This window comes from Macaca thibetana, chromosome 1, assembly GCF_024542745.1.
Source record: "Macaca thibetana thibetana isolate TM-01 chromosome 1, ASM2454274v1, whole genome shotgun sequence".
NCBI classification, from domain to species: domain Eukaryota; kingdom Metazoa; phylum Chordata; class Mammalia; order Primates; family Cercopithecidae; genus Macaca; species Macaca thibetana.
The window spans coordinates 120,777,371-120,921,549 of record NC_065578.1 but is presented as its reverse complement, the minus strand read 5'-3'; positions in this window follow the sequence as shown (position 1 = coordinate 120,921,549).

Below are 144,179 nucleotides of genomic sequence, written 5' to 3'. Positions count from 1 at the left end.
AATGCTTTAGCTGACACAGACTAGTCCATCATCTACTTTTTGTTATCTAAAGAAGGCGTGCACTGGACACGAATAACAGAAGCCATAGGTAATTCAACTCAACGAAAAGCTAATGAGGGCATATAGTAAGCCAGGTCTCGTGTTACACAGCAGGGTACTCTGAAAAGACCTTCGTATTTGGCAGCAGAGATCCTGGGTTTGAATCACAGCTCTGCCATTTGCTGGCTGTGTGATCTTAGGTGAGTCACTTGACTGCTAGATGTCTCAGTTTTCTCATAGGTGGGATTTTATTGAGGATCAGATGAGATACAATATGTGAAAGCACTTTTAAACAGTTGAGTGTGAGATAGTATTAGTTTTTATGTAAAGAAGAACAGGACCTGATCTCTATCTTAAGGCTCTTACCTTTTGTCTGAGTCTGCTTGGGTTGGACTTCTTCCAGAGAGAAAATTTCCTTGAGGAATAAGCTCAGGGCTCCAGTCCACTTGAGCAGAAGGGAACCTTCTTGTGGGAAGAAGTCGTCTTCCCTCCATGTGGTCCAACTTTGCAATCAGGGAGGAGGCTGCTGGTGTCCATCCATCTGAGCAGGTGGCAGCTGAATGCCATAGGTAAGAGCACACAGCCTGGAATATGTATTCATGGATTACAGAGAATTCACAGATCTCTCTGGGTAGACCCCCAAGGTATATAGGTAGATATTTTGGGTAAATTGTTCTAGACAAATGGTTTAAAAATCAAATTTTCCAGGCTGGGCACGGTGGCTCACGCCTGTAATCCCAGCACTTTGGGAGGCCAAGGTGGGTGGATCACAAGGTCAGGAGATTGAGACCATCCTGGCTAACACAGTGAAACCCTGTCTCTACTAAAAATGCAAAAAATTAGCCTGTCGTGGTGGCGGGCGCCTGTAGTTCCAGCTAGTCGGGAGGCTGAGGCAGGAGAATGGTGTGGACCCGGGAGGCGGAGCTTACAGTGAGCTGAGATCACGCCACTCCACTCCAGCTTCAGCGACAGAGCGAGACTCCGTCTCAAAACAAAACAAAACAAAAAAAAATTAATTTTTTAAAAATCAAATTTTTCCGTAATTGACAGAAAACTTCTCCCCATAAGTCCCACTCAATTTGAGAAGATGTGTACATTCTGACCAGTAACCAGTCAGACCTCAAACAACTAATTAAGTTGTAGAAATATTAATGGCTGTGCTCATGTTTGTCTAGAACTTAATGAAGCACATGAGCTGAGAAACTAGAGTTACCCAAGTTTGGGAATCTTATAAAGTGGTTAGTGTTCAGGAAAGGTGGAAGAAAATTGAGAGGCTTTAAGAAAAATCAAGATTGGGAATATTAGAGAATCTAATCCACTAGAAAAATCATTCAACTGGGAATAAACGAGAAATAGGTGGGTGAAAAAGTTCTATCATTTCTTTCTTTGGCATGTGTTGAGTGTGATGTGGTAGGACATTTTCGAGCAGCTGGGGTATGTAGTAGATCCCTGTTGTCTGGCGGAGCACCCATCCCCCAGCTACTAAGGACTCACACTTGCACCCTTCTCTGGAGCCCTGCAGCAGGGAAGCACTCCCCCCAGCGATGCCTGGATGCCTGGGAGGTTATGCTACCTTCATCCCCCCACCACACACACATACACACACACACACTCTAGGGGCAGCTTGCAGCCAGTGTCCGGTTGTTAGGGATGGGAGTAAAAGCGCAGTCCCCTTGTCTCAAGTGGGCTGACTCTGTGATGTCATTCAAGCTCCAAAGTGCCCCCTGGAATCAGGCTGAGGCTAGACCCACAGCTTGACTGATCTCTCCAGCCCTATCCAGTTTCCCTCACTCATATGAATTTCACCCTCAATAAATCACTTGAGTAAGAATTCTCATCTCAGGGTCTGCTTCTAAGGAACCCAAGTTAAGACAACAGGCAATGCTGAATAAATCAAAAGTAGTCTCCCTCTGGGAGCTTGTACTGGGGGAGGATACGGACAAATACACAAGCATTTATAATGTAGAGTCACAATGGTAGCTTCAGAAGATACACAGTGCTCTGGGAACAGCAATAGTCACAGGGTGTTTCTTAGAGTTGAACATTTCTGAGCTGAGAACTGAAGTATAACTAGGAGCTGGCTGGGTAAAGAGTTTAGGGAAATAAAGAATTTCTCAAGCAGAGGAAAAATAAGATATTGAGGATGAATGGAAAATACTGCAATATATGCCCCCTACGTCATAAATGGTTCAGTATGACTGAAGCCAAGGGTGAGAGTAGCAAGAAAAGAAACCAGATACAGATTATGAAGGGCGTAGTGAGATATTAACACATTTCTATTGTATCCCTGGAAAAATGAAAAATAATGAAGAATTTTAAGTGGAGGACAGATGATAATGAGAGGTGAAGCCAGCTGGACATTTCTGGGTTGAGTGGGGGACTTGGAGAACTTTTCTGTCTAGCTAGAGGATTGTAAACACACCAATCAGTGCTCTGTGTCTAGCCAAAAGATTGTAAATGCACTCTGTAAAAATGGACCAATCAGCACTCTGTAAAATGAGCTTATCAGCTCTCTGTAAAATGGACCAATCAGCAGGATGTGGGTGGAGACAAATAAGGGAATAAAAGCTGTCCACCGGCCGGGCGCGGTGGCTCAAGCCTGTAATCCCAGCACTTTGGGAGGCCGAGACGGGCGGATCACGAGGTCAGGAGATCAAGACCATCCTGGCTAACATGGTGAAACCCCGTCTCTACTAAAAAATACAAAAAAACTAGCCGGGCGAGGTGGCGGGCGCCTGTAGTCCCAGCTACTCGGGAGGCTGAGGCAGGAGAAGGGCATAAACCTGGGAGACAGAGCTTGCAGTGAGCTGAGATCCGGCCACTGAACTCCAGCCTGGGTGACAGAGCGAGACTCCGTCTCAAAAAAAAAAAAAAAAAAAAAAAAGCTGGCCACCTCCTGGCACCCAGCCGGCTGCTGCAACTCGCTGGGGGCGGTATCCGTGTGGAAACCTTGTTTTTTCACTCTCCATAGTAAATCTTGCTCACTCTTTGCATCCGAATGAGCTCTATGAACTCTAATACTCACCGCCAGGCTCTGCGGCTTCATTCCTGAAGTCAGTGAGACCACGAACCCACCGGGAGGAACAAACAACTCCGGATTCGCCCCTCTAACAGCTGTAACACTCCCTGCAAGAGTATGTGGCTTCATTCCTGGAGTCAGTGAGACCACGGACCCACCGGAAGGAAGAAACTCCGGACACATCTGAACGTCTGAAGGAACAAACTCCGGACACACTATCTTTAAGAACTGTAATAGAACCCACCAGAAGGAATAAATTCCGGACACAGTAAGATTACTATTTCTTAAAAATCCTTGGGCTGTAGAATGGGAAAAAAAGACTTAGAAGGCAAAGCTGATAGTAGGGATACAACATCAGTTAATATTTCAGTTGTAATATTACAGTTAAGGGCTAGAGTATTGGCATTGGAGAGAAAGGGACTCAATTCTCAGCTCCAACACTTACCAGCTTGGGTAAATTATTTATTCTCTTTAAACTTCAGTTTCCTTAATGGTAAAATGGGGCTACAGTAATAACCAGAGCAGATATGCACATTGAAGGATCTAATGTATGAAGAGGGATTTATTATTATTTTTGCAACAGTTGGCACCTTGGAAGCACCATCAAAATGATCTGTTATTATCCATGTGATCTTAACCTGGGCAACAGTAGTGGAAATGGAAAGATGTAGATCGTTGGTGCTGTGGCACACACGGGTAGCTTCAGCTCCTCAGGAGGCTGAGACGGGGGGATCACTTAAATCTAGTGTGGACAACATAGCAAGACTCCATTTCTAAAAAAAGTGTAGCTGGATTCAAAAATTGTAGGAGGTGGAATTAAAGGGTTGGATGTGGAAGTGGAAATGAAAGAAAGTAAGGTGTCAAGGATTTCTGGCTTGGGTAGCAGGTAGATTGCAGCATCTTTCCTTGAGACAGGACTTTAGGAGAAGGTGAAGATTCTGAATGGAAGCTATAGAACTGGATGTGTTGCTTTTGAAGAGCCTATGAGCTACCCAAAGTGGAATTGTCTGGAAAGTAGTTGTACATGAGAGGCTGAAATTGAGGAGAGAGATCTGAGTAGAACATACATGGGTAGGGTAGAGGAGAGAACTCAGACAGTGTGTACTGAGAATAGAGAAGAGGGCGAGGCATGGCACTGGACCTGGGAGACAAAGGTGAGAAGACAAGACTCCCACTCTTAGGGAACTCAGTCTGGTGGGGGAAGCAGATAATTAAACAGATCATTAGAATACAGTGGAATACACCCCATACGTTCAGTTTTGGACCAAAGCTATGGGGTGGATCCCAGCAGTTGAAGGAACTGAAGATAGAACAAGGACTCTAAAGGTCAGAGCTAAAATTGGAGATAGTCAACAGGGTGGGGATGGGGCAAGGAAGGAAAGGGTGGAACAACTTGGAAAAGATTTTGAATGTTCTTAAGCCAGAGACAAAGTAATTGACTGAAACGTCGCAGCATTAGGAAGAGTGTTAGTGCTCTTGGATTCCATGCTTCTCAGACTGTGCATCATGGAATCCTCACAGTTCTGAGGGGCCCCTATGGTTAGAGGCCACCATAGTGGAGGAGTTGAAACCAAGCAGACACCCTACTAAACCAGAGTTGTTATCTTGTTTTGCACATTAAAACTGTGTGCAAGCTTTCTTTTGAAAAAAAGAAAAGTTGTTGTGCCTGAAAAAAAATGGAAAGCTACAAGCTTAAGGTAAATCAATGTACAGATAAAGAATACGAGGCCCAGAGAAGCTAAGTCAACATGCTTAAAATCAAATCATACAGCTAATTAGGGATCAAGTTGGGCCTAGAACCTAAATTTTTGATTCTCAGGCTGGTGTTCTTTCTTGCTATGTCTGAGACCTTGTACTTCTAATTTGCGTAGTCCACATTCATTTGTATCTTCAGATTTTTCTGAGCTGTAGTAAAAGAGATGTGTATTTCAAACATCATGGGAACAAGGCGTGGGAGGGATCTTACAGAGCAGCAATTAAAATCATTGCTGGCATGTGGTCTTTCACAATAAAATTCTCCCCTTCCTTTTGATTCCTCTAGGCAACAGCACAAAGTTAAACCAGGAAGTCCCTCTGCCTTGCTAGGGATCCAGGCTTGCCTTCCTGTCGAGGTATCCCATTTCATCAGTTGACCTAAGTTTGAACAAACACTGCCACCTGATGCATGAAAACTCTACTGTGACCTACGTTAAAAGGTAATTTTAAAAAAAAAAAGATAGAATCATGACTCATACAGATTGAACATGAACATGTGTTAGAGATTTTGTATAACTCAATCAGTGAGAGAACTAGGCAGATATTATAACTAACTGGCTCAAAAGAGAATACAAAGAACATGTATAGATCAAGAATATTGAAATGAATGCACAAAAAAAGGGCAAAACTGACTTTTTCCACAGAGGGAGTAGGAGTCAATTGAACCTCTACCAGAAGGAACAGAACTTGAATGTTTACAGACAACAATTATTTTGCAATGCTATCAGCTACTTACAGTTTACAAAGTTGTGAAATAGCTCCCATAGAATCCAAATCAGATAAAAGATAGCAGAAGGGTGTGCGATGGACAACACATAGTTTTCCAAAGATGTGCAGAAGTTTTCCTTACAACTATTGGAAAAGCAGAAGTATCATTTACAACAAAACATGGGCATCCCAGGTTCCTTTTTCTGTTTTATATACATGCAAAAATACAGAAGTGTGTATGTGTACATGTATTTGCGTATACTTTTTAATATAAAAATTTCACGGAAAAGTATTTAACCCTGAATTCATGCAATGTACCCTGATACTTTTTATTCTATTCTTTTGTTAATGCTGGTATCCACACAAATTAATTCCGTGACTCCTTAACGGATTACTACCCACGAAATGGGTCAAGAATTCACGTTTGTAAACAGGGGACTAGATCAATGCTCCTCAAACTGTCTGTTGTGAAGCACCAGTTTTTAAATATTTGACAGTTTTCAGTCCTTCACATACTGACCGATGCTTTTGTAAAACACAATAAAAATAAATTATTAGGAAAATAAAGTGAAAATAACTCCCATAGACTTATGCAATGCAAGCTCAACTTTTTATTGTTAGATTTAACAGACATAAAATTGGATGCTGGGGCAAGGTCACATTCCTATTTAAAGATTTCCAAATGCTTATTCTGTTTCTGTGCTTCATTTCTGCACACTGGAACAGTGATGGATTCCACTGGTCCTTGGACCACACTTTGAGTAGCACTGACTAAGTGACTACCTCTGACAGTACAGTGATTTTTTTGTTTTCCAGGAGCTGACACGCCTTCAGGCTACCTTAGTCAGTGGGGGCTTGTTGCAGCATACGTGTGGCAATGAGAGAGAGGCACATCACAGGAGCATCTGGCAGCAGTGGCCTCCGGGTGAGTGAAATGTTATATGGACACTGGAAGGATCTAACACTGAGGCGGCCCTTCATCTCTGTGCTGTTCACTGCGAGCATGCCTCGGCTGCTCTTCCGTGTCCTTCCTGATGCTCCTCATGATACTGATTGACTGTTTTTTGGAATTTCCCAGTTCACATTCCCAAGAGAACCCATTGCCCTATTTAATCATCATTTCTGTTGCTGCGGAACTCCGTGCAGTACTGGGGTTGCTTGCTGCCTTAATGTCGGGGGTTGGCCAGGCACCCGGTCACAGGGCAGAGTAGGCTCTTGTGGTATAGAAATGGCCACCCTCCGTCAAGGAGCAGCCAGTCCTCTTCCTCAGCACAGCAGGGAATGGTGAGGAAGAGGCTAGTTTTCCTTTGAAGAGGATTTTGAGAAAAGGTTGGACCACCTAAAATACATTTGACAATTCTCTATTCCCAAACCCTGAATAATCCTTGGAGGTCACTCACCGTGCAGGAGGCTGAAGAAGGGTAACACTGACACAACTGCAGACACAGACCCTCCTGGCTCCACCTCTATCCTACCCTAGAACTAGATTAAAGAGAGACTCTGGAGAACTTACTCATACCCAATGGGGTACTTCTGCATTTCTCTAGAGTCAGGAGACGCTTTCCGTTTGTGAATATTTATACTTCTGAAGACATTTGCAGATCTTCAAACTGTTGGTTAAACAGTAGTTTATACTGTCCCCCTATAATTCAGAAACGCGTAACTTCAAACAAATGATGACTTGGCCAGGCGCCGTGGCTCACGCCTGTAATCCCTGCACTTCGGGAGGCCGAGGCAGGCGGATCACCTGTCAGGAGTTTGAGATCAGCCTGCCCAACATGGCGAAACTCTGTCTCTATTAAACGTACAAAAAATTAGCCAGGCATGGTGGCGGGCGCCTGTAATCCCAGCTACTGGGGAGGCTGAGGTAGGAGAATCACTTGAACCCGGGAGGCGGCGCTTGCAGTGAGCCAAGATTGCGCCACTGCATTACAGCTTGGGTGACAAGAGTGAAACTCCGTCTCAAAAAAAAAAAAAAAAATGACAAGCTCAATGAAGCACATAGAACAATCAAGGTGTACTGAGATGCAGACAGTAGCAGTGAACAATTCTCTACCCAAAGCTGAAGGAGAGTCATTGCCCACCATAAGTCAATCCAAATCTGAGAAAATTACAACTTAACCCCTTTACTTTAAGGGTTGCCCATGAATAGTCACAGCTAGTTATGTCAAATCCTTGAATGCTGGAGTCTGTGTTTACATCTCTACCCATATCCTTTCATTTATTTCATTTCATACCAAAATGAACAGGCCTATTACATGATGTTTAGATTTTCTAGGCTTGTCCACGTCTCCCATATATAAGATGTAATGTGTATAAAGTGCTTAATACAATGTCTGCTGCATAGTAAGCACTCCATAAATGTTAACTCTGACATACATATATATTAAACCTATACTAGCTAGATTGCTTGAGTTATTTTTTGTGCATGTGGCTGTATTGATGCCTGCCTAGGTAATAGCCATCTTCATTATTCAATATGATTCTGGTTTCCCCTGAAGTTTAGTGAGGTGTGGTTTTTCTGTGATATTCTCCTCCACTAGTTTTCAAGCTCATCTTGGAAGGTCTTTTACAACCTCGATAACGCCCTGCAGTTATTAGTAGCAAGAATGCTGTGTACACTGTGGGCACGCGACACATGCTGCTGGTTGGCTGACTGATTGATTTACTATGCCTCCCCTTTGCCCATTATAAGCTTTCATCACTGCAAATGTAAGAATCTTCCTTTCTACATCTCCTGCCATCCAGAACAGTCCTCGTAGATCTCCCTGTCTCATTGACTCACCATCTCATTTCACCCTTTCTTCCTTTTTCTGGACCTTCTAACTTTTTCTCCCTGGAATATCATTTTTTCACTCAGCGTGCACACATTATCTAGTTTTGGAAAATACTCCCTATTTGCTCCTATATCTTAATTTGGCTGTCCCCATTTCTATGCTGCCTACTAGTATAAATGAGACAATAGCTCAAAGAACAACTTGTAAAAAATGAAAAACTCCATGCAGAGAAATTAAACACATACTTTAGACCAGGAGGTGAATCTATGGGTAAGAAAGCTTCCTTAGCTGTGTTCTGTATGAAGCTGTGATTGGGTGAATGTTTTTAAAGGAACTCTCTGAATATGAAAGGGGGTTGGGGTGGGATGAAGCCTTGGCCATCTGGATGAGAAAGATTCAGATGCTGAAACAGATCTCTGGAGTTAATGAATTTCACAGTCCTTTGCCCTTACTTTGCTTGTCTTAGTCTAGAAACAGACACCTGGTGTGAACTTGTTAAATGGCAGGAATAAGTAAGGAGTGAAAAAGAGGTAAAGCAAACTTCTTTGCAAACTGCTCTCCTTGTGAAACTAAGTAGGTAGCTCTATGAGTGACGGTAACTCACACAGCCTCTTGGTTTTGTGTTGAACATAGCACCAAAGTTCACATGCATTTACACACCTATAGTTTTTTTCTCTTTTTTTGTAAATCAGGTCTGGCCTAATTACAGGATTTCATTGTATTTTTATACATATAATAATCTAGTTTCCCCTGTAAATGATTTATTTACAATTCAATTAAACAGCCAAGGAGAACCAACTGTTAAAATAAACATGTTTTAAAATAAGATACAATGTGTATAATTAAACAGAACACATACCCCTATCTTAGTGTTTGATTTGCATGATAATACAAAATAGGTCATTTGAGGCTATGCCAAATATCAGGGATTAGATGACCTTTAAGTTCCTGCCAAGCTGGAGAGTCTATGATTTTGTGATCTGAATGAAAAATGAAAAATTTAGTGCGTCATCCAAATGTTTACAAGAATCCAGCTGTTTGATGTCAGGTAGACAAAACACCTAGACAACTGACAGAGATGCTTCATTTTCATCCAGATGTTTTTGCATTGCATTGATTTAGCCTGACACATAGCAAAGTTAAGTCACTTACTCAAGATTTGTGACAAAACCTTCTGAATATACTGGCAGTAAAATTGTTGAGAGATTTGCCATTTTAGTATCAGTGGCACGAATGTTTTGCTACTGCCCCATTGACAGCTTCTGAATCCATAAGATTTGAAAATAGTCAATTCAGTTCTCTCCATTCTCCAGCTCTGTGCTCTCCTCACTGTCTCCATCCCCCACACCCCCAAAGGCCTGCGTTAACCTGAGCTCTGACCCATGACAAAGTGGTCTCCTCGATCACAGGGCTGTATATGTGGCCTTTGTCATGGAAGCTGCTTCTGTTCACAGTGATCACTGTGTCTTGGGGACATTGCTATCTGGGCCAAATGCTGGCCAAATCAGAATTTCTGGTCATCCTAAAGGTTGATTGCAGTAGGCAGTCATAGCCACCATTCATCCTCCCATTATCATCGTCAATAATACCACTCATCTAGGTTTGCCTGTGATTCAGGGACCTGGCTGAGGTGACTGATGCTGACCAAAAGTCATTATTATTATTATTATTTTTGAGATGGAGTCTCACTCTGTCACCCAGCCTGGGGTGTAGTGGCATGATCTCAGCTCACTGCAAGCTCCGCTTCCCGGGTTCACGCCATTCTGCTGCCTCAGCCTCCCAAGTAGCTGGGACTACGGGCACCCGCCACCACCCCCGTCTAATTTTTTGTATTTTTAGTAGAGACGGGGTTTCACCATGTTAGCCAGGATGGTTTCGATCTCCTGACCTCGTGATCCACCGGCCTTGGCCTCCCAAAGTGCTGGGATTACAGGCATGAGCCACCACGCCTGGCCCTGACCAAAAGTCTCATCCACACACCCGTCAATTTAAACACTGTCCTTGAGTTTGCAGCTGTAGCCACTGTATGGAGAGCTCTATGTGGTTTATACATCAGTGTCTTTGACTCAGCTTCTTATGGTTGCCTTGACTCCCGGTGAATCCCCCAGTGCCTGATTGCTGCCCATCCCAGGCCCATCTGGTAACCCTTATCCTCCAAATGTTGCAAACTTGACCACTTAGTTTGAAATTGTGCTTCAAAGGCATCTTCCTCTGCGATCCTTCCTGGTTTCTTTTCCCCCAGCACCCTGCAGCCTCATTTTCTTTACCACTGCCTCCGTCTGGCTCTCTGCACAGGCCCCGTTGCTGCCAGTCAAGCCCTGCCTGAATCTGGATAGTATGGCCTTGGGTGCCCAGAGGGCTTTTGCTCAACCAAATCCCCTATGCGACCTTGAGCGAATCCCAACACTTCCCTGGGCCCCACTGTCCTAATCTTAACATGAGAATGTTGGACTAAATCAGGTCTGAGGTCCCCTCCAGTTCTAAAATTATATTATCTCTCTAATACTGTGAGACTGGCTGCCTTCCAAGGTGCCACTGCTCATCATTCTGTCTAGTTGTTATGCAAGGATTTCAGGAGGAGGAAAAAATAAGGCTCCAGGAGTAATACCTTGAAAAATTACAAAATGTGTCTGCTGCCTTTCTCATCTTCATGAGCCCCTTGTTTTTCTTCTGTGTTGAATTTAAAACTCAGAGACTTAAACTCACACATTATGACAGTTCTGTCACTTCCTTAAATTACGCAGTAAAAACACACAAAGGTGCAGGTAAGTTTAGCACCTTGAGTGTTTTAGAAGCAATGCTGTGCTGGGCTGAGGATGGAGGTGTGTGGTAGAAAGAGGTGCTGCACCAGAAGCCAGAAGGGAAGGAGAGCCTTTAGGGGAGAGAGACGTTAAGGGCTTGAGGGAAGGGAAGGTGCCTGAGCTCAGGGACGGTAAGGGAGGACTGTTCACCTTGGATGTCCAATTAGCACTTTCTCTGGAATTTAGATATGTTAATTCCACATGAACGTATTGCCTAAAAAAAGAAAATAAATTTAGTTTATAAACAGTCCCTGGATGCTTCCAGTGTTTAGATTTTTTAGATGAACAATCTCCTATGGTATTAAGAGCTTGTCCTTCTCTGGCAAGCATGGTCCAGGACAGATCATGTTGAGTGCTTTCCTCTAACATATTTATATTGGTTACATCAGGTTAATGAACACCCAAGGCACTTTTCAAGAAGTCACAAAAGGGGTGAGTCTAAGGAGCAGGTGTTGAAGTAGAAAAGAAGGCCCGTCTACACACTCTCTTTATGTGAATGAACCAGAGGTTTTTGCTGTTGCAAATGTGGTTGATTTTATAATTTGAAACCACTAACTGATACAGTGATTGACTTTCCAAAACATACCCCTGGTGGTGATTAAAAAAACTACTGAGATTATCCCCGATTTGGGCCTCTAAACTCAGGGATGGTTCTGGATAAGCAACCCTATTTCCAAGTGTGTCTTAGGTGATGCTGGTTGAGAATGGGACACCCATTCTCTGGGAGCCAGCCAGAGAAGTTACCCTGCTTTTGGAGAGATGGGCTGTCACTGAGAGAACAGTGCATCACTAGGGAGGATCGAATTCATGCTCCTCCTCCCACAACAAATCTTGTAGCTCCATAGATACTCCTTGTTTCTCCTTGTCTCCCTTTTCTCATACCCATGTCAACCTCCCTCACTCAGTAGTCGACTCATTGAGGATTTGCTTTAAAAACCTATCAACATCTTAATCTTCTCCAAATCAGCTTCTCTATGGCCAGGAGAACTGTAGGCTAGGATGTCCATCTCTCGTAAAGTTTCTGTAGCAAGTGAAAGCAAGAGGGTCCATTGGGGTGGTAGGGCAAGAGGCTAATCCTCAGTGCAAAGGTAGTCACTAAGTGTCTTGGCAGATTAGAGGGTAAAGTGAGTGGGGAGAATCAGCTTAAAGAACCAAATTGGATTGGACCAGAGCAGAGGTATAGGTATGGAAGAGTGGTTTTGGCAATAGCTGCTGATTGAGCCAAGTTCAGCCTGGAACTGATGGATGATATGGAAGACAACTTACCTAAGTAGCTCCTGGATCAGAAAGGAGCCTCAAAGTGAGAGAACCTGGGGCAAATCTCAGCTGGAGTCCCCTGATGGGACTTTGATACATCAAGATCTCTTGGCTGTTGAGGAGATAGTGGGTCCAGAAAGAGGATGAGGAATCTGGAAAAGTGTGGGAGATCAACCACGCATAATTTTATCATTATGGAGTGTCTTCTAGAATTTTACAGTTTACAAGGTATAATCACACATATTATCTCATAATTTCCACAGTTACCTAATAATACTGAGAAGTAGTTTTAGCTAACTATAATTCATTCATTTGTTCATCATATTTTGAGAGCCTTTTATGCACAAGGCACTGTGCTGGATACTCGAGATACTACAACGGACAAGACTATATCAACAGTTGAAAAGTAATTGCCATGTGACGGGATTATGTTTTGGTACGTAAGGGTAGCTGGGCACAGCCAGCAGGAAGACCTAAGATGGTGTAGGCAAGTATTTTCAAAAGACATGACATTTAAGATGAGACTGAATAGTAAGTAAAGATGAGCTAGGTGAGGGGCAGGGGATGCAAGCATGTTACAGCTAGAGGTACAATTTATTGAAGACCCAGACATGAGAAGATCAGAGAAAGTCAGAGAAAGCAAGCAAGTGAATTTGCCTTACTCTAGGAACCACACTGCGGTGATCACAGCTGGATGAAGAATGTCAGGGATGAATCAGAAGAAATGAAACTGGAAAGAGGAAGGAACCAAGTCTTGAAGGGTCTTGGAAGCCATGTTAAGAAGGATGAATGAGAGGTAAAGAAGACGACATTGAGCTTTCTCACTCGGGCAGTTGGTGGATGGCTTGTGTGAGTTTACTGAGGTAGGAAGCCTGAGAGGAAAAGCAGGTTTTGAGGGAGAGATGACTAATGCAGTTTAAGACATGTCATGTTGGAAACATCATGTCACTGTCCAGTAAGTAGTTGAAGACAAAGATCTGGATCTCAGGAGAGGAGCATGGGCTGAAGATGGCAATATGGAACTATTGCCAGGTGGCTGGTTATTAAAGACAAAGAAGTAGCTGAGATTGCCAGGGAGAGTAGACAGAGGAGAAACAGGCCCAGGATAGAGCTCCAAGGAACTTCAAAAGTAAAAAGAAGAGAAGGAGAACCCATAAAGGAGTTGAAGAAGCATGTTGTTCTGTTGAGAGAATATGTTCTGGCCATATGTCTCTGGGCAAGTTAGGTCACCTCTCTGAGCCATGGTCTTTTCATCTCTAACAAGGGCAATAATAGCACCTACCTTGTGGAGCAGTACTTAGAAAGTTCATCGCAATTCTGTCACATAGTAAGCATCAGTTAAGGTTAGCTCATGTTTTAGTAAGAAGAATGATAACAATGAAAAAAAGCAGCAACTAGAGAAGTCAGAAGAACATGAGATGAAGGCGATGGCATGGGGGAAGAGTGTTGAGACAAGGGAAAACTGGTCAATAAGGACAAATGGGCCAGGTGAAGTGGCTCACGCCTGTAATCTCAGCACCTTGGGAGACTGAGATGGGCAGATCATTTGAGCCCAGGAATTCAAGACCAGCCTGCGCAACAAAGTGAGACCTTGTCTCTGCAAAAAATAAATACATAAATAAACAAAGACAAATGTGCTGAGGCCAAAACAGAAAGGCTGAAAATAGTCTATTGGATTTGGCTGTAGGTAGGACATTGATGACCTTTGCAAGGCTTTTAGGAGCATGGTCTGAGATGAGGAAGACCTGGAGATAATAATTGTGGGAGAAATGGATTTTCAGAAGAGTTCAGTAGTTAGGCTGAGGTCATACAGCCAGTAAACTCCGTTGTCACATAGTGACTCAAACTCAGATTGTCAGACTCCAAATCTGGTTTTCTTTCCACCTACAGGACCCAAGGAAGATAATTTAACAAATACACATAACTCCATGACTTCTGCTTAGTTAACTGAGGAGAGGAAGGAATGAGAAAATTAAAAATAGAAAGAAAGGATGGGGTATGGGGAGATAGAAATATATAGCAAAGCACAGAATTTGTCAGGAAGGGTAATTAGGCAGACCCATTCCCAGGAAGGGGAGGAAGCTGAATATAAAATCAACAAATGTTTCTTGAATGCCTCTCACGTGTCAAGCATGTGGGGACTGCAGATGAAACAGAGACATAAGACACGACTCTTGCTTCCAGGAACAAGACATAAACATGAAAAAAATTTAAGTGCTGAACAGTTGTTTAAGGCAACAATGGAAGAGCTGCCACAAAGCAATATATGATTTATTGTCAAATGAATTGTAGCAAACAATGAATGAAAAAACTTCTTCAGAATTTGCCAAGGAAAGCTCACTCAGTTTCAGGTAGATGAACTGGGCCCCTCAGCAGCGCCAGGTATGGGGGGCCCCTGGGAGTTGTGCCAAGAGATGGGGCTGCCCCTGCTAGGGGAGGGTAATAAGTCTTGTGGCGTAGGCCCAGAAAAGCTGGGTGACCCGTAACTGGGCTATAGGATGAGAACACCGGTCTCCACCTGGCTCAGGGTGTGTGTGTGTGTGTGTGTGTATCAGAGACAAAAATTGGAGAAAGACGCATAGAAACAGATAGGTAAACACAGAGACATAGAAAAGGGTAGATGATGAAAGATAGGGAAAGAATGCCTGGCACATAGTGGCTCATTGGATAGATGAACAGACAATCCAAGAAGATTCAAAGCAAAGTGTATGAGAGAGGCTGAGCCACGTATTGGGAAATCTGAATCAGACTCAATCGTGACTCTTTACCTGTGTGCATTTAGGCAAGGTTACTTGACATTTCTGGGTTTCCTTTTCTTTGCCAGACAGGAATAGCAACACCTACTTTGCCAGGCTGTTGTACCAGGCCTGAATGGAATAACATGTATATAAATTACCTGGTACACGGTCTGATCCGAAGTCCAGGCTCAATAAATGTCACTTGTCAATGGCAGTTCAAGGTGCTTACAGATTGTCACCTTTCACTGAAGAAGTTTGAGATGCTTTATAAATATTAGCCGATGACGTCTCACAAGACACTGGAAAAGTGGAAAACAAATGTTATCATCCTTATTTTATGCATGGAGAAGCTTGGCGCTGAGAATCAGGGTTTTGCCAGAGGAATAAGCAATTCTGTGGGAGGATGGGGGAGGGAGGAGGATGAAGCAAAGCCTCAACAAAGATTCTCAAACATGGCCTGCCTTCCCTACCCGCCCTCCAGCCAGCCCTCCAGCCAGCCAGCCAGCAGGTGGTAGGGTCAGATTACATTTGCTCTCCCCTGCTGGGTCTCTAGCTCTGACTGGGGCTGGCTGGTGAGTTTGCAATGACGCAGTGTTACCCTGGGCATTATTTCTCAAAAAATCAGGCAGCATGAAAGAGGATGAGCTCTGATCAGAACCAACACTGATTCCTTCTGAGAGCAGTCTACAAATCAGACTGTCTTTGGCAGCCTTTTCCCACCTCCTCCGTGACAACTTGATAATAGTCCGTCCTGGTGGAATTTTCTCCCCCAGGACATTCCTGCAACTGAGTTGCTTCGCCCTTTCAAAACACAAGCGAGCAGAGCCCAGACACTGAAACAGCCTTCCGGTCTCATTAGCGCGCTATGTTTCTCTGTTGTTCTGATTTGTTATTGTGGTTCCTGGGTGTGAATATGATCACTTGTTAAAGGGGCCTATTTATACGAGTCTTCTCTTTAATTTACCTCCATTTCTCAGCACCCGAGGAATAGAAGGAAATCAGTGCACTGTGCTAATGATCTCTGTGGCCCCGGTCGCTAGGTGCGAGGGTGGAGGCCCAGACCCTAAGGAGGCTTTCAATGTCTGAACCAGTGTCACTGTCGCCTCCTCCAACCCATCCTTCAGCGCACACACTAGGGAAGTACGTCGGCGTTATGGCTGACTTGAATATGAGTTTGTGAGTCAGAAATCAGCTGCTGGAGAAGAGCAGACGAATTAAGGTTGAATGGGGGTTGCATGCCCATGTAGACAATTATGGTGCTTCAGAAAGGCCAACTAGGAGGTCTAGAATATAAAACAAGTGTGAAGCCTTGGAGGGTGCTTGGCACACAGTAGGTGCTCGGTAAGTGGGGGCTGAATTTGACAAAGTAGAACCAAAGCTATGGCAAGAATGCCAACAATGTGGCAGGGCACGGTGGCTCGCGCCTGTACACTTTGGGAGGCTGAGGCGGGCAGATCACGAGGTCGGGAGATCGAGACCATCCTGGCTAACAGTGAAACCCTGTCTCTACTAAAAAATACAAAAAATTAGCTGGGTGTGGTGGTGGACGCTTGTAGTCCCAGCTAGTTGGGAGGCTGTGGCAGAATAGTGTGAACCCGGGAGGTGGAGCTTGCAGTGGGCTGAGATCGCGCCACTGCACTTCAGCCTGGGCAACAGAGCAAGACTCTATCTCAAAAAAAAAAAAAAAAAGAATGCCAACAATACTAGGTTGTTAGACCTGAGGCTTGGAATACCGATTCATTCCAACTCACCCTTCGCCTTAGTTAAGTCCTTATTTCAGTAGGATAAGAATGTATATAAAGGTCCAAAACATGTTTCTATTTACATTATAAAGCTCCACAAAGTAGGAAATAGGCACCTTTCTTCCTCCTTTAGAACTCTATTCTTAATTTCTTATTAGGACAGTCTTCCCCCCTGTTTGGAAGCAAGCTCATTTCTTCTGGACCTGCCCTTGGAGGAGACGGAGAGCTCTAGTTCGCTGTTTTTGTTTGTTTGTTTTTTGTTTTTGTTTTTGTTTTTTTTGAGATGGAGTCTTGCTCTGTCACCAGGCTGTATTGCAGTGGTGCAATCTCAGTTCACTTCAACCTCCTACTCTGGTTCAAGAGATTCTCTTGCCTCAGTCTCCTGAGTAGCTGTGATTGCAGGCATGTGCCACCTCGCCCAGTTAATTTTTGTATTTTTAGTAGAGACAGGGTTTCACCATGTTGGCCAGGATGGTCTCAATCTCCTGACCTCGTGATCTGCTCACCTTGGCCGCCCAAAGTGCTGGGATTACAGCCATGTGCCACTGCGCCCGGCCTCACTGACTTTTTTAGGAGCCCTTTATGCATCAATCCATATAATGCCTCAACCCCCTCTCTCCACAATGCCTGGTCTTGTTTCCTTCCATGTTTATAAGTGATCTCATTAACCAAACGTTTACATCATCCTTTTGCCCCTGCCACAACTTCTTTCAAGGAGAAATCAGGCTGGATATGATGAGAAGATACCAATACTGGTGCAACCAATATTTCCTACTTGTCTGTCTCACTCACACCAATTCAGAATTAATAACAATGCCTAAATTAATAGTGCTCTCACCATGTGCCAGGGCTATATGTATATTATCTCAATTTATCTTTCAGCAACTCTATGATGAAAGTGCTAATAGTATTCCTGAATTATACATAAGGGAAACAAGGCACAGAGAAGTTGAGTGACTTGCCCAAGGCCACAGTAAAGAGCGGCAGAGTCTGGACTTGAACTCGAAGTGGTCTGATGCCAGAACTCATGCTCCTGACAACCCTGCCATGAAACCACAGGTTTGTCATGCTTCCTCCTCTGCAGTCCCACTGGGGGTTCCATTATAAACACAGTGTGCTTACATTCTTTTCTGCTATATTGTATGGCGTCAATCTTTCTCCATGTCTGAAGATTTTATTTTTCCTTCACTAGTCATTCCCTTCATACATTCATTTTGTTCAACATCTATTTCCTCACCACCTACTGGGCATCGGTTCTATTGTGTACTAACTCTGCTGCAGTTCCAGCGACACTTTCCAAAGCCCTGGTGGCTTCAGTCTGCTTCTCACCTTTGCTCATCTCTTGTCCTTCCTTACCTTATTCCCATAGAACATAAAGTTAAGAAGGATTTTCAAGGCTTGAAATTGAAAGAGCCTCAGAAGTTATCTACCAACCCACTCACTTTACCCATAAAAACCCAAATCAACAGAGCTAACTGTGGCAGAGCCTTGTTCTAATTAAAGTTTGTTCTCTTTCCTCTACTCCTTGCTACCTCATTTTAGGATCAGTTACATAATAGATAATAAGTGTTATTTGGCCGTGTGTAGCAACTGTGAGTCAATTTTTAGTTTGTAAAATGGGAATAGTATTGATATTTATCCCTTAGGATTCTAGTGAGGTTTAAATGAGTAAATACATGTACAGAGCTTAGATTGGTGCCTGAATTGATAAATGTTAGTGATATGGCTTGACTCTGTGTCCCCACCCCAATCTCATCTTGGATTGTAATCTGAATTATAATCCCCAGGTGCAGAGGGAGGGACCTAGTGGGAGGCAATTGGATCATGGAGTTGGTTTCCCCCATGCTGTTCTTGTGATAGCGAGTTAATTCTCATAAAACCTGATGGTTTTATAAAAGGCGGTTTCCCCTTCTCTTCTCCCTCCTGCCGCCTTGTGAGGAAGGTGCCTGCCTCTCCTTCACCTTCTGCCATGATAGTAAGTTTGCCAAGGCTTCCCCAGCCATGTGGAACTCTGAGTCAATTAAACCTCCTTTCTTTATAAATTACCTGGGCTCAGGTGGTATTCTTTATAGCAGTGTGAAAACAGACGAATACAGTTAGTTTATTATTATATTTTATTCCACCTCAACATATTTCATTATTCATTTATAAGCCGATATTTCTAAATATTTGTGTTAAGACTTTTTGTCCTAGACATGGACTTTAAAAAATGAACTTTTTTTCATCTTATGATGCCATTAATGAGCTAATATAAGATATTATATATAATTTTTAAAGGCAAATGAAATCTTCCTAGCCCTGCTTCCCTATGTAGGGACTTTGGCAGAGTCAGGTCATGCATTTTCCTTTGCTTCCAAAATACCCATTCGATCATAACTATTTCCCACTCTTACCCCTACTACACCGCAGGAAGCTTGAGGATATAGCCTAGTCCTGTTCATCTTTTTATTTTTTAGTTTTTTGTTAATTTTTCAGCTAAGACAGAAAAAGAGGTGATTTATTGTATGGTTGTTGCACTCAGCCACAAGTGAACACAGAAATAGTCCAGGATGTTACAGGTCCGGGGCAGAGGACCAACATGGACAGTTTTTGTTATGAGCAAGGTGAGTCTCAGAGGTAGTCTTGGTGATCAGATGGCGACGAAGTTCTAGATCCATTGAGAGAAGCTCTAAACAGTAGCTTGCATTTCAACAACTTGTACCAGCATTTCCGGCCTCTGCCATTCCATGTTTCTACTCCCGTGGCCTCCACTGGTACACAGACTAGGGATTTACCTGAACTTTTGCCTCAGCTTTCTTTTGCGCTTCAGCCTGCACATTCACTTCTTCCTCCACTGGACTGTCATGGCACAGAGGTTTCCAAGAAGATGGCGCTAAGACTGAGACCTCATCTTTTTATTCAGTTCTAAGCATTCAGTAGCTGGCACACAGTAAATGTTCCACACTTATTTGTTGTTGAATGAGTGAATGTAGCCTCTTCAGATTTATGTTCTGCCCTCTCCTACCTACCTGCCCTTTTACCATAATCCCCAACTTCTTTCTACTATTGCATATGTGTGTGTGTGTGTGTGTGTGTGTGTATGAATATATATATTTTATTTTTCTGGACTGAGTCTTCATTCTTAACTTTAATAAACCATTGAGTTTAAAACAAGCATATAAACTCTCAAATGCAGCCAGACTGGTGGATTACAAAGAGACTATAAAAGGAACGAGTAAGCAAAAATTAGTCAGAAGTGCTCAATATTACAGAGGGAGGAGGTACTTTGAGTATAGACACACAGTGCTAACTCTTTAAGTAGCTCTAAACCTACAGAGATGGGACAAAGGGGGCAATTGAGAGCTTCAGCTTTGTAGGTAGACAGACCTGGAGTTGAATGAGGGCACTGCCCTCTCTAGGCTTCTCCTTCACCACCAGTAAAATGAAAGAGATAACCAGTGCAGGACCAAGTGAGATCATTGTTGTCCAGTGTTTGCCACATTGAGAGGTCCCGATAAGAAGGCTGTGAGGCTGTGAAGGGTCATCATACACAATCATGTCACTGCAAATAATTACTATTTTATTTTTTCTTTTCCAATTGCCATACGTTTTAATTATTTTTCTGACATTAACTCTATATGGCACAGGCCAGTACAATGTTGAATAGAAATGATAACGTTCAGTATTTTTCCACTTAATATGATTAGTTTTGTTTGTGGATACTTATTATCAGAGTGATGACATTCCCTTGTATTCCTAGTGTGCTGTGAGTTTTTATCATAAGAGGGAGCAGTATTTTGTCATATCCATTTTATGCATTGATTGAAATAATCATACTGCTTTTCTCTTCATTCATCTTCACCCCAACGAGGAGAAATGGCTTCTTAAGAACATCCCATGCTCTTTATTTCAAATCTGTAATCGTAGAGCGTTTGCTCTCATGAGGGGAACTGACAACTAGGAGGAAGTGCCCCATTCCTCAACACCAACTCTGGGAACTGGTGGGAAATCTCTCCTTGTCTATGTGAATGTGTTTGCCTTCTGGTTTACCAATCATTTTTATAAGACATTTCTCACTTGAGACTTGAACTTGAACTGACTGAGTTCAGGAGGAGACCCTGGACCTGTGGTGACTTTCCCTCTCCCCTTCCTCCAAACACACACACAAGATGCAGCCACCTGGGGAGAATTTGTCAGAAACAGCCAAGCATCTCTCACCATGTAAAGAGCAACAGCAGTCATTTTCATCATGACCATCATCATCATGATAGGTTAATAGGGCACTTGTGCATTAAGGACAAATGTGAGTCATAAATATAAAAATAATAATTTAAAAGAAATAAGATCATTCATTTTAACTCTGTTATCCACTGTCCTTTGCTTTGCTGAAATTATACAACCAATCAAGCAGCAGACAGACACCCAATTGAATGTGGTTACCAGAAATACTCCCTGCCTTGCTTTGTGATTGGTTGAATGTCTTCTGAGGGCCAAGAGGTTTTTAAGCAACTGGTGCAAATGGATGCCTTTCTGAAATTAACCAGTTGACGAATGTCACAGCCATCAGGCTCCCCTCCAGTGTTGGGCCAGACAGTGCTCAAGCTGCATGCTTCCCTCACAGCCTCCAGGATGGTCTCAATCTCCTGGCCTTGGGATCTGCCCACCTTGGCCTCCCAAAGTGCTGGGATTACAGGCATGAGCCACTGCGCCCAGCCTCACTGACTTCTTGACTAAGGGTAAGATGAATGGTCCAGGGGTTGGATGGGCAACCAGTTCAAAGGTGACTGCAGAGTGCTCAGCCTTTGAGGACTGATATTTCTCTCTCTTGTGCATCCTTGGATCTATGTATGGCCTCTGCCATGTCCAAAATTTCTGGATGTTTGTTTAGAACTGAGGTTCTTCTGAGGAGGGGTTTATGTATGTGGTACAAAGACCCAGACTTGACCCTGGCTCAGGTGCTTATAAACTGTGGGAACATGAGCATGTTATTACCCATTCTGAGTTTCACTTTCCTCAACTATGTAAGGAGAAAGTAAGACCTGCTTCACATGAGCATTAAATGATACATAAAGCCTGTTTCACAGCCCCTGGAATATATTGGGTGCTCCGTAAATGGTAGGTAAGTTATTATTATTATTACTTACTACTATTATGGAAGGAACCAAGAAGGTCAGCTGAATCCAGATATCACAGAGCATAAATGCTGTTATCAGAGAGTTATTTATTTGGGTTCTTCTCCCAGTGGATCCCCTTTTAAAAAACAGATATGGATTTTGCGTATACTGAGGTGTTAGTAACATACATTAGTAACCCATCTAAGTACTTTCTTCTTGATCTGAAAGAGGCAAGGGGTTATCAGACTACATTTCCTTTCATTGTGATTTTGCCCAAGGTTGGACCCATGCCCAGAGGCCACTAAGCTGAGTTCAGTGACTGTGAGTTGCTCTAGTTAGCACTGGAAATGGAACCTACACTCGCAAATGCTTTATGGTCCTGGTTGTTTCTGTTCTGACAGAGTACAGAGTACAGGGGTGGGACCAGGCGACTGGGCTGGTCCTAGCTCTGTCACTGTCTATGTGGCTTTGGCCAGGGTCTCTCTTTGGATGTCAGTCTCTTCATCTGCAGAGTGGGAGGGCTGCATTTTATTGGTGATTCCCAAGTGGCGAACAGGGAAACAGTCCTTTAACAAACACCAGGAGTGAGGAAGAAAAGGGGTTAGGAGAGCAGACAGAGAAGAGCCAGATCACAGTTGCCGAAGGGGAAAGGGCAGGGGTAGAAAATCTGTTTGAGAAGAGTAATTCCTGCTTCCCAAAGGACCAGCACTTGGGAAACCAGACTAAATATCTCTGAGGCCATGGGAATGTACAGCCCACTTCGGGGTAGGCAAAACTGTATATGTAATCTAAAGAGGGAAGGATTTACATAAGGCTAAACAACCACCCAGAAGGGAATTAGATTTCAAAGCCTCTGAGTTCTGGCCCACTGCTTAGCCATATGCTGCACCTGTTTCCCTTTTTCTTTTTACTAGCATGGGCTCTCCCTCTAACACCTACTGACCATTAATTAATGGCCAACAAATCAGTTGACATACTGTACTAAGTACTTACTGTTCACAGTCTAAGAATTTATGCAATAAATTGTGTTTTTCTTAGGGGTTGTTAGCATATCCGAAGGCCAGTTGTTGAGCCTGGCAAGGTGATATTTTAAGTATCTGCTTAAAATTCTATCCACAAGGTTCTGTTGCCTAGAAAATTCTTAATGAGAAGAGTTAAGCAAGCAGTTGATCAATGCAGGCACAGTTTTAGGAACACTAATGGACATCAGCTGGTTGGTGGACATTAGTTAGGGCAGGTAGGTCCACCTAAGACTCTCCTCGATTTATTCCTTTGGCTCTTGACTCTTGCCATGCTGTAATTATGAAGTGCTTTGAGCGTCTCCTCAGTCCGATTCCTCTATGTGTTACCCTGTGATGTGAGACCAGGAGTCATGGAATTAGAAAACCTGGTTCTTGTGCTCACTTGCTGCCTACCTGCTGTGCAATATTGGGCAACTGTATACTCTCTCTGAGCCTCAGCTGCCTCATCTGCAAAACAGGCAACAACTACACCCTTCCAGACTGGTTGTGACGATCAACCAAGGTCACCGGCGGGAAGAAACATATTGCAAACTGTATGGCTCTGTGAAACTGTGAGCTCCTTGAGGCCTGGTCATGACTCTGTTTTTTTGTTGTATATAATATTTAATGCAGTAGTTCTCAACCACATAAGAATCATCCAGAGAGCTTTTAAAAAATACAAAGGCCTGGGCTTCACTCCCAGATATTCTTACTTAATTGTTTTAGGGTGGAGCTGCGGCATTGGTATTTTTAAAAGTTCCCAGGTGATTCCAATGTGCAGTCAGAGTCAAAAATTACATTTGGCTCTTTGCTGGAGGCTCAGTTCTGTTGGATGAATGAATGATTCTAATTATGACTTCCTCTCCGCTTCCCTTGGAGGAGCGTGCTTTGTACTGGTTGGAAAGATGTTTCCTGTGTCAGGCTTTACTCAGGTGCCTGGCTATTTCTAGAACTGCTTTGGAAGAGCATCTGGACGTTCATGTTCAGAAGATGCTCACAATGACTAACTTGCTGGTGGGCAGCACCTCGAGGGCCCAGGAGGGGGCGGCCCTGCAGCTGCCGCACGTGGCCACTGGGCTAGTATTTTTAAGTGGCAGTCAGCCAGGCCTCCGGTAGGCGGAAAGGAGCTGGGATTCCCTGGCCTCCCTCCTACTTCCCACCAATTAGGTCAGGTCAGCCTTTGGCTGTGTTAAATGCTTTAGGAAGTTCCTGGACCCTTTCCCGTTGTTTACCTTGTGAAGACATTTCAGCCAGAGTTTTTAAATAGAACAATGCAACATGAAATTAATTTTCTGGGCAAGCTGGTAGTGAGGTATACTGGTGTTACAACTCTAACTTTAGATTTTTCACTTCCGCTTTTGACCGTACTTCCTTTCAGGAAGAATTCTTTTATGGAATTCAACCAGCCCTAACCGTGTGTGTGTGTTCTTCTTCATCCATCAAACACACCATGTTTCGATGCATCAGATTAACATATACAGTTGTGGCAGGAATTTCTTCTTCCCACCTCCCCAGGCCAATATGAGCTTCCCCTGAAGCCATCTTGGATCCCCTCAGTTCGGGGCCGCTGCTCAGAATTCCCAGCAGCCTTCTTATTGCGACACTTCCCACATCCTCAGTCCTTACCCCTCCGGAAAGAGGGCTCAGGCAGTGCTGTGAAAGCTCAGGCAGAGCTGGGCTTATACTGCAGAGCTTCTTTCTCCCTGTTTTCTGAAAGACCTTGGACAAGTTATCGAACTTTTTCAGGGACTCAGTCTTCTCATCTCTAAAATCATGAGGGACTGTTTATGAATCCTTAAGGACTTAATCACTAGCCTGACTATCGTGGGAATCCATGAGGTAAGATACAGTTACGGGGAAATGCCTGGCATGAAATTGTGTTTCTTGCTGAGGGTAGGATTCATGTGTGTCCTCCCCAAATGCCCAGGTCACCCAATGGGCACTCAACAAACATCCATTGAAAGGGGGTTCGTGAAAGGACATGCTGGGAATCTAAACCCTAGGACAGAGCAAGGAAGCCCCTTTCCTTCCCATGCTTCCTTGTTCAGCTAAAGCTATACACACACGCACACACACCCCCCTCGTATGGTTGTGTTTATTTGTTGTGTCTTTTAAAGCAAGACATAGTTCTCTTTATGTGTACTCCAACATGCAGCAAAGTATTGTAACCAGACTGCATCATCTGGATTCATTCCTGAAAGTTGCTTCATGAGGTTGAGCGATCTCAGAGAAGAACCTGGCCTCAGCAGAAAGAGGTGAAGGCCACAGCATTGGCTGAGTGTTCACTAAGTGCCAGGCCCCTCAACTATGGCAACGTACCAGCAGAACACACGGTACAGCAGAAGCACTCACCACCCATAAAACAGATCAAGACGCTGAAGTTCAGAGAAGTTAGGAAATTTCACTGAGCACCCAAGATAAGACACAGCAAAATGGGATTCTTGGCTCTAAAACCCATAGACTTCCATTATATCACACTGAATTTTGCATCAGAGGAACTGTGGTGGAATTGTGACTTTGCCACTAACCAGCCAGGAGGCCTTGGGATAGCCACTTAATATTTCTGAGGCTCTAATTTCCCCAGCCTACAGGGAGGGTTGGACCACTAGGCGATGGCACGGTTCTCAAATTCGGTTTCAGTGGCCGTCTGTACCAGCCACTGCTAGTGTCTGCAGCCCTCTAGTGGTGCTTTGCAGGAACCAAGTGGTACCTAACCTTTCTGTGGCAGTTATTCACAAAGGGTTGATGCAGACTGCCAGGGCACCTGGGGCCTCAATGCCTGTTCACAGTCACTGACCATGAATTAAAGATAAGCAGGGCTCAGAGGAGCCTTGGAGATAGACTTGAGCTCATTGGTCCTCAGAAGGATTATTATTTTTAAAACTTTGCATGCTGTTTGTTCTATACCATGCCTGGGACTCTCACTCACCCTTGAATGATAAAGAATGAGCCCTCCCCATAGATTAAAATTGTAATTTTAAATTTAGTCATGGTAGGTGCACATACCTGACTTTGTTCATATCCCACAGCCCTAATATAATTAGGCCATCTTGGCGGCAACAGGATTGCTGAAGGGATGCTGTGCTGTGGACCAACACATCAGGTTTAAGCCCTGGTAATGCTATGCATTGACACCACTGGGTCTCTCACCTCTCTGTACCCCAAACTCATCATGGATAAATGAGGGGTTTGATGGAAGAGGCCTTGCAAATCTGTCTTATGCATGTACATGGAGCTGGTTCTTTAGAATGGCAGATTTTTACCATTCCATTCAGTCTTTGAGATTTTTGCTGATGGGCACATGCCTTTCAGGGAAGCTGGGACAGAGGTGTTAGGAAAATATATTATCTAGAGCTAAGGCAGAGTAAGGTGAACAAGGATGGCCTTAGGAGCCACCTACATGCTGACAATTCTTACACATATGACCTGGGCCTCTTCCCTGAGATCCAGAGTTAGTATCTACCTTTCTACTCCATTTGGAAATCTAACAGATATTTAAAACCTAACATGGCCAAAATAGAACTATTTATTCCCCACTCCTCCTATATTCCCCCACCCTGGCCTTTCCCACCTTAGTGAATGGTACCACTGTCTACCTAGTTGCTCTAGGAGCCCTATTTACTTTTCTTCTTTCAGTTATATCCCCATGTCTAGGTCTTCCAAAAACCCCTTCACTCTACCTATAAAATATATCTCAAAGCTGAAAATTTCTTCCATCTCTACTATCTGCTACTGTAACTACCCTCTCTCCACCTGGATGACATGACAGCCCTAGCCTCTTTTTTTTTTTTTTTTTTTTTTTTGAGACTGAGTCCAATTCTGTCACCCAGGTTAGAGTACAGTGGCGTGATCTTGGCTCACTGCAACTTCTACCTCCCGGGTTCAAGCGATTCGCCTGCCTCAGCCTCCCGAGTAGCTGGGTTTACAGGCATGTGCCACCACACCCAGCTAATTTTTGTATTTTTAGTAGAGACGGGGTTTCACCATGTTGTCCAGGCTGGTCTCGAACTCCTGACCTTGGGAACTGCCTGCCTCGGCCTCCCAAAGTGTTAGGATTACAGGCGTGAGCCACTGCGCCCAGCCAGCCATAGCCTCCTAACTGGTCTTGGACTTCTACTCTTCCCCCTGGAATTCATCCTCCAGAATGAGTATTCAGAAGAGCAGCACAGATTGTGTTGTCCCCTTACTGAAATCCCTCTAGTGGTTTTGCCTTTGCTTACAGAACCAAATCAAATCCCTAGTCTCGAGGCACTCCCGCTCCAACCCTCCCAGCCTCACCAGTCAGTCTTTCTCCACCCACCCCTCCTTCATCTCACATTGCTCTGGCCACCCAGGCCTTCCCTCTGTCCCTGAAGACACCAAAGTCTTTCTCCTCTTGGGGCCTGTGCTGTCTTTTTTTTTTCCTGAAATGCTCTTCCTTTAGATTTTAACACAGCTGTCTTCCTCATGATCAATACTGCTTCAAGTCCCAAATGTGACCTCCTCTGAGGGACCATCCCTGCCTCCATTAACAGAAGCAGCGCCTGAGTCACAGCCCCATATTTTACCTATTTTTTAACCCTTACTCCTGCCTGATTTTTAAAAATGTGTTTAGGAGCTTAACAGCACTCTCCACACTAGAATATAGCTTCCTTTTGAGCATAGAAGGTATTCCTCTTGTTCACCACTGATTCTCCAGAGCTTTGAATTATGCCTGTCACACCGTAGGTCTTCAAAAATATTTCATGATGAATGAACTGACGGCTGATGAGCCCGGCCTGCTTCATTAACTCTTTACACAGTTAGGCTCATCATTATAGCACACAATTTTGTCATCCGGAAGAAAGAAGAAAGTTACATGTTCTTTTGTTGTTTTGTTTTGTTTTTTAGAGGGTCTCACTCTGTCTCCAAGGCTGTAGTGCAGTGGTGGGATCTTGGCTCACTGCAACCTCCGCCTCCCAGGTTCAAGGGAGTCTCGTGCCTCAGCCTCCCGAGTAGTTAGGATTACAGGTGCATGCCACCATGCTCGGCTAATGTTTTGTATTTTTAGTAGAGATGGGATTTCACCATGTTGGCCAGGCTGGTCTCGAACTCCTGACCTCAGGTGATCCACCTGCTTTGACCTCCCAAAGTGCTGGGATTATAGGCATGAGCCACCGCACCCGGCCTAGCAGAAATTTTTTTCAGTTACACTGTCTTAGTTCTATTCTCTAGTCTTAACTGAACATAGTTCTCAAGATTCAATTCTGGCTATCATGGTAGCATATCTTCAAAACATGAAGAAATGTCTGCTCTGGGCTAGCAGAGATGGAGGGAATGAAGGAGTGTATGTATGTGTGATCAGTATGTATTCGTATGTGCTTGTGTGTGTGTTGAGGGGCTGGGATTTCATTTTATAGTTGAGTGTGATAAATGATTTTAAGCTGCCTTACCTACAATTCTGAGTGTCACTTAGTGTAAATAAAGCACCAGGTGGCAGCAGGGGAGTATTGCTACACATTTTTTTTTTAAAACACTTAAGGCATTTTCCCAGTGGATTAGCTGCTATACAAAATGGACAATTAGACACAGGCCCTGCACAAACAGCTTGCAATCTATAGATGGATCAGTTGTCATTATATAAAGCTCCATATCTTCATTATGAAAAGCAGCTATGCTGAATGCCCTTCTCTGAAAGATTGTAGGCAAGGTCTGCAGAATCTGAGCAGGCCAGGGTGAGCCTTGCTCTGCGGAGATTATAATAGAAAATAAAAAATAACAGAAATAAAAATGGGCATACAAGCTCCGAACAAGTTAAGGAATGATTATGTATTGCAAATTATTTGTTAACTTGGCTATTTATAGTTTACTGTCTGTGGCTTCCTCTAGACTGAAAGTCCTTTGAAGACAGGGACCAATCTTTTTCATCTTGAAATCCTGAAACACTTAGCAGAGAGCTCATCACATGAAAGGGGCTTAATAAATGTTTGTTGAACAACTGAGAAAAAAGTTAAGAAATTAAAAAGTAAAAATGAGAAGAAAAAACTGTGGACACTGCTATACAGAAAGGAATTTGGAGCATGCCTTGTATGAATTATCTGAGTTGCATGCTCTTAGTCCCAGAGTGCAGTTTTATTTATCTTTCCTTCTTTTTTCTTCAAGAAGAGACAAGAATTCTTCCATGCCTGACTTCAGTGGAATATTGACCCCTTAGAGATATTCAGATTAGGAAATGCAGGTAAATGAAAGAGGTTACTTTCCAGAGAAAACCATTAAGACATATTCCCATTTAGCTGGACCAGAGTTGCCCGCCATTTTTTTATCATTAAAAATCATCAGTGTGGACCTGGAGACCATGTTCTGTGTTTTGTAATCTTCACCGTCCTAGTATGTTTGTTATCATCCGAGAGTTGGAAGACAAAAAACCAAGCATGTTATTTCTTAGGAGTTGAGCTTCTCTTGAGATGAGGTTCCTTTCATTTCTTTTTCATGCCAGCCCACCACTTCCCAGTTCCGCAGAAACGTGGTCCTAGAGGAATTTCTTCCTCCGTGGGCAGGAAGGGTGAAGGGTGAGAAGAAGAGGAGGACTTAGGGGGCCCCTAGAGGAAAGAGGAGAGACAAGCAGGGAGAAAGAGCCAGGCTGGAGCCAACTCTGGTACAGGGGACAGGGCACTGTGAAAAAGTAACTTGGGGTGTCACGTGGCAGATCACACTCCCTACACCTGCAAATGCAGGTTAGAGTTCAGATTAGATTAGCATTAGCTTAGATTTTATCCCTAACTATAGCTTAAATTCTAAGGAGAAAAATCACCCTATGTATCTTCTCCTGCCCCAAATCCAGAATCCTTTACCAGTCCAGGGAGTCTGAACTTGAATTCCCTTGAAGGAGAGGAAAAGCTTTTCTTCTACAATAATAGATTTAAAAGCCTTACAGATTCAAATGGAAGAAACACATTGGTGTGAGCAATGTAAAAATATACCTGACAGTTTTCTTTCCTGTTTGTTTTGGGCAGGTTGGTGGGTAGAAAACTATAGAAGGGAGGGCTGGAGACTTTGGCTGAGCTGTTTCTCTTCATCCCTGTGCAAAAAAAGAGAGGATGCCAATCCACTCTGTCTACAAAGATCGTTATGGACATTTCAGCAGCTCCTCGTCTCTATTTTCCCATTGTTGGTTCCACTTTTATAGTAATTTCTGGGAATAATGTAAAAATATTCTGGGTTGTAGATAATTATCTTAAAAACTGACTATGGTCACCCAGTTTTAGTGCCTGAGTTTGCATCTATGATTATATTTCTGCCAAGCGAAGGCTAAATAATATCCTAGAGTGTCCTGCGAATGAAGGTTTTGTACTAGGTCAAGAAAGTAAAAGCGCTGGGAGAACTGCCATCACGACCACGTGACAGAAGAATAGAAATGTCAGACTTGAAAGAATCCAGCCGGGTGCGATGACTCACACTTGTAATCCCAGCACTTTGGGAGGCCGAGGCAGGTAGATCACGAGGTCAGGAGTTCGAGACCACTCTGGCCAACACGGTGAAACCCCGTCTCTAGTAAAAATGCAAAAATTAGCTGGGCGTGGTGGCCAGCACCTGTAATCCCAGCTACTCAAGAGGCTGAGGCAGGAGAATCGATTGAACCTGGGAGGTAGAGGTTGCAGTGAGCTGAGATTGCTCCACTGCACTCCAGCCCAGTCAACAGAGCTAGACTTCATCCGAAAGAAAGAAAGAAAGAAAGAAAGAAAGAAAGAAAGAAAGAAAGAAAGAAAGAAAGAAAGAAAGAAAGAAAGAAAGAAAGAAAGAAAGAAAGAGAGAGAAAGAAAGAATCTATGCATATAGTGAGTACATTCACATGGTATTAATATTTTAAATGTTTTACTTGTATTCTTTGTTCATACCAACTTGCTACAGTTCCATAGAAGAAAATAAATATGCAACAAGTATTGTTTTTGTTAAAAAGTTTTTTAAAATTATACTATTTTATTTGGAAGTGAATCCTTAAATTGATCTATCCAAAAATAAATCTGTGGTTATGTTTCTTTTCAAAAAACTGAAATGATCAGCAATCATATTGTTGATTCAAATGCAAGTTTATCATGTACAAAATAAAAAACCAAGTTAATAATAATACGTTATGTCATTATCAATAAACTCTGCATTGGTGATTTTGTTTAAACAAAGCAATATTACACATCACATTAACGTAATTGATCAATTTGAAGTTCATTTGTTTTACTTATATTTATTTTATGAATTGATTTGGTTTTATAGTTGCTTATATAAAAACTATAAGCATAAGGAGTGGCATTAACACTTAGTTTTATGATTGTGCATATTGATATAACTTTATAATAAATGTAATATAAGCCAACATTTTATATGTCATGTGTTAGTTTAGGAGATGTTTTTCTGAATGAGCGTGTCCCAAAGATTATTCTGTGGAATGCTAGTTCCAGGAAATGAGCAGCAACAACATCAAAATGCTTTTGTTAACAAATACATTTAGGAAATGCACTACAGCTACCTTTTTGGGAATTGATAGTACATGTTAGCTATTTCAACATGAGAAAACTGTGCAATTTTGACTACAGTTTTTCAAAATTATTTGCCTTTGTTAAACCATGTTTAAATGAAACAATCATTAGAATCTTATAGTGTTCTACAAAACACAGTAAAGGAAAATTGTTCTGGACTAGAAAAAAAGCAGATTATCCACCTTTCTCTGCAGAAACAAGCAAGGTAACAAAGTCAGACACTTTAACGAGAATGTGGCTCCAGGGGGTGAAAGTATTGAAAAATAGACTTTTTTTTTTTTAATTTTGCAAATGCAAATGATACTGATAAGGAAGGAAAGGTTGGAGGGTGCATTGAAAGGGCTGAGACTGGCTGCATAGAATGCTGTCTGCTCTACAGTCAAACATGAAGAGGACCGTTTGTAGGAGAGATAGACCCATAGACAAGGATGATTTCTTCATTGTGGCCCAGTGGGTAAGTTTTGGCGAAAATTACCACAGGGCCAATTTCACTATAATAGAAGGAAGACCATTCCAGTTATTAGAGATGTCGAAAGATGAAGTGACTGCTTTGGAACAGAATATGTGCCCTACCCTAAGCAGCTCAGACAAAGGCCGAATGGGGATGCAGATGAAATTCAGGTTATCAAGTAAGTGGTTGGACTGGATGATTTTTAACCTTTAGTTCTATGAGTCCACTTATTTGTGATCAAAATAGAGATATGTACACAAGATAACAATATACTCTACAGGATAATAATTAACACTCATTAAGTGATATCATGTGCCAGGCATGTTACCTATACTAAGATGTTTAATCCTCTCATCCTCCAACAACCCCATGGAGAAAAGCACTGATATCCCCGTTTTTCAGTGAATAGCTGCAGTGGAGAAACACAGTCATGCTTATCACTCCCATTTTAAATTAATGACCACAAACCTCAAGTGGGCCTAATGCTGCCTATCATAAACTATATCTCTCTTCCATTTACTTTCTCACTCTCCAAGATGATTGTATACTCTCTATTCTCTCTTCAAATCTCCAACACCTCCCCATCCGCACTTTCAGCTGATCCTAGTGCTTCCAACATTGAAGAGAAACAAAAGAACTTGCACAACTCCTACTACCTGCCATATGTTCTGCCTTCCCACCTGGTGTCTATGCCCCTAACTACACCAACTCCTCCAAGTATGCTCCATCTCACACACTATCCTCCACTCAAGGCCGTCACTATAGCATTATCCCCTTTCTCCCACATTATCAGTTTGTTTCTTTTGACTAATTATTTTCATCTGTTATTTATCCTATCTTTGTAAAACTTCCTTTCTAACCTCATTCCCCTTCCAGCTACATCACATTTATTTGCTTCCCTTTAGAGCAAATGCCACAATAAGCTTATTCATTCTTTTTTTTTTTTTTTAGACGGAGTCTTGCTGTGTCGCCAGGCTGGAGTGCAGTGGCGCCATCTCTGCTCACTGCAACCTCCACCTCCTGGGTTCAAGTGATTCTCCTGCCTCAGCCTCTCGAGTAGCTGGGATTACAGGCGCCTGCCACCAAGCCCGGCTAATTTTTTTAAAAAATATTTTTAGTAGAGATGGGGCTTCACCATGTTGGCTTCACCATGTTGGCCAGGTTGGTCTCTAACTCCTGACCTCAGGTGATCCGTCCGCCTAAGCCTCCCAAAGCGCTGGGATTACAGGCGTGAACCACCACACCCGGTAGCTTATTTATTCTTAATGCTTTCCATTCCTCTCTTTTCATTCTCTTGTAAACTCACTCCAGTCAGGCTTGCACCCCCACTGCTCTACCAAAACTGTTCTTGTCAAGAGGGCCAGTGACTTTCACATGTTTAAATCCAATAGTCAAGTCTCAGTCCTCATCTCCCTTGACCTGTCTGCCACATTTGACATCATTGATTGTTCGTCTTTTCTGGAAACACTTTGTGTACTTGGCTTCCTGGTCACCATACTCTCAGCTTTCTTCCTGCCTCACTGGCTCCTCCTTCTCATTTACCTTAGGTGGCTCCTACTCTTCCTTCACTCTTAACCTTGAAGTGCTCCAGCGTTCAGGTTTTGAACTGCTTCTCTTTGAATTCCCTTGGTGATGTCACCTAGCCTTAAGGTTTTAAGAGTGTCACCCAAATATTGTTGACTACACATTTGTCTCCAGCCCAGCCCTTTCTCTTGAGCTCCAAGTTCTTATACTCAATTGGCTACTTAACATTTCTAGTTAGGTGTTTAATAGGCATTTCAAACATAATAAAACTAAACTTCAGATCTTTCTGTAGTGACTGCTGTGATGTGCTGGCCACGTTCCCCTCAGAACTGAGGCAGTTCCCTGCCAGCTCGTAGCAAAGTCCCCTTTAAGAATTGCCCTCAGCTGAAGGGACCTGTCTTGCTTAAGATAACACTCTTACTTGAAGCAGTTCCTCTCCAATGCCTGGGTGATGTGACAGAGAAAAGGCCCAGTCCCACTGCCTCAGTTTGAGACAACTCTGAAGAGTCATTGCAGCTCCATGTGGGACCAGCAGAGGCCTCTGTCACAGCTCCATCGCGGTGGAGTGATGCTCGGCACTGCCTCTGTCTGCCCCACCCTACCTCTCTCACTGCCTTTACAGGTGATGTTCCAGGGATGGGTCTCTGGGGAACACCAATCTCTATCTGACTCTGCTTCCTGAGGAACCTCACTTAAGATAGTAAATATTGAGAACAGTGCTAGGAAACAGACTCTAAAAAGCATTTTGGAACTGGATCACCAGCCCGTTGCTGGGAATGAAAGCTCCACTACTGTTTGGTAGTTGGAATACTCACAGCCTTTGGTGTTCTGTAGCAGTTTTTAAAGCTATCATCACTTCTTGTTCTATCAACGATTAAAAAGGATGTTGAAATCGCTATTATGATTGTGGATTTATCTGTTTCTTCATTCAGGTCTATCAGGTTTTAATGCTCTTTTAGTAAGTACATACACATTTGGGCTTAGGTATAGCTTCTCAAAGAATTGACCTTTCTGTCATTTTAAATACCCTTCTTTATTCCTGGTTATATGCTTTATTCTGAAGTATACTGTGTTTCCCTTTTGCTAGTTTACTGATGTGAGTCAATATATTTCATTTTCAGCCTCCGTCATATTTATATGTTTCTTTTGTCCTTTGTTTAAGGCCCCTTTAGAAACATCTTCTCTATGAAACTTCTCAAGACAGAGCTTGTTATTATTTCTAGTGTTTGTACTAAGCATGGAGTCCACTGGGCGCGAATTGCTTGTGTTGGTTTTCACTTTACTAAGCATGGATTACAGGGGTTTGCTTTAATTATGGATTGACTGCTCTTGGATCAGACACACATCTACTGTCCAAAATATGTGGTGGGGGGTGAAGGGTCATGTGATATAATATGGCTGTTTAGAGCTACCTCTTTGTTAGTGCCTATAGATGTGCCATTTCTTTAATTGAAAATAGAGAACTTTATGTGCTGTATACCATTGGCGAAAAAATATAAGGTGAAGCTGAAATATCACATGATCTCTCTTATGTTTGTAAAATTTATCTATATTTTTGCATGTAGCTTTTGTTTGTTCACATCTTATTTAATATTGCATTGTATGAATATACCACAATCTATGTATTTTTCTGTAGATAGCCATATGGAACACTATTACTTTTCGAAGTGATCTTTAAAATGCTTGTTTATACTATCAGTTTATACTAACAGTTAAAACTGTGAAGTCATGTTTCTAGGAAAAATGACCAAGTCTATACATTATTCTGTCTTTTGCCATTACAATCTGGATGTTTCTTGGATATTCAAATATTATTATTTGTTTAATGTTATTTAAAGATAATCATCTCCCATCAAATGTACTTGGCAGTTCAGAATATAATAATAGAGTGTCCTGTAACATGAGAAATTTTGCAAATATCTGCCTTTTCTGCGTGACAACGTTGCAAGAGAAATGAAGAATGTGTCCCCCCAAACACACAAATGTTTATTGTAGTTTTATTTGTAATTGTCTCAAACTGGAAATGACCCAAATTTCTACCAAAAACAGTGAATGGATAAAAATATTGTGGTTTATTTATATAATGGAATACTAATCAGCATTAAAAAGTAACAAATTATTGATAAACAGAATCTCAAAATCGTTTGGTCGTGTCTGGAAGATCTATATTTACACGTTCATCCTCATGATAGTGAAGGCCAAGCAAGGCATTAAGAAGAGAGGTATGGGGGAAGGAGTGGCTATATTAAAATGGCAAAGGCAACCTCTTTGAGAAAGGAATATTTGAGTAGCTGGGCGCGGTGGCTCAAGCCTGTAATCCCAGCACTTTGGGAGGTCGAGACCGGCGGATCACGAGGTCAGGAGATCGAGACCATCCTGGCTAACATGGTGAAACCCTGTCTCTACTAAAAAATACAAAAAACTAGCCGGGCGCAGTGGTGGGCGCCTTTAGTCCCAGCTACTCAGGAGGCTGAGGCTGGAGAATGGCGTGAACCCAGGAGGCGGAGCTTGCAGTGAGCTGAGATCCAGCCACTGCACTCCAGCCTGGGCAACAGAGCGAGACTCCGTCTCAAAAAAAAAAAAAAAGAAAGAAAGAAAGGAATATTTGAGATTAATCTTAAGATGAGAATGAGCCAGCTATAGGAAGAGCGAGGAGAAAGCACTCCAGGCTAAAGGAACAGCAAGTGCAAAGTCCTTGAGGCAAGAAAAGCCTTGCTTTGTCAAACAGAGAGACCTCCTGTGACTGAAACAGAACAAAGAGAAGACCAGTATGAGATAGATGGAGAGTGGCAGGAGACAGGAGTGGTTGGAGACAGAGGCAGGAGCCAGATTATATAGAACCCTACGACCTAAGGTAAGAAGCATACTTTTAAAATCAACTTTATTGGGGCTACATTATTATAATAAAATACATATAATATATTACATATGTTGTATTTTATATATGTAGAGACACACACACACACACACTTCCATTGCCCAAAAAGCTCCCTCCTTCCTCCTTCTAGTCAATCTTCCCCATTCTGAGCCCTAGCCTTTCTTATTTCTGTCACTGTGGATTGGAATGCACACAAAAAGGAAGGAAGCTGGAGCTCTGATTGGTGGAATGCAGGTACCTTGACCATTTATAATAAGGAATTATCTGCCTGGCTTGAGAGGCTTGCAGACACCAGACAGGAGGAACAATAACCTCAGGAATCATCTGGAGTTCCCCCAGAGCCGGAACATAGCTCAGTTACAATCATGCTAAATTTCACTAACTTAAGCTTGTGAGATAATAAGGCTACTAACAGTCAAAGTGTTTCTGAACTTCATCTCCAGGACAGAGCCCATACGCCTAAGTATGGACATCCAAATGCCTTCTATGAGAGCTCATAGTAAATTCACAAACTTGTTATTGACGAGTAAATGAGATGATTTGGGGGAAGTGCTTTAACAGTATTTGGCTCATTAAATTACAGCTAATATTGCTGTATTTTAATATTATAAAAATGGGAATCACCTGAAGCCAGGCTGGTCTTGAACTCCTGGCTTCAGGTGATTCACCTGCTTCGGCCTCCCAAAGTGCTTAATGTTTTCACTGGATGTAGATTTCTGGGCTGACCATGTCCCCTGAGAACTTTAAATATATCATTCCATTGCCTACTGGCTTGCATCGTTTCTGACAAGAAGTCTGTGATAATTCTTATCCTTGTTCCTCTGTATATAATGTCTTTTCATATGGTTGCTTTCAATATTTTCTGTTTATCAGAGGTTTTTCTTTTTAAACAATTTGATTGTAATGTACCTTGGTGGTGTTGGTGTTGGTGTTGATGTTGGTGATGTGATTTCTGGTTGATATTCTTGAAATATCATTTTGGCTACCTTGTAGAAAATGAATTAGAATGACGTTAAGAGCAGAATCAGAAAAAGCTGTGAGGGGGAAAATATATATATATATATATGTATATATAAAATGTGTGTGTGTATATATGTATATACATATATACACACACATTATAAATACACATGCACACACATATACATATATATATATATATTTTTTTTTTTTGAGACAGAATCTCACTCTTGTTGCCCAGGCTGGAGTGCGGTGGGGCAATCTTAGCTCGCTGCAACCTCTGCCTCCCGGGTTCAAACAATTCTCCTGTCTCAGTCTCCCAAGTTTCTGGGATTACAGGTGCCTGCCACCACACCTGGCTAATTTTTATACTTTTGGTAGAGACGGGGTTTCCCTGTGTTGGCCAGGCTGGTCTCAAACTCCTGACATCAGGTGATCCTGCCCACCTTGGCCTCCCAAAGTGCTGGGGTTACAGGCCCCTGAACCTGGCCACCATGGGAAAAATATTATAGGAATCTGAGCAAAGACCATTAGTGACTTGCTCAGGTTTGTGGTAGGGTAGAAGGGATAGTCTTCAGAAAATTAGGTCATGAATTGAATGTGGAATATGGTTTGAGAATTGGTGGAAGATGAATAGAGGATCAGATAAAGAGCAGGGAAAACCAAAAGCTTCATTTCGAACGTAGTAAATTTGTAATGCCTACTAGACATTCAGGAGGAGATGTCAAAGAGGCAGTCAAATCTCTAAGTCTTAAGCCGAGGAGAGATGTATAGATTGGAAAAATACATTTGAGAGTTGCAGACATAGGGGTTTTAAAGTTATAAGAATGGATAAGGCACTCTTAAAAGGATGACTGAAGTACTAAAACTTGACATCCCCTCTTGTAGGGCATGTGGTACATTTCTTAGTTTTATTTGTAAATCTCTAACCCTGTAATATTAAAGAAGGTGAAGCAGATACTGACCTTATATATGTGGAATGTTCAATGCAGACTGGGTCAGTGATGGACGTACAGAAGATGTCTAAGAGCCTCAGGTTGCTGGGAAAATAACCCATTGCAGTGTGGAGGACAGGACTGACCCTGGTGCCTGTTATTGTGATGGCCACCAGGGTCAGTCTTATCCTGTTATGGCTGTTCCCCAGCAGAGTAGTCAGGTAAATGACCAGGAAGACCAAAAAGAACATGCCCTATAGGTTGGATGTTGGAAAACCCCAAGAAGATAAATTTGTTGACATTTGATTGATTGTTTACTCAAATGGCATCACAGCTACAAAACAATGAGAAAAAATAAACCATAATGAAAATGTACAGTGAGCACCGTAAGTGAGTTTGTAAACTTGTAGGGTTATGCCAAATGATTTTAGGAGCAAAGCAGCCTGGACTGTGGAGAAAAGCAAGCAGGACTGCCTTCAGGAAGACCACCACTTATTCTGATAGGATGGACCTTACCATCTCAGGCTCAGGCAGCTCCCATGTTCGCATGAATGCAGTAGTTCAAACCTGTGTGAATCTCTGTGTTAAAGTGAGCTCACTTTCCAAAAGCTATGTAAACCTCCCTCTTAGCATTGCTTTCACGATATTATTATTTAACTTTATTTATGTGAAGGTCTCATTATGAATATAATAGACATTTATGAATAAAAATTATACAAAAAGATGCTTAACATCTTCCAAATAAATGTTTCACTTTGATGTATTTTGTTATGTTCTCATTCTCTTTTCCTCTCGCCCTCTCTTCTCTACTGTTCTCTTTCTGTGTCTGTCTCTTCATTTATATCTGTATATGTGTCTGTATCTTCACAAAATAGATATTTTTGTATTTAATTTTGTATCTTTTAAAAAGTAGTATCATCACCCTCAGCACAGTGGGCAGCACGTCAGTCTCATCGTAAAAAACTAACATTATAGCATAAACATTTTCCATAGCTTTCAGTATATTTGAATGTACAATTTCCAATGGCTGTGTAATATTCCATTATATGGAAATACATATAAATTGTGTTTAATTATTCCACATTGGTCAATATTTAGGTTGTGTTCATGATTTTTCTTTTATAGAAGTATTGTGATGAGCATTTTATATATTATTATATGCCATCTTTTGCTAATTTCCTTAAGTTAAATGTTTGAGTTCGGTTTTTTTGTTTGTTTTTGTTTTTTTGAGATGGCGTTTCACTCTTGTCGCCCAGGCTGTAGGACAATGGCGTGATCTCGGCTCACCGCAACCTCCGCCTCCCAGGTTCAAGTGATTCTGCTGTCTCAGCCTCCCAAGAAGCTGGGATTACAGGCATGTGCCACCAACCCAGCTGATTTTGTATTTTTAGTAGAAACAGGATTTTACCATGTTGGCCAGGCTTGTCTCGAACTCCTGACCTCAGGTCATCTGCCCACCTCGGCCTCCCAAAGTGCTGGGATTACGGGGGTGAGCCCAGCAAGTTCTGTTTTTTTAGCAGGTTTCTTGAGAATTTTTTTGAGAAAACGTTTTTTCTTTTGTATGGACTTTATTTTTCCTAATAATATGATTTCTCTTTGCAGAGTGCCTAAGTTCTTAGAAATTTTAATCAACCAATTAATTTTATGCCAATTTCTTCTGGAATATTTTCTCATTGATATAAACTGTTACCCCAGACATCCTCTGTTAAATATTTTCTCTTTCCTAACAGCAGTCAATATGACTACCAACTTTCTACTAGTTTATTCACTTAAACTTTGAACCCTTGCTGGGTTAGGTTTCAGTGTATCTGTTTTAGAATTGGAGTCAGTGTAACTATGATGGAAAGGGTGGGCTTTGGTGCCAGGTAGATTTGAATCCTGGCTTTGTCTCTGTATGTTCTAGAAACTGTTGTACGTGAGTCTGAGTTTATTCATCTGAATGAGAAAGATCAGAGTATCTAACTCATATGTGTTTTAGAAGGATTAAATTAGATTATGTTATCAGTCCTTGTAAAAAGCTCTTAAAATACAATAGTCTCATCAAAAAGCTCTCTCTTCCGAGTGCTTTCTACCTATTTTCTCACCAGCTCTGCTGCTAACTCCCCAAACCAATCTACCACCTTCTTTCCCCTGGACTATGCAATAGCCTCTCCACTGACCTCCTACCTTACCTCTATTAGTCTTTTCCCCTCGCAGCTGCCAGGGTGTTTCTTTATAGATATAAATATTTTTATTTCGGCCGGGCGCGGTGGCTCAAGCCTGTAATCCCAGCACTTTGGGAGGCCGAGACGGGCGGATCACGAGGTCAGGAGATCGAGACCATCCTGGCTAACACGGGGAAACCCCGTCTCTACTAAAAATACAAAGAACTAGCCGGGCGAGGTGGCGGGCGCCTGTAGTCCCAGCTACTCGGGAGGCTGAGGCCGGAGAATGGCGTAAACCCGGGAGGCGGAGCTTGCAGTGAGCTGAGATCCGGCCACTGCACTCCAGCCTGGGTGACAGAGCGAGACTCCGTCTCAAAAAAATAAATAAATAAATAAATAAATAAATATTTTTATTTCATACCTGTGCTCAGTTTTTCAACACATTCTCATCACATACTAAAAAAAAAATCTTTCACTTACTGGCAATAGTCTACTGTTTTCTATTATTTCACCCTTGCTCTATTCCCATGCTTCCCATAGATTGGAAAGGGGAGTTCTTGGCTAAAAACCATTTCGCAGCTTTCCACATCAAGCAGAGTAAAGTCCAAAGCCCTCAGATATTCATGGCTTGCTCTTTGACCTCATCTTAAACCATTCTACCTTTTGCTCACTGTGTTGCAACTACACCAATCTACTTTCTGCTCTTACACATGTCTAGCACACTGGGCCCACCTACCAAATCAGGTATTACATTTTATCCAGGTTAGCTTTTGTAATAAATAAGCTGAGGAGAGACTAGGATTCACCTGGGGAAGGTATATGGTCCTACCAGTGAGACCGTGCATAGTCAGAGCAAGATTTGGTCAGGGCAGAGAGAAATATGCCAAAACACTGCATCATCCTCCACCTATTAAAAAATCACGTTTCTGAAAGGGGTCAGTATTGGAGATGTCAGGGTGAAAAAGCAGAAAGTGAGCTGAGGTTAGTAACTGGTAAACCTAGATATCTTTAATACTCTTAGTAACAGAAGTAAGGGAAGGCTTTTACCCTAAAAAGACTGCTGCCTTGTTCACTATGGTAGACAAAAATAATCATTCCCAAAAGATGTTCACGTCCTAATTCCCAGAACCCGTGAATGCAAAAGGGACTTTTTAGGTGTGATTCAATTAAGAATTTTGAAATGGGGATGCTATCCTGGATTATCCGGGTAGACCCAATGTAATCACAAGGATCCTTACAAGAGGGAGAGGGGTGGGTCAAAGTTAGAGGAAGAACATGTGATGAAGGAAGCAGAGATTGGAATGATGGACTTTGAAGAGTAAAGAAGAGCCATTGAGTCAGGGGATTCAGGCAGCCTCTGGAAACTGGAAAAGGCAAGGAAACAGATTTGGTCCTAGAGCCTTCACAAGGAATGCAGCCCTAATGATATCTTCACCTTAGAACTTCTGACTTCCAGAACTGGAAGACAATACATTTGTGTTATTTTAACCCTTAAGTATGTGGTAATTTGTTATAGTAGCAAGAGGAAACTAATACATTCACTATCACATAGACTGCATGACTAATGATATTGTATCTGGAATCTCCATGTTGAGTTTCTTAAATTCTCTTACAAGTGATTTGGGGGCAGTTCTGAAATAGGTAATTAAGTGCTGCCCAGGGGTCCATGAGATGTCAGCACAGGAGAAGATATTAGCTTGTGTTTTAAGTATTAATAGATCCTACTCCAAGGCCACTCAAAATGCTGCTTATCACGTAAGGACATTGGTTGGTATGTTGCAGAGCCCAGAGGATGTCACGGTGAACTCACACTGATAAAGACATATCTGTCTTCCACTCCCTGGGTGAAGATGAGGTTAAAGTTATCCCAGACATCTTATTTCATGAAGAATGGTATGACAGAGAAGGCCCTAAAGCCTGGTGCTCAGAGGAACTGGTAATGGTCCCAAAGGATGACTGCACTGTGGCCAGTGATTCCTGGCAGAGATTTGATGTTGGAGGCCGAAAGATTGAGGGTCATGATTAACTCAGTATACCACTGGAGGCTATATGAGTAAACAGCAAACTGTTCTCATAAACGCAGAATGTTGGCAAACTGACAAACTGTGTATGCCACCCAGAAGGAATGCTGAGGGTAGTCATGCCCCAAGTGCAATGTTTCTTGTGATTAGGTACATCTGAAGCCTGTTAGTAATAATATGAACCTGTGATCAATTAAGCAGCTGACCAGTCGTTACCTCCTCTTCCTTGCTCTTGTTACCCAATAAATATGAAGGGCTGTAGAAGCTCGGGGGCTGCCCTTGCTCACTGGAAGCAGTGAGCTCTCTTCTTCCCCTGGCCCTTTCTTTAAAACAGATTGCTTTTGTCTTAGGTTTTCATTTCTGCATTCGTCCCTTTGTTCAATCTTGTAATGACGGTCTCAAGTAGTGACAGTAGAAACTGTTGTAGTGACGGTCTCAAGTAGTAACCGTGGCAGTCTGCCACATTTGACCATCATTATTTTTCTTTATGAAGAACAGTAGGGTGCCCATGTGTATATGTAAGGACTGACATATCTTTCAAAAGTGTGAGTCAATAATTTGTTTTGAGTAGTGAATCTGTTTGGTGAATCAACAGTCCGTTGACCACAGATGGATTGCAAAGCATAATACAATTCAAGTACTAAGAAAAATGAACTTACCTACATTCATGGCATTTTGCATGTAATTTCAAGAAGGAATTTCAGAATTATAAAACCTGTTGAGTTTTCATAGCACTCAGTAGATCCTGGAGTTCAAAATTCCTCATTTAGACCAGAAAGTGGGTAGACCTAGAACCATATTTAAAGAGGATGGTCTGGGCCAGGTGCAGTGGCTCATACCGGTAATCCCAGCACTTTGGGAGGCTGAGGCGGGAGGATCATGAGGTCAGGAGATCAAGACCATCCTCGCCAACATGGTGAAACTTTGTCTCTACTAAAAATACAAAAATTAGCCAGGTGTGGTGGTGTGCACCTGTAATCCCAGCTACGCAGGAAGCTGAGGCAGGAGAATCACTTGAACCTGGGAGGCAGAGGCTGCAGTGAGCTGAGATCACACCACTGTACTCCAGCCTGGTCAAAAGAGTGAGACTCAGTCTCAAAAAAAAAAAAAAAAAAAAAAGGTCTGTGATGTGAAGATAGAGGTTTTGGAGTTTGGAGAGAGTCCTTGAAGCAACAGTTCAGTGCGTGGAAGCCGTTTTTTGAACATCCTAGAGTCCATGGGTGGGTATGAATTCGCTGAGCCAATTTGGTCATTAAATGATGGTGGGAATTATTGAGAAAGAACAAGTGTTAGAAACAAGATAATGAATTCATTTTGAAAATGTAAAGTGCTGTGGGACTCCAGGAGGAAGTGCCCAGTCAGTAATGGAAATTATAGGATTGGTACTCAGGAGAAAGACTGAAGATAGCAGTTTAAGAGTCATTGGCATGAAGGAGAGTGTTGAAGCCATGAATGTGTATGAAATGTACCAGGGAGAGTAGTTACAAAAAGAAGAAGTTGAGGATTGGGTCCTCATATATTTAAAAGGTAGAAAAAGTTGTCAAGGAAGATCTGTGATGGGTTTTCAGATACTCATCTCAATCTCCAGAGTTGGCTGCAGGCACTGAAATCCCCAAGGCTTAGGCATTGATTTTTCAGCAAATACACCCCTTAAATGGGTTAGGAATCTGAGTATACTTGTTCCAAATTTCTCTGTAATGAGAATGCTGCTTTTTGTGGTTTTTATCGTCTCTGATGATAAACCTCAAGTTCCTCCTCCCTTGAGAGCTGATAATACTACTTTGTCTCATGATAGAAAATCTCAAATAAATATCCCAACTTGAAGTAGGTTTATTTATAGAAGGAAAAGAAAAAAGGGCACTGTTTACATAGTTTCTCTGAGAGACACTTGCCTTGTTTTTGAATAACCAAATGAACAAAAAGGATACAGATATTCGGGGGTCAAAATTGGTTGGCTTTAGAATTAGTCTCATTGCTTATTTTAAATATCTTGATATATGACTTTTATTTACTTGAAGGTAGACCCTGAAAAATAATAGTAGACATAATAAAAATAATAGTAGTAAACCCTTATATGGAGTTCACTGCTCTGAATATCTTATGTATATTAATTCGGTTATCTTTACCATAACATTAGAAGATAGATACTATTAAGACCTTCGTTTTACAGCTGAGAAAAATGAGACACAGAAAGATTAAATAAGGTGCCCAGGTTCACTCAGCTAAGTGTCAGAAGTGAGATATAAACCCAGCTTGTAAGACTCTAGAGTCTATGCCGTCAATACTGTGCTGTGTATCCTCTATCCTGACTTGTCACCTCTAGATTGAGTTCATCATAAAATGGCAAATGCACATGCAAATAAAATGCAGGCTATTAATTTGAAAACATGCATTTTTCACATGCCTGAATTTAACCAGGATATTCCAAATTGTGTTGTGTGTGGACACATATTAGACAGTATTATAATAATAACACTTAATGAAAACTTACTAGATGCCAGAATTTGTTGAAATTGCTTTACATGTATTAGCTATTTAATCGTTACAATACTGAGGTCATACTGTTATTCTCATTTTATAGATGAGAAATTCAAGGCATAGAGGGGTTAACTGTGATAATGTTATGAATTATTAGATGATATGCCATATAATTATGAAATGATATGCTTTAACAATACTTTGAAATATTTAAAGCACGTGAAAAATAACGCACACTACTTATTCTTTTATTCCAAGCTTTCAAGACACATGATTAATAGGCAGATGTAGCTTTTATTAAAAATTCCAAATCTCAAAGTCTCTCTCCAGGATCTTTTGAAGTATTTATTATTCAATAGAAACTTGATACTGAAGTTCAAATTCAACAATTGCTAAAGCTAAATTTAAATGGTAGATATATAATAAGCCTAGAAGGTTCTAAGAAATACAGATGTACCTCAACAACATCGCAGGTTTGGTTTCAGACCACTGCAACAAAGCAAATCTTGCAATAAAATGAGTCATATGAATGTTTTGGTTTTCCAGTGCATATGAAAGTTATGTTTACCCTATACTGTGGTCTGTTAAGTGTGCAATAGCATTATGTATAAAAACAATGTATATACCTTAATTTATTGCTAAAAATGGTAATAATCTTCTGAGCCTTCAGCAAGTCTTAATATTTTTGCTAGTGAAGAGTGTTGCCTCGGTGTTGATGGCTACTGATTGATCAGGGTGGTGGTTGCTAGAGGTTAAGGTGGCTGTGGCAATTTGGTAACATAAGAGACCAATAAAGTTTACTACATTGATGGATTCTTCCTTTCACAAAAGATTTTTCTGTAGCATATGATGCCATTTGATAGCATTTTACCCACAGGAGAACTCCTTTCAAAATTGGAGTCAATCCTCTAAAACCCTACTGCTGCTTTATCAACTAAGCTTATGTAACATTCTAAGTTCTTTGTTTACAGTTAAACAATGTTCATAGTATCCTCACCAGGAGTAGATTCCATCTCAAGAAACAGCTTTCTTTATTATTATTATTATTATTATTATACTTTTAAGTTCTAGGGTACTTGTGCACCGTGCAGGTTTGTTACATATGTATACATGTGCCATGTTGGTGTGCTGCACCTGTTAACTCGTCATTTACATTAGGTATATCTCCTAATGCTATTCCTCCCCCCTCCCCCCATCCCACAACAGGCCCCGGTATGTGATGTTTCCCTTCCTGTGTCCAAGTGCTCTCATTGTTCAATTCCCACCTATAAGTGAGAACATGCAGTGTTTGGTTTTCTATCCTTGTGATAGTTTGCTGAGAATGATGGTTTCCAGCTTCATCCATGTCCCTACAAAGGACATGAACTCATCCTTTTTTCTGGCTACATAGTATTCTATGGTGTATATGTGCCACATTTTCTTAATCCAGTCTATCATTGGTGGACATTTGGGTTGATTCCAAGTCTTTGCTACTATGAATAGTGCCACAAGAAACATACGTGTGCATGTGTCTTTATAGCAGCATGACTTATAATCCTCTGGGTATATCCCCAGTAATGGGATGGCTGGGTCAAATGGTATTTCTAGTTCTAGATCCTTGAGGAATTGCAACACTCTCTTCCACAATGGTTGAACTAGTTTACAGTCCCACCTACAGTGTAAAAGTGTTCCTATTTCTCCACATCCTCTCTAGCACCTGTTGAAGAAACCGCTTTCTTTGCTTATCTATAAGAACCAACTTTTGTCCATTCAAATTTTATCATGACATTGCAGCAATTTGGTTACATCTTCAGTTTCTACTCCTAATTCTAGTTCTCTTGCTGCATCCACCATATCCGCAGTTACTTCCTCCATCGAAGTCTTGAACCCTCCAAAGTTGTCCGTGAGAGTTAGAATAAACTTCTTCCAAACTCCTGTTCACATTGACATTTTTGACCTCCTCCTATGAATCACAAATGTTCCTAATAGTGTCTAGAATAGTGAATCCTTTCCAGAGGACTTTCAATTTATTTCGCCCAGATCCATCAGAGGAGTCACTATCCATGGCAACTAGAGCTTTACAAACTGTATTTCTTAAATAATAAGACATGAAAGGCAAAATTACTCCTTGGTACATGGGCTGCAAAATGGTTGGTGTATTAGCAGGCATGACAATACCACTAATCTCTGTCAGGCTCTTGCATGGCCAAGTGAATTGTCAATGAGTAATATTTTGGAATTGATTTTTTTTTTTTTTTTTTTTTTTTTTGCAGTAAGTCTCAACAGTGGGCTTAAAATATTCAGTAAATCACACTGTCAGAAAATGTGTTATTATCCAGGCTTTATTGTTCTATTTACAGGGCACAGTCAGGGCAGGTTTAGCATAATTCGTAAGAGCCCTAGGATTTGCAGAATGGTAAATGAGCATTGGCTTCAGCTTAAAGTTACTAGCTGCAGTAGCCCCTAGCAAGACTGTCAGCCCATCCTTTGAAGCTTTGAAGCCAGGCATTGACTTCTCTCCAGCTATGAGAGTCCTAGATGGCATCTTCTTCCATCTTCATCAATGTAGACGAAGGTTGTTTCATCTACGTTGAAAATTTGTTGTTTAGTGTAGCCACCTTCCTCAATTATCTTAGCTAAATCTTGACAACTTACTGCAGCTTCCACATCAGCACTGGCTGCTTCACTTTGTACTTTTATCTTATAAACACCAAACTCTGATCGCTTCAAACTTTTCTTCTGCAGCTTTCTCACCTCTCTCAGCCTTTTTAGAACTGAAGGGAGGTAAGGACTTCCTCTGGATTAGGCTTTGGCTTAAGGGAATGTTGCAGCTGGTTTGATCTTCTACCCGGACCACTGAAACTTTCTCCATATAAACAATGAGGTTGTGACATTTTCTTATTATTCACATGTTCACTGGAGTAGTGTTTTTAATTTCCTTTGATAACTTTTCCTTTGCATTCACTAACTGGCTAACTATTTGGTGCAAGAGGCATAGATTTTGGCTTATCTCAGCTTTTGACATGCTTAATCATTTACTAGTTACTTAGCTTAATCATTTCTAGCTTTTGATTTAAGATGAGAGACACGTGACTCTTCCTTTTACTTGAACACTTAGAGGCCATTGTAGAGTTATTATTGGCCTAATTTCAATATTGGTGCATCTCAGGAAATAAGGAGGCCTGTGGAGAAGGGGAGAGATGGACAGGGGAATGGTGAGTTGGTAGAACAGTGAGAACACACACAACATTTATTGATTAAGTTTGCCATCTTATAAGAGTGTGGTTTTTGCACCTCAAAACAATTAAAATAGTAACACCGAAGATCAATAATCACAGATTAACATAGCAGACAAAATAATAGTGAAAAAATTTGAACTATTATGAGAATTACCAAGATATGACACAGAGACACGAAGTGAGCATGTGCTGTTGGAAAAATGGAGCCGACAGACTTGCTTGTTACTGGGTTGTCACAAACTTTCAGTTTGTAAAAAATGCAGTCTCTGTGAAATGCAATACGGTGAAGCACAGTGAGTATGCCTGTCAATAATTTGCTTTTTGACAGAATACGAAATATCTGTTGAGTAACCTTAGAAGTTTAAACTTTCTCCCCATATTAAATGTCAGGGTGTTCAGGTTTCAACTCACAACTTACTTTGTTTACTTGTAAATCCACAGGTTTTCCCAGAGAATGTGTGATTAGCATTTGGAGAAGCTGATAAGTTCATAGTGAATTGTAATGTCATTCTTATGTTCAATTGAGGCAAGTATGTGTTGTCATAGAAGCTTGGTTTTTAAAATTTGTCTTTGTTGTTGTTACTGTATTTGCTTTTGCTTTTCAATTCCTTGTTTTACTAATTGAACAAGCATTTTATAGCTTTTAGGGAGTAATGAGCTCCTCATGACTGAGATATTCAGACAGAGGCTGGACTGCTTCATCCAGTGAGATCACTCTTAACAGCTCCTACCAACCATGAGTTTTTATTGTCATGCTCAGACGCTTGTGTAATATAAATATGATATTATTTATAATACCGTAAGAGTTCAAACATTTCTTCTCAGTGGATTAAATCAATTAGTTCTGATGAGCAGTAGACAGTCCCTGGGACTAGGGTGTTCCTGACACTGGTTTCAAATCATCCTCTGGTCTGTTATTTTCAGGGTTGAGAATTCTCTGATTAAATCCTTACATTTGCAAGGAACACAGGAATTTTTTTGTGTTGGTCATCCTACACACTCAGTGAACAGATTAGCTCTCTGTCTCAGCTCCCCTGAAGCTCTCTGTTGTGCTCTAAGAGGGCAGAGATAGCGAAAATATGCCACTCCCCATAACGTAAGTTTCAAATCAGACTCTCTGTGAATAGCTGATTGTTGAAGCTCATTAGTATAACTTTGGTCAGGCCACCTAAATTGTTACCGTTTCTTGACTCTTTTCCTAATTTATGCAAACTTGCACCTTACTGCATTTCCTCTTTATCTTAACTACTGTGTTTCTGACTATTGGGTATTGAGAGTGAGTACTCTTCAATGGACCAAACTCAGCCCACCCCATAAGCTATGGTCTCCAACTTTAGTCATCTGCAGAGTCCTTTCCCTCTCTAGAGAACTGTGCATACCCAACAACCTTAGACATCCACAAAAACAACTAAGCCTAGGAGCAGACAACTTCAATCCTGTTACAAACATTGATGTATTCATTAATTCCACAGCAGGCACCGAGCACTTGTTTTATGTCAGGTCCATTTTAGGCACTGGAGTAACATAAATGAAAAGACACAATTCCCAGCCTTAAGAAACTCACAGCCATAATGCTGGTTATGCTGCTCTGTGGTTCTATGATCCAAATTGCTGTTTCTTGCTTTTTTTGAACTCTGCTCCTTACCTGTTTCCCTCAAGGCCAGTCTGAGTACCCTCCATGTTCTTCCCATGGTTATACATGCTAACAGACCTCACTACCTCAGTCTCTCTCTCTCTCTCTCTCTCTCTCTCTTTTACTTTTGAGGCAAAGTCTGGCTCTATCATCCAGGCTGGAGTGCAGTGGCACGATCTCGGCTCACTGCAACCCCCGCCTCCCGGCTCAAGTCATCCTCCCATCTCAGCTTCCCAAATAGCTGGGACTATAGGCATGCACCGCCATGCCTGGCTAAGTTGTATTTTTTGTAGAGATGGGGTTTTGCCATGTTGCCCAGGCTGGTCTCGAACTTGTGAGCTAAAGTGACTCACCTGCCTTGGCCTCCCAAAGCTGAGATTACACAAACCTCTCTGATGTATTTACTGGATTTCGGTACACCAACCATAGCCCATGTGCTTCGTTAGACTTCACACATGGACTTTTTCCTCCAAATTGGCTGGTGTCCTTGGATACAGACCTTCTTGGACTCCATATGGCACCTTCCCTTTCTTTTGACTTACCAACCTACACTGACCTGTGCTTTGGCACCAAAACTATGGTTCTAACAATACACCACTTTCTTAGTACCAACCCATGCTCTGATTGAAAATGCTTTCCTGAATGCTGTGCCTCCTGGCTTCCCCACAGCTTCCTGCAGTTCATAAGTCCCCTGATACTCTGCTTGCCATTTCCCAAGACCTTGTACTAACAGCAATTGCCTCTGGAATACAAGAAAAGAAACAGAGAAATAGCAGCTCTTCAGGGCAAAGTTATGCCTCCAGGTCAGAGGGAAGGCAGTAGGCTTGAATAATCTTGTGATATTTCAGTGCAACAAAACTAGGACAAAAACATCTGACAGTGTCAGATTTATATATCAAAAATGCAGACATCATTAGTAATTTATGTTATTTCTACTCACTAAGGAGCAATAGTGCTTATTAGAAGACTGTAGAAATGTCATAATACAGACATGTAAATTGTATGAAATCTGGGCATAGCCAACAGGCATACAAAATAGGAATATTGTAGGGAGATTCAGCTTCTATGGCCCAGCTGCCTATTTTTTAAAAAGTGCCTACACCTGAATGAATGGTCCATTTTACTAACGCACACATTTACCAGTATATTTTGTGAAGAACAACCCTCTTTGCCTACTTCCCAAAACAAAAGCACCAAGGCAGTTGTTTGACATATTTCTATTCATCACAATTAACGTCAAGGTGAATCTTGTGTTATTCATAAGGTCATGTGTTATAGGCAGTTCCCAGTTCACAAATGAGTTTTGTTTACAAAACATCATTTGTAGGATTTGTAAGTAATATACACAAAATTTACTCAGAATGGCTAATAGACCTAAATGTATCAGCTACAACTATGCAATTCTTAGGAAAAAAACAAAAACAAAAACAAAAAAAAACTGCCTAACAGCTCTTCAGGGCAAAGTTATCCCTCCAGGCCAGAGGGAAGGCTCCTGGGTCTCTGCAAGTGCCTGAGTGACTGCTCTGCCAAGACTCCACTTAGCTCTGTGTGTCAGACAGAGATTTATTAGAAATAAATCTTTATGATCTCGGGTTTGGCAGTTTGGTTTTTTAGGTGTAACACAAAAACACATGCAACAAGAGAACAAATGAATAAATAAGACTTCATAAAATTAAAATATCTTGTGCTTTAAAGGACAACACCAAGGAAGTGAAAAAGCAGTCAACAGAATGAGAGATTATATTTGCCAATGTATATATGTTAATGGACTTGTATCTAGACTATATAAAGAATCGTTACAACTCAATAATAAATGGTCAAATTTCTCTATTTATAAATGAGCAAAGTTCTAAGTAGACATGTCACCAAAGAAGACACACATATTGGGGAGGTGGCCAAAATGGCTGACTAGAAGCAGCTAGTGTGCATGGCTCTCATGGAGAGGAATGGAAGGGGCAAGTAAATACAGCACCTTCAACTGAAATATCTAGGTACTAGCACTGGGACTAAACAAGGAAACAACTTGACCCATGGAGAATGGAGAAGGCAGGATGGTGGCCCACCCAAGAGGGATATAGAGCCAAGAGAACCTTCCCTACCCGGGGAAGTAATGAGTGAATGTGTGACCCTGGGAACCCACATTTCTCCCGTGGATCTTTGCAACCCTTAGGTCAGGAGATCCCCTTATGAACCTACTCCACCAGGCCCTTCAGTCTGACACATAGAGTTACATGGAGTCTTGGCAGAGCAGCCACTCAGCACTTGCAGAGACCGGGAAGCCTTGGATACTCAGGCTATCTGGGCTTCCCAGCAAAAGTAGCTGAAACTCAGGCAAAGCAGGAGGTTGGACCCCATACATACCCCTAGGAAAGAGGCTGAATCCAGGGGGCTGATCAGCTAGTCTGCAGGCTCCACATCCATGGCCATCTCACAGGATAAGACCCACTGGCTTGGAGTTCCAGCCAGCCACCGATAGTAGCTTTGCACCTCCCTGGGATGGCGCTCCCCAGGGAAGGGGTGGGCCACTATTTTTGCTTTTTGAGTGACTTAGCCTTTCCAGCCTTTGGGCTTTGGGGAGTCCAAGCTGACCAGGGTCTGAAGAGAACCTCTAACACAACACAGCTTCCCTACAAAAACATGGCCAGACTGCATTTTCCAGCAGGTCTCCAATCCCATTCCCCATCACTTGGTGAGGCCTTCCAACCAGGGTCTCCAGCTACCCTCACCAGTGTTCTCTGGCTAACAGAGATTCAAACCTCACTGGGATGGAGCTTCCAGAGAAAGGGTGGACCTCTGTCTTTGCTGTTTGGGTGGTTTTGGAGTATCTGAGGTGACTGGGAGCTGAAGCAGACCCCTAGCACAGCAAGATGCTCTATGAAAACATGGCCAGTGTGCTTTTTAAAGTAGGTTCCTGATCCTGTTCCTCCTCACTAGGTGGGACCTCCTAATCAGGGTCTCCAGCCACCTCCTGCAGGCACATTTGGGCTAGCACCAGGCCCATACCTTCCTGGGATGGAGCTTCCAGAGGGAGGGACAGGCTACCATCTTTGCTGTATTGCAGCCTTCACTGATGATATCTCCACATACTGGAAAATGTAAGGCAACTAGGAACTGGAGAGGGACTCCAGCATACCACAGTAGCCCTATGGAAAACTGGCCAGACTGAATGGGTGCCTATTCCCATATCTCCTCACTGGGCAGGTTCTCCAGGGCCTCCAGCCATCCACTGCCAGAGCTATTGAGCCAGTAGCACCTCAGCAACTCCCTGGACAGAGCCTCCAGGGGCAACCGAAGGCTTCTTGGCCACTGTCTCTGCAGTAGAACTGCCATTGCTGCCCTCAGACTAATGAAGGAACAAAGGCCTTAAGTGCTTTATCCATACCTCCAATAGGCTGCAGTCAATTTAAGAAGGGAGGTCAGTTCATCTTCCATCTTTTGGGTGGAGCCTTCAGGAGACAGGAAAAAGACCTTGGTCAAAACCACTACTAAGGTCTCTTCCTCTGCTGCCTCTGAGTTGGGGAAGGATCATAAATGCTGAGGTCATCCCAGAGTTACAGTGGGCAGCCCAGGAGTGACAAGCCATGATCTACAGTCAGCGCTCAAGGGGGAGAGGAAGCCACACTTCCAGAGGATTGAGAGGAAACATAGCTGCAACTGTGGGGAAACACAGAGAGCTACACAACTGAGTGAGTCTACCAACTGACCAATAAGCCTAAATGCCACCTACTGGATCACACCACAAAGCTTCAACATAAAAAATGCCTCACTAACATACCCCCATCTGAAACCAGAGACAAGAAATCAGCTTCAAATAGAGACCCTGCACAAGGCCTCAGCCAGGTGAAAACATCCAGAAGTCTATTGACTGTACTCAGTCTATACTGCAGTTAAAGGAACACCCATATGCAGAAATGAGAAGGAACCAATGCAAGAACTCTGGTAACTCAAATGGTCAGAGTTTTGTATGTCCTCAAAATGACTGTACCAGTTCTCCCACAAGAGTTCTTAATCAGGCTGAACTGGCTGGGATAACAGAAATAAAATTTAGAATATGGATAGGAGTGAAGATCATTGAGATTCAGGAGAACAGCAAAACCCAATCCAAGGAAAGTAAGAATCACAATAAAGCAATATAGGAGCTGAAGGACGAAGTAGGTGGTATAAAAAAGAACCTGACAGGTCTGACAGAGCTGATCAACACCATACAATAATTTCACAATGCAATCACAAGTATTAACAGCAGAATAAACCAAACTGAAGAAAGCATCTCAGAATTTGAAGACTAGTTCTCTGAAGTGAGACAGACAAAAATAAAGAAAAAAGAATAAAAATGAATGAACAAAACCTCCAAGAAGTATGGGATTACATAAAGAGGCCAGATCTACACAAATCATTGGCATCCCTGAAAGGGCGAGGACAAAAGGAAATAACTTGGAAAACATTTCAGGATATCAAACTATTTAGGAAACTATTCCAAAAAATCGAGGATGGGGTACTCCTCCTCAACCCATTCTATGAGGCCAGAATCATCCTGATGCCAAAACCTGGCAGAGACACAACAAAAAATAAAACTTCAGGCCATTATCCTCAATGAACATTGATGACAAAATTCTCAATAAAATACTTGCAAACCAAATCCAGCAGCACATCAAAAGTAAATCCATCACAATCAAGTAGGCTTCATCTCTGGGATGCAAGGTTTGTTCAGCATACACAAATGAATAAATGTGGTTCATCACATAAACAGAAATAAAGGCAAAAACCATATGATTATATCAATAGACACATAAAAGGCTTTCAATAAAATTCAACACCCTTTTATGTTAAAAGCTCTCAAGAAACTAGGCATTGAAGGAACTTACCTCAAAATAATAAAAACCATCTACGGCAAACCCACAGCCAACATCATATTGAATGGGCAAAAGCTGGAAGCATTTCCCTTGAAAACCAGTACAAGGCAAGGATGTCGTCTGTCACTATTCCTATTCAACATAGGAAATCCTAGCCAGAACAATCAGGCAAGAGAAAGAAAGAAAGGGCATCCAAGTTGGAAGAGAGGAAGTCAAGCTATTGCTATTTGCAGACAACATGATTATATATCTTAAAAAACCCAGTCTCTGCCCAAAAACTCCTTCAGCTGATAAACAACTTCAGCAAAGTTTCAGAATACAAAATCAATATACATAAATTAGCATTCCTGTACACCAAAAACAGCCATGCTGAGAGCCAAATCAGAAAGGCAATCTCATTCACAATTGCAACAAAAATAATAAAATAGCTAGGAATACAGCTAACCAGGGAAGTGAAAGATCTCTATAATGAGATTTACAAAACACTACTCAGAGAAACCAGAGAAGACACAAACAAATGGAAAAACATTTTATGCTCATGGATAGTAAGACAAAATATCAGTAAAATGGCCATACTGCCCAAAGCAATTTACAGATTCTATGTTATTCCTATCGAACCACCAAAAACATTCTTCACAAAACTAGAAAAAACAATTTAAAAATTTATATGGAACCAAAAAAGAGCCCGAATAGCCAAGGCAATCCTAAGCAAAAAGAACAAAACTAGAGGCATCACATTACCAGAATTCAAACTATACTACAGGGCTACAGTAACCAAAACAACATGATACTAGCACAAAAATAGACACATAGACCAATGGAACAGAATAGAGAGCCCAAAAATAAGGTTGCACACCTATGACCACCTGATCTTTGACAAAGCTAACAAAAACAAATAATGGGGAAAAGACTATCTCTATTCAATAATTGGTGCTGGGATAACTGGCTAGCCGTTTGCAGAAGACTGAAGCTGGACCCCTTTCTTACACTGTATACAAAAATCAACACAAGATGGATTAAAGACTTAAATGTACAACCCCAAACCATAAAAACCCTGGAAGACAATCTAGGCAATAATATCCTGGACATAGGAATGGGCAAAGATTTCATGACAAAGATAGCAAGAGCAACCTCAACAAAAGCAAAAATTGACAAATGGAATCTAATTAAATTTAAGAGCTTCTGCATAGCAGAAGAAACCATCAACAGAGAAAACAGACATCCTACACAATTGGAGAACATTTTGCAAAGTGTGCATCTGACAAAGGTCTGATATCCAGCATCTATGAGAAACTTAAACATATCTACAAGAGAAAAACACCACCAATGAAAAGTGGGCAAAGGACTTTGTTGAACAGATACTTTTCAAAAGAAGACATAGTTTGTGGCCAAGAAGCATATGAAAAAAAGCTCAATATTACTCATCATTAGAGAAATTAAAATCAAAACCACAATGAGATACTATCTCACACTAGTCAGAATGACTATTATTAAAAAAACAAAAAATAATAGATGCTGGCGAGGTTGCACAGAAAATGAAATACTTATACACTGTTGGTAGGACTGTAAATTAGCTCAACCATTGTGGAAAGCAGTGGTTTTCTCAAAGAGCTAAAAGCAGAACTACCATTTGACCCCGCAATCCCATTACTGAGTATATACTCAGAGGAATGGAAATCATTCTACCGTTACTATAAAGACACATGTACGTGAATGTTTATTGTGGCATTAGTCACAATAGCAAAGATGTGGACTCAACCTAAATGCCTATCAATGACAGATTGTAAAAAGAAAATGTGGCACATATACACCATGGAATACTATGTAGCCATAAAAAAGAATGAGATCATGTCTTTTGGGGTAACATGGATGGAGCTGGAGGCCATTATCCTTAGCAAACTAATGCGGAAACAGGAAAAACAAATACTGCATGTTCTCACTTATTAGTGGGAGCTAAATGATGAGAACTTATGAACACAAAGAAGGAAACAACAGACTCTGGGGTCTACTTGAGGGTGGAGGGTGGGAGGAGGGAGAGAAGCAGAAAAGATAATGATTGTGTACTAGGCTTAATTCCTGGGCGATAAAATAATCTATACAGCAAACCCCCATGACATGAGTTTACCTCTCTAATGAACCTTCACATGTACCCCCAAACCTAAAATAAAAGTTAAAAAGAAGACACATAAATGGCCAATAAGCACATGAAAACACGCTCAACATCCTGAGTCATCAGAGAACAGCAAAACAAAACCACAATGAAATATCCCTTCATACATAGTAGGGTAGCTCTAATATAAAAGAGAACTAATTAACATTGGTAAGGATGGGAGGGAATTGGGATCCTCATGCATTGTTTTGGGGGTGCAAAATGGTATAGCTGCTTTGGAAAATAGCCTGGCAGTTCTTCAAAAGGAAATGACCCGGAAATCCCACTTCCAGGTATGTTCCTAAGAAATAAAAACATGTTCAAACAAAAACTGGCACATACATGTTAATAGCAGCATCATTCATACTTGCTTCAAAGTGCAAGTAATCCAAACGTCCAATAGCTGCTGAATGGATAAAGTGAGGTGTACACATACAATGGAATATTATTGGGCAATAAAAAGGAATTAAGTACTGATATATACTACAGTGTGGATGAACCTTGAAAACATTATGCTAAGCGAAATAGGCCAGACACAAAAGGCCACATATTATATCATTCATTTTACATGAATTGTCCAGAATAGGCAAATTTATAGATACAGAACATGGATTAGTGGTTGCTTGGGGCTGGAAATAGAAATGGGGACTGACTGCAAGTGGAAATTAGAAATCTTTTTGAACTGATGAAAAGGTTGGTAATGTTGGGTTTGGTGATATTTGCACAGCTCTGTAAATTTATTAAAGAGCATTGAATTATACAATTTAAAAGGGCGAATTTTATTGTGTGAGTTATGTTTCAATAAAACTGTTTAAAAATCACATCAAATGATACAGATTCTACTAGAAATATTATATTGTCTAACACATCCTTTAAAACTTGAACCCTAGCTGGGTGCGATGGCTCACACCTGTAATACCAGCACTTTGGGAGTCTGAGGCGGGCAGATCACGAGGTCAGGAGATCGAGACCATCCTGGCTAACACGGTGAAACCCTGTCTCTACTAAAAGTACAAGAAATTAGCTGGGCGTGGTGGTCGGCACCTGTAGTCCCAGCTAATCCGGAGGCTGAGGCAGGAGAATGGCGTGAACCCGGGAGGTGGAGGTTGCAGTGAGCCGAGATCGCGCCACTGCACTCCAGCCTGGGTGACAAGAGTGAGATTCTGTTTCAAAAAACAAACAAAAATACTTGACTTCTTTAAAATATAAATATGGGACTATATTTAAGAAACGTTTATGCACCTAATGACCTAGTTTCAAACTACATGAAGCAAAAATTAATAGACTAAAAGGAGGTATAGACAAACCCATCATTTTGTTGAAGATTTCAACAATGCAATTAACCTACCTCTGCTAATTGATATTTATAGAGGGTGACACTGAATAACTATGGGATAAACAATTGTTTTGAATGCACATAGCACTCTAGAAATTTTTCACGGAATCTAAGAAGTTAAAGAAAAAAAGACAAGAAGAATGAGTGGGAAAATATTTTCAAAGAATAAACTTTCAGCATTTAGTTTTCTATTTCATTGATTTCTCCCAAAATTGACCTTATACTGGACTGTAAAATAAGTCTTGATAAATTCAAAATTATTTAAATAATATAAAGTATATTTCTGACCACAATGGAATTAAACTAGAAATAAACAGTAAACCAAAAAATATATAGAAAATTACAAAATATTATGAAATTGGCTTGGGGGGCGCGGAGCAAGATGGCCGAATACGAATAGCTCCAGTCTCCAACTCCCAGCGTGAACGACACACAAGACCGGTGATTTCTGCATTTTCAACTGAGGTACTGGGTTCATCTCACTAGGGAGTGCCGGACAATCGGTGCTGGTCAGCTGCTGCAGCCTGACCAGCGAGAGCTGAAGCAGGGCGAGGCATCCCCTCACCTGAGAAGCGCAAAGGGGAAGGGAATCCCTTTTCCTAGCCAGGGGAACTGAGACACACAACACCTGGAAACGGGCACACCAGGAGATTATATCCCACACCTGGCCGGGAGGGTCCCATGCCCATGGAGCCTCCCTCATTGCTAGCACAGTAGTCTGCGATCTCGCGGCAAGGCAGCAGCCAGGCTGGGGGATGGGCGCCTGCCATTGCTGAGGCTTAAGTAGACAAACAAAGCCGTTGAGAAGCTCGAACTGGGTGGAGCTCACAGCAGCTCAAGGAGTCCTGCCTGTCTTTGTAGACTCCACCTCTGGGGACAGGGCACAGCTAAACAACAACAGCAACAACAACAACAACAACAACAACAACAAAAAAGCAGAAACCTCTGCAGACGCAAACGACTCTGTCTGACAGCTTTGAAGAGAGCAGTGGATCTCCCAACACGGAGGTTGAGATCTGAGAAGGGACAGACTGCCTGCTCAAGTGGGTCCCTGACCCCTGAGTAGCCTAACTGGGAGACATCCCTCACTAGAGGCAGTCTGACACCCCACACCTCACAGGGTGGAGTACACCCCTGAGAGGAAGCTTCCAAAGTAAGAATCAGACAGGTACACTCGCTGTTCAGCAATATTCTATCTTCTGCAGCCTCTGCTGCTGATACCCAGGCAAACAGGGTCTGGAGTGGACCTCAAGCAATCTCCAACAGACCTACAACTGAGGGTCCTGACTGTTAGAAGGAAAACTATCAAACAGGAAGGACACCTACACCAAAACCCCATCAGTACATCACTATCATCAAAGACCAGATGCAGATAAAACCACAAAGATGGGGAAAAAGCAGGGCAGAAAAGCTGGAAATTCAAAAAAATAAGAGCGCATCTCCCCCTGCAAAGGAGCGCAGCTCATCGCCAGCAATGGATCAAAGCTGGATGGAAAATGACTTTGAGGAGATGAGAGAAGAAGGCTTCAGTCCATCAAACTTCTCAGAGCTAAAGGAGGAATTACGTACCCAGCGCAAAGAAACTAAAAATCTTGAAAAAAAAGTGGAAGAATTGATAGCTAGAGTAATTAATGCAGAGAAGGTCATAAACAAAATGACAGAGATGAAAACCATGACACGAGAAATACGTGACAAATGCACAAGCTTCAGTAACCGACTCGATCAACTGGAAGAAAGAGTATCAGCGATTGAGGATCAAATGAATGAAATGAAGCAAGAAGAGAAACCAAAAGAAAAAAGAAGAAAAAGAAATTAACAAAGCCTGCAAGAAGTATGGGATTATGTAAAAAGACCAAATCTTCGTCTGATTGGGGTGACTGAAAGTGAGGGGGAAAATGGAACCAAGTTGGAAAACACTCTTCAGGATATCATCCAGGAGAACTTCCCCAACCTAGTAGGGCAGGCCAACATTCAAATCCAGGAAATACAGAGAACACCACAAAGATACTCCTGGAGAAGAGCAACTCCAAGACACATAATTGCCAGATTCAACAAAGTTGAAATGAAGGAAAAAATCTTAAGGGCAGCCAGAGAGGAAGGTCGGGTTACCCACAAAGGGAAGCCCATCAGACTAACAGCAGATCTCTCGGCAGAAACTCTCCAACCCAGAAGAGAGTGAGGGCCAATATTCAACATTCTTAAAGAAAAGAATTTTCAACCCAGAATTTCATATCCAGCCAAACTAAGTTTCATAAGTGAAGGAGAAATAAAATCCTTTACAGATAAGCAAATGCTTAGAGATTTTGTCACCACTAGGCCTGCCTTACAAGAGACCCTGAAGGAAGCACTAAACATGGAAAGGAACAACCGGTACCAGCCATTGCAAAAACATGCCAAAATGTAAAGACCATCGAGGCTAGGAAGAAACTGCATCAACTAACGAACAAAATAACCAGTTAATATCATAATGGCAGGATCAAGTTCACGCATAACAATATTAACCTTAAATGGAAATGGACTAAATGCTCCAATTAAAAGACATAGACTGGCAAACTGGATAGAGTCAAGACCCATCAGTCTGCTGTATTCAGGAGACCCATCTCACATGCAGAGACATACATAGGCTCAAAATAAAGGGATGGAGGAAGATCTACCAAGCAAATGGAGAACAAAAAAAAAGCAGGGGTTGCAATACTAGTCTCTGATAAAAACACACTTTAAACCATCAAAGTTCAAAAGAGACAAAGAAGGCCATTACATAATGGTAAAGGGATCAATTCAACAGGAAGAGCTAACTATCCTAAATATATATGCACCCAATACAGGAGCACCCAGATTCATAAAGCAAGTACTTAGAGACTTACAAAGAGACTTAGACTCCCATACAGTAATAATGGGAGACTTCAACACTCCACTGTCAACATTAGACAGATCAACGAGACAGAAAGTTAACAAGGATATCCAGGAATTGAACTCATCTCTGCAGCAAGCAGACCTAATAGACATCTATAGAACTCTCCACCCCAAATCAGCAGAATATACATTCTTCTCAGCACCACATCACACTTATTCCAAAATTGACCACATAATTGAGAGTAAAGCACTCCTCAGCAAATGTACAAGAACAGAAATTATAACAAACTGTCTCTCAGACCACAGTGCAATCAAACTAGAACTCAGGACTAAGAAACTCAATCAAAACCGCTCAACTACATGGAAACTGAACAACCTGCTCCTAAATGACTACTGGGTACATAACGAAATGAAGGCAGAAATAAAGATGTTCTTTGAAACCAATGAGAACAAAGATAAAACATACCAGAATCTCTGGGACACATTTAAAGCAGTGTGTAGAGGGAAATTTATAGCACTAAATACCCACAAGAGAAAGCAGGAAAGATCTAAAATTGACACTCTAACATCACAATTAAAAGAACTAGAGAAGCAAGAGCAAACACATTCGAAAGCTAGCAGAAGGCAAGAAATAACTAAGATCAGAGCAGAACTGAAGGAGATAGAGACACAAAAAACCCTCCAAAAAATCAATGAATCCAGGAGTTGGTTTTTTGAAAAGATCAACAAAATTGACAGACCGCTAGCAAGACTAATAAAGAAGAAAAGAGAGAAGAATCAAATAGACGCAATAAAAAATGATAAAGGGGATATCACCACCGACCGACCCCACAGAAATACAAACTACCATCAGAGAATACTATAAACACCTCTACGCAAAGAAACTAGAAAATCTAGAAGAAATGGATAATTTCCTGGACACTTACACTCTTCCAAGACTAAACCAGGAAGAAGTTGATTCCCTGAATAGACCACTAGCAGGCTCTGAAATTGAGGCAATAATGAATAGCCTACCAACGAAAAAAAGTCCAGGACCAGATGGATTCATAGCTGAATTCTACCAGAGGTACAAGGAGGAGCTGGTACCATTCCTTCTGAAACTATTCCAATCAATAGAAAAAGAGGGAATCCTCCCTAACTCATTTTATGAGGCCAACATCATCCTGATACCAAAGCCTGGCAGAGACACAACAAAAAAGGAGAATTTTAGACCAATATCCCTGATGAACATCGATGCAAAAATCCTCAATAAAATACTGGCAAACCGGATTCAGCAGCACATCAAAAAGCTTATCCACCATGATCAAGTGGGCTTCATCCCTGGGATGCAAGGCTGGTTCAACATTCGCAAATCAATAAACGTAATCCAGCATATAAACAGAACCAAAGACAAGAACCACATGATTATCTCAATAGATGCAGAAAAGGCTTTTGACAAAATTCAACAGCCCTTCATGCTAAAAACTCTCAATAAATTCGTTATTGATGGAATGTACCTCAAATAATAAGAGCTATTTATGACAAACCCACAGCCAATATCATACTGAATGGGCAAAAACTGGAAAAATTCCCTTTGAAAACTGGCACAAGAGAGGGATGCCCTCTCTCACCACTCCTATTCAACATAGTGTTAGAAGTTCTGGCTAGGGCAATCAGGCAAGAGAAAGAAATCAAGGGTATTCAGTTAGGAAAAGAAGAAGTCAAATTGTCCCTGTTTGCAGATGACATGATTGTATATTTAGAAAACCCCATCATCTCAGCCCAGAATCTCTTTAAGCTGATAAGCAACTTCAGCAAAGTCTCAGGATACAAAATTAATGTGCAAAAATCACAAGCATTCTTATACACCAGTAACAGACAAACAGAGAGCCAAATCATGAATGAACTTCCATTCACAATTGCTTCAAAGAGAATAAAATACCTAGGAATCCAACTTACAAGGGATGTAAAGGACCTCTTCAAGGAGAACTACAAACCACTGCTCAGTGAAATAAAAGAGGACACAAACAAATGGAAGAACATACCATGCTCATGGATAGGAAGAATCAATATCGTGAAAATGGCCATACTGCCCAAGGTTATTTATAGATTCAATGCCATCCCCATCAAGCTACCAATGAGTTTCTTCACAGAATTGGAAAAAAACTGCTTTAAAGTTCATATGGAACCAAAAAAGATCCCGCATTGCCAAGACAATCCTAAGTCAAAAGAACAAAGCTGGAGGCATCACACTACCTGACTTCAAACTATACTACAAGGCTACAGTAACCAAAACAGCATGGTACTGGTACCAAAACAGAGATATAGACCAATGGAACAGAACAGAGTTCTCAGAAATAATACCATACATCTACACCATCTGATCTTTGACAAACCTGAGAGAAACAAGAAATGGGGAAAGGATTCCCTATTTAATAAATGGTGCTGGGAAAATTGGCTAGCCATAAGTAGAAAGCTGAAACTGGATCCTTTCCTTACTCCTTATACGAAAATTAATTCAAGATGGATTAGAGACTTAAATGTTAGACCTAATACCATAAAAACCCTAGAAGAAAACCTAGGTAATACCATTCAGGACATAGGCACGGGCAAAGACTTCATGTCTAAAACACCAAAAGCAATGGCAGCAAAAGCCAAAATTGACATATGGGATCTAATTAAACTAAAGAGCTTCTGCAGCAAAAGAAACTACCATCAGAGTGAACAGGCAACCTACAGAATGGGAGAAAATTTTTGCAATCTACTCATCTGACAAAGGGCTAATATCCAGAACCTGCAAAGAACTCAAACAAATTTACAAGAAAAAAACAAACAACCCCATCAAAAAGTGGGCAAAGCATATGAACAGACATTTCTCAAAAGAAGACATTCATACAGCCAACAGACACATGAAAAAATGCTCATCATCACTGGCCATCAGAGAAATGCAAATCAAAACCACAATGAGATACCATCTCACACCAGTTAGAATGGCAATCATTAAAAAGTCAGGAAACAACAAGTGCTGGAGAGGATGTGGAGAAATAGGAAAACTTTTACACTGTTGGTGGGATTGTAAACTAGTTCAACCATTATGGAAAACAGTATGGCGATTCCTCAAGGATCTAGAACTAGATGTACCATATAACCCAGCCATCCCATTACTGGGGATATACCCAAAGGATTATAAACCATGCTGCTATAAAGACACATGCACACGTATGTTTATTGAGGCACTATTCACAATAGCAAAGACTTGGAATCAACCCAAATGTCCATCAGTGACAGACTGGATTAAGAAAATGTGGCACATATACACCATGGAATACTATGCAGCCATAAAAAAGGATGAGTTTGTGTCCTTTGTAGGGACATGGATGCAGCTGGAAACCATCATTCTTAGCAAACTATCACAAGAACAGAAAACCAAACACCGCATGTTCTCACTCATAGGTGGGAACTGAACAATGAGATCACCTGGACTCGGGAAGGGGAACATCACACACCGGGGCCTATCATGGGGAGGGGGGAGGGGGGAGGGATTGCATTGGGAGTTATACCTGATGTAAATGACGAGTTGATGGGTGCTGACGAGTTGATGGGTGCAGCACACCAACATGGCACAAGTATACATATGTAACAAACCTGCATGTTATGCACATGTACCCTAGAACTTAAAGTATAATAATAATAATAAATAAAAATAATAAAAAATAAAAAATTATGAAATTAGCAACATACTTCTAAAAACTCAAGGATCAAAAAAGAAATCACAACAGAAATTTAAAATAGTTTGGATAGAATAATATGCAGATGACAATGAAAATACAACAGGTTGTAGAATTAGAACATTGTAGTTAAAACATTGCTTAGAAAGAAATGTATAGTTTTAAATAATTGTATTAGAAAATAATTGTTTTATTTGTGAACATTTATGGAATATATAAGAGATATTTTACATGTATGTAATGTGTAGTGATCAAGTCAGGGTATTTACGGTGTCCATCACCTGAGTATAATACATTATAATAAGTACAGTCATCCTACTGTGCCATCAAACATTGAATTTATTCCTTCTATCTTACTATATGTTTGTAGCCTTTAATTTACTTTTTTTCATTGCTTTCCCTCACCTCAGCCACCCTTTTCCATCTCTGTAACCCATTTTTTCACTCTCTATCTCCATGTGGTCAAAATTTTTAGCTCCCATATGTGTGAGAAAATGTAGTATTTGTCCCTTTTGTGCCTAGCTTATTTCACTTAAGATATTGACCTCCAGTTCTATCCATGTTGCTGTAAAATACATGATTTTCTTCTGTTATTTTATGGCTGAATAGTATTCCATCATGTATATACCACATTTTCTTTATCCATTCCTCCACCGATGGACACTTACGTTGATTCCACATATTTGTTATTGTAAATAGTACTGCAATAAACATGTGAGTGCAGGTATCCCTTTGATATATTGATTTCTTTTCCTTTGGGTAGATACCCAGTAGTACAATTGCTGGATTGAAGAGTGATTCTAGTTTTAGTTTTTTGAGAAATCTCCATACTGTTTTCCAAAGTGGCTGTACTAGTTTAAATTCCCACCAACAGTGTATAAGACTTTCCTTTGCATCCTCACCAACATCTGATATTTTTTGTGTTTTTAATAATTGTTATTCTGACTAGGGCAAAGTGTTATCTCATTGTGGTTTTGATTTCCCTTCCTTTCTCTGGTGATTAGTAATATTGAACTTTTTTTTCATATACCTGTTGGCCATTTGTATGTCTTCCTTTGAGAAATGTCTGCTTGTGTACTTTGTCCACTTTTTAATGGGATTTTTCTTTTTTCTGTTGAGTTGAGTTCCTTATACATTCTAGATCTTAGTCCCTTGTTGGATGAATAGTTTGAAAATATTTTCTTCTTTTCAACAGGTTATCTTTTCACTCTTGATTTCTTTTTTCTTTTTCTTTTTTGCTATGTATCAGCTTTTTAGTTTAATTAAGTCCCATTTGTCTGTTTTTTGTTTTTGTTGCCTGTGCTTTCAAAATCTTAGTGATAAATCCTTTGCCTTGACCAAAATCTAGGTCTTTGCCTTTGGTGATGGCAAAATGTAGGAGTTATTCTTAGATTTTCTTCTAGTATTTTTGTAGTTGCAAGTGTTATGTTTAAATCTTTAATCCATTTCAAGTTGAGTTTTTAATATGGTGAGGTATAGGGGTCCATTTTCATTGTTCTGCATGTGGCTATGCACTTTTTCCATTACCATTTATTGAGGAGGGTGTCTTTTCACCAATCAATGTTAGGTTCTTGTTGGCTTTGTCAAAGATCACTTGGCTGTAAATATGTGGCTTTATTTCTGGGTTCTCTATTTTGTTCCATTGTTCTATGTATCTATATTTATACCAATACCATGCTGTAATATATTTTAAAGTAAGGTAGTGTAATGCCCACAGCTCTCTCTTTTTTTTTTTTTTTTTTTTTTTGCTCAGAGTTTATTTGGCTATTCAGGTTCTTCTTTGATTCCATATGAATTTTAGGCTTGTTTTTTGTAACTCTGTGAAGAACGATGTTGGTATTTTTATCAGGATTGCATTGAATCTGTAGATTGCTTTGGACAATACAGTCATTTTAATAATATTAATGCTTTTGATCCATGTGCATGGGATGTTTTTCCATTCATTTGTGTTATCTTCAATTTCTTTTACCAGCGTTTTGTAGTTTTCCTTGTGGAGGTCTTTCACCTCCTTTGTTAAAATTTTTCCTAGATATTTCATCCTTTTTTTGTACCGATTGTAAATGACATTGCCTTCGGGATTTTTTTCCTGGCCAGATCATTATTAGTATATAGAAATGCTACTGATTTTTGCACATTGATTTTGTATCCTGCAGCTTTACTGAATTCCTTTAACAAATCTAAGAGATTTTTGTGGAGTCTTTAGGTTTTTAAAGTTATAAGATTATATAATCAGCAAAGAGAAACAATTTGACTTCCTCTTTGCCAATTTGGATGTCTTTTATTTCTTTCTCTTGTCTGATTGTGGCTGGGACTTCCAGTACTATGTTGAATAGGAATGGTGAAAGTAGGCATCCTTATCTTGTTCTAGTTCTTAGAGGAAAGTCTTTCACTTTTCCTCATTTGGTATAATGTTAGCTGTGGGTTTGTTTTATATCCTCTTTATTATTTTGAGGTATGTTACTTCTATGTTTACGGAGAGTTTATTTTATTTTATTTTATTTTATTATACTTTAAGTTCTAGGGTACATGTGCAGAACGTGCAGATATGGTACATATGTATACATGTGCCATATTGGTGTGCTGCACCCATTTACTCATCATTTACATTAGGTATATCTTCTAATGCTATCCCTCCCCCCTCACCCCTCCCCACAATAGGGCCCGGTGTGTGATGTTCCCCTTCCTGTGTCGAAGTGATCTCATTGTTCAGTTCCCACCTATGAGTGAGAATATGCGGTATTTGGTTTTCTGTTCTTGTGATAGTTTGCTGAGAATGATGGTTTCCAGCTGCATCCATGTCCTTACAAAGGACACGAACTCATCCTTTTTTATGGCTGCATAGTATTCCATGGTGTATATGTGCCACATTTTCTTAATCCAGTCTGTCACTGATGGACATTTGGGTTGATTCCAACTCTTTGCTATTGTGAGTAGTGCCACAATAAACATACGTGTGCATGTGTCTTTATCGCAGCATGACTTATGATCCTTTGGGTATATCCCCAGTAATGGGATGGCTGGGTCAAATGGTATTTCTAGTTCTAGATCCTTGAGGAATCGCCACACTCTTTTCCACAATGGTTGAACTAGTTTACAGTCCTACCAACAGTGTAAAAGTTTTCCTATTTCTCCACGTCCTCTCCAGCGTCTGTTGTTTCCTGATTTTTTAATGATTGCCATTCTAACTGGTGTGAGATGGTATCTCATTGTGGTTTTGATTTGCATTTCTCTGATGGTGAGTTATGATGAGCATTTTTTCACATGTCTGTTGGCTGCATGAATGTCTTCTTTTGAGAAGTTTCTGTTCATATCCTTTGCCCACTTTTTGATGGGGTTGTTTTTTTCTTGTTAATTTGATTGAGTTCTTTATAGGTTCTGGATATTAGCCCTTTGTCAGATGAGTAAATTGCAAAAATTTTCTCCCATTCTGTAGGTTGCCTGTTCACTCTGATGGTAGTTTCTTTTGCTGTGCAGAAGCTCTTTAGTTTAATTAGATCCCATTTGTCAATTTTGGCCTTTGTTGCCGTTGCTTTTGGTGTTTTAGACATGAAGTCCTTGCCCATGCCTATGTCCTGAATGCTATTACCTAGGTTTTCTTCTAGGGTTTTTATGGCTTTAGGTCTAACATTTAAGTCTCTAATGCACCTTGAATTAATTTTCGTGTAAGGAGTAAGGAAAAGATCCAGTTTCAGCTTTCTACTTATGGCTAGCCAATTTTCCCAGCACCATTTATTAAATAGGGAATCCTTTCCCCATTTCTTGTTTTTCTCAGGTTTATCAAAGATCAGATGGCTGTAGATGTGTGGTATTATTTCTGAGGGCTCTGTTCTGTTCCATTGGTCTATATCTCTGTTTTGGTACCAGTACCATGCTGTTTTGGTTACTATATTCTTGTAGTATAATTTGAAGTCAGGTAGCGTGATGCCTCCAGCTTTGTTCTTTTGACTTAGGATTGTCTTGGCAGTGTGGGATCTTTTCTGGTTCCATATGAACTTTAAAGCAGTTTTTTCCAATTCTGTGAAGAAACTCATTGGTAGCTTGATGGGGATGGCATTGAATCTATAAATAACCTTGGGCAGTATGGCCATTTTCACGATATTGATTCTTCCTATCCATGAGCATGGTATGTTCTTCCATTTGTTTGTGTCCTCTTTTATTTCACTGAGCAGTGGTTTGTAGTTCCCCTTGAAGAGGTCCTTTACATCCCTTGTAAGTTGGATTCCTAGGTATTTTATTCTCTTTGAAGCAATTGTGAATGGAAGTTCATTCATGATTTGGCTCTCTGTTTGTCTGTTACTGGTGTATAAGAATGCTTGTGATTTTTGCACATTAATTTTGTATCCTGAGACTTTGCTGAAGTTGCTTATCAGCTTAAGGAGATTCTGGGCTGAGACGATGGGGTTTTCTAAATATACAATCATGTCATCTGCAAACAGGGACAATTTGACTTCTTTTCCTAACTGAATACCCTTGATTTCTTTCTCTTGCCTGATTGCCCTAGCCAGAACTTCCAACACTATGTTGAATAGGAGTGGTGAGAGAGGGCATCCCTCTCTTGTGCCAGTTTTCAAAGGGAATTTTTCCAGTTTTTGCCCATTCAGTATGATATTGGCTGTGGGTTTGTCCTAAATAGCTCTTATTATTTTGAGATACGTTCCATCAATACCAACTTTATTGAGAGTTTTTAGCATGAAGGGCTGTTGAATTTTGTCGAAGGCCTTTTCTGCATCTTTTGAGATAATCATGTGGTTCTTGTCTTTGGTTCTGTTTATATGCTGGATTACATTTATTGATTTGCATGTGTTGAACCAGCCTTGCATCCCAGGGATGAAGCCCACTTGATAATGGTGGGTAAGCTTTTTGATGTGCTGCTGGATTCGGTTTGCCAGTATTTTATTGAGGACTTTTGCATTGATATTCATCAGGGATATTAGTCTAAAATTCTCTTTTTTTGTTGTATCTCTGCCAGGCTTTGGTATCAGGATGATGTTGGCCTCGTAAAATGAGTTAGGAAGGATTCCCTCTTTTTCTATTGATTGGAATAGTTTCAGAAGGAGTGGTACCAACTCCTCTTTGTACCTCTGGTAGAATTCAACTGTGAATCCGTCTGGTCCTGGACTTTTTTGGTTGGTAGGCTATTCATTATTGCCTCAATTTCAGAGGCTGCTATTGGTCTATTCAGGGATTCAACTTCTTCCTAGTTTAGTCTTGGGGGAGTGTAAGTGTCTAGGAAATTATCCATTTCTAGGTTTTCTAGTTTCTTTGCGTAGAGGTGTTTTTAGTATTCTCTGATGGTAGTTTGTATTTCATTCATTTGATCTTTAATCGCTGATACTCTTTCTTCCAGTTGATCGAGTCGGTTACTGAAGCTTGTGCATTTGTCACGTAGTTCTCGTGTTATGTTTTTCTTCTCTATCAGTTCTTTTAAGGTCTTTTCTGCATTCATTATTCTAGTTATCTATTCATCCATTCTTTTTTCAAGGTTTTTAGTTTCTTTGTGCTGGTTGCATAGTTCCTCCTTTAGCTCTGAGAAGTTTGATCGACTGAAGCCTTCTTCTGTCAACTCATCAAACTGATTCTCCGTCCAGCTTTGTTCTGTTGCTGGTGATGAGCTGTGTTCCTTTGGAGGGGGAAATGCGCTCAGATTTTTTGAATTTCCAGCTTTTCTGCCCTGCTTTTCCCCCATCTTTGTGGTTTTATCTGCCTTTGGTCTTTGATGATGGTGATGTACTGATGGGGTTTTGGTGTGGGTGTCCTTTCTGTTTGATAGTTTTCCTTCTAACAGTCAGGACCCTCAGTTGTAGGTCTGTTGGAGTTTGCTTGAGGTCCACTCCAGATCCTCTTTGCCAGGGTATCAGCAGCAGAGGCTGCAGAAGATAGAATATTGCTGCACAGCGAGTGTTGCTGTCTGATTCTTGCTCTGGAAGCTTCATCTCAGAGGTGTACCCTGCCGTGTGGGGTGTGAGGTGTCGGTCTGCACCTAGTGGGGGATGTCTCCTAGTTAAGCTACTCAGGGGTCAGGGACCCACTTGAATAGGCAGTCTGTCTGTTCTCAGATCTCAACCTCCGTGCTGGGAGATCCACTGCTCTCTTCAAAGCTATCAGACAGGGGCATTTACTTCTGCCGAGGCTTCTGCTGCTTTTTGTTTAGCTATGCCCTGTCCCCAGAGGAGGAGTCTACAGAGGCAGGCTGGCCTCCTTGAGCTGCAGTGGGCTCCACCCAGTTTGAGCTTCCCAGCGGCTTTGTTTACTTATGTAAGCCTCAGCAATGGCGGGCGCCCATCCCCCAGCCTCGCTGCCACCTTGCAGTTAGGTCTCAGACTGCTGTGCTAGCAATGAGGGAGGCTCCATGGGCGTGGGACCCTCCAGGCCAGGTGTGGGATATAATCTCCTGGTGTGCCATTTGCTAAGACCCTTGGTAAAGCGCAGTATTAGGGTGAGAGTTACCTGATTTTCCAGGTGTTGTGTGTCTCAGTTTCCCTTGGCTAGGAAAAGGGATTCCCTTCCCCCTTGCACTTCCTACGTGAGGCGATGCCTTGCCCTGCTTCAGCTCTCGCTGGTTGGGCTGCACCAGCTGACCAGCACTGTTTGTCCGGCACTCCCCAGTGAGATGAACCTGGTACCTCAGTTGAAAATGCAGAAATCACCCATCTTCTGTGTCACTCACGCTGGGAGCTGGAGGCTGGAGCTGTTCCTGTTCGGCCATCTTGGGTGTGCTCCAAGAGTTTTTTTTTTTAATCCTGAAGGGACGTTGAATTTTATCAAATGCTTTTTCTGAGTCTGTTGAGATTATCACGTGTTTTTTCCCCTTCATTCTGTTGATGTAATGTATTGCATTTATTGATTTGTGTATGTTGAACCGTCCATGCATCCTTGATATAAATCCTACCTGATTGTGGTGGATTATCTTTTTGATATGCTGTTGGACTCAATTTGCTAGTATTTGAGGATTTTTGCATCTATGTTCATCAGGGATATTGGCCTGTAGTTTTCTTTTATTGTTGTGTCTTTGTCTGGTTTTGATACCAGGGCAATGCTGACTTCATAGAATGAGTTAGAGGGGATTCCTTTCTCTTTAATTCTTGGAGTAGTTTCAGGAGGAATGATATTCATTCTTTTTTGTATATCTGGCAGAATTCAGCTATGAGTCCATCTAGTTCTGGGTTTTTCCTGTTGGGAGGCTTTTTATTACTGATTCAGTCTTGTTACTCTTATTGACCTATTCAGATTTTCTCTTTCTTCGTGATTCAGTCTTGGCAGGCTGTGTGTTTCCAGAAACTTATCTATTTCCTCTATGTTTTCCAGTTTGTCAGCACATAATTGTTCATAATAGTCTCTAATGATCTTTTGTTTTTCTGTAGCATCAGTTACAATGTGTCCCTTTTCATTTTTGAATTTGCTTATTTGGCTCTTTTCTTGGTTAGTCTAGCTAGTGGTTTATCAATTTTGTTTATCTTTTAGAAAAACTAACTTTTTATTTCGCCTATGCTTTGTATCTTTTAGTCTCTATTTCATTTAGTTTTGTTCTGATCTTTATCATTTCTTTTCTTCTGCTAATTTTGGGTATGGTTTGTTCTTGCTTTTCTAGTTCTTTGAGGTGCATTGTTAGATTGTTAGCTTGTAACGTTTCTGCTTTTTCAATGTTGGCATTTACTGCTATAATCTTTCCTCTTACAATTGCTATTGCTTTATCCCACAGTTTGGGGTATGCTGTGTTTCATTTTGGGTATGCTTGTTTATTGGAATTTTTAAATTTCCATCTTAATTTCTTCATTGACTCAATAATCATTAAGAAACATGTTGTTCACTTTCCATGTATTTGTATAGTTTCCAGAGTTCCTGTTGGTATTGATTTCTCATTTCACCACATTGTGGTCTGAGAAGGTACTTTATATTATTTTGATTTTAAAAATTTGTTGAGATTTGTTTTCTGACCTAACATATGGTCTACGCTGGAGAATGTTTCATGTGCTGATGAAAAGAATGTGTATTCTGCAGTTTTTGGACAGCATGTTCTGTTAATGTCTGTTAGCTCCATTTGGTCTAAAGTCCAGTTTAAATCTCATGTTTCTGTTTTGATTTTCTGTTTAGATGATCTGTCTAATGCTGAGAGTGGGGTACTCAAGTCTCCCATTATTATTGTATTGTAGTCTATCTCTCTCTCTTTTGATCTAGTAATATTTGTTTTATGAATCTGGGTGCTCTAGTGTTAGGTGCATATATATTTAGAATATTATATCCTCTTGCTGGATTGATACCTTTGTCATTGTACCATGACCTTCTTTGTCCTTTTTACTCTCTTGACTTAAAGTTTGTTTTATTTGTTATAAGTATAGCAACTCTTGCTCACTTTTGGTTTCTGTTTGTGTGGAATATCTTTTTCCATTCTTTTCTTCTTAGTCTATATGCATTTTTGCTGGCAAGATGAGTTTCACACAAGCAGCATATAGTTGGATCATGTTGATTTTATCCATTCAGCCATTCTAACTTTTTAAGAGAAGAGTTTGATCTGTTTATTTTTAAGGTTCTTATTGAACTGCCAAAAAGCAGAGACAAAGAAAATACCTTGAAAGCAACTAGAAAAGAATGATACATTATAGCCAGAGGACCAAGAGAAATTTAAATTTTCATTGACCTTTCATCATAAACAATGCAAGTCAGAAGACAGTGGAACACAATTTTTAAAGTAGTCAAAGGAAAAAACTTTCAACCCAGAATTCTGTAGTTAGAGAAAGTATTCTTCTAGAATTAAGGTAAAATAATGACAATCTCAGATGAAAGAAAACTAAGAGATTATGTTGCTGGAAGAGCTGTATAATAGAACATGCTAAACAACATTCTTCTGGCTGAAGAGAAATGAGATCAGAATGAATCTAGAATCTTTATGAAATGATGAAAATCATCAGAAATGGTAAATGTCTAAGTAAATATAAAAAGTGATGTACCATCTGAGTACTGAACTAGGTCCTCCTTCAATTTTGTTGAAAGCAAAGTTCCTAGATAAGTAGCTAGGAGTTACTTAGGCGTGTCATAGTTGAAGGGGGATATCCCAAAGAAGACCACTACCACGGTGAGGTGGGACGCCCAGGTAGAAAAGATCTTTCTCTGGCCCTGAGGAGAGGGAATCTGAAGGATAGCAGAAATGATGAGTATGTCAGATGCTGCAGTAAACAGGCAGGAGCTCAGGCCAACAGTGGCACTGGCCCCATGGAGCACAGACTCACTGACAGAAGTGTCTGAGAAGGAGAGCCTCAGGAGCAATGGGATGCCACAGAGCAAGTAGTGGGTCTGGTTTGAGTTCATACAGAGTAACTGTAGCTGTCCAGCACTGTGTGTGTCCCAGAATTCACCAGCCCACACATCCAGGACCAAGTCATTAAACAAACACAGACCTTCACACTCATGAGGATCCCATATTGAAGAGGGTGGCAAATAGCCACATAGTGGTCATAAGCCATAGTAGCCAAAAAGACACCCTTAATGCCAGCTCATGTCACAAGGAAGAAGATCTGAGAAGGGCAGCCCTCATAGGAGATGGTCTTCTTCTCCTGGAAGAAGTTCACTGGCATGACCAAGATGGTGGTAGACACGTAGCAGATATCCAGGAAGCTCAGATTGCTGAGGAAATAACCCATTGGAGTTTGGAGGGCAGGACTGACCCTGGTGGCCTGCATTATGAGCATGTTCCCTAGGAGAGTTGTCAGGTTGTCAGGTAAATGATCATGAAACCAGAAAGAACAAGCCCTGTCAGTTGGATGGTTGAAAAATCCCAGGAAGACAAATCCAGTGACATTTGTTTATTTATTTCAAATGATGTCACAGCTACAAAATGATAAGAAAAAAGAAACTATAATGAGAACTACTGAAAGCACCACTATTGGGTTTCTGAACTTGCAGAGCCATGTCAAATAATGTATACACAGCAGCCTGAAGAGGTATGCAGGAGTACCTTTAGGAAGATCACAACTTCGCACAGGGTTTTGTATGGCTGCTGGCTGGTAAGAATAAATGGAGACGTTTTAAAATCAGCAACAAGCTGTTAACCCCCATGTTAAAGTAAGCTCATTTCTCACTGGCTCTGCATTAGCTCCTTTCTAAAATTGCACTCCACTGTGTTAAATTCCTTTTTCTAAATATCTTATTTTTTAAGTAACACATTTTTATTATGAAAAATTGAGAAAATGCAGAAAGATATAAAGAAGGATAAAACCATCCACGGAATCAATGCTACCTTTCAGTATTATCCATTCCAGTCTTTTTCTCTATATATGAATCCTGATCTCTGCTTATGAGTTTAAAATATTAGGAGCACAAATTCCCAAAATTACACTGTATTATTCCATCACACAAAATAAATTTAGTATCTCTCTTTTGATTGAACATTTAGATGGCTTCTCTTCCTTTTGCTATTATAAATACTGGAATGAAAATTTTCAGACATGAGTATCTGTGAACATTTCTGATTATTTCTCAGAATTAAATTTTAAGTCAGCCTGGTTTTAGATAACTTTATTTTTCTCAATAAGAGTTAAAACATGTTTTTCAGGGTTTATAAGATATAAGAAATTTCAACCAATAATATATATTTTACTTATATATTTTTCTTTTTTCCTTATTAAATTTTAGTAGCCCTAGATTTAAGCTCAGAAACTATGTTCATCCTGAAAAGATAATTGATACAATTGCCAAATTTGTATTAAGCTATGCTTTCTAATCTCTGAAACATTATTGTGAACTGCAATTTTTATTTCTTTTTCTGTCTTGAAGGGAAGATGATATAGTAGAAACAGCGGGCTCTTGAGCCTAAAAGATGTGGTTTGAAATTCTACGTCTGCCATTTACTAGATGTAGACAGTGGAAAAGTTAGTTGATCTCTGTTCTTCGTTTGCTCATTGTATTCTGATATTAATGGTGTCTATCTTAACAATTGTTGAGAAAACTAATATGAGATAATATAAGTTATATGCCTGCTGCATTATATGTGCTCAATACTCTTTATTAGGTTAAAAAGTTCCAGTTTGTCCCTACTTTATTGATAGGTTTTATCATGAATGGATGTTGAATTTTCTTAGATGATTTTTCTGCATCTACTGAGATAATATACGTGTTTTCTTATTTAGTCTGTTAATATGGTAAATTATATGGATTGACTTTTTCAATGATAAACTAACTTTGCATTCCTAGAATCAATCTCAATTAATTGCAATGTATTATTCTTTTTATATACTTCTGGATTCAATTTGCTAATATTTTGTTGACGACTTTTACATCTATATTTATGATCTTTAGTTTTCTTGTAATATCTTTGTCTAGTTTTGTTATCAGGCTCATGCTGGCCATATGAAATATGTGCAGAAGTTTCTCTCCTCTTATATTTTCTGCGAGAAATTGTTTATAATTGGTGTAATGTGTTCCTTAAATGCCTGGTCAAATTCAACAGTGAAATCATATAAGCCTGATGTTCTCCCCACTCTCTTTGCCCTTCCCCAACAGGCCCCAGTGAGTGTTGTTCCCCTCCCTGTGTCCATGTGATCTCATTGTTCAGCTTTCACTTATAAGTGAGAACATGCAGCTTTTTATTTTCTGTTTCTGTGTTAGTTTGTTGAGGATAATGGCTTCCAGCTTCATCCATGTCCCTGCAAAGGGATATGATCTCATTACTTTTTATGGCTGCATAGTATTCCATGATGTATATATACCACATTTTCTTTATCCAGTCTGTCATTGATGGGCATTTGAGTTGATTCCATGTCTTTGGTATTGTGAATAATGCTGTAGAGAACATATGCGTGCATGTATCTTTATAATAGAATGAGTTAGGCTGGCCACAGTGGCTCACGCCTGTAATCTCAGCACTTTGGGAGGCTGAGGTGGGTGAATCATGCGCTCAGGAAATAGAGATCATCCTGGCTAACATGGTGAAACCCTGTCCCTTCTAAAAATACAAAACAAACAAACAAACAAAAAACAAAAACAATTAGCTGGGTGTGGTGGCATGTGCCTGTAGTTCCAGCTACCCGGGAGGCTGAGACAAGAGAATCGCTTGAACCTGGGAGGCAGAGGTTGCAGTGAGCCAAGATCACGCCACTGCACTCCAGCCTGGGTGACAGAGTGAGACTCTGTCTCCAAAAAAATAAAATAAAATAAAAAGAAAGAATGATTTATATTCCTTTGGATTCATACTCAGTTAATGGGTTTGCTGGGTTAAGTGGTATTTCCAGTTCTAAATCTTTGGGGAATCACCACACTGTCTTCCGCAATGGTTGAACTAATTTACATTTCTACCAACAGTGTAAAAATGTTCCTATTTCTCCACAATCTCACCAGCATCTGTTGTTTCTTGACTATTTAATAAACACCATTCTGACTGGTGTGAGAGGGTATCTCATTGTGGTTTTGATTTGCATTTCTCTAATAATCAGTGATGCTGAGCTTTTTTCATATGTTTGTTGGCTGCAAGTATGTCTTTTTTTTGAGAAGTGTCTGTTTATATCCTTTGCCCACTTTTTAATGGGGGTCGTTTGCATGCTGGGCTTAATACCTAGGTGATGGGTTGTTAGGTGCAGCAAACCACCATGGCACACATTTACCTATGTAACAAACACGCACATCCTGCACATGTACCTCAGAACTTAAAAAATTAAAATAAAAAAAGAAAATAATGTCTACTAAGGCATTATCAAGTCAGTATGTTTAAGTTTTTCCAATTATCCTGTCCTTTTTTCCTTTCCTTTCCTTTTTTTTGTTTTAGTGATTTATTGTTTGAATAAAAATCTACCAAGTTTCAAAAAAAAAAAAAGAAAAAAGAAAAGAAAAGAAAAAAAAAGAAAAAAAAAAACCCCAAGTCATATGGGCCTGGACTTTTCTTTTTTGGAATGTTTTAAACTAAACATTCAATTCCTTTAACATACATAGAACTATTCAGGTTATCCATTTCTTCTTGAGTGAGTTTTGGGACCTTCTGATGTCTTCAAGAAAGTGTTATGTTTCATCTATGCTGTCAAGTAGTAGTAGTCCATAATTATCCTTTTAATGTAGGGTCAGTATTGATTGCTCTTGTCTTATTCCTGACATTTATAATTTGTGTCTTCTGTCTTTTTTTCTTAGTCAACCTGCCTAGATGTTTATCAATCTTATTGCTCTTTTTAAAGAACTAGTTTATTTTCACAGATTTTTCTCTATTGTTTCAATTTCATTGATTTTTTTCTCAAATCTTTATTGTTTCTTTACTTTTGTTTGCTTTGGGTTTGATATCTTCTTCTTTCTCTAAGACAGAAGTTTAGGTTAATGATTATAGATACAGGCTTTTCTAATATACACATTAAGTGGTATATATTTCTGTCTAAACCCTGCTTTAGCTGTATTTCAGAATTTTTGATTTATTGTTTTTATTTTCATTTAGTTCAAAATATTTAAAAATTTCCTTTGAGACTTTCTTTGCTTCATAAGTTATCTTAAAATGTATTGTTTAATAGCCAATATTTAGGAATATTCTAGGTATCTTTCTAATATTATTATTCTATATGGCCAAAGAATATGCTCTGCTTGATATTTATTGTTAATGAGAAAGGCGTGTAGAAGTTTCCAACTATAATTGTGCATTTGTCTATTTTTCCTTTCAGATCTGTCAGGTTTGGCCTCATGTAATTTGAAGTTCTTTTTCAGGTGCTTACACATAAAGGATAATGTCTTCTTGGAGATTTGATTTATCATTATGCAATATTCCTTTTAATCCCTGGTGATCTTCCTTCATTCTGAAGTCCATTTTGTCTAAAATTAATATATCCTTTGCCCACTTTTACTATGCAACATTTGCATAGTATATCTTTCTCTCTTCTTTTACTTTCAACTCTCCCCTCTCCTTATATTTACAGTGGGTTTCTTTTAGACAGTATATAGTTGGATACTGCCTTTTAAAACCCAATTTGAAGGCTCTAGGGAAGAAAACCTTTCTGTTTCTCCCTAGCAGCTAGTGGTTCCTGACAATCCCTGTTGTTCCTCAGCTTGTAGCTGCATGACTCCAGTCTTTGCCTCTATTTTTGCATGGCGCTCTCGTTTGTGTGTGTCTTTATTTGTCCTCTCCTTTTCTTATAATGATGCCACTAACTGTGTTTAGGTCCCACCTTAATCCAGTATAATCTCCTATTAACTTAAATAATTACACCTTCAAAGGCCCTATTTCCAAATAAGATCACATTCTGGTGAGACATGAATGTTAGGGGAACACTATTCAACCCAATACATTTATCTTGATTTAATTCATTTCAAACACTCTCCATTTGTTTGTATAGATCCAAGTTTCTGACTTACAGTATATTTCTTATACCCGAAAAACTTTCATTGACATTTATTTAGAGTATATTTGTTGGCAACACATTCCCTGTTTTTATTTGTCTGAGAAAATCCTTATTTCTCTCAATAATTGAAGGATGTCTTCAGGTTAACAGGTTATTTTTTTTCTTTTTTCCCATTTAGCACTTTAAAGATGTCACATCATTTCATTTAGCACTGGTTGTGTAGTTTCTGATGTGAAATCTGCTGTATTTCTTATTTGTGATGCTCTGTTGGTTGTTTCTTTCCTCCTACTACTTGTCTCTTCCTTCTCAAATTCCAATTTTTAGACAGTTTGGTACTGTACCATATCTCTTGGATACTCTGGCTTAAAAATTGCTTTTAACTCTTTTTTTTCTCCTTGTGTTTGGTTTGTGTAATTTCTGTTGACTTATTTTCTTTTTTCTTTCTTTTTTTTTTTTAATTTTTGAGATGAAGTCTCACTCTGTCACCTAGGCTGGAGTGCAGTGGCGTGATCTTGGCTCACCACAGCCTCTGCCTCTGCCTCTCAGTTTTAAGAGATTCTTCTGCCCTCAGCCTCCTGAGTAGCTGAGATTACAGGCATCCACCACTGCATCCAGCTTTTTTTTTTTTTTTTTTTTTTTTTTTTTTTTTGTAGTTTTTAGTAGAGATGGTGTTTCTTTCTTTTTTTTTTTTTTTTTTTTTTTTTGAGATGGAATCTCGCTCTCGCTCTGTCACCCAGGCTGGAGTGCAGTGGCACAATCTCGGCTGACTGCAAGCTCCCCATCCTGGGTTCACACCATTCTCCTACCTCAGCCTCCCGAGTAGCTGGGACTACAGGCACCCACCACGCCCGGCTAATTTTGTTTTTATATTTTGGTAGAGACGGGGTTTCACCATGTTAGCCAGGATGGTCTTGATCTCCTGACCTCGTGATCCACCTGCCTCGGCCTCCCAAAGTGCTGGGATTACAGGCGTGAGCCACCACACCCAGCCTGAGACAGGGGTTCACCATATTGGCCTGGCTGGCCTCGAACTCCTGACCTCAAGTGATCCACTCACCTCAGCCTCCCAAAGTGTTGGGATTACAGCTGTGAGCCGCTGCACCTGGCCTCTGTTGACCTATTTTGAAGTTCACGAATTCTTTCTTCAGCTGTATCAAGTTTATTGAAGAGCCTGTTAAATGAATTCTTCATCTTTATTACCGTGTTTTTAATTTATAGCACTTCCATTTGATCTTTTCTTATAGTTTTCACCTCTCTGCTGAAATCAACTATGTGATCTTGCAGGTTGGTTACTTTTTCCATTAAGGCTTCTAAGCGATTAATCATTATAATTTTAAATTCCTTGTCTCATAGTTTAAAAATATTTCTCATATTTGAGTCTGGTTTTTATGTATTGTCTCTTCAGGCTATATTTTTTCCTACCTTTGTTTTTAAGATGGGGTCTCACTCTGTTGCCCAGGCTGGAGTGCAGTGGTGTGATCATGGCTCACTGCAGCCTCAAACTCCTGGGCTCAAGCAATCCTCATGCCACAGTCTCGTAAGTAGCTGGGACTATAGGCATACACCACTATGCTGGGCCAATTAAAAAAATATTTTTCAGAGATGTGGGTCTCACTTTGTGTCTGCTTGGAAGCCAGGCTTTGGTGTAAGAATGGGCAAGAAGAGTTACAGAGTCTGCCTATTGTTGATAGTCCGTGTGCCTCAGGTTAAAACACCTTCGTTTGGTCCCAAAGAGTGGTTTGAGTGCTAAAAACAGATTAAAATGAAATGGTCTATAGCTAAAGATGTTTTGGAGCTTGGAGAAAATCCCTGAAGCGTTGGTTCACAGAGAGGAAGCCATGGTTGAAGCACTTTAAATCCATGGGTGGTGAGGATGTGTGAGGATATGGAATCAGTTTGGGCAGGCTGGCTGGATGGTGGGATCATTAATTAAAGCAGGAAATACATGAGGTAGAGCAGATTTAGGGGGAGGAGATAGTAGATTAGATTCAAATAATGTTGAATGTTAGGTAATTGTGGGATCTCCATGCAGAAATTCCTAATAGGCTGTTCAAAATACAGGATTTGGTCTCAGGAGACAGGCTAGAACTGCAGATACTAATTTGGGAGTCATCCTGAAGACAACTGTTGCAGCAACAGGTGTACATAAATTCAATCAAGAAGAATAGATAGAGTGAGAGGAGAGGAAGGCTAAGGTGGGAATCTTGCGCTCCTCAGTGTTTACAGAAAATGTGGTGAAGAGGTATCCAGAAAGGACTTGAAAATACTCAGAACCCTACCTACCTCAGCTATAGGCATTGCTTTTCCTAAGTAATTTCCCTAAATAATAAGCATTTCTCTTATTAATCCCTTATTAGCAATGATTTACAGTAAATCACCATTGGAACTGAGCTGGGAATCTGCATGTACTCCTGGAAATTTCTGATGTTATGTGTGTGTTTTATTCTGTTTTCTCTGTTAACTGCATAAACTTTGAGTCATTCGAAAATCAGGGACTTTTTTTTCACTCCTCATATCAAAAAGGTAGATATGAAAATCTCTTTTATAGGTAGATGTCTAGATGTATTCACAGGAAGAAATGAAATTCCTCATGGAAGGTGGTTCTGTAAGAGTTTACTTTGGGAAACTGATCCAAACATCACCCAGTCTATGGATATCTAAATTAGAAAACTGAATATAAATTTTCAGGGATTTTCTAAAATATGGTTTCTGAGGTTGCACACACTGCTTATTATAAAGGTCTTGAAATGTGACTTCATATTAGTTCAAGTCAGTGCCTGAGGAACATATTTATAGGGCATTAAAAAAATCTGTATATATATGTCTACATGTAACTTTTTGTCTTTAGTTTAACTGACTAATCTAATTTCTTGTGGGCCAGGGGATAAGGTGGGTAAGTAGTAATGTGAATTTTTTCTTACTTTTTTTTTTTTTTTTTTTTTTTTTTTTTGAGAGAGGGTTTTGCTCTGTCGGCTCTGTTGCCGAGGCTGGAGTGCAGTGGTGCAATCTTGGCTCTCTGCAGCTTCAACCTCCCAGGCTGTCAATCCTCCCACTTCAGCCTTCTGAGTAGCTGGGATCACAGGCACGCACCACCCCACCTGGCTAATTTTTTGTATTATTAGCAGAGACGGGGTTTGGACATGTTGCCCAGGCTGATCGCAAACTCCTGGATTCAAGTGATCTGCCAACCTCAACCTCCCAAAGTGTTGGGATTACAGGGTGAGCCACTGTGCCTGGCCTTATTTTTTCTTATTACTCATCATCCCTGATGTAGTTTGGATATTTCATGCCCTCCAAATTTCATGCTGAAATTTGATCCCAGATGTTGGAAGTGAGGTCTAGTGGGAGGTTCGGCTCATGGGGGCAAATCTCTCATGAACAGCTTGGTGCCATCCTTGCAGCAATGAGTGAGTTCTCATTCTATTAGTTCACATCATGACTGATTGTCAAAAAGCCTGGCATCTCCTCCTCTCTCTCGTTCTTTCTCTCTCACCACTTTACATGCCAGCTCCACTTCCCTTTCTGTCATGATTGGAAGCTTCCTGAGACCCTCACCAGAAGATGCTGGTGCCATGCTTCTTGTACAGCCTCCAGAACTGTGAGCCAAATAAAATTCTTTTCTTTATGAACTACCCAGCATCAGGTATTCTTTTAGAGCAATGCGAAAAGGACTGAGACGATCACCACCGTCATCATTAAAATTTATTATTAGCAATCACCACCTATGCATGACACTTTCTGTAATACAATATACACTTGTCCCTTAGAATTTAAATTCTTATTCCTAGGAATAGGCAGCCTCATTGAAAACCCTCTCCCGTATAATAATGACTTTATTCTCCATGATCACATGGAGATAGATAGATTTCATAGAAAAAAATAATTTGAGGGTGATTTTTCTTAGACTGGTTCTGTACCAAAAAATTGGCTTTTAAAAAAATCTTGCTTAGGCTGGGCTTGGTGGCTCACACCTGTAATCCCAGCACTTTGGGAGGCCGAGGAGGGCGGATCACAAGGTCAGGAGTTTGAGACCAGCCTGGACAACATGGTGAAACCCTGTCTCTGCTAAAAATACAAAAATTAACTGGGTGTGGTGGCGCACACCTGTAATCCTAGCTACGCAGGAGGCTGAGGCAGGAGAATTGCTTGAACCTGGGAGGCGGAGGTTGCAGTGAGCCGAGATCATGCCACTGCAAACCAGCCTGGGCAACAGAGTAAGACTCTATCTCAGAAAACACAACAAACAACAACAACAACAACAACAAAAATATATATCTTTCTTAATAGTTTCAAAGTATGCTTTTCTTTAATGATTAAATTGATTTTAGTATAATGCATCCAACGAAAACCCAATGAGTTTCTTTGAAAAGATGCAACATTTTTACATACCTGAATTCAAACAGTATTTTTCAAACTGAGTAATGGATAGAAACAAACATTATATAATAATAGCTAACACTAGTTAAATCTCTATTATGTGCTAACTTTTTACGTGTATTACATCTCAGCTTTTTACATTTATTAACTTATTTGATTCACATAATAACCTATAAGACAACCTACCATACCCGTTTTGGAGATAAATAAACTGAGGCACAGAGGGTTTAAGTCATATAGTAATTATTAGTAGTGATACTGATAATATCTTATATTTGCAAACTGCTCTATAGTCTTGAAAGCCCATGCATTCTTTGATTCTGAGAATTCAAGGCACGTGATTCATATGCCAGTACAGCTTTCATTAAAAATTCCAAATCTCGGGGGCTTCAGGAGCTTAAAGTATTTAAATTTCAATAGAAAGTTGGTACTGAAGTTAAGCATAAATAATTTTTAAATCTAAATATAAACTGTGGAAAATAAACAAGCGTAGAGGTCTTAAAAGAGGATTTTTTTTGTTTGTTTGTTTTGGCAATAAATGAAATGTTTTGTTGACTAACCTTAAGGGGTTTATTTCCTCAAAAGAAACAAAATGAGGCATACATTAACTAGAGTAACTGATGTGATTTTGAAAATCCTTATAGCACATCAGGGTAACATCTACTTATACTTAATTTCGGTAACACAAAGCAATTATTAAACTTTTTAAATTGAATTTTCATATTGCCCGGTAAATTGCTGATCTACTTAAACCACACGCGCGCGCACACACACACGTACGCACACACGCATACGCGCACACGCACACGCACGCGCACACACGCACGCATGCGCGCTCTCACACAAGCGCAGAATACCAGTATGCAGGACAATTTCTCTAAAAGAAAACCCAAATTATTTCAGGTGCTTGTGGTAAAGTTAATTTATTGCCATGAATTTATGAATTATTTTCACCTGGCCTCGATTTCTATTTGTATTCTCCCCCATAATATGAGTGCCTGGAACCAGATGGCATATTCGGAGGTCATCGTGCAGGCCAGTGCATTCCCAAACTTGAATGTGCATTAAATAACCTGCAGTTCCAGTAAGTTCCCAGGCAACACCAATGCTGCTGACCCAGGGACCACACTTGAGCAGCAAGTGTAAGCTATTTCCACCTAACAGAGCTACGCTTACCCCTAAAATTAGTAGGCTAAGTCTTTTCTTAATAAATTTGTTAAGAAAAATTCTCCATTGCATCTCAGAAATTTATTACAGCATTTAATATTTCTTTCATTCCTTTATATCTCACCTGCATTTCTCCTAGTGTAAAGGAAAAAGGAAAGACAAATTGCTACCTCTTATGACATGTAAGTGCCTTCTAGCTATAAAATTCTTCAAGCTATGAAATTCTTATTTTCTTTCAGCATTTTCCAATAATCTTTCTTTGGTAGTGGCTAGTTTTCAATTCAAACCAATTTAGTTCCTCCATAGGGTCTAATACAGCTCTATAATAGGTATTATAAAGAGACCCAAAGGGGAGTAAGACCTTATTCCTGTCTTCAATAAGCAAACAATCTAATGGGAAGATAAACTACAATATGAGACAGAAAGCTTTGTGACATTTTGTTTACTTTTTAAATTATTATTTTTTTTTCTTTATTAATCTTTGGTCAGATAGCCCCTGGCTAAACAGTTGTAGGAAGAGGACACTCAGTGCTTGCTCAAAGCCCCCATTTCCATCTTAAACACAAATACCTTGAAGTTACAGTCTGAGCCTTTCAATTCTGTATGAAAACGTAGCCTGGAGCCTCATGTACAAGCACGGATTCAGTAAATGTTTGATGAATATAGAAGCACCGTAAAGAACGTCTGTAGGATTAGAGATATCAAAAGCTTTTTAAAGACATAGCACTATGGTGGACCTTAAAGGATTTAAACAGGCAGAAATATGGGGATAATCATTTGAGGTAAAGGGAGCAGAGAAGCAAAGCCATGGAGGCTGGTACCCAGAATTGGCTCCTTCCTTCTGAGTTGCTCCAACTTTTGTCTACCTCCTATTTGTCTCGAATCACATATTCTTTAAAAATTATGAAGGGAGTAACCTAGAGATTTACTTCTGTTAGAGTATGATTTAGGCTTCTGTTTCATTGCTTCCTAAACAAAGATCCAGACTGGTTGACCTCTGAGGTCCCTTCTGTCTCAACAGCCTATAGTGATGATAAAAAAGATGACCTTGTTGTTCTCACCTATTCAGCACTGGACACCTTCCTGGAAAATATGTGATTAGCCAGTCAAGGCCACCTCAAAGTAAGGCACTGTGTTTTCCTATCCTCTTGTATGTATTACTAATACCAACACTGTTCATCTTATTAATACTTGTTGAGCACGTGCTGTGTGCCAGGCAATCTTCATGAATTATCCCATTTATTCTCAAAACAACTAAAAAGTGTAAATACTGCTATTAACCCCATTTTGCAGATAAGAAAACTGAGACTTTAAGAGTTTATCCTGCTATTCTGAATTCAGAGTCTCATTTTTGACTACTGAGCAACACCCCCTTTTCATAACAATGTATGAATATTCAGTTACATGCTCACAACTCTATTTGCTTCATTCCAAGAATTTCTCGGTAATCCACTTGGCATATGAATTGAAATCTCCACCTTTTTACTTAATTGAAGTGTGTAAATATAAGTATAGAGACCTGATAACTATTCTTTCTTTTTTTTTTAACATTGCAACTTCTTATTTCATTAATTGCATTTAGACTACTTACGCAAGCATTTTATAATACATAGAGTAATGAGATGACAGTACTGGAGATATTCAAATAGAGGCTGGATAGCTGCATCTCCTGCAAAGATTAACTCATGTCTCAAGTGAAGATCATTTGAGTTGATTCTTATAGTCCTTTTTAGCTCCAAATTCCACTGTTCTTTCAATGTGAAAACATAGCATTTTTATGACCATGAAAATGTCATATTTCATAAGATCAGATCAGACCAAGAATATCAGTCATCTCTTAGTATTCACCTACCTTGTGGAAATCCACTTTTGGTGTTTATGAACATCTTCCAGGAAGGTAAACATTTCACATGTCCAAAAGCCTCCTTGGCTCCAATGTTATGTTATCTATATATATATATATATCCCTTATTTTATGTTATTTATCAAATAGAGATTTTAAAATGTTTTATTTTGGAGCAATTATAGATTCACAGGAAAAGTTAAGGAACTATATAGGGAGTCTTGTCCTTAACATTTCATTTTTAAAATAAAAACTATATAGGAATTTTAAATTTCAAAAGTAGCATGTGCTCACTGAAAAATTTCACATAAGTGAAAAATACATAAAATGTAAATGGAGTATCTTCCCTTTCACAGAACACTCTGCTCTGCACCACTGTTCACAGTGTGTTATTTGTATATGATTGACCGAATAACAGAAACAAACAATCCCAGTTTCCCTTCCATCCCTACATAGCCCTGTGATGGACAGTAACGATAGCCCCAATTATAATGGTGGCTACTGCTTATTAAGTACTTACAAGGTACCAGGAGCTACACTGGGTGCTTTGCACACACAGTCTCATGTATGTATCACAACAACCTTATATAGTAGGAATTGATTAAGATTTGCAAGTAAGGAAACTGATGCTTTTTTTATTATTATACTTTAAGTTCTAGGGTACATGTGCACAACGTGCAGGTTTGTTACATATGTATACATGTGCCATGTTGGTGTGCTGCACCCATTAACTCGTCATTTACATTAGGTATATCTCCTAATGCTATCCCTCCCTCCTCCCGCCACCCCACGACAGGCCCTGGTGTGTGATGTTCCCCACCCTGTGTCCAAGTGATCTCATTGTTCAATTCCCACCTATGAGTGAGAACATGCGGTGTTTGGTTTTCTGTCCTTGGGATAGTTTTCTGAGAATGATGGTTTCCAGCTGCATCCATGTCCCTACAAAGGACATGAACTCATCCTTTTTTGTGGCTGCATAGTATTCCATAGTGTATATGTGCCACATTTTCTTAATCCAGTCTATCATTGATGGACATTTGGGTTGGTTCCAACCCTTTGCTATTGTGAATAGTGCCATAATAAACATACGTGTGCATGTGTCTTTATAGCAGCATGATTTATAATACCTTTGGGTATATACCCAGTAATAGGATGACTGAGTCAAATGGTATTTCTAGTTCTAGATTCTTGAGGAATAGCCACACTGTCTTTCACAATGGTTGAACTAGTTTACAGTCCCACCAACAGTGTAAAAGTGTTCCATTTCTCCACAACCTCTCCAGCACCTGTTGTTTCCCGACTTTTTAATGATTGCTATTCTAACTGGCGTGAGATGGTATCTCTTTGTGGTTTTGATTTGCATTTCTCTGATGAGCAGTGATGATGAGCATTTTTTCATGTGTCTGTTGGCTGCATAAATGTCTTCTTTTGAGAAGTGTCTGTTCATATCCTTTGCCCACTTTTTGATGGGGTGATTTGATTTTTTTCTTGTAAATTTGTTTGAGTTCTTTATAGATTCTGGATATTAGCCCTTTGTCAGATGGGTCGATTGCAAAAATTTTCTCCCATTCTGTAGGTTGCCTGTTTACTCTGATGGTGGGGAAACTGATGCTTCAAATTACCTGGCTACTATATTAGTGGCTGGGATTTAACCCATGCCCATCTGACTCTAAAGGCTATACTCTTTCCAATTCCCTGTTCTGCATTCCATAATTCCGTAAAATAAAGAGAGACAGAAAGGACCAAATAAGAAAAATGCCTACCTCTTTTCAATCTCCTGAGAATCAGTTCAATCAGTAGCAACAACAAAACAAAACAAGTCAAAACAAAAGTTAATGCTAACACTGATTAAATGAATTTCTTGGAATTAAAAAAGGATGAAATTATTGACTTATTTTTCCACTAATTATATTTACTGTATCAGCCTCATGATGAGACTATATAGGATTTATTGGGCACATATTTCTCAACATCTGTCTCTGCCTGAAACATGACATAAATTTGCATTTCTTAACCTGTGTTAACTTTGACAAGAGGGTAACTGTATAGAGGTCTTACAGAAAATTGCACTCCTCCCAAGCCTATGCCAGAGGTAGCATAGAGCCACTGGCAAATTCTGAGCACCCCTCATGAACATGTATGTCAGAGTGGAGAAGGACTGGTCTGCAATGCCCTGCCTATGAGAAGGTGTCTTAGGTCCTTGACCCTGGCATCACAGAGTCTGATACTCCCAGTGGCATCCAAGCTAAACAGGGACCCAAAGCTTGGGGCTCAAAGACTGTTCACGAACAACTCAGGTGGAAGTCAGGGGAACAGGAAAGATATAAAATCCAGCACTTTAGTCAGACCTACAGAGAAAGGTTAAGAAGGGACATCTCAGCTGAGCACTGGAGAACATTTCTGTTCAATGGTTCTGGTGCAAACATCTTAGAGACCTGAGGAAAAGAACAGCTTGTTGGGGCATAAATGTGGCACCATGGCCCTGTAAGAGCAATGGTTCCAATGGAGACCATGTGGCACGTTCTGTTCAGTTCCCAGCCAGAGAGCAGCAACTCTGCTTCTTTCTTTCCCAATCAGTAATCTCTAAGGCAAATGATTGGGGATGAAATGATTTACAAATAGCTTTAAATATTTATTTCTAATAAAAAGAATCATAGGTAAAGTAAATCATTCACAAGCTTCAAGCCTTTATTATAGTCAATAAATTGCTTGCAACACACCTCTCCGAAACATCAATGTGTTGCCACATAAAGATGGGAACCCCTGGTTAGCGAATAAATGTTTCCAAATATATGTTTTGTATGAATTTAATCAAATTTCTTTAGACAATTATTTTGTCTGCACCTATTGTTGCACTGTAATGTGTAATAGTGGAAATATATCCCTGTGCTTTCTCCTGAAAAATTATTCCTTTCTGTCCTGCTTGTCAAAAATAGAATACTAATACTTTGCATTTTGTATTATGCCATGAAAATTTTTTCACTTATATTATCTCACTTAAATAACTCAGACATTCCTTAGGTTCTGGAGTAGATAATTTCTAAAGTAAGTTCTACTCTAATTCTATAAGTTGTACTGTCGAAATGTATACACACAGAAAATTTGTTAATATATGTCATTACATAAATGTTACCAAAATGGTAATAAAAATATGCACAATATACAGTATGTTACTAAGGGGTAGGTATATCCTGACATTGGGCAGTTTTTCTTAATCGTGATGATAAATAAATAAATTACGTACCACTGAGCCTCACTGAAAGGCTTTGATTTCTGGCTTTGGGGGTGGGGCTTGTGCTCCCAACACTGCTATGGAAAGAATACTCTTCGATACAGCTGGCCATTGAACTCCATGCAACATGAAGGGACCTGCCATTCCAGGAGCTGCCAACGGCATAGTCATTGCCTAATGCAGGAACCAAAAATCCTCTCTGATCACTCTATGATTCATTCTTCTAGGATGGCCATGTATAAATGCCTGTGGACTGTCCTTTAGGGAGTATCCATCTAATCTCTCTCTAAGCAAATGTTCTGGGACTCCTCCAAGTACAAACATAACTCAAGGGCAACAGCTTGATTAGAAAGTGTAGAAATGAAGAGCAATTAGTTCTCTCTTGGATTCATTAAGGTTGTGGCTATCATCTTTTCCCAGCACACAGTGAGGAGATCAGCTTTCTAGCTCTTTGGAGACACTGTGAATAGAGTTTGGTACTGGATTTGTTGTCAGGAGTTGTGGTGGCTAAAGCCTGAAAGACAGCCTTGTCCTCCTCCTAGTTAGTGAGTGAAGGCATATGCATGGATGTGGGTTTATTTGATTGGGTTTTACAGTACATGAGGGAGTGTTTTCTGTTTGCTCTGGTGGCCATGGCCATGGGCTTTGCTTGGACCTAGCCTCTTCATGCCACATGCCCCACCGGAGGAACGTGTATCTGGAGCCACAGTACTGCAACATGTCTGCTGTCTCAGCTTCAAGAGGCTCCTAGTTAGGGCTGCCCCCTGCATGCAGTGCTTCCCTTCTTTCCTGCTGGCACCACTTAGACCTTTGTGGCCCCTGATTTCTGGTCCTGCCATTGCTCATAACCTGGTGATGGCACTGCTTGTTGTGGAGTTCTGAAGGGGAAAATGGCAGAGCCATCAAATAGTTCTGTAGGGCCTACATGTGGAGAAGGTATAAGTCTGAAAATCTTGCAGTAGTTTCCTGCACTGAATTAAGATAAAAACATTAGACAGTGTTAAGTCACTAAAGCTCAAAAATCCCCTAGCAACGGGTTTTTCCATGTGCGAAGAAGTAGCACAGAAATGGAGATTATTAAAACCCTTAGGGTCATTAGCCTTCAGGGAAATGTAAATCAAAATCGCATTTGACATAGGGCTTCATATATGCCAGGATGCTTATAATAAAAGGCAGACATAACAATAAGTGTTGGTGAGGATGTAGAGAAATTAGAAACTCCACTCACTGTTCTTAGTGCCACTGCTTTGAAAACAGTCTGGAAGTTCTTTAAAAAGTTAAACATAGATTTACCATATGATCCAACACTTCCTTTCCTAGCTATACACCCAGGATATATAAAAATATTTGTCTACCAAAAATTTGTACATAAATTTTCATAGGAGCATTATTCATAAAAAGTTAAAATAACCAAAATGTCTATCCAGTGATAAATGGGTTAATAAAATGTGGTGTATCTATATGATGGAAATTATTTAGCAGTAGGAAGGACCAAGTACTGATACATGCTGTCATATTGATGAAACTTGAAAACATTATCTCAAGTGAGAGATGCTAGACATACCAGGCACATATTATATGATTTCCTTTATATGAAACATCCAGAATAGCAATATCCAAAACCACAGAAACAGGTTAGTGGTTGTTTAGAGCTACAAAACTGGGGGCAAATAGGGAGTGACTGCTAGTTTTTGGGAGTGCATGATTAAGATGTTCCAAAATATCAGTGGATTAGAGAACAGAAAGCATGCAACATCACAGTGTGTTAAGTGCTCAACACAGGTATAGCTGTTTGTCCTGGTGGGATGGGCATCAGAGTTGTCAAAAGATGCTATGTGGAGTGAGCACAATTATAATTGAAACTAGAATGTTCATGTTTTTCTCTAATCCAGAATGTGATCTAGTTGCTGACCTCACTAGAGAATCTGTGTTTTCCTGTCAACCTCCTCACTGCACTCTTGACCTCCTGTTTCTCAGGCTGTAGGCGCTGGAGTTCAACGCTGGGGTCACAACACAGAAAAGCACAGAGACCAGGATGTCTTTGTCCAGGGAGCACCCTTCTCTGGGCCTGTCATAGTTGAAGTGGTGTGTTGCAAAGAAGACCACCACCATGGTGATGTGGGAGGCACAGGTAGAGCAGGCCTTGCTCCTGCCCTGAGCAGAGGGAATCCTAATGATGGTAGACATGATGAATATGTAGGACATTGCTATAAACAGGCAGGGACTCCGGCCGGTGGTGGCCCTTACCACGTGGAGCACAGACTCACTGATACAGATGTCTGAGCACGAGAGCTCCAGGAGCAATGGGATGACACACAGAAAGTGGCTGATTGGGTTGGGTTTACATAGAATGAATGTGGCTGTCAGTGCTGTGTGTGTCCCAGAATTGACCAGCCCACACATCCAAAACCCAGTTACCAAACAGACAGACCTTTCTACTCATTCGGAGCTTATATTGAAGAGGATGACAAATGTCCACACAGTGGTCATAAGCCATGGCAGCCAGCAAGACACCCTCAGTGCTGGCTCATGATGCAAGGAAGAAGATCTGGGAAAGGCAGCCCTCATAGGAGTTGATCTTCTTCTCCTGGAAGAAGTTCACCAGCATGACCGGGATGGTGGTAGACCTGTAGCAGATATCTAGGAAACTCAGGTTGCTGAGGAGATGAGACAGTGGAGTGTGGAGGGCTAACTCTGGCAGCCACCACTATGGGCATGTTCTCCCACAGAGTGTCAGGTAAATGACCAGAAGGCCCAGGAAGAACAAGCCTTGTAGGTTGGAGAGATTGGAAAATACCCAAAAGATGAATTTGGTGACATATGTTTGATCGCTCATTTCAACTGCTGTCACAGCTACAAAACAAAGAAAAAAGAAACCATAGTGAGAATATACTGAGAACAACCTCAAATGGGTTTGTAAATGTGCATGGCCATGTCAAATAATGTTGGACATAGATCAGCCTGGGTAGGGATGACATGTAGGGTTGACCTCAGGGAACCAACACTACACACTACACACGTCAGCTCATTTTTTCTTTTTATTATTTTTAATGTTTATGGTTTTGGGGGTACAGGTGGTTTTGGTTACATAGATGAGTTCTTTAGCAGTGAATTCTGAGATTTTAGAGCACCCATCACCTGAGCAGTGTACACTGTACCCAGTGTGTAGTCCTTCATCCCTTACCCACTTCCCAACCTCCCCACTGAGTCCCCAGTGTCCACTATATTACTCTGTATGTTTTTGCATCCTCATGGCTTATCTCACACTTATAAATGAAAACATACAGTATTTGGTTTTCCATTCTCAAATTACTTCACTTAGAATAATAGCCTGCGCTCCATCCAAGTTGCTTCAAAAGACGTTAGTTTATTCCTTTTTATGGCTGAGTAGTATTTCATGCTGTATATATACCACATTTTCTTCATCCACTCGTTGGTTGATGGGCACTTAGGTTGGTTCCATATCTTTGCAGTTGTGAATTGTGCTGCTATAAACATGCATGTTCATGTGTCTGTTTCATATAATGACTTCTTTTTCTTTGATAAATACTCATAGTGGGATTGCTGGATCGAATGGTAGATCTACTTTTAGTACTTTAAGGAATCTCCATCTGTTTTCCATAGTGGTTGTAGTAATTTACATTCCCATCAGCAGTGTAAGTATTCCCTTTTCACCACATCCACTCCAACAGCTATTGTTTTTCGACTTTTTCATTATGGTCATTCTTGCAGGGGTAAAGTGGTATCTCATTGAGGTTTTAATTTGCATTTCCCTAATGATTAGTGATGTTGTCAGCTAATTTTTTTTTTTTTTTCGCCGTCTTGCTCTGTCGCAGGCTGGAGTGCAGTGGCGCAATCTTGGCTCACTGCAACCTGCGCGTCCCGGGTTCAAGCGATTCCTGCCTCAGCCTCTTGAGTAGCTGGGACTACAGGCACGTGCCACCATGCCTGACTAATTTTTGTATTTTTAGTAGAGATGAGGCTTCACCATGTTGGCCAGGATGGTCTTGATCTCCTGACCTTGTGATCTGCCCGCCTCGGCCTCCCAAAGTGCTGGGATTACAGGCATGAGCCACTGCGCCTGGCAAGTAATAAAACAAATTTCATTACAAAAATTTAAGAACGTGCAGAAAGCTATAAATAATTTAATCATCTGCAGAATCAGTCAGTACTACCTTTCAGTGTATTTCATTGTAGTTTTTTTCATTTTACATACATCTTGATTGCTGTAGCTTTAAAATATTAACAGTTTTTCCAAATTGGAAAAGAAGAACTGAAACTACCTCTCTATAAGTATGGCATGATCATATATAGAGAAAATGTCAAACCATCTTCTGGAAAACTACTAGTGCTAATAAGCAAATTCAGCAAAGTTGCTCACACCACAATCAGTTGCGTGTTTGTATACTAGCAATGGCAATTCAAAAAGGAAATTAAGACGTTAATTCTACTTACAGTATATCTAAAAGAATTAAGTAGTTAGAATAAATCTTACTAAGGAGATGAAGAACTTGTACACTGAAAACTACAAAACATTGTTGAAATAAATTAAAGAAAAACCTAAATGAAATATATGTTACGTTCATTGATAGAAAGACTTAACATTGTTAAGATATCAATACTACCCAAAGTGATCTACAGATTCAATGAAATCCATATCATATTCCAGCAGCCATTTTCACAGAAATGTAAAAGCGCATCCTCAAATGTTATGGAATTGCAAGGGACCCTGGATAGCCAAAATAACCTTGAAAAGGAAGAATAAAGTTGGAGGATTCATACTTCCTGGCTTTGAAACTTACTATAATGATACACTAAACTGAAACAGTATGGTACTGTAATAAGAACAGTCATAGACTGATGGGATAGACCAGAGAGCTCAGAAATCAACCTCCACATATATGGTTAATTGATTTTCAGACTTGCATGTCAAGTCTATTCAGTGGGGGAAAGAACAGTTTTTCCAGAAAATGGTCCTAAGAAAACTATATATCCACATGCAAAAGAATGAAGTGGGGCCCTTAACTTACACTGTAAACAAAATTAACTCAAAATTGATCAAAGACCTAAACATAAGAGCTAAAACTATAAAAGTCTCAGAAAAAAATTGGGAACAATCTTCTTGTCATTGGATTTGGATTTGGATTATTATTTCATAGAAATAACACCAAAAGTACAGACAACAAAAGAAAAAGTAGGTAACATTTACTTCATTGAAATTAAGAAAGTGTCATCCAAAGGATGCCATCAATAAAGTAAAAAGGCAATCTGTAGAATGGAAGAAAATATATGCAAATCAGAAATCTAGTAATGCATTAATATTCATAATATAAGGAACTCCTACAACTCAACAACAATTATAAAAAACCAACCAATTCAAACGTGGACACAGGACTTGAATAGACATTTCTCCAAAGAAGATACACAAATAAGGGCATGAAAAGATGCTCAACACCATTAGTAATTAGGAAAATGCAAATCAACACTACAATGAGATACCAGTTTTTACTTACTGAAATGGCTATAATAAAGAAAATGGAAAATAACAAATTTTGGCGACAACGTGGAGAAATTTTAACCCTCATGAATTGCTGGTGTTAATATAAGATGGTGCATCTGCTTTAGAAAACATTTTGACAGTTCTTCAAAAAGTTAAACATAGAACTACCATATGATCCAGCAATTCTGCTCGTAGGAATACGTCTGAAAGAATTGAAAGCAGGTACTCAAACAGATATTTGTACATCCAAGTTCATAGCATCCTTGTTCACAAATGCCAGAAATAACCCCAGTGTCCATCAGCAGATACAAAATGTGGTATACATACAACAAATTGTTATTTAGCCATAAAAAGGAATGAAATTTTGATGTATACTACAACATGGATAGACCTGGAAGACATTATGCTAAGTAAAATAAGCCAGATGTGGAAAGATATATATTGTATTGGTACTCCACTTATATGAAATACCTAGAACACGCTAGTTAATGGAGACAGAAAATAGAATAGAGGTTACCAGGGGCTTCAAGGTGAGTTGAAATGGGGAGTTACCGTTTAATAGGTACAGAGTTTATGTTGAGGATGACGAAAGACTTTTGGTTATAGATAACAGTGATGGTTATACAATATTGTGAATGTATTTCATGCCATAAAATTGTATACTTATAAATGGTCAACTAATAAATATATATATTTTACCACAATTAAAAATAAATGACAAAAAATTATGAGCTTCATTTCTTAGGGATGCATTGTGATTCATCATATGAAATAAATTGCATCTCCTTTTTGATTAAACATTCAGATTGTCTCCATTCCCTATGAATGCTGTAATTTCACACATAAATGTGAGCATCTCCGATTATCTCTTCAGAATAAAATTTTAAGTCTCTGTTTTGAAATATACTAATTTTAAAAAATCACTTGGGTCATTTATCTTTTCAGAGATTAAAAGGTATAAAAATTTTAAATTAAACATGTATTTGGATATGTTACCTTATTAAATTGTATTAATCCAAGATTTATCCTCAGCCCAACGTTACATATTTCTTGAAAAAAAGTTGATAGAATTACCCACTTTCTATTAAGCTATCATAGGCTCACAATCATTTTTATGAACTGTAATTTTCTCATCTTTTTCAATCTTAGGAGGTGATATGTTGGAAAAAGTGGGCTCTTGAATCAGATAGACGTGGATTGTAAAATCCTATTTCTACTGGTTACTAGGTGTAGATGGTGGATGAGTTAGCTGACTTCTTGGTTCCTCAGTTTGCTCATTATATTCTGATCTTATTCAGGTCTATATCAGAGTTGCTGGAAGAAGTAATATGAGATAAAATAATGTGCCTTGTACTTAAGAGGTGTTCAATCAACTGAAGCTGTCAATGCTATTATTTTGTAGTCCATGTAAAATATTTCAGGATAAAATATTTTCTTCGACTCTGCCTTTCAAATTTTACAAATGCTGTCATTTCTCACCACCATCACTAGTGATACCCCAGTCCAAGTCACCATTTTGTCTTGCCCAGACTCCTGCAGCAGACATGAGCAAGCACTTTACAAAATAATATATTTAAATGCCAATAACTTAGGAAAGATGCATCAACATCAGGTAAATGCAAATACAAACAATGTGAAATAGGAGCAGTTAGGATATCCTTACCTCATTCCTGATCTTAGGGGGAAAGCATTCAATATTTTACCATTTTACTAGCTGTAGAGTTTTGTTTAGATGTTCTTTATTTTATCTTTTAAGTTTAACTTTTATTTTATTTATTTATTTATTTATTTATTTATTTATTTTGAGATGGAGTCGCGCTCTGTCACCCAGGCTGGAGTACAGTGGCACAATCTTGGCTCACTGCAACCTCTGCCTTCTGGGTTCAAGCGATTCTCCTGCCTCAGCCTCCCGAGTAGCTGGGATTACAGGCACACACCACCGTGCCCAGCTAATTTTTTATATACTTAGTAGAGACGAGGTTTCACCATGTTGGCCAGGCTGGTTCGAACTCCTGACATTAGGTGATCCGCCCGCCTTGGCTTCCTAAAGTGCTGGGATTACAGGCACGAGCCACCTGTAGGTAAACTTACACATAGGTAAACTTGTGTCATGGGGGCTTGTTGTAGAGATTATTTGTCACCCAGGTATTAAGCTTAGCATCCTTTAGTATGGATCCTCCTTTTTCCTGATCTTCTTTATCTTCCCACCCTCCACTCTCCAGTAGGCTCCAGTGTCTGTTGTTCCCCTCTATGTGTCCATGTGTTCTTATCATTTAGCTCCCATTTAGAAGTGAAAACATGTCGTATTTGGTTTTCTGTTCCCGTGTTAGTTTGCTAAGGATAATGGCCTCCAGCTCCATCCATGTTCCTGCAAAGAACATGATCTCATTCTTTTTATGGTTGCATAGTATTCCATGGTGAATATGGGCCACGTTGTCTTTACACGGTCTATTATTGATGGGCATTTAGGTTGATTTTACGTCTTTGCTATTGTGAATAGTGCTGCAATGAACATATGCATGCGTGTGTCTTTATAATAGAATGATTTATATTCCTTTGGGTATATACCCAGTAATGGGATTGCTGGGTTAAATGGTATTTCTGTTTTATATGTGGCCAACAATCGTGAAAAAAAGGCTCAACATCACTAATCATTAGAGAAATGCAAACCAAAACCACAATGAGATACCATCTCACACTAGTCAGAATGGCTATTATTAAAAAGTCAAAAAATAACAGATGCTGTTGAGGTTGTAGAGAAAAACAAACACTATTGGTGAGAGTGTAAATTAATTAAACCATTGTGGAAGACAGCGTGGCGATTCCTCAAAGATCTAGATGTTCCTTAAAAGTTAAAGAAGTTACTGTCTATCTCTTCTTTACTAAGAGTTTTTATCATGAATAGGTGTTAAATTTTGTTAAGTGATTTTTCTGGATCTTTTGAGATGTATTTTCTTATAATCCTACTTCTGGGACTCAACTTGCGTATATGTTAGATATTGTACAATAGTTGTCTGATACTCTGGGATTTTCTTTTTGTTTTTTTACTATTATTTCTCTTTGTGTTTGCGTCTGATGATTTCTTTAACATATATTCAAGTTAACTGATTCTTTTTTCGGCTGATGAACCCATAAAAGGTGTTCTTCGTTCCTTTTTATTTTAGCATTTTCATTTGATCTTTCTCATTGTTTCCATCTGTCTGCTGAAATTATCTGTCTGATCTTGCATGTTGCCTACATTTTCCTCCAAATTCCTGAACCTGTTAATCATAGTAGTTTAAAATTCCCTGTCTGATAGTTTTCATATCTCTTTGATATCTTAGTCTGGTCTAATGTTTGCTTTGTCTCCTCAGACTGTTATTTTCTTACCTTTTTGTATGCTTCATAACTTTTTGCTGAAATTAGGAATGTTATATAGGACAGTAGAGAATGAGGTAAAAACACTTTTTTGGCTTGGACATGAGTATGTCTCTTCTTCTGCTAGACCTCTAGGCCTCTAATGTTGGAGCATGTGCTAATCTAGTTAGGGGTTGGGCTGAATTTGGAGTTTGTGTTGAGGTGTTTACCCTCAGTGCGCTATAGGCTTCAAATTTCTCCAGTGGTATCTTGTGCTTGGGCCATAGGAAAGTTTGCCAAAGGCTTTTGTTTGTTTGTTTGTTTGTTTGTTTTAGTTTCTACTCCCTGCTTGCCTTTGGGTCTTCCCTTTACATGACTAACCCCAGAAATAACCCTTTTCCTGAATATTTTGAGATGTATTCCACTATTGATTTTACTCATTGCTTGTTAGCCTGGCTACCAGGGAGAAGGGGGAAGGTGTCCTGTCATGTTCTGGGTAAGCTCCAGTCTTAGGTACTGTGACTGGGCCTTGGGGCATGAGTTTCACAGTGATCATGCCTTTCGTCCAGCTGTAGTGCTGGGCCTAACACACGTTTCTGCCCCTCCCTGATGGGTCAGACTTTTTGGTCCCTGTCCCTTTCTCAGCTACAGTGAGTTTCCACAGTGCCCTGAGGTGACAGCTTTCTAGTTTTGCTTTGCAGATTGTGGCTTTTGTTCTGTAGGAAAAATATGGGAAATGGGTCATGGAGAAGTTTTGGCACTGACTGCTCCTCCCCCACCCTCCCCACACTGCAACATTAGGGAAGCTTTCTCAGAATACTTCTTGGTCTTCACTGTGAGCGTCTGGTGGAGTTCATGGTGGAAAAGCAAAAAGGTGCAAACCTTATGTCTATGGCCCCCAGGGACTTTGCTTACTCCTTAGCGATTAATTAAATTCACCAAAAAGCTGCGAGTCTTCTTACCAATTTTATGGCATCTGATGGCTACTGCCTCAGGTTAAAAAATGTTTAGGTCCTGTTTCTCCCTGCATGCTTCTAATCTCCCCAGTTTTCTATTTAGTCATTTGCCTTGCAACCTCACTTCCCTGATGTGTTCAAGAAAAATCATGAATTCACATTATGTCCAGCTTTGTTGTTATAATGCCGGGAGCAACATTCTTCCAGCTGTCTAAACCTACGAGTCAAAACTGGAAATCAATTCAGCCTCTCTTGAAAATTATTTGGCAGTTTCTAACAGTCAAACATAGTTACTTTATGATTCAGAAATTCCACTTCTAGGTATACACCCAAGAAAAGTAAGTGTATGTGCATAGAAAATGACTTGTATAAAACTGTTCAAAACAAATTTCTTCATATAGCACAAACTAGAAATCAATGGTATGCTTATCAATAGGAGAATGGATACAAAAGTATAGTATATACATATGGGAATACCATATGGTAAATTAAAATATTGATACATATTGATAAATCTGTGATCTAAGACCCCAAAATAGATGCCCCTTTATCAATTAGGATGACCCAAGGATTAGGAAAACAAAGTTAGTTTCCTTACTAGTCAAGCTCTGGGCCTGGCTGGCCTCAGAAATTTCTAAATTTTTATGACTAAACTCTCTAACAAATCAGAGCAATTAGCTCTGATTTACAGCCCAGACCACTACAGCTCCGATTGGGCAGAAGACTGGCCTTACAAACATTCTTCTCTGATAAGCAATTGCAGGCCCAAAGCCAGTTTCACCCAGCTTATAGAGGCTACACACCAACCACCTTCATGGCCTACAGTTTACCTTTTGATGTAGAGTCAAATTTCATCTCATTTTAATGCTAAAGCTCTGCCCCCAAAGTGAACATGGGATGTACGTTAAATGTATATTTATCCATTATGCATGCACTCAACTCCCCTCATAAATATGTATAACTTTTCTTCCAAACCTGCTGAATATCTATGATAGAGGCCCTGGAAAGGCATAAAACCCAACCTGTCCGTACCCTCTTTGAAGAGAGAGACCTTCAGTCCATGATGGAGACTTTCTCTTCCCAGCTTGGAAACAATTATTACCAATAAAGCTCTCCTTTCTACTGTTTAGTCATCCTGGTGGTGTTTTGGATAGCAAACCTAAAATATATTCTTTTAAATGAAAGAAGTTAGACATAAAAAAAAAAAAATTTGTACTGTAGTTTCTATTTAAAAGAAGTTTAAAAATAGGCAAAACTAATCTCTGGTGATAAAGCAAGCATAGTAGTGTTAACACGAAAACCAATCTCTGTAAAATACTTGAGGTTTATTCTGAGCCCATATGAGTGACCACGGGCCAGGGATTGTAGGTAAAATCATAAATCAATACATGAAAGGTATACGGGTTCAGCCTAAAGAGGCAGGATATCTTGAAGTTGGGGCTTATACATAATAGGTGGATTCAAAGAGTTTCTGATTGGTAATTGGTTGAAAGAGGTAAGTTTTGTCTAAAGACTTGAAGACAGTAGAAAGAAATGCTTGAGTTAAGATAAGGGGGAGGGGGTTTGTAAAGACCAAGGTTCTTGTTATATAGGTGAAGCCTCCAGATAGCAGCATTCAGAGAGAATAGATGGCAAATGTCTTTCTTCAGACCTTAAAAGGTGTCAGACTCTTAATTAATCTTTCCTAGATCCATGAAAGACCTGGCTGCAGTAATGGAGATTCTCTAAGAATGCATTTTTTTTTTCCCCACATGGGAAATGGCTTTGCAGGGTCATTTCAAAATATTTCAAAGAAATGTATTTTGGAATAAAATATTTTGATTTCCTTCAGGGTCTGTTATCTGTCACATGATGCTGTCCCAGAGTCAAGTTGCAATTTGGTATCTTATTGCAATAAAGAGTCTAGTTTGTCGGTCTTGTGATCTCCATCTTAATGTTAATGCTGGTCAGTTGTGCCTAAACTCCAAAAAGGAGGGAATATAATGAGATGTGTCCAATCTCCCTTCCTATAATGGCTGGGAATTCAGTTTTTCAGGTTCTATGGGGTCCCCTTGGCCCAGAGGGTGTCTGTTCAGTTGGTTGGGTACTTAGGATTTTATTTTTGGTTTATAGTAATTACCTTTCTGAATGACATTTATTGAAAAGGAGCCTGAAGAAATTTTCTGAGCTGATAGAAATGTTCTATATCTTCATTTGGGTAGTGGTTACATTGTTGCATATATAGGTAAAAATTCAACAGCTTGTACACTTAAGATTTTTGCATTTTACTGTATGTTAAGTAGAATTCATTTTTTAAAAATAAAATGAGGAAGATAAAAGCAAGAGGCATTGTTCACACAATGTTTATTTTAGAATTGGTCAGACCTAAGTCCGATAAATTATGATACCTCTTAAATATTTTTCCATTTTTCTCATCTTTCTAATTCCTCTCTACCAGAATTATAGTTCAGTACTTTATTACCTTTTATCTGAGTTATTGCAACTGCCTTTAAATTGTTTCCCTGCCTACAGCCTTGCCCCTTCATGCATATGTAAATACAATTCATTCTCCTCATAATGATTAATTTGGGGGAGTCAGCCTGGTTGGTGGTCGTATGAACCCTGGAACACAGATGAAAAGCCATGCTCACAATGTATGTGTGTGTGTGGGTGTGTGTTTTATTGTGGAGGTTAGCATGTGTGAAAATTCTTTGCCATAAGCAAAAAGATAGCAGGTCAGCATCCCAGGCAATATTGGTGGCAGAAATTTCAAATCAAATAGGCAGCATGAGTCTGTCCAGCCAAGGGCAAGAAAACTCAAAAGACTCATATTGTTCTCATGTTTATAGGAGAAAGCATCTAGTAGGTCTCAAGATCCTAGTGAATTTCGCTGAGAGCTGTGTTTCTATTAGAAGAAGGAAGACTGCAGAGTTCTGAGTTTTGCTGGCAACCCCGTCACCTACAGCTGTGTCCCTAGTCCCTGGAGATTTCTGCTAGTTGCAGAGAGCTGGTAGGTCAACTCTGGGTGGTTCCACCAAACTCCATGACTAATCCTAAAGAACCCAATTATTTTCACTTCAAGCACAAGCTCATTAGCTACCCCAGAAGAGGTAGCAGAGAATCAGCTGCCTTTGGGGAATAAGACTGAGATGTGAGGACTATGTCAGGCTTGGCCTCTGAGCAAAGTCCTTAGAAAAATCCAGCTGAGTAGTCCTTCAATAGGGGCTTCAGAAAATAATCCCTCCCCTCATGGGGCAGCAGGAAGCCATGCTTTGGTGTGAGAATGGATCAGGATGACTGCAGAGTATCAACAATGGCTCGTAAACCACATTTTAGGTAAGGGCAGATTAGAAGCAGGGAGTATATGGAGGTAGATGCCTGGGTTTTAGAAAATCAGCAGCTCTGAGAAACTGATAAGAATCTACAGATCCAGGAATGCATGTGTACTCATGCACAGAATCTTCAATCTGCAGACGGTGCCTGACGTATAATGGCTTGATTTAGGATTTTTTGACTTTGTGATGGCGCACAAGCCATATGCATTCAGTAGAAGCCATACTTTGTGTACCCATACATACAGCCATTCTATTTTTCACTTTCAGTACAGTGTTCAATAAATTACATGAGATATTCAACAGTTTATTATAGAATAAGCTTTGTGTTAGATGATTTTACTCAACTGTAGGCTAATATAAGTGTTCCGAGCATGTTTAAAGTAGGCTAGGCTAAGCTATGATGTTCAGTAGGTTAGGTATATTGAATGCATCTTTGACTTAACGGTAGTTACTGCTTTTGATGGGTTTGTTGGGATGCAACCCCATTGTAAGTCGAGGAGTATCTGTGATTTCAAAGGGGTCATATAATGAGTCCTTTATAGTCCATGTTCCTCAGGTTAAAACATCTTTGTTTAGTTCAAGAGAGTAGTTTGAGAGCTAAAACCACATCAAGTAAAATGGTCTGTAATTGAAGATGTGCAGACGTAAAGATGGTTTTGGAGCTTGGAGAAAACTACTAAAGCAATAGTTTGTGAAAAAGGGGCTAAGTTTGACGCACATTCAAGTCTATGGGTGGTGAGGACACCAAATCAGTTTGGGCAGCCTGAGTGGATGGTGGGGTCATTAATTAAAACAGGAAATAAATGAGGTGCAGCAGTTTTGGGAGAGAAGATAGTGGAGATTTAAGTAATGTTGAATGTTAGGTACCTATGGGATATCCATGTGGAGAGTCTCAATAGGCAGTCTAAAATACAGGACTTGTCCTCAGGAGACAGGATATACCTATTCTAGGTAAGATTTGAGAGTCATTGCCTTAAAGGTGTCTGTTGAAGCCATAGATGTACATGGAATCCACCAAGGAGAATGGAGTAAGAAGAGAAGGCTAAGGTGGGACTTGTGATCTCTAAAATTTATAGGAAGTATGGTGTAAGATGTATCCAAGAAGTAGGTTTACTGATACTCAGCACTTTTCTAGGTTAGCTGTAGGCATTGCTTTACAGTAAAGCAACATTCTATTTGGGCTGGGAATCTGCATGTCTTCTCAGAAAATTTGTATGTAATGTGTGTACTATTGTTCATTTTTTCTGTCAATTACACGGTGACATGCATTAAACTCACGATATGGAAAAGGTAGACACAACAATCTCTTTTATAGGCAGATGTCTACGTTTATTCATAGAAAGAAATAAAATTCTTAATGAAAGGTAGCCCCACAAAAAAAAAAAAAAAAAAAAAAAAAAGGTCTGATCTGTGTATAACCAAATTGTAAAAGTGATTTTTAAATGTTCAAGGGTTTTTAAAACTAATGGTTTCTGAAGCTGCACACACTACTTATTTTACATGTTTTCAAATATGACTTGAAGCCCATTCCTGAGAAACATACTCATAGGATATAATATATATATTATGTAGAAACAGAACTGTAATAAACTTTTTTCTTCTGATTGGCTAGTCTTTTTGTGGGCCAGAAGGATGAAGTGAGGAGCGATGTCTATTTTATTTTCCATATTTTTCATGCTTATACTGTTTGCATAGGACAACAATGGTGAATTATCACCATCATCATCATCATCAAAATCCATCATTAACAAGCACCACTTATACATAATAGCTTATGTGATACTCTAGATATTCGCCCCTTGGGATTTATACATACTGTATATGAATAGGCAACCTCAATCTCAAACCCTCTGCTTTATAGTAATGATCTTTTTTTCCCACTGATAAGTGAGGATAGATTTCATAGAAAAAAATAGATTGGAGAATAAGTGTTCTTTGGTTAATTCTATGCACAAAATTGTCTAGCTTGAAGGAAATCTTGCTGAAGTTAGTTTAAAGGAAGTGTTTTTCTTTAAAGATGAAGACAAGTTTATTATAACCCATCCAATCAAAAAATAAAACAAAACTCAATGAGTTACTTTGAAAAGAAACAACATTGTTACATACCTCAATTCAATCAGGATTTTTCAAACTAAATAATAAATAGAAATACACATTATATAATAAAAGCTAACGCTTATGGAATGTTTTGTTGACCAATCTTAGTAATTTATTCTCTTAAAGGAAACAGGATGGACATAAAATAAACCAGGGTAGTTGATGTAATTATGAAAATCCTGGGAACACATAAGAAAAACAGCATACCTATTCTTATTTGATTTCAATAATACAAAGCAATAATTAAAATTTTTAAATCTAATTTTCATGTTGCCTAGTAAATTGCCTATACACTTAAAACATGGACACACACACACAGACACACATACACACAAACACTTTCTCTCTCTCTCTCTCTCTCTCTCAACAATTAATAATAGCATTCAGGAGAATTTTTCTAATAGCAAGTCCAGAAGATTTGAGGTGTTTGTGGCAAAGTTAACTTGTGGCTATGGAATATAAGCTATTTTCACTTTGCCCCAGGTTACTATTTGTACACTTCCACATCATATGGGCATGAAGGACCACATGAAATATTCAGAGGTCATCAAATAGATGTGTATTTCTCAAACATTGATGTGTGTGCAAATCAAGAGCATTTCCATGAGGTGAGATGGATGGAGGTCCCTTTCATCTCAAACAGTCTATAGTAATGATGTTAAGGTTTACCTTGTTCTCACCCATTCAGCTTTGGAAAACTTCCTACAAAATTTGTGATTACACAGTCAAGGCTGCCTAAAAGTAGGGCACTGTGTTCTCCTATCCACCTGCGCATGTTGCTAACGCCATCACTGTGCCTCCTATTTAATACCTGTTGAAAATGATGTATGTGCCAGGAACTCTTCATGGATTGCCCCATTCATTCTCAAAGCAACTTGATAGAGTAAATACTGTTATTAGACCTAAGAAAACTGAGGCTTCAAGAGGATGCACTGGTAGCCTAAATTCAGAGCCTTGATTTTGACCACTGAGCAATACCACCTCCCCCTTCCTGATGTATGAATATCAGGTTACCTGCTCACCACTCTACATGCTTGTTTCATTCCAAGTATTTCTTGGAAATTCACTTGGCCAATTTGTCAAAAATCAACTTGAACTGAAATTTCCCTTGGGCTTAATTGGCCTGGTATCTATTCTTCCTTTGTCTTTTTTAGCCTTGAAACTTTTGGTTCACTAACTGAATGTAAGCTAGATAAGCAAGCATTGTACAATATTGAGAGAGTAATGGGATTCCATTACTGCAGATGTTCAAATGTTAGCTAGATCACCTATAAAAAAAGACTGACTCAAGTGTCAAGTGAGTTAATTCTTACCATTTTTTTTTCAGCCCTGAGATTCCATTGTTCTATCCATGTCATTACACAGGCAAAAACTTGGCATTATTAAGATCATGAAAATTTCATGATTGGATCAAACCTAACATATAAACACATTCCTTAGTATTCATCCAACTTGAGAAAATCCCCTTTTGGTATCTATGAACATCTTCTGGAATGGTAAATATTTCACTTGACTAAAAGCCTACTTGGCTTTGGGAGGTCGAGGTGGGCAGATTACTTGAGGCCAGAAGTTCAAGACGAGCCTGGTCAATGTGGTGAAACACCATCTCTACTAAAAATACAAAAATCACCCGAGCATGGTGTTGGGCGTCTGTCATCCCAGCTACTCAGGAGGCTGAGGCATGAGAATTTCTTGAACTGGAGAGGCTGAAGCTGCAGTGAGCCAAGATCATGCCAGGGTGACAAAGTGAGACTCTGACACACACACACACACACACACACACAAGCCTACTTGGTCTGTCACAGATAGATAGATTCAACATTTTATTTATCATTTACATTTTAGAAAATTAATTTTGAAATACTTATAGATTCACAGAAAGTCATAAAGAAATATATAGGGAAGTTCCCTCATATTTTTAAAATGAAAATTATTGTGGGGTTTAAACATTTTTAAATAGCACATACTCACTGAAAAATTTATCAGAGTCAAAGACATATCAAATGAAAATGAAACATCTTCACCATCGTACCAAAATCTGCCCAGCACCACTATTCACGGTTTGGTGTATGTCCATTCAGTACTTCGTTTACATGCATTTATGACTAAGCAAATAAAAAAAGCCAGCTTCACCATCACTTCCAACATTCTTTCCATCCTTTCATAGCCCTCTTCAAAAGCACTGTGACTGATGATAACAATAGCCCAAGTATAACGGTAGCTACTGTTTATTGAGTAATATGATATACCAGACACTATGCTGGCTGCTTTGAACACATTATCTCCTATATCTGTCATAATCTTATAGATTTTATTAGGGTTAGCAAGTGAGGAATTTGATGCTTAAGGCTGTACAACTACAATTACAACAGGCGAGAATTTAATCCTGTCCGTCTGACATTTAGAACATAATTTTTCCAGTTCACTGTCCTGCAAAAAATGTTTTGTGGAATAAGAAATAAAAGAGGAGCAAATCAGGGAAATATCTACAACTTTTTAATTTCCTAAAAGTTAAACAAATCAGCAACAAAAAAGTCACAAACTATGAAAAGAAGTTACTCATAAGATCAGTTAAACCAAGTTCTTGGATTTATAATTATAAAAATGATTTAAATGATCAGCTATTTTATTTTTCCACCAATTGCCCCTACCCCAAGGGAACCCCAGCATCATAGTATGTAGTGTTTATCAGGCACGGATTTCTCAACATCTGCCTCTGCCTCAACCATGACATAGATTGGCATTTCGTAACCTGTGTACTTAGTCTCAGCTTGGAGAAGAGGGTAACTCTATAGGGGTCTCATAGAAAATTGCACTTCTTCCCCAGCCTATGACCTTGACAGCATAGAGCCACTGTCAAATTCTGAGCCCCCCCTCATGAACATGTATGTCAGAGTGAAGAAGGACTGGCCTCCAATGCCATACCTATGAGAGGTGCCTCAGGGCCTTGACCCTGGCATCACAGAGCCTGATACTCCTAATGGCATCCAAACTCCCTGTCTACTGAAGCTGAATAGAGACCCAAAGTTTGAGGCACAAACACTGTTCACGAACAATCAGGTGGAAGTCAGGGGAACAGGAAAGATACAAAATAATCCACCACTTTAGTCAGACCTACAGAGAAAGAAGATTAAGAAGGAACATCTCAGCTGACCTCTGAAGGGCATTTCTGTTCAGCAGTTCTGGTGCAAACATCTTAGAGACCTGAGGAAAAGATGAGCCTGTTGGGGTGTATGTGTGGCACCATGGCCCTGTAAGAACAATGGTTCTGATGGAGACCACGTGGCACATTCTGCTCCGTTCCCAACCAGAGAGCAGCAACCCTGCTTCTTTCCCAATCAATCAGTAATCTCTAAGGCAAATGATTGGGAATAAAATTATTTAGGAATGACCTCAAGGCTTCTTTTAAAATAGATTGTGAGACATATACACCAGGGAATACTATGCAGCCATAAAAAGGATGAGTTCATGTCCTTTGTAGGGACATGGATGCAGCTGGAAACCATCATTCTCAGCAAACTATCACAAGAACAGAAAACCAAACACCGCATGTTCTCACTCATAGGTGGGAACTGAACAATGAGATCACTCGGACTCAGGTTGGGGAACATCACACACCGGGGCCTGTCATGGGGTGGGGGGAGGGAGGACGGATAGCATTAGGAGATATACCCTAGAACTTAAAGTATATATAGATATATATAGATATAGATATATACTTTATATATCTATATATATCTATGGAATTGTGAGAGAAGTAAATCATTCACAAACTTCAGAGCTTGATTATTGCAAAGTGGCTTGTAACACACCTGGCAAGCACTGGGGTGTTACAACATGAAGATAGGAACTCCTAGTAGAGTGAACAAAAGTGTCCAAACAAAAGTGTTAGGAAAATTTAATTACATTTTCTTAAAACAAATTTTTGTGTGCCCCTGCTGTCATACTACAGTGTATCAGAGGAGAAATGTAACCCTGTGCTTTTTCCCTGAAAGTTATTGCTACTATCCTGCTTGTCAAAATTAGAGTAGGAGTAATACTTTATATTATACTGCATATTATGAACCATAAACATATTTTCCATTCATATTGCTTTAGGAATTCAGGCACCCACCAGGCTTTCAAGTAGATAATCTCTAAGGTCATTTCAACTCTGGTTTTATTATTACTACTTCAGACATGAATAATGCAGGAAATGATGTTAAGCCTATGTCATTGCATAAATGTCATGAAAATGGTAATAAAAATATATACAATATCTTATGCATTTAAGGGGTAGCTATATTCTGATACTGGATACCGTTTTTCTCAATTGTGAGAAATAAATAAATGATTGGTAAATGAAGTTACCATACATTTATTTATGGTAATAAACTATTACCACTGAGCCTCACTGAAAGGCTTTGATTTCTGTCTTTGGGGGTGGGGCTTGTGCTCCCCACACTGCTATGGGAAAGAAAACTATTTGATACAGCTGGCTGTTGAACTCCATGCATCATGAAGGGACCTGCCATTCCAGGAGCTGCGTACGGCATAGTCATTGCCTAACGCAGGAACCAAAAATCCTCTCTGATCACTCCATGATTCCTTATTCTAGGATGGCCATGTATAAATGCCTGTGGACTGGCCTTGGGGAGTATCCATCTAATCTCTCTCTAAGCAAATGTTCTGGGACTCCTCCAAGTACAAACACAACTCAAGGGCAACAGCTTGATTAGAAAGTGTAGAAATGAAGAGCAATTAGTTTTCTCTTGGATTCATTAAGGTCGTGGCAATCATCTTTTCCCAGCACATAGTGAGGAGATCAGCTTTCTGTCTCTTTGGGGACATTTGTGAATGGAATTTGGCACTGGATTTGTTGTCAGGAGTTGTGGAAGTTAAAGCCTGAAGGACAGCCTTGTTTTCCTCCTTGTTAGTGAGTGAAGGGGTATGCAGGGATGTGGGTTTATTTGGTTGGATTTTACAACACATAAGGGAGTTTTCTCTGTTTGTTCTGGTGGCCATGGCCATGGGCTTTGCTTGGACCTAGCCTCTTCATGCCACATGCCCCACCGGAGGAACGTGTATCTGGAGCCACAGTACTGCAACATGTCTGCTGTCTCAGCTCCAAGTGGTTCCTAGTTAGGGCTGCCCCCTGCATGCAGTGCTTCCCTTCTTTCCCACCAGCACCCCTTAGACATTCGTGGCCCCTGATTTCTGGTCCTCCATTGCTCATGACCTGCTGATGGCACTGCTTGCTGTGGAGTTCTGAAGGGGAAAAAGACAGAGCCATCAAACAGCTCTGTAGGGCCCAGATGTGGAGAAAGTGTAAGTCTGAAAATCTTGCAGTATTTTCCTGCACCAAAATTAAAAACATTACACAATGTTAAGAGTTATGTGTCTAAAGCTCAAAAATCCTTTAGCAACATGGGTTTTTCCAGATGTGAAGAAGCCCAAAGATGGTGCCTATTGAAAGCCTTAGAATCATCAGCTATCCAGGAAATACAAATCAAACCAACGAGATACCACTTTCCTCACTAGGATAACTATCATGAAAGAGACAGATACCAAATGTTGATGAGGATGTGAAAAAATTGTAAGTTGCCATATGACCCAGCAATTCAACTCCCAGGTACATACCCCAAAGAAATGATAATATAAGTTCACTAACAACTTATACACAATTGTTCTTAGCAACATTATTCATAATATCCAAAAAGTGGAAACACCGACTCCCAAAAGGACAGTCCACAAGTGTTTATACATGGCCCTAAAAGAATGAATTGTGGAGTGATTTTTGCATTAGGCAATGACTGTGCTGTAGGCAGCTCCTGGAATGGCGGGTCCCCCTCATGATGCATGGAGGTCAACAGCCAGTTGTACCAAAGAGTATTCTTTCCACAGTAGTGTGGGGAGCACAAGCCGCACCCCCAAAACCAGAAATCCAAGCCTTTCAGTGAGACTTCGTGGTAAGAAGTTTATTTATTTACCATAAATAAATGTATGGTAACTTTATTTACCAGTAGTTTATTTATTTCTCACAATTGAGAAGAACTGTGCCCAGTGTCAGGATATATCTACCCCTTAAAAGCATAAGATGGCCGGGCACAGTGGCTCATAGCTGTCATTCCAGCACTTTGGGAGGCCAAGGTAGATGGAACACCTGAGGCCAGGAGTTCGAGGCCTTCCTGGCCAACATGGTGAAACCCGTCTCTACTAAAAATACAAAAAATTAGCCAGGTGTGGTGGTGTGTGCCTGTAGTCCCAGCTACTCGGGAGGCTGAGGCAGGAGAATCACTTGAATCTTGGAGGCAGAGGTTTCAGTGAGCCAAGATCATACCACTGCACTCCAGCCTGGCGACAGAGCGAGACTCTATCTCAAAAACAAAAAAATTGTTTGGTAACATATTGTACATGTTTTTATTTGCCCATTAACTGATGAACAGACAAATAAAATTTGGTATACTCATACAATGAAATCCTATTTGGCATGAAAAGGAATGAAGTACTGATAACATGCTGCCACATGGGTGAAACTTGAAAACACTATGCTAAGTGAAACAAGCCAGTCTTAAAAAAGACACCACATTGTATATTTCCATTTATGTTAAATGTTCAGAACTGGCAAATCCATGAGACATGTAGATTAATAGTTGCCTAATGGCTGTTCCAATTGCAGTGGTGTTTATAACTAATTGATCACAACCAGTTAGAGATTTCTCTGTTCCTTCTCCACTCCCACTGCTTCACTTGACTCTTCTTAAGAAATACAGTCTCCTGAAGTTGGAGGTTTTTAGGGAAAATGATTAGTGGTTGCTAATGGGTATGGGGCTTCTTTTGGGGATGATGAAATGTTCTAAAATATCAGTTCGTTGGCGAGAACACAATGCACATGAGATCGCAATGTGTGAAATTCTCAGCACAGATGCTATTGTTTGTCCTGGTGGGATGGGCATCAGATTGTCAAAAGATGATATACGGAGTGCAACCTCTTATAATAGTCACTGGAATGTTCATATTTTTCTCTAATTAAGAAATTTTCCAGAATGGGAAACATTATCTAGTCACCGACCTCACTAGAGAATTCATGTTTTCCTGTCAACCTCCTCACTGCACCCTTGACCTCTTGTTTCTCAGGCTGTAGGCGCTGGAGTTCAACGCTGGGGTCACAACACAAAAGAGCACAAAGACCAGGATGTCTTTGTCCAGGGAGCACCCTTCTCTGGGCCTGTCATAGTTGAAGTGGTCTGTTCCAAAGAAGACCACCACCATGGTGATGTGGGAGGCACAGGTAGAGCAGGCCTTGCTCCTGCCCTGAGCAGAGGGAATCCTAATGATGGTAGAGATGATGAGTACGTAGGGACATTGCAGTAAACAGGCAGGGGCTCAGGTCAGTGACAGCCCTTGCCACGTGGAGCACAGACTCACTGACAGAGGTGTCTGAGCAGGAGAGCTTCAGGAGCAATGGGATGGCACAGAGAAAGTGGCTGATGGGGTTTAGTTCACACAGTGAGTGTGGCTGTCAGTGTTGTGTGTGTGTCCCAGAATTGACCAGCCCATGCATCCAAAACCCAGTCACCAAACACACACAGAACTTTCCACTCATTAGGAGCTTATATTGAAGAGGGTAGCAAATAGCCACACAGTGGTCCTGAGCTACGGCAGCCAGCAAAACCCCCTCAGTGCTGGCTCATGATGCAAGGAGGAAGATCTGGGAAAGCAGCCCTCATAGGAGATGGTCTTATTCTCCTGGAAGAAGTTCACCAGCATGACCAAGATAGTGGTAGACATGTAGCAGATATCCAGGAAGCTCAAGTGGCTAAGAAAATAACCCATTGGAATATAGAAGGCAGGACTGACCCTGACTGCATTTCCCAGAAGAGATATCAGCTAAATGAGCAAGGAGAACAAGAAGAAAAGCCTTTGTAATGGAGGGTGCTTGGAAAAATTTAAAAAGATGAATTCAGTGACAACTATTTGATTTTTTACTTCTTTGAATTCTTTCTCAATTGAAATGAATATTGGGAGATAAATAAAATAATAACGTGATATGATGACAGACATCAGGAGAGCTGATTAACTTTTTACTCATCCTTTAGTTCTCAGATTAGATGATATGTCTTCTGGATTGTGTAGCTTGACTCTAAGAATAGGGTTTTGTATTCCCCCTCATTCCCTTGATTCTCTGCCCCATCTTCTTGTCATGCATATCACTATTGTCTATTAGATTGTTTGCCCGCTCTTTACCCCCACCAGTATATAAAGTCTCTTAGCCAAGGAATTTTTCTCTCTCCTTAGTCCATATGCTCTCTAGAAAACTTTTTTTCCGATGTAAGGAAGGAAATCTAGTCAGCACTGATGTTGCAAAAACAACAGTTGGTGGATTATACCAGAGCCCCAAACTTTTTCTCCCAGCTTCTCTCTTCCGTGAGAAAAGTCACAATACAAAATTCTACCTTACCAAGTGTGTGGTAGCGTCAATGATCTTTACCCTCGTGTTATTCAAATAAATAAATGGCATTACATGACAGAAAGAAATTGCAGATGTAACTCAAGTTACTACTCACATGACTTTAAAATACAGAGATTATCTTGGCTTATTTCACTGACTTTTTTTTTTTGAGATGGAGTCTCGCTCTGTTGCCCAAGCTGGAGTGCGATGGCACGATCTAGGCTCACTGCAACCTCTGCCTCCCAGGTTCAAGCAATTCTCCTGCCTCAGCCTACCGAGTAGCTGGGATTACAGGCATGTGCCACCAGAGCTGGCTGATTTTTGTATTTTTAGTAGAGACGAGGTTTCACCATGTTGGCCAGGCTGGTCTTGAACTCCGTGACTGGCCCTTTTAAGGGATAATCACATGAGCCCTTAAAAGCAGAAATCTCTCTTGGGCTGAAGATAAAGTCAGAGATTCAAATCACAAGTAGGATTTGGCATGTCATTGTTGACTTGAAGATGAAGGGGGCCACTGTTAAAGAAAAGGTAACCATGGCCCTATAGTCAGAAGAAACTAAATTTTGTCAGGAACTTGAATAAACTTGGAAGTAGAATCTTCTGCAAAGTCTCCCTCTATCCTACCCAGCTGACACCTTGTTTTCAGCAGAGCACCCAGCTGAGCCATGCCACACCTGACCTTCTGACCCACAGAATGTTGAGATAATTAATGGTTGTTTAAACTGCTAAGTTTGTGGTAATTGGTTATGGTAGCAATAGAAAACAAATGCACCGAGCATCCCATTTTGTGTAAGAAACTTCTGATCTTTTGGGTTAATTATGACAGAACACCACTCTAGAAGCATCAGAAGTGACTTCATCCTATACACTCTAAAATCTTTGAGCATCCGTCTCTTCGTCTTTGCTCTCTTTTCCTTTGTGCTGCCAGTGGCTAGTTCTCTCTCTCAGAGAACAAATAAAGAGAATACAGAGGAAAACATCAAGCTTACACTATTCAGTTTCCCAGTAAGTAGCTCAGTAGAGGTTGGGAGAAAGACAAATTTGGAACTGAGTAGAATGATATTTCTGGATTATTTTAAAAATTTAACTCATCTCTTCCCCCTCTTTACCAGAAACAACAAACATGTGCTAGACTGTGACATAACAATCCCAAATTCTAGGAATCTTGAGAGCTCATTCAATTGCATCTGAAATTATTTTCTTGGTGGATTGTCCTTAAATGAAGCTTTGTGTATCTTGGCTTTCCAATTTTCTTTAGAAACTGCTAAGCCGTCTTTTTTCCTTAGTGTAAACCAGTGGTCGCTAAGCTGTCTTTTTTCCTTAGTGTAAACCAGTGGTCAGCAGTAAAATCCAGCACTCCACCTATTTTTATAAACAAAGTTTTATTGGAACACAGCCACACCCTTTCATTTATGTATCGTCTATAACTGCTTTCATACCACAATGGCCAAATCGAGTAGCTGATAAAGAGAACATATGACCCCCAAAAGCCTAAAGTATTTACTTTATGTTCTTTTACAGAAAAAGTTTACCAACCCCTGGTGTAAGCAATTGGGTTTGGGAGTTTGACAGACCTAGGTTTAAATCATGCCTTTGTCACTTGTCAACTTTGATCTGGAGCAAGTCATTTAGCTTCTGTATGCCTCAGTTTGACCATGTGTAATATGGAATGTTTGGATTACAGAGGTTTTGTTTGGATTACATAAGTAATATGCAAGAGAGCAGTGAACATGGTTAATCTACAACATATATTCTCCCCATTATGCCACTGCTCCCATTTCAAGTTTCCCTTTAAAAATGTTATTTCCCCTGCATATTTCTTCAGATTGACTCAAATGCTATTTATGATAAGAATATGACGTTATTTTCTATTTATGGACTTGCCTTCTCTGATTCTTTTTCACCAACTTTACCAGATCCACTTTTAAGCAACTAGTATATAATTAAATTCACATATTTCTCATAAAATAAGTACTATGGTCTATCCCTACAGTTGTATCTGCTTTTTTTTTGTTTTATAATTACATTTTTTAAACATTTTTACAGGAATTCTCTAAGGAAGTAGATTTTATCCATACTTTTAGATAAAATTTCCTCTGAAACTAAAAATTAAAATAGCTGAATATCATGAGGATGCAAATAACACTACAAGTGGTTGATAAAATTAACTACTGCCTCTAAACTTCCTTCTCACAATATTCCCTAACTCCTGGTCAGAAACTCGGGAGTCATCTTTAAGCCCTTCCTTCCTTCATCCCCTGCCCATATCAAATTTTTCAGCGAATCCTGTTGATTCTCTGTCTCAAGTATATTTCAAATGTATGTATTTATTTCCCTCTCCATCGCCAAACACATGAACATTCTCTACATGACTTATTCCTTCTCATTCTTTGTGTCTCAGCTTGAATATTATATCTTGAAGCCTTCTGACCACTAATCTAGTATAGGTGCTTTTTAATTAAATCTCTTTAATTAAAAGAAGTAGCATCCTATTATTTACCTTCAAAGAATTTAAAGTAATATTTGTTTTTGTGTTTGTTTATCATTGACTACCAGTTTCTCCCTGGTGAATAAGCTCTGAGTGAGCAAGAATCATGACTGTTTACTGCCTGACCAATAATTGACACTCATAAAACATTTTATGAATGAATTCATTACCAGATTTATTAAAATGGAAAATAAATATTATAATATGTATTTTATCACCTTAAAATAAAAGTTCAGTCATGGTAGCATAGATTTTCTCACCCATCTAAATGTTCGGATCGGTCAAGCAGAAAGCATCATGTTGGAAAAGGTGGTGATATAACATAAAACCTCAAATTCACAATTGCTGTGACTAAATTATTAAGTTAACCAATCAATTCAGTCAAAAGGAGGAGCCTATCTGTTGATGCAACCTTGACCTTTAGAATAAGAATATAATAATAACAACGATAATAATAGCTAGTATTTTCAGTACTTACTAAATGCCAGTGCTTTCTTTACATATATTTATTTCCTTTAATTCTTAAAACACCTTTAAGAAGTACTGTTATTATTCTTAATTGTATATGAGTAAACAAGTTTAGGGAGGGTAGGTAAATGCCCATAGTTGTATAATTAATAAAACCATATATTGGCAAAGATTTGGAGATCCAGAATAAATGTTCAGCTCTATTAACTCGTCAAAGAACCTTTCTGTCTCTGGACATGAATTTCTTCATCTGTAAAACAGAGCTAGACTAGAAGATTGACAACATTCCTTCCACCTCTGATATTCTGGGATGATATTTGATATCTACATATTTTCCAGCCTCCAAAATGAAACCATATAACCGAGCAAGGGTAACAAAGTCAAAGGTCTCCCAGGGATACCATGGTTGTTTATTCATTTGTCTTCATGGGATATAAAAGTCAAGGATAAGATGGGGATTTTAGCCTGTACACTGATGTGGTGGACAAAATAATTCTACCACCACTTCCTCCAATGCCCAGAGAGGGGTCTATGCCCCAATGCCTGGATCCTGAGAATGTGTTATGTTAAATGGACTTTGCAAATGTACTCAAGACTGTGGACCTTGATATAGGGAGATTATTCTGAGTTATGTGGGTCAGCCAAATCTAATCACTTGAGCACTTAAAAGTGACACGTTTTCCCAACTAGAGTGAGAAGACATACTGCAAAAGAGATGAAGCAGAAGAAGCAGAGTCAGAGAGATCCAAAACACGAAAGACACAACGTGCCATTGCTGTCTTTGAAGGGAGCCACGAGCTAGGGAACACTGGCAGCCTCTAGAAGCTGAGAATGACCTATAATTGACAGCCGGAAAACCAAGTAGGGCTTATATCCTTCTGCTACATAGAACTAAATTCTGCTGACAACCTGAATGAGCTTAGAAAAAGATTCTCTCCTAGAACCTTCAGAAGGAAACACAACCCTGCTAACACCTTAACTGTAGTCTTTTGAGAAACCCAAGCCAAGGAATAAGTCAAGCCATGCTGTACTTGGATTGCTGACCTGGAGAACTGTGAGATAATAAAATTTGTGGTGTTTAAAGCTGCTAAATTTGTGATAATTTGTTAATGGTTTCTCAGTTGGTGTACTCAGGACATATTTAGTCTCTATCATACATTAGACATGTTTGAGTTCCATCTATATTCCCTGCTGTTCAGACTTCTGAACATTATATCTGGATGGATGGCTGAATCTTAAATTCTCATTTGATATAAAGAGCAACAAACAATGTTCCTGGCCCTTCTTTACTTCCCTGTAATTGAAGCCCCTTGAATGCCAATCCCAAGTGTTCAACTGTCCATTTTAAGAATTAGGTTTTTGCCGGGTGCAGTGGCTCACACCTGTAATTCCAGCACTTTGGGAGGCTGAGGCAGGCAGATCACTTGAGGCCAGGAGTTCAAGGCCAGCCTAGCCAACATGGTGAAACCCCATTTCTACTAAAAATATAAAAATTAGCTGGGCATCGTGGCATGTGGCTGTAATCCCAGCTACTTAGGGGGCTGAGGCAAGAGAATTTCTTGAACCTGGGAGGCAGAGGTTACAGTGAGCCAAGATCACACCATTGCACTCCTGCCTGGGTGACAGAGTGAGATACCTTCTCGAAACACAACAAAACAAAAAAAAACAAAAAAAACCCTCAGGTTTTGGAACTTCTTCCAGCCATAATGGAATGAAAGCAACCAGATTTTCCCTTCTGTCTTAACAATTAAAAACTTGGGGGAAAAAATAAAAGAAAATGTGTTTTCAGATATTAAACAATGAGTGGAATGGGACAGAGAACACTGAGACAGGGGAAACAAAGGAGGTAAACCCTGTGAATGCATCAGCTCACTGCGTGGAGAGGATGTCCAGGCCACAGCACAAGGAGGGGGTACGTAAGTGGAGCCCAGTGGTCTCCCTTTATTAATAAGAGAAAGTTCAGAGTTTGGGGGAGATCAAGGTACCTAGAATTTGCATGGCAGAGCCCTGGAGAGGAGATTCACATAAAATGAGAGTCTCAGAGATCCACAGAGTTCCCTCTTCAGCAGAATGCTAATCAGCACCATGAGAACCAAGGAAAAGATTAGAGAGAATCAGTTGGAATAATCTGGAGAGCTCATACAGGGCTGGGAATAGTTCGTCTTTGCACCAATCAGTGTGCAAAGAAATCCTAACACACACAAAGTAGACTCATTAGATACCTCAGTAGACAGGCAAAATTGACAGTAGACAAAAGGCTATTCTAAACTCACCTAACAAAGCTTAAAAGCTAGTCTTAAAAGGATCAAATTATTTCTGAGTAATTTAACTGTGTCCAAGAACAAAGTCCAAAAATACTTAAAGGAGTACTAAAACGTCTTCATTTATCTATGTAAAATTCACAGTGTCTGGCATCAATCCAAAACCAGCAGGCATACAAAGAAGCAGGAAATTCAACCTATATTAAAAAGAAAACATAATTTAAAAGACTTAGTAATGACACACATTATAGACTTATAAACCAATGATGTTAAAATAGCTATTATAAATACATTTATATGTTCAAGAAGGTAGGGGAAAGTATGTATATGATAACGAGACATGGAAGATATTAAAATACTTTATTTCTAAAGTAAAGATATATCTGAGATAAAATATACACAGGATGAGATTAACAGCAAATTAAATATAGAAAAAGGCTAGTGAATGTGAAGGCATACTAATAGAAAATATCCAAAATGAAATAAGAGATTGGGCACATCGGTTCATGTCTGTAATACCCAATCCCTAGTACTGGGGTGGTAGCTGTGAAGAGCTGGCAGCCAGTGAAGAAGTTTGACCTGTTTCAAGCTTTGTAAAAACCCCCAACCTCAGAGCACTGTCAATATTTTTATAACATTTCTCCTTGACTTGTAGGTGGCCATTCTCTCCCTGTCTTCACATTGTCCTCCCTGTGCGCATATCTGTGTACAAATTTCCTTTTCCTATGAGGACACCAGTCACATTGATTAGAATTCACCGTAATGACTTCATTTTAACTTAATCACCTTTTTTAAACCCCTGTTTCCAAAAACAGCCATGTTTTAAGACAGTGGGGTGAGGACTTCACCATTTTGAGGGGAACACAATTCAGCCCATAACAAAAAAGAGCCTGGCCAAAAATCTAAAAGGGTGACTTGGAGAACAAGTCATATGATAACAGAGGACTTTGTAAAGGTCTGACATATTCCTGGAGATCCAGAAGGCTACACGTGCTGCACAGGGCCAAGTGCATGGTCAGGGAAAACTAGAGAAGGATCCAGTAACTTACATTTGGGCAAACTTGTAGCCCTGTGCAAGCAAGAAGTAAATGTTAATGCTGACTTATAAACCACTTTAGATTTGAAGATGTGCCTTCACATACAAATCTCCTTGGCAAAACATTGAAGACACTGGATCAAGGCATTAAGAAAATCTTCCAACCAATCATTGGATAATTACCAAACTATGTTGACCTAGAGGTGACCCCTAAGAAGACAGGCTTGAAAGTAAAAATGAGAATTTTTAAAAAGTAATCAGGAAACTCAGTGGCTGCACACGCCAGGAATACAAAATCTACAGAATTGGTTTAGAAAAGTCATGGGGAAAAAAAAAAGTATCAAGCAGGATTTTTTTTTTTTTTAATTAGCTTGATTGAGTCATTTCATGACATACACATGTTTCAAAACATCATATTGTACATGATAAATATATATACTCTTTATCTGTCAATTTAAAAACCCCAAAGCAATAACAAAATTGGAGGATAGAAGGAGGATCTGAATCTAATATTGCTACAATGTCTTCTCCTCTAAAATGTCCAGTTTTAACAAAAACAAAAAATCAGACATGCAAAGAAATGAGAAAGTATGGCCCACACATAGGAAAAAAACTGCATTTGATCGGAAACATTCTTGAGAGGGACAAGCTGTTGGATTTAGTAGACAATGACTTTAAAGCAGCTATTAAAAATAAGTTTAAAAAAGAATACTATGTTAAAATAGTTAAAGGAAAGTATAAAAACTATGTCTCGCCAAATAGAGAGTGTCTATAAAGAGATAAAAGTTGTAAAAATCAACAAATAGAATTTTTGGAGTTGAAAAGTACAATAACAGAAATGAAAAATTCTCTATATGAGTTAAACCGGTAGTTTTAGCAGAGAAAAGTGTAACTGCCCAATGAGTTCTTCTGGCCTGCTAAACAGAAAAGCCAACTCACTGAAGCGGTGGTATTGCAGCAGTAAAAATGTAATTATCACAGGACCAGCCAAGTGAGAAGACAGGAGATAATCTCAAATCTGCCTCCCTAAAAGCTCAGAGGCTAGGGTTTTTAAAGATAATTTGGCAGGCAGGGTTCTAGGGAATGGGTACTGCTGATTGGTTGCAGATGAAATCATAGGAGTGTACAAACTATCTTCACATGCTGAATCAGTTTCTGGCAGGGGGCTCACAGGACTGGTTGAGCCAGTTCCTTGTTGTAAGTCATGGGTCTGGGTGGAATCAGTTTGTCACCAGAATACACAAGTCTGAAAAATATTTCAAACACCAATTTTAGGTTTTGACAATAGTCATGTTATCTACAGGAGCAATTGGAGAAGTTACAAATCTTGTGATCTCCAGAGCAGTAAACAACTATAGAAAGGTGAGGTAGGGAACAATGGCTTGTTATCATTAACTATGTGTATATTTTAGCAGAATTCAGGCTCCTCCTATAATCCTAATTTTGTGGCCTTTCATTAGTCTTACAAAGGTGGTTTTTGTCCCTTAGCAAGGAAGGGGTTAGTTTCAAGAAGGGACTGTTAACATCTTTGTTTAAAAGTTAACAGAGGCAATTAGCTTGTGAGGTTAGAAGCAAGATGGAGTCAGCTTAGATTTCTCTCACTGTGAACAATTTTTGTAAAGATAATTTCAGAAGAATGTTCAGGAAACTTGAAACTAGGCCAATAGATATTATGCAGTCTGAGGATAGAAAGAATAAAGAATAAGAAAAAATGAACAGAGCCTCAGAGACCTGTGGAACACTATCAAAATAACACATTTGCATAATGAGAGTACCAAAAAGAGAGTATGTAGAAAGGGATGTAAAAATTACTTGCCTACATAAAAATATTTTTATTGATATACAATAGTTGTACATATTTTGAGTACATGTGATATTTGATACCTGTATACTATGTGTAATGATCAAATCAGGGTAACTGGTGTATCTATCATCTCTGACCACCTTTTCTTTGCATTGGTAACATTACAACTGTTCTGTTCTATCTATTTTGAAATATATAGTCAGTTATTGTTAACTATAATTTCCCTGTTGTACTATCGAATATTAGAACATGTTCCTTCATCTATAATAACTATTTTTGTACCCTTTAACCAACTTCTCCTTATCCCTCCACCCCGTTGAAAGACATAAAAATATTTTAACCCAAAATATATTTATTTAACATATTTTGAGATGGCTGAGATGGCTGTCAAAAAGCCAGCAAACATACGTAGTCCAGCAAAGCTGTCTTTTGTGGAGAAAATTTGTATCTGTAGAGAATCTGCATTGACGCAGCCAGGCCTTCTCTTGTCTGGAGCTAGAAAAGATTAACTGACAGTCTGACACATTTTAAAGGTCTGAAAGTAACATTTACCATCTAGTCTCTCTGAGGGCTGCTACTTGTGAGATTTCACTTATATAATGAGATCATCTTTGCTAGCCAAGTATCTTCTTTTCCTCCCATAACCAGATGCTGCTATAACCTGATTTACCACCAAAACCTGATTTTGGCCATACTCTGAGCCCCCATTCTTTCTGTAACCTCCAGATGGTATATAAACTTCTGCACCCCCTTGGAGGTGGGAAGACATTCTGTGGCTCTCTCTGTGCACATGTTAATAGAGTTATATGCTTTTTCTCTTACTAACCTGCCTTGAGTTGATTTTTCCACCTTCAAATAAATATTTTAAAACTTCCCAAATCTGATTTTAAAACACATTTGATACTGTGGTGGGCAGAACAATGACCCTTCAAAGATGTTCATATTCTAATCATCAAAATTTGTGAATATGTTACCAGAAGAAACTGCAGATATAATTGTTAGAGATGTTGAGATGAGAAGGTTATCCTAGATTCTCTGCATGAACCCAGTGTAATCACAAAGGTCTTTATAAGACAGAGGAAGGAGTATCAGGGAAGTGCTGTGTGATTAAGACTTGAGAGGCAATTGATAGACTTGAAAATGTAGGAAGAGGCCACAAGCCAAGAAATATAATCAATCTTTTAAAGCTTGAAAAGGCAAGAAAATAATTCTTTTCTAAAGCCTCTAGAAGGAATGTGGCCCTTTTGACACCTTGATTTTAGCCCAGTGAACTCATGTTAGACTTCTGACCTCCAGAGCTATTCTAAATCACTATTTGTAGTAATTTACTATGGCAGCAGTAGGAAATTAACACCTACATATCCAAAAACCTCAAAAAAACCCAATTAAAAGAAAATTTAAAAGATCCATACCTCAATATGTCATTGTCAGACTCTGGTAAAAAGCCAAAGACAAAGAGAAAATCATAAAAGCAGCAAGAGAAAATGACTCATCACATACAAGGTCTTATAAAAAAGATTTACAGTTGACTTTTCATCAGAAACTATGGAGGTCAGAAGGCAGTGGGATAACATAGTCAATGTGCTGAAAGAAAAAGAATGTCAATGAAGAATTCTATATAAAACAATAAGAATTCCATCTTCTAAATGAAAGAGAGAGGTATTTCTTCTTCTGAAAGATGGAGTAGAGTGCTTTTCTCTATGCCTTCCTCTAACTAAAGCTCAAAACTCTGGACATGCTATATCGGAAAACATGAGAAAACTCTGAAAGGTGGTGAAGAAGGCAGACTAGTCAGGGACCTTGGAACTTTGGATGCATGGAAAAACATGGTAGTGAGTTAGCTGTTTTAATTTTGTCTTATATATCTACATGCTGGCAACCCAGAAATACCAATGGGTACAGACAAAGTGGGGAAAAGCCTGCTGTCTTCAGTCACAGGATCAGAAAGGTGGCAGCACAGCAAGACAGAAAAAATTTAGACAAAAACTGCTCTACTTTAGCCAAACACCACAGAAAAAAACTGAAGCTCCACCCCCACACTTGTTAACAAAGGCCTAGTGGGGAGAATAGATATCCCCAAGTGAGACTATTCCTCACCATATTCCCTGCAGTTTCAGTGAAGACCACATGAGGAGCTTGGACATCCACCTCCACTCAGTGGTAATGAGGAGACTTTCCCATTCTTGTTGGGGTCGTGTTAGGGAAGGCCAAGTCAGGACTATCACAGTCACCCAGCAGTAACAAGGTCACCACCATGCCAGGAAGTTCATGTCAAGAGCAGTTCTGGGGCATGCCTGCCTTTCCCAGCCAGGGTGGTATCAACAGAAGTCTAGTAGGGAGCCAGATATTCCATTCCCACCAACAGTAATGAAGAGTCTCCTCTCCATAACCAGGTGTTAGTGGACGTCAAGTGAAAAATCTGGACTTCCACCCCTACTTTGCAGTAATAAGGGAGCACCATCCCCCATCCTTTGCAGGGGTGGTGTAAGAGGAGGCTTGTAGAAACAGAAGGTTTAAAAAAGATCTAGAGTTTATAACATAATACTCAAATGTGCAGATTTTAATAAAAAGTTCACTTATACCAAAATATAGGAAGATTTCAATTTTAATGATAAAAGGCAATCAATAAAAAACAAAACCAACATGACATATATGCTAAAATTTTATGGCAAGGATTTTAAAGCAGCCACCATGTAACTGCTTCAACAAACAATGACAAAATGCTCAAAACAAATGAAAAGAAAATAATAATGTCTCAGCAGAGAAAGAGAAGACTTAAAAAAAAAGTGGAAATTTAAAAAAATATAATAACCAAAATGAAAAAAATCAGTGGATGAGTTAAAAAGCTGAATAAATGGTACAGAGGAAAGAATCAGAGGACATGCAAATAAAACAATAGAAATTAAACAATCTGAACACCAGAGAGAAAACAGATTGAAAACAAATGAACAGAGCCTCAGGGACCTGTGGAATTATAACAAAAGATCTAGCATTCATATTGTAATCTCAGGAAAGGAGAGAGAGGGTGGGGCTAACAATGTTCAAAGAAATAGTAGCTGAAAACCTCTCAAATCTGGCAAAAGACATAAACCTACCAATCAAGATGTGCAAAGCCAAAATAGAATAAACTCATTGAAATCCATGTGAAGAGTCAACAGACAAACTACGGAAAACTGAAGGGAAAAAAAGTCTTGAAAGCAGTGAAAGAAAACGACATCTTGATGAGAGGGAAGAAACAAACTCCACTGATAGTGGATTTCTCATCAGAAACCATGGAGGCCAGAAGGAAGTGGTACAACATTTTTCAAGTTCTGAAAGAAAAGAACTGTAATTCTAACTCCAGTGAATATATCCAGCAAAAATAACCCTTTAGGAATGAAGAAAAAATTAAGATATTCTCAGATGAAGGAACACCAAAAGACTGTCACCAGAAGATCTACTATTAAAAAACTTTTAAAATGAAACTTCTCTGAAGAGAAAGGAAATGATGAAAGAAGAAATGTTGAAACATCAGGAAGTAAGAAAGAGCAATGAAAAGAGTATAAATATGGGTAAATACAATAGACTTCCCTTTTCCCATGAAGTTTTCTAAGTTTTATGATTGAAGCAAAATTATAACACTGTCTCATGTATTACTCAGTGTATGTAGAGCAAATATTTAATAAATGATTTAATGGGAGAGGGTAAAAAGATGTAAAAAGAGGTAAATTTTCTACACATCTCTAGAATTGAAAAAATGTTTATACAGGTAGACTGTCATAAGTTATACATATATAATACCTAGAACAGTCACCAAAAATATTCCATTAAGAGATAAACTCAAAAGACTATAAATAAGTCAAAGTAGAATTTATTTAGTGTTCAGATAACCCCCAGGAAGGTAGGGAAAAAATACTACAGAGAAGTGAACAACAGAAAGAGCAAATAGACAACAAAAATAAAACAGCAGACTTAAACCCTAATATATCAATAAGTATATTACGTTTAAATGGTCTAAGCATGTCAGGTAGAAGACAGAGATTGGTAGATTTTAAAAAACAAACCTCCACCAGCACCACCAAAAACCACAAAATGGCCCACTAACTATATATCTCTACAAGAAACTTATATTAAATAAAACAATAAAGATATACTGAAAGTAAAAGGCTGGATAAAAAGTACAGCAGCAGTGGGTACATTAATATCGTATTTAAAAACAAAGGATTAAGGGGAACTTTATATCGTAAGAGTCAATCCACCAAGAAGACCAGGTAATTCTAAATGTATATACACCAAAAAACAGAGCTTTGAAACATGTTAAATAAAAGTTGAGACAGCTAAAAGGAGAACTTGACAAATCAAAAATTATATAATAATTAAAATTATCAGAGTATATTATCTGATTATAATAGAATCACACTAGAAATCAGTAACAGGAATGTAACAGTTAAGTCTCCAAACACTTGGAAACCAAACAACTTTTAAATAGTCCATGAGTAAAAGAAAGAGCCTTAAGGGAAATTGATAAATACTTTGAATGGGATGAAAATAAAAATACAGCATATCAAAAATTTTGGAATATAGCTAACCCAGTGCTGAAAGGAAAATTTAAAGCACTAAATAATTACATTAGAAAAGAGGAAAAGTTTAGAATTCTTAGTCTAAACTCTCACCACACACACACACACACACACACACACACACACGCGGAAAAAAGAGAGAAAAATAAGCAAGGAGAGAGGAAGGAAATGATGCAGAAATCAATGAAATTGAAAACAGGAAATAATAGAGAAAATTTATGAAAAAATCTCGTTCTTTGAAAATATCAGTAAGATTGATAGACATCTAGTAAGACTGAGAAAGAGAGATGACACAAATACTGATATCAGAACAAAACAGGGGATATCATCAGAGACCCTGCCAATATCAAATGAATAGTAAGAAAATATGATAAATAATTCTACACATATAAACTTGACAAGTTAGATGAAATGGACCAATTTCTTGAAAAGCACAAACTGTCACAACTTACTTAATATAAAATAGATAATTTGAATAGCCCTATCCATAACTATTAAAAAAAATTAACTTTTTCATTTTAAAAATACAGTATAAGAAACTTCCAAGCCCAGATGGGTCCATTGGAGAATTCCACCAAACTTTTAAAGGATTAACATCAATTTTACGTAATCTCTTCCAAAAAACACAAGAAAAAGGAAAACTTCCCAAATCATTTTATGAAGTGAATATTACTCCAATTCTAAAATTAGACAAAGACATCAAAAGGAAGGAAAACTATAGATCAATATTCTTCATAAATATAGGTACAAAAATTCTTAACCTACCAGCATATAGAATTCAGCAATATGTAATAAGAATTATACACCACTACCATATGGGATTTATTCCAGGAATGCAAGACTGGTTCAATATTAAAAACTAATCAACGTGATTCAGCATATTAATAGGCTAAAGAAGAAAAGTCACATGATAATATTAATTGTATTACATCATTTTTTGTGTTAATGTAAATAAATGCCTGAGGCTGGGTAATTTATAAAGAAAAGAGGTTTAATTGGCTCATATCTCTGTAGGCTCTACCTGAAGCATAGTGCTGGCATCTGCTTCTGGTGAGGGCTTCAGGAAGCTTTCAGTCACAGTGAAAGAAAAAGGGGGAGCCAGCACATCACGTGATGAGAGTGGGAGCAAAAGAGAGAGAGGGTGGTGCCACACACTTTTAAACAACCAGATCTCTTGTGAACTCACTCACTTTCATGAGGACAGCCCAAGCCATTCATGATGGATATGCCCCCATGACCCAAACACCTCCCAGCAGGGCCCACCTCCAACACTGGGGATTACATTTCACCATAAGATTTGGAGGGACCAAACATCCAAATGGTATTATCAGTGCAGAAAAAGCATTTGACAAAATCTAATACACAACCTTGGCAAAAACTCTCCGAAAAATAGGAATAGAGGGGGTTGTTCTCAAGTTGATAAAGGGAATATACAAGAAAAACCCACATCTAACATTGCATTTAGTGGTCAAAGATCAGGAACAAGACAAGGATGTCTGCTCTGACTACTCTCAATTCACTGTAGTGCTGGAAGTTCTAGGCAGTGCAATAAGGCAAAAAAACTTTTTAAAGGCAGGTAGATCAGGAAAAAAGAAATAAAACTGTTCTTATTTGCAGATGATATAATGGTCTATGTGGAAAATCCTAAGATACCTACAAAAAAATCCTAGAACCAATAAATGAGTACAGCAAGGTCACAGATTAGCAAACAAAATATCAACTGTACATCTATATTCTATTAATGAGAATGTGTGAAGTAGGAGACAGGACTTGACTTCGGAGGTGGGACTCAACTCTGGAAGTGGGGCTCAGATACCAGACCAAATTGAGCACTAGCTAAAACAGGGATGGGGTGGGAGCACCTTCCCCTAAGACATGCCCACCAGTGTGCCACCTGTTTACCAGTGGCATGGCAAGACCTGGAAGTTACCACCATTTTTCTTAAAATTTTTCATAATCTGTCTCTTAATTTGCATATAATTAAAAGTGGATATGAATACGATGGCAGAACTGCCCTGAGCTACTACTCTGGGCTCACTGCCTGTTGGGCAGCCCTGCTCTGCAAGGAGTAGTACCTCCACTGCTGCTGTACACTGCCGCTTCAATAAAAATTGCTGCCTGACACCACCAACTTGCCCTTGGATTATTTCCAGGGTTAGATTAAGAACCCTCCCAGGCTAAGCCCCAGTTGTGGGGCTCAGCTGTCTTGCATGATGTGGAAACCAAAAATTTTAAATACAATACCATTTACAATTGTTAAAAAAAAAAATGCTTAGGCATAAATGTAATGAAACATACACACAACCTGTATGCTGAAAACAACCAAATGCTCATGAAAGAAATCAAAGAAGTTCTAAAAATAAGTGGAAGAGCATATGTGTTCATGGATTGATCAATATAGTCATGTCAATTCTCTCCAAATTGGTATTTACAGGTTTAATACATTTTCCATCAAAATCCCAGTGAGATTTTTAACAGATATAGACAAAATTATTCCAAAATTTAAATGAAAAGGTAAAGGAACTAGAATAGCTAAAGCAATTATGTTTTAAAAAGAATTAAATGGGAAAAAGTACTGTACCTTACAACAAGGCTGTGTAGTATTAGTGTAAGGATAAGACACATGGATCAATGGAACAGAATAAACAACCTAGAAGCAGACTTAATGTGGTATGGGTAACTGATTTAAGATGAAAGTGTAAAATCAATTCAGTCTTTCAAGTAAATGGTGATGAAACATTTAGATATCCATGTTTAAAAAAACTAAACCTCAACCTTACACTTTATACTAAAATTAACTCAAAATGCATCATATATTTAAACTTAAACCATAAAACTATAAAACTTTTAGGGAAAAGCATAGGAGAAAATTTTGTGGACCAATGATTTGGTGAACACATTTTAGACATAATACCAAAGGCTTGATCCATAAAAGAAAAAAAATGGTAAATTGACATCATCAAAATTTAAAATTTTTTCTCTCTGGAAGATCAGAGGACAAAAAAAAAGCTACAGATCTGGAGAAAATATTTTCAAACTATATATCTGACAGAGGGCTCATCTAGAATTATAAAGAAGTCTCAAACTTCACAATAAAAAATCAAATTAGAAAATTGGCAAAATACACAAGGAGGCATTTCATAAAATAAGTTATGTAGATAACAATGATATTCAATGTCACCAGCCATTAGGGAAAAGCAACAGAAGACCATGAAGAGTTACAGCATACCCATTAGAATAGCTCAAATAAAAAAATAGTACCAAATATTGGCAAGGACATGGAGAAACTGGATCTCTCTCACAATGCTAATGGGAATATAAAATAATACAAGCACTCTGGGAAATAGTTTGATAGTTTCTTTACAAACTAAATGTGCATTTGCTATACAGTCCATCAGCTTTTCACCAGGCCATTTATCCCTGAGAAATGAATGTTGACGTCCATACTAAAGCTTGTACATGATTGTTCAGATGAGCATTTTTATATATAATAAATTGTATAGTGGTGTATAAGCTATATTTATATAACTATATATATATAACATTTCATTGTATAGCCCCAAACTGGAAACATTCAGTATGTCCTCTAGTTAATGAATAGTTAAACAAACTGTGGTACTTCCATCATGGAATACTACTCAGCAATAACAAATAATGAACTACCAGCAGTCCTGCCCTATAAGAAATACTAAAGGGTGTTACCTCAGGCTTGAAGGAAAGAACAGGCCGGGCGCGGTGGCTCAAGCCTGTAATCCCAGCACTTTGGGAGGCCGAGACGGGCAGATCACGAGGTCAGGAGATCAAGACCATCCTGGCTAACACGGTGAAACCCCGTCTCTACTAAAAAATACAAAAAACTAGCCGGGCGAGGTGGCGGGCCTCTGTAGTCCCAGCTACTCGGGAGGCTGAGGCAGGAGAATGGCGTGAACCCGGGAGGCGGAGCTTGCAGTGAGCTGAGATCCAGCCACTGCCCTCCAGCCTGGGGGACAGAGTGAGACTCCGTCTCAGAAAAAAAAAAAAAAGAAAGAAAGAACACTAGAGAGTAATCCAAATGTTCACGAAACATTAAAGAACACCAGTAAAAGTAATTAAGTGGAGTAAATATAAAAGTCATTATAAACTTATATTTAAAATTTTTTCTTCTCTTAACTGATTTTAAAGACTACTGTTTAAATAATACTTATGGCTGGGCATGGTGGCTCACATCTGTAATCCCAGCACTTTGGGAGGCCAAGGCAGATGGATCACCTGAGGTCAGGAGTTCAAGACCAGCCTGGCCAACATGGTGAAACCCTGTCTGTACTAAAAATACAAAAATTAGCCAGGCACAAGGGCGTGCGCCTGTAATCCCACCTACTTGGGAGGCTGAGGTGGAAGAATCACTTGAACCCAGGAGGTGGAGGTTGCAGTGAGCAGAGATTGTGTCACTGCACTCTAGCCTGGGTGACAAAGTAAGCCTCCACCCCCACTGCCCAAAAAAATAAATAAATAAATACATCAAATAAAAAAATTTTTTTAAATAAAATAATACTTACAAATTTGTGTTAATGAGCTTATAATGGGACGGGAGTTATATAGAAGCAAAGTTTTTATAAACTACTGGACTTAAGTTAATATTAATCATAACTTTTTAGGTTTAGATTAAGACACAGATTTCATGCAATACTCATAGCAAACACTTAAAAAACTTTTAAAATATATAGTAAAAAAAACTTCAGTATATGGGAAATCTCTGTACCTTCTGCACGATTTTGCTGTAAACCTAAAAATGCTCTAAAAAATAAAGTCTTTTTTTATTTATTTATTTATTTATTTATTTATTTTTATTATTATTATTTTTTTGAGACAGAATCTTGCTCTGTTGCCCAGGCTGGAGTGCAGTGGCGTGATCTCGGCTCACTGCAAGCTCCGCCTCCCAGGTTCACGCCATTCTCCTGCCTCAGCCTCCTGAGTAGCTGGAACTACAGGCGCCCGCCACCACGCCCAGCTAATTTTTTGTATTTTTAGTAGAGATGGGGTTTCACCGTGGTCTTGATCTCCTGACCTTGTGATCCGCCCACCTCGGCCTCCCAAAGTGCTGGGATTACAGGCGTGAGCCACCGCGCCCGGCCTATTTATTTATTTCAAGATGGAGTCTCATTCTGTCACCCAGGCTGGAGTGCAGTGGCATGATCTCGGCTCACTGCAATCTCTGCTTCCCCGGTTCAAGTGATTCTCCTTCCTCAGCTTCCTGAGCAGTTGGCATTACAGGCATGTGCCACCGTACCTGGCTAACTTTTATATTTTTAGTACAGACAGAATTTCACCATGTTGGCCAAGCTGGTCTCAAACTCCTGGCCTCAAGAGATCTGCCCGCCTTGGCCTCCCAAAGTGCTGGGATTACAGGCGTGAGCCACCACAGCTAGCTGAAAGTCTATGTTTAGTCACCAAAACAATAAAAAACTAACAAAGGAGTTTAAATGCTACATTTGAAAATCTCTATAAACACAAAAGGTAGCAGTAGTAGAGGAACAAAAATACATAAAATATATAGAAAACAAATTGCAAAACAGCAGATGTAACTCCTATTATTTCAATAACTACATTAAATGTAGGTGGATTAAACACTACAAATAAAAGGCAGGGATTCAGATTGGATTAAAAAGCAGGATCCAGGCCAGGCACAGTGGCTCACACCTATAATCCCAGCACTTTGGGAGGCCAAGGCGGGCAGATCACCTAAGGTGAGGAGTTTGAGACCAGCCTGGCCAACATGGTGAAACCCCATCTCTACCAAAAATACAAAAATTAGCCGGGCATGGTAATGGGTGCTGTAATCTCAGCTACTTGGAAGGCTGAGGCAGGAGAAATCAGTTGAACCCAGGAGGCTGAGGCTGCAGTGAGCCAAGATCATGCCACTGCACTCCAGCCTGGGTAACAGAGTGAGACTTCACCTCAAAAAAAAAAAAAAAAAAAAAAAAAAAAAAAAAAAAAAAAGGCAGGATCCAATTATATGATATGTGTTTCTTCAAGATATATACTTTCAATTCAAAAATACAAATACATTGAAAGTAAAAGGATGGAAAATATACACTGTGCAAGCTGTAAAGGAGCTGGAATGACCATATTAATATCAGAAAAAATAGACTTTGAGACAAACAAGCTTACTTCAGACAAAGAGGGAGATTTTGCAATGGCATAAAGGTCAATTCAGAAGGAGGCTTTAATTATTACAAACACATATGCATTTAAGAGCAGAGATCCAAAGATATGAAACAAAAACTGACAAAATTGAAAAGTGAAATAGATAATACAATAATAATTGGATGTTTCAATACTCCACTGTCAGTAATGGATAAGAATATAGACAGAAAACCAGCAAGGATAGAAAAGACTTCAAGACACTATTAACTAGATATAACAGACCTCTATCAAATACTCCATCCAACAGTAGAATACACATTCTTTTCAAGCACATGTGGAATATTCTCCAGGATAATCACATACTGGGCCACAAAGCAATAACGAAGTTAAAGGGTTTATTTATTTTTATTTTTTAAAAGATTTCAGCATTTAATGTAGATTCAAGGGGTACATGTGCAGGTTTGTTACATGGGCATATTCCATGATGCTGAGGTTTGGTGTGTGATTGTGCTCATCACTCAGGTAGTGACCATGGTATCCAATAGTTAGTTTTTCAACTCTTGCCTCCCTTCTTACCTCCCCACTATAGTAGTCTCCAGTGTCTACTATTCCCATCTTTATGTCCATGTATCCCAATGTTTAGTGCTCACTTGTAAGTGAGAACATGCAGTATTTGGTCTTCTGTGTCAGTGTTAATTTGCTTAGCATGATGACCTACAACTTCATCCATGTTGCTGCTAAGGACAGGATTTCATTCTTTTTTATGGCTGTGTAGTATTCCGTGGTGTGTATGTACCATATTTTCTTTATCCAATCCTCCATTGATGGGTACCTAGGTTGATTCCATGCCTTTGCTATCATAAAGTGATATGACTAACATCTGAGTGCATGTGTCTTTTTTTTGTAGAATGATTTATTTTCTTTTGGGTATATACCCAGTAATGGGACTGCTGGGTTAAGTGGTAATTTTTGTTTTTTTAAGTTTTTTGAGAAATCTTCAAACTGCTTTTCACAGAGGATGAACTAATTTACATTCCCACCAACAGTGTATAAGCGTTCTCTTTTCTCCACAGCCTCACCAGCATTTGTTACTTTTTGGTTTTTTAATAATAGCCATTCTGACTGGTGTGAGATGGTACCTTGTTGTGGTTTTGATTTGCATTTCTCTGGTGATTGCTGAGGTTGAGCGTTTTTTCATATGTTTGTTGGTCACTCGTACGTCTTCTTTTGAGAAGTATCTGTTCATATCCTTTGCTCACTATTTAATGGAGTTTTTTCTTTTTTGCTTGCTGTGTTGTTGAGGTATGAAATTCTTTTCTCAGCTTGGTTAGCTCTGTTGTTAAGGCTTTCCATTGTATTTTGAAATTCCTGTAGTGAATTTCTCAATTTCAGAGGCTCAGTTTGATTCTTTTTAAAATAGCTATGTTGTCTTTCAATTCTTGGATCATTTTACTGCCTTTCTTAGTTTGGATTTCAACTTTCTCTTGAATCTTGTTGAGCTTCCTTGCCATTCAGATTCTAAATTCTAAATCTGTCATTTCAGACATTTCAGTCTGGTTAGGATGCGTTGTTGGGGAGCTGGGGCGATCCTTTGTAGGTAAGGAAACACTCTGACTTTTTGAATTGCTGGAGTTCTTGCCCTGATTCCTTCTCACCAGAGAGGGCTGGTGTTTCTTTGTCTTTTTAAAGTTGCTGTTGATTGAGTGGGGCTTTTTGTTTTTATATTCTTTTTTTCCTCTTGAGGGTTTGACTGTGGTGTATGTTGTGTACAGTCAATTGGCTTCATTTCTGGGTGCTTTCAAAGGGCAAAGGCTCTGTAGGTATTCCTGAATTGTAGCTAGTTTCCTGCACTGGGTTTCACAGGCTTTGCCTGCCCAACGAATTTTTGGTTGGTAGTGTAATTCATGCCATGATCCAGTAGATGGCACTTAAGAGTAAGAGCCCGTGGGTATGCTGTTAGCAGTGCTTAGGGGAAGCCGGAGAGGGGAGGGCAAGACATGTCTCCCTGGTCTTATGTGTTCCTGGGCCTTGGGGGACCCCCTCCAATCACTAGCACTGTGCCTACGTTCCTTAGCTCCATTGGGCGTCCTGGTGGCCTGCACTCCAACCTCCGTTAGGGGCAGTCTGATCCACAGGTTGGGTCACCAAGAGACCCACCACTCCAGCGAACTTGCTGATTCTCTGAGCTTGGCAGAGTCAGAGAGGGTTGTGGGCTACGTCTGCATTGGCCTGGTGATGCAATGGGTCATGGGCAGAGGATCCCTGGGCAGGGTGGTAGCATCACGAGTGTGCAGCTGGTGTGGCATCCATGGCCTGGGTTTTTAATTTTTGCCCAGGAGATGGCTACTGGGTCTACTCAGCTTGCACTACCCCAGCTGGGCCTCCCTCAGGTGTTTGCGCCAGGAGGAGACCTGACCAGCTAGATTTCTCAAGCATTCCACATCCAGATCGCTGAGTTGTTCCAGGTGTTCCAAGCCTTGGGGCCCTCTTGGGCAGAAGCTGCAGTTGGCCAACAGGCGAGGCTCTTCCCAGGCCAGCCTTGCATAGGAAGAGTGCTCAACTCCCACACCAGCACATAGCCACGAACTCACGCCTCACTCTTCTCAGTGTTCTGAGAGTGGAGGCTTCTCCCTCGCTTGAGGTCAGGTCACAGATCTCAGCTTGATGCCCCTAGGCAGTGTGCACAATCCCTGGGGGTTGGAGACCAGGCCCGTGGCTTTGTCCTCTGGCCTCTTGGGTTGAGTACCAGCTGTGCTCCAGGGAGCCAAAGTGCTCCCAGGCTGTTGGCAGAAACACTCAGGTGGGGCAGTGGAGGATGGAGGCTGGAGGCTGTGCTCTGTGCTCCCTCTTGCAGGAGCAGCCAGGCATGTGGCCTTCGGAGGAGCTGGTGGACAAGGGCCATGTGTATCAGATGTGCCCCTGTCCCATGGGAAAGGTAGCTCTGCTCTCTTCCAGCCTGGCAGTCAGCAGGGGCTAGAGGCACACACAGTAACATGGCGAGCCTTGGTGAATGAGAGCCTATGGTCACATTTTGCTATAGCTCTGGGCTCCATGCAGATTCCAGTTCTGCTTCTGTCTACTTTCAAGGCAGTTTCCTCTATCAATTCAAATGTCTTTGGGGATCACAGGATCTCTTGTAGTTTGGATCCCAGAGGTGTGTGGCAGGAGTGTGGTGCCTGGGAGTTCCTTCACTCACTCCTTCCCTAGGACCTGCTCAGGACCAGGAGCTGGTCTTGGCACTCTCGGTAACTCCATGCAGGTGTCCTAGCTTCCTCCTTCTCCAACCTCAGTGTCTCTGTCACCTCTCTATCAACTTTTTGTGTTTTTTCTTAAATGATCTGTTTGAACTATGATGTTTTACTTGAAATCCTGGATTCTCTCTGTGGGAGAGGCATTTCCTGGCTGTGTCTAGTCAGCCATTTTGTCCCTTTCCATGAAAGGATTTAAATAATACAAAGTATGTTCCCCAGACACAATGGAATTAAATTAGAAACCAACAACAAAATGAAATTTGGAAACTCCACAAATATTTGGAAATTAAGCAATATATTTCTGAATAATTCAGGTCAAGGAAGACATTACCAAAAATTTAGAAAGTATTTTAAATTGAATCAGTATTAAAACCACACATATTACAATTTATGGGATGCAGCTGAAGCAACATGGAGAAAAACTTATATGACTTTAAATGCCTGTGTTAAAAAAGAAAAAACTATTTTAAATTAAATGAAAAGCATAATAAGGGAATATTATGAGGAACTTTATGCCAACAAATTAGACAACTTAGGTGAAATAGTCAAATTCTTAAAAAACCCCATAAACTACCAAAACTAACTCAAGAAGAAATGAAACATCTGAACAGATGTAAAATTTGTAAAGAAATTAGTAGTTAAAACCTTCTCACAAATACAAACTCAGACTTACATGACTTTGCCAGTGAATTCCATCAAACACTTAACAAAGACCTAAGACTGCTGCTCCACAAGCTCTTCCAGAAAGTAGAGGCAGAAGGAACAGTTTCCAACTCACTCTATGAGGCCATATCATCCTCATACCAAAGTAAGATAAGCATATTACAAAGAAAAGAAAATGATAGACCAACATCTCTTCTGAATATAGATGGAAATATTAGAAAATGAAATATAAGAATATGAAAAAGAATTATACACCATGACTAGGTAGGATGTATTCTGGAGTGCAACATTGTTTAACATCCAAAAAACAATTAATTAAATACATCATATTAAAATAATATAAGACAAAACCACATGATAATTTCAATAAATGCCAAAAAATATTTGACAAAATTCAATACCTATTTATGATTTTTAAAAATCTCAAAAGACTTGGAATAAAAGATAACTTTCTCAGTCTGGTGAAAGCCATCTACAAAAAAACCTATGGCAAACATCAGTCTTAATAAAAGGCTGAAGACTTTCCCTCTAAGATTGGGTAAAAGGCAAGGATGTTCGCTCTAACCTCTTTGATTCACTCTAACCTCTATGGGAGGTTGTAATCCATGCCAAAAGAAAATAAAAGGAAAGAAAAGACGTACAGATCAGAAAGGAAAACAAAAAACAAAAAGCAAAAAACTATACCTACGGGCAGATGACACAACTGTGCATGTAGGAAACCCTAGGGAGTCTACACAAGAAACAATAACAACAAAACAAATCCTAGAATTAATAAGGGAATTTAGCAAGGTCACAAGATATGTGATCAATATACAACAATCAATTATATTTCCGCCTACCTGCTATAAGCAGTCTGAAAATGGAATTAAGAATTTATAAAAGCATTAAAAAGAATACCACATGTAGGAATACATTTAATAGAAGGTATACAAGTCTTGTACATGGAAAGTTTCAAAACATTGCAGAGTCAGCATCATGCAATATACCTTTGTATAATAACAAACATGCACATGTACTTCCTGATTCTAAAATAAAAGTTGAAAATAGAAGAAAAAAAAAAAAAGACCTTGCAGAGGTAATTTGTTAACTCTAAATAAATATACAAACTTTCAATGTTTTCGGATTGGAAAACTCAATATTGTTTAAGATGGCAGTTTTTTCCAAATTGATCTATAGATCTGATGCCATTCAAAATTCCAGTAGATTTTGTGCGGAGACAAACAAGCAGATTCTAAAAATTCTATGAAAACTCAAAAGACTCAGAATAGCAGAAACTATTTTAAAAAAATAAAGCTGGGAACTTGTTCATGTATAGGAAGACTCAATATTAACATGTTAATTATCTCCAAATTGTTCTATAGATTCTGTGTAATACCATTCAAGATAATGGCAGGGATTTTCTCTTTTTTTAAAAAAAAATGACAATTTGATTCTAAAATTTATACGGAAATTTGAAAAACCTAGAATGGGTAACAAAATTTATGTGTACTACATAGTCTTGTAATCAAAGACCCAAATATAAAATCTAGAACTATTAAAGTTCTACAAAAAAATAGGAGACACTTTAATGACATTGGTGAGGCAAAGATTTTATAGATATGACACAAAAAGCAAGAGATAGAAAATATTCATATATTTGCCATCATCAAAATTTAAAAACTTTTACTCTTCAAAAAAATACTCTAATGGAAGTGAAAAGCAAAGCCACAGATTGGGAGAAAGTATCTGCAAACATATATCCAAAAAAGGACTTGTATCTAGTATAAAAAAAATTTACAATTCAACTATAAGACAAACAATCAAATTTAAAAATAGTCAAATTTGAACAGACATTTCACCAAAGAAGATGTATAGGTAGCAAATAAGTATATTAAATATGCTCAACATCATTATTCATTAAGGTCACACAAATTAAAACTAAAATAAGATACCGGTAAACTTCCTCTAGAGTGGCTAAAATTTAAAGGGCCAAACCAAGTGTTGCCAAGGATATGGAACAACTGAAACTTTCATACATTGTTATTAGAAATGTAAAATAACAATCTCTTTAGAAAACAGTTTGGCAGCTTCTTAAAAAGTTAAACATATACCTACCATATGACCTAGTAAACTCACTGTAGGTATTTACCCAAGAGAAAGAAAAGTATATGTCCACACAGAGACTAGTACATTAATATTAATAGCGGCTTTATTTGTAAAACCTCAAGCTGAAAATAGCTCAAATGTTTATCAACAGGTAAATGGTGAAACAAACTGTGGTATATCCATACAATAGAATGTTAACATGAAAAAGAAAGAGTAAAAAAACTGTACAAACTATTGATACATGCAACAACATAAATGAATTTGAGAATAATTATGCTGAGTGTGGGAAGTCAGATTTTTTTAAGAGTACTATGAGATTCCATTTGTATAAAATTCTAAAAAATAAAAAAAAAAACCTAACAGATAGTGGGAAGAAAAGGGATTAGTGGTTTCCTAGGGATTAGCAGAAAGGAAAAGGGCATAGGGAATCTTTTATGGGTGATGGAAATATTCACTATCTTGATGTAGTGATAGTTACACTGGTGTATAAATATGTCAAGATACATCTACTTGTACACTTTAAATGTGTGTAGTTTATTGTATTTCAATTGTACCTCAGTAAAGCTATTAGACAAATAAAGATATTTCTTTGTCTTTTAAAGGCATCTTGAAAAGACTGGTGTAGAGATAATAGAAATAATGGTCATCTAGCAAATAATGAATATTCTAAACATCTGAGCTCTGCACCAGCTGATACAGTGATACAAATGAAGTAGAAAACAATCTTGCCATGGAATACCTTAGTGTCCAGGGACACAGAAAGAGTCAACATGGAAGAATCACTAGAGGAAGTAAGTACTTTATACAGAGTAACACAAGCTTGCACAAAAGACCTAGGCCCAAACAAACTGTATTCATGGTTTAGGCCAGATGAAAGCACACAGGCCTGGCTGAACAGGGAAATAGAGAAAATATTTATCCACTCTGTATGATGTGAAATGCAGAAAGTCTCCTAAATATCTCCATCACCAACATGCCTATATGGCCTAAATGTTCCTAATAGGTCAGAAAATCAAGTTTAAAGCTCCTCTCAGGTAAGCCACCGTTAAGATATACTCATTTTGCCTGGCAACTTAGATATCTTTGGCTTTTCCTATGACCTTTATTTCATCAAGTGTGCCCAGTGTCACCTCATGAGTTCAAAAAAACAAAAACAAAAACAAAAACAAACAAACGAAAAAAAAGGGTAAGTACTGTATTCTATGGAAAATTGGCAAAAAAAAAAGAGAATGGTAAATTTCCGACACTGATGTTTTACAGATTGTGAAGAACGGAATTGGGGAATCTCTAGACTACTTCTATAATTTGTTGGCTTAAACTATTAGGAGTTTAGAGAGTTGCACCTATAATTTTCATGTATAAGAAGAACTCCAGTGAGATCTCAATACATTTCAGATTGCTGTTTCCTTGCCATTCTAAAGTAAGATGGTTAGCGTATCTCAATTGCTCAACACTTTTACAAAAGTAACCTATTGAAATAAGAGCAGTATGATTTCTGCAGAAAAAAACAATGTGTTACTAATTTATTATTCTCTGAGGAATGAGGAAAGTGGATTAGAGAAACCCATGATTCAGAAATATATTAATCATCTAATATGTCCCTAGCAATTAGAACTTTGGAAACCACTCCTATTCTAAAAGTATTGAAAAGTTTTTTATGTTAAAGATTATTAAAAACTGAACTGCTTTGGAACTGTTGGAACTTTGACATTGGCAAAGAATAAATAAAGGAAACTTCTCAGAGTAGGGAACTATTTGTTTGTTTGTTTTGAGGCAGGATCTTACTCTGTCACCCAGGCTGGAATGTAGTGACACAATCTTGGCTCACTGCAACCTCCCTGGCTTAAGCAATCCTCCTACCTCAGCCTCCCAAGTAGTTGGGACTACAGGTGCCTGCCACCACACCCAGCTAAATTTTGTATTTTTTGTTGAGATGAGTTTTGCCATGTTGACTAGACTTGCCTCAGACTCCTGGGCTCAAGTAATCTGCCCACCTCAGCCTCCCAAAGTGCTAGGATTACTGGCATGAGCCACTGCCCTGGAAAGTAGCAAAGTTTTGGTTGAGGATCTGTCAAGAACCCATGCTTGGGTTGATCTCATTTAATAGCTTTAGATTTATTCTACAACACAATAAATGGTGCACAGTGTCTCTAAGTCTGACAATGGCATGAAACTCTATCTGGAATTAAAGAATCAGTCAAGATTTCAAAATAGACTCCAGGAACATTTCACAGGTTTTTGCCAGGGTGCAAATGAGTCAATAGCATATTACTGTTTTTGAAGAGGTCTCTAATATTAGGTATGTGCCAAGAAATGTTTTCAGAAGCAATTGGGAGTTATTCTCTAAGGACTAGTTTTGTGGACTGCTTTGATTTTTGAAAGAAATAAACAAAATATTGGTCATCAACAAAAAAGAAACTGGAAATACAATACAGAATGTTCAGAGACTATAACCCCTGGAACAGTGTGTGATGTTCTGACTGCTGATCCTCAATGGTGAGAAAATGAAATAAGTAAAGGACAAGAAAAATGAGCTGGGGGATGAGGAGACAAACATGAGACAAACCATGAGACATGATTTAAAAACTATCAAATCATGAAGCATATGGATAAAGTGATCATAGACTCATTTAACATTTGTGGCCTAAAGAAATCCTAGTAAAGAAGACAAACTAAGCATTAGTAACCATTATTTACAAATAAGGAAACTAGGCTTATAGAAGTCAAATTAATAGGATCATACAATCGCCAAGTAACAGAGCCATATCTGCTGCTACAGTATGCTTTCTACTGTACTCACAGTTACCTCTTGACTTAGTAGAACAGATTATACACTCATTACTCCCAATAAAGCAATACTTAAGAGAAGTGTAGGTTGACAGAATGAAAGGGGGTTAGACAGATTGATGAAAAAATGAACCATAAATGTTTCCTTGCAATAACCAGAGTACATTAACTGAATAAGGTAGAAATTAAATAGAACAAAAGGGGAGTCCAGTGTAATAGGACCTCTGAGTTGAGTACAGTGGAATAAAAGAAAGATGCCATCAAGATAAAAAGAACAAAGCTGGAGGCATCATGCTACCCTACTTCAAAATACTATAAGGCTGCAGTAACCAAAACAGCATGGTACTGGTACAAAGACACATAGACCAATGGAACAGAATAGAGAACTCAGAAATAAGATGGCACATGTACAACCACCTGATCTTTGAGAAACCTGACAAAAACAAGCAATGGGGAAAGGATTCCCTATTTAATAAATGGTGCTGGGAAAACAGGCTAGCCATATGCAGAAAATGGAAACTGGACTTTTTCTTTACACCCTCTACAAAAATTAACTCAAGATGGATTAAAGACTTAAATGTAAAACCCAAAACTATAAAATTCCTTGAAGAAAATTAGGCAATACCATTCAGGACTTGGCACAGGCAAATATTTCATGATGAAAAAGTCAAAAGCAATTGCAACAAAAGAAAAATCAAAAATTGGGATCTAATTGAACAAAAGAGCTTCTGCACAGCAAAAGAAGCTGTCATCAGAGCAAACAGACAATCTACAGAATGGGAGAAAATTTTTGCAATCTGCCCATCTGACAGAAGTTTAATATCCAGAGTCCACAAGGAACTTAAACAAATTTACAAGAAAAAAACAAACAACCCCATTAAAAACTGGGCAAAGGACATAAACAGACACTTCTGAAAAGAAGACATTTATGTGGCCAACAAACATATGAAAAAAAGTTCAATATCACTGATCCTTAGAGAAATGCAAATGAAAACCAAATGGAGATACCATCTCATGCCAATCAGAATGGCAATTATTAAAAAATTGAGAAACAGTAGATGCTGGAAAGGCTGTGGAGAAATAGAAACACTTTTATACTGTTAGTGAGAATGTAAATTAGCCCAACCATTGTGGAAGGCAGTGTGGCAATTCCTCAAAGACGCAGAGACAGAAATACCAATAGACTGAGCAGTCCCATTACTGGGTATATACCCAAGGGAATATAAGTCATTCTATTAGAAAGATACATGTACGCATATGTTCATTGCATCACTATTCACAATAGCAAATACATGGAATCAACCCAAATGCCCATTAATGATACACTGGATAAAGCAAATGTGGTACATATATACCATGGGATGCTATGTAGCCATAAAAAGGAATGAGATCATGTCCTTTGCAGGGACATGGATGGAAATGGAAGCCATTATTCCCAGCAAACTAACACAGGAACAGAAAAACAAGTACCACTTGTTCTCACTTATAAGTGGGAGCTGAACAGTGAGAACACATGGACACATAGAGGGGAACAACATACACTGGGGCCTGTAGGGCAGTGATGGGGAAGGTGGAGGGAAAGCATCAGGAAAAATAGCTCATGCATGCTGTGCTTAATACCTAGGTGATGGTTTGATGGGTGCAGCAAACCACCATGGCACATGTTTACCTATGTAACAAACCTGCACATCCTGCACATATACTCCAGAACTTTAAAAAAAAAAAAAGAAGATAGAAGTGAGCCAAGGAAGGAAAATCAGGTATCAAAGATACATCTTCACAATTTTACATAGGCCTGATTATCCATATGTAAAAGGTGTAGTGAACCCCTTAGGAAGCTACACACCAACCGCAACACAAGCTGCTCAACGTGAGTCTGGATTTCCTCTTTTCAAAGGTTTTCAGAGATTACAGGCCTTTTTTTGAAGTATTGGGAAAATATGATTTCTTGTAAATGGATGATTTTTGGAAACATCCCAAAGTTATTTGAAATAAGCTGTTTTTGGAACAAATTCATTGAAGTACATGAGCAACAAGTTGGGTAGTACCATCTGGGCATATATGGGTCTGAGACTTGTATTATTGTATGGCTAGGAAGATGGCTTGAAGGGAAATAGGGCCAAAGCTTGGCTTGTCTTAGGACCTCCTGACTGAGATTGTAGTTCCACTCCTTCACACGATCCCTGTCCCACAGTGACCCAATTGCTGGGTGAATTTTCTGGGAGGGGGTGGGTGTTTCATGATTTCCTTCGTTGGAGTGAATAATTGAAAGTGGAGAGTGATATGTTAGTGCTTCCTTGAAGGATGTAATTAGGTAATATCATGCAAGAAGGAAACTGTCATAAAGCTAATAAAATGCAAATGAGAAGGAACTGCAGCATTGCTCATCTGCATCATCTCATTTGCAGAATTTAAAATGAAACAATAGAGATGAACCAAGAAGTTACATACATTCATCAGGATTGCTGGAGAGTCCTGACCTCTGGCCATCGATCAAAGGGAAGCATTCACTACTGAAAGTTTGTCTTCACAGTGCTGGGATCTGAAATTAAAAGGAAGAAGGATAAAAAGTGGTATGCTGAATGGATTAAAGGTAATATTTTGATTATATCAGTAGTTTTCAAACTTTTATAACTTATGAGCTGTTTGGGAATATTTGAGCATATGATCAGTCCACATGTGAATTATCCTGTCTACAAAGATGTCAAGGAAATACTTCTACTGCCCCTTCTGAAGCCATCTTAATTCCAGGAGCTGAATAAATTTCAAAGTCATTAATGACTGCATCAGCCAAAATTTGTCCAAATGTTTTGAAATGTATTTCTATTTCCTGTCACATCTACCTCTTTGGCTAATGCATTCATTTTATGAGTTTCAAAAATTGCCGTCTCCCTGTCCCAGGTCTTTCAAGTTGTCGAGTAAGCAAATCTCTGTTCACTTTGTTTATACTACTTATGATTATGTAGGTTTAATTACTTCTAATTAGATTTCCATATTAAAAGTACAAATTTAACCTTAAACAAAAAATTTGTTTTATAATTGTCAATATCTCCAATTATTTTGAGCTCCTCTTCTCTGTATCTTTTCAAGTTATGGCAAACTTGGTTTTGAGGTGTAGCAGCAAGAGCTACATAAATCTTTTCAAGCAGAGATATACCAGTATAAAGCTTGCTTTCCAGTATAGTCCTTAATGATTTTCTTCAATTTCCAGGCCTTTTTGCCTGATGCAGAATATTGGTAAGTATGCTGGGGTCAATGTTTAATGACTCTGGGTCTTTTTCTTGAGCTAGTTTCTTGAGACTATCTAAGGGATAGTCTTTCATTTTATAGATGTATTTTAGATTATTCATAAATTCATTACTTTTTCCTCACACACATTATAACATCTCTTAAGGCTCTGCCCATTGACACGGATCTCAGGATGATTCTATAATGTCTGTCTTCTCTGGGGTGTCTACTACTGTCTGGGGAGATTTGTATATCTTGGAGTCTGAGACTTAAGTGTGCACTCCTTCCTTATCATCATTTATAAACCTATTCAACAGACT